Below are 135,487 nucleotides of genomic sequence, written 5' to 3' on the forward strand. Positions count from 1 at the left end.
GTAAAAAGCACCCACAGTTCCTCGTACTTTTCCTCCTCAGCCTCATCACAGCTGTGGTTTAAGAAATTTTTTGTTGTCTACCGCCCACCTCCTCAGCCCAGGCTGGGAGCTCCACAGAGGAGGGCTGGGTCTGTGTGGCTCATGCCTCCGTCCCCAACTCCACGCACAGGTCCAACCTTTAGCTGGCATTCGAGAACTGTCAGCGTCCCTTTCAGTATCAGGAGATGGCCTGTGGTTCTGAAGCCTCCAACACTCACGTGAGGCCCTTAGACTTGATATCTTGCAGGATAAAGGTTGGGCCAAGGCCAAAGAGACTGTGGCAGAAGCCTCCGAGTTTGGACTGGGGAGCCTCGTGGCTCTGGGACCCAGGCTGAGCTCCCCTAGAACTTGGGGTTCAGTCGGTTCCCCGATTCTGTGGTCGGATTAGAGGTGGGCAGGCCCAGACATGCCTGTTCTGAAGCACAGGCCGCTGGGGCAGGCAAACCCTGGCCTCACCCACACCGCCCTGTACCCGGCACACACGCAGGCTGCTACACGCCCAGCAAAACGTGGCAGGCTGCTTGCCCCCTGCAGTTACACCCCATCTCCATTCTGAGAGAAAGGGAAGCCCCTGACGGAGAGTGTGGCCACATCAGGCTCCTGAGCTGAAGGGAAAATGCACAGACACACACGCTAATAAATGTACACACGCATACACACACTCCACTCAGAAAACTTCGGGACAAGGCCCAGCCCTCTGCTGTGGTTTTTCATGGTGCAAATATTTCTCTTTCTTGGATTATGAGCTGAGGATGGTGGGAATCCTGATAAGCATGGCCCAGGGCCACGGGAAGCTGGTCGTCTGTGTGCCCTGGGGAGTGACATTGAGAATAAGAATAATGCCAACAGCAGCAGCCGATGAAGCGGCTTTTTATCAAAGACTTACCATCTGCCAGGCACCGTGTAAGGCTCTTGAGATACAGCAATGAGCAAGAGGTGAGAAGCCCTGCTCTTGTGCAGCTTATGGTAGGAGAAGACAGACAATAAATGCAATGAATAAGTAACCTATAGAGCGGGTTAGAGAGTGACAAGGGCTATGGAGGAAAATAAAATTGGGAGGGAATGTGGAGCTGGGCAGGGGAATGCTGAGATTCTAAGCAGCGTGATCAGGAAAGGAATCCCTGAGAAAGTGACCCTGCATCGTCTCCTGTCACCTTGTTAACAAGCTCTTGGAGTTATTACTATTATAGTCCCCATTTTGTGGATGAGGAAACTGAGGCACAGAGGGGGAATGGACTTGCTCAGAGACTCTCAGCCTGTGAGGGCAGAGCAGGGATTTAAACCTGGCCTCCTTGATGTCAAAGTGCTAACCTGCCATGAGATCCTGCCTCCTGGCGCTGTGGCCTCGGCCTGCCATGCCCCCAGGAGCGCAGGCCTGCGGGACCAGGAGCTGTGTTCAAAATTCCACCTGCTGGGTTACCTGATGAGGGAGCCTCCCCAGGGCCTGGCGTTCCTGCTGGGCATGTGTCTCCAAGTCAGACCTGTTTGGGCTGGACAGCCCAGCCCCTGAAAAAGTTCTTTTGTGCTTTCTCAAAGGGCCTCACAAGAGGGTTAACCGCCCTCACATTAGTGCTAATTTGGAGCTGACTTTCCTATTCAGCCAGTGACAAAGCCGGGTGTTTGCACAAGGGCCTGAGGAATGGGACCACACGCGCTGCCAGGGAGCGAGGCTCGGTGCCCTCCACCAGCCCTGCCCTCCCAGGCACCGATTTCTCTCACACGTAACCCGAGCTCTTCGGAGACTCCTGGTCCTCTGTTTCTGGCTCTGCCCCCACAAACGAACAAGGCTTTGCCCCAGTCTCTCCCAGTGAAGGCCCTCTGGGAAGGAACGGAAGCCCCATCTACAAAAGGGCCCATCAGACCTTCTTTCAGTTATGAACCACCATCGTCGTAAACAAAAAATGTTGTAATAATGAAAAATGGAAACAACCTAAATGTCCATCAAAGGAGGAAATGGTTAGATAAATGAGAAGACACTCACATCAGACAGATATTTAAAAAGAGCGAGGTAGGTCTCCAGGTACCGAGCACAGAGAGTGCCACACTAGCTGCTATTACGTGAAGAAAAGAAAACTGCAAAATAAATATCTAGTAGGATCTCATTGGGGTTAATGAAAAAACAACCCTAAATAGGCACATATGTCCTTTGATATGATAGTCAATGTATAAAAGAGTCTGATTTAAAAGATTTAAAAATCATTGCACTTTGTTCAGAAAATTAATAAATGTATCTTATAAATTTTTTTTTAAAAAAGAGTCTGAAAAGAAACCATCAACTGTTAATGGGGAGAGAGTAATTGGCTAGGAGAGGGGATGGGGAAATAAAGGTGGACTTGCAATGTTTTGTTGTATTTTCTTCTGAATTATTTAAAAAAATTTTAAATAATGAGAATATACATGTGTATTTATGCATATATGTTTGTATATATGTGTGTATATACATACGTATCTGTGTGTGTGTGTGACAGAGAGAGAGAGAGAAATGCTTTTGATGAATTCCCACGTTGTTATACATAGTCGATTCTTGTTATTCACGATAGCATGTTCTATAAAGTTGCCACGAACACTGAATTAGCGAATACTGAACTCCTGCTCCCAGGGGAAATACAGGATTAAGTTCCTACGAGCCTCTGATCACAACATTTTCATCAACTGATCAACATATAACCTTGTTTTATGTGTTTCTGTTTAAATGCATCTTATTTCATATAAATTGTTGATTCATTAACAGCACTGTAACTTGTGACTGAATGAAGCTCATCCGACGCATGCATTTTCTTTGTAAAGCACACTGGTTTTTCTTCTTGCTCTTGGGAACACCGGACAGCACTACACTTGGGAGCCATTGTAAACAGCGAAATCACCAAAAAAACACACAAAAATGTGAAAAGGGTGGCACAAACAGACCACAAAAAGGACCCTTATTTAAGGTACAAGAACTGAAACAGGAAGGCAGAGGGTCGCTGTGTCATCCTCAGCTTGGAATGTGCATGTAGGGTGTCTCGAATTTTTCACCACTCTGCACATCTGCAAATGACCACTGAAGCATCTCGAGCATCGATTTTGGGATTAAAAATAAATTTTAGCAAGTAGGCAAATTCACACATATAGAATCTGAGAACGATGAGGATTGGCTGTATACCTCAGCCTTCCTCCCACTCCCAGGATGATTCCCACCTTATGCTTTTGAGGTTCAATTGGCATTCTGCAAGCTCCCTGTGCCCACGCCAGGCCCTGGTGGGCTGTGCGATCCTCGACACATCAGTATCTGAGCTCAGTTTCCTCTCCCTGGCAGAGTTGAGAATCCGTAAAATACCTAGCGCAGTGCCTGACACACAGTAGGTGCTCAAAAAACAGCCACTGTTATTATCATCCCATCGCCCCACAACCCTGCATCTGTGCACTGCGGGGTTCAACCGAGGTTCGGAGCAGGGCTGTCTGCACCAGGGCGCCAGGCTTGTTACCGAACCAAGTGGGCTCGCCTCCTGGTGAGTTAAATAAGACTCTACACCAGTGGAAGTTGTCTCAAAGTAAAGTGTATTTGCAGCAAATAGCAGCCCACGAGGAATCACTTCCAAAGTCATGGCGTCCCGGAACAGAAAGAAGCAGGAACTTTTATTTGGTTGGGGAATGAGTCTTCAAAAGGGAGAGGCGGCTATCTGCTTGCACAGGCTCAGCTGGAGAACGTGCTTCCACATAATGAGGCCTAAGCTCCTCCTGGAGAGATCTTTGCATTAAAAATAAGGCAAAGGTCGTGGGCACAGCTCTTGTGATGAGGCTTGGTCAATTTCAGGATGGCTGGTGGTTACATCTCCTTAACAAAAGGAAAAGAAACAACTTGGAAAAACAGTTAATTGCTTCCGAACCCACCCTTGAGTTTCTCGAGGAACGTAGTCTGCACAGGCTGGCATCCTTTTCACGGACCCTTTGTCCCATCCTTCCCTCTCTGGCTGTACCTACAAAACCAGACAACCATCTGAATGTTGAAAATTGTAGTCAATAAAATGACTTCATGACACCGAGCCAAATCAGAATGTTTCCCCTTTGAAATGATGGCCCTCTCCTCTCCTCTCCCGTCACCTCTGGTGTGACCCTGGGGCTCTGCTCTCTCCTTGGGATTCCCAGGAGACTCCTCAGCACTGATCCCACTGGGTTATGGTTAACAGTCAAGAATGTCAGGCTCGGGGCCAGGATGGCAACTCACCCAGCTCAGGGCTGTGGCTTACTCATTAATATTCCCTGTGCTCAGGGGACAGGGCCTGGCACAGACTGGTGCCCTGCAAATGGTTAAGCTGAAAAAATAGGGACCAGGAGTGCATTGAGTTTCCCAGCCCAAACCTCCCCCACCGCCAAGAAGAAGGCAAAGAACATGTGCAGAGCAGAGACAATATAGTGTCTGTCACCAGGATATGTTAATAAGTGGCACCTAATGTTATGGATATTTTCAGCTTAGTCTTCCTTAGTCTTAAACTTCCTAAATGGCCCAAAACACATTTTTTTCATTTGGATAAAACTATGACAGGGCCGGCCCCGTGGCTTAGCGGTTAAGTGCGCGCGCTCCGCTGCTGGCGGTCCGGGTTCAGATCCCAGGCGCGCACCGACGCACCGCTTGTCCGGCCATGCTGAGGCCGCGTCCCACATACAGCAACTAGAAGGATGTACAGCTATGACATACAACTATCTACTGGGGCTTTAGGAAAAATAAAAATAAATAAAACTATGAGTAAATAGCCTAGGAGAATAATGGGAACTTGAATTTTTAATTTTAAGAACCTTTTAATATTGGAGAGAATAAACACAGTAAAAGGAAAAAAAAGGAAGCAATGAATAGAGTTAGCACTCCTATTTTCGGAAGGAGGCAGGAACAAGAAGGCAGGAAGCGGAATGTCTGACCACTGGATGACCCACAATGTAGTGATCTGACACACAAATGAAACGTAGCTCCCCTCCTCTGACCACGGCTGGAGAGGGAGCGCAGTGAAACGAGAGGGTAAATATACAACAGACGTGAGTGTATCAGGCGTCCTTGCTGTGTGACTGGCTCTGTGCTGTGCCTTTTGAGTCTATTAACTAATCCCAACACCAATCATCTATTAACTAATCCCAACACCAATCATCGGAGATAAATATTACTGGTCCCATCTTACAAATGAGCAAACTGAGGCCCCAAAGTTACTTTGCTCAAGGTCACAGGGCTGGTTAGCAGGGCAGCTGGCCTTGAACCCACGCAGCTGGCTCCAGAAGCTGCCCTCTTAGCCACTATGAGACACTGTCCCTCTGGGCTGTGATTGCTCTTGTCCCTCAGAGACACCTCCAGGAGGTGGACACCCCACGGGGAGGTGGTAACACCAGGGTGGGGCTGTGCCCTGATCAGGATGGTGCCCAAGTCCTGCTGCCCGAATCACTGGGTCTGGACTCCTTTGCTTGCCTCTTTCTCATTTCTCCGCAGTCTCTTCCAACATACCTTTCCAGTCATGTCTCCTTCCACTTCCTTTCCTGCACCAAACGCTGCACCCGGCCCAGCCCAGCTGCTCCCTGGTCACACCCGTGCGTTCCTGTCTCTAAGCCTTCCCCGCTGCTGTTCCTTCCTTGGCCAGGAATGTGTTCACCCATCCCTGTCTATCGCAATCCTCCCCACGGCTCAAGTGAAGCTTCAGTGCCAACTTGCCCGGGAAGCCCGCCCTGACTGTCTCTGTTGCAGACATCACCCCTTGCCCCTCTCTGGGCTTCAGCAGCTAACTCTTGATCCCCCCACCCCTGCACCCCCACCGCATCCCACCCTAAGAAGCTCTCGTTGACCAGCAGCCTGGGCTGCACCTTCACACCATTCTCATCCCAGATGTTAGGACACTGGAGTGCAGGGAGCTTCGTCCTGCTCCTGTTCTTGTCCCCACAGCCAGCATAGTACCTGGCGTGGTAAAGCAAAGCACTTCTGACCCCTCGGCTACGATGAGCATATTGACAGTAAAAGTCATTGTAGTTTCCAAGTTATCTGCTCCGTGAGCCCGTGGACTCCATGAGTCCATGTCATCAGCCACTAGCTGAGAGTAGCATGCTTATGTCCCCAGATCTTCCATTCCACGACTCCTTAAGCCTCCCTCAGCACAGTCGGCCCTCCATATACGGGGTTCCACATCCGCGGATTCAACCAACCTCGGATCAAAAGGCCCACGATGATTGCATCTGTACTGAACACATACTGACTTTTTTTTCTTGTCGTTGTTCCCTAACCAATACAGCATGACAACTATTTACATAGCATTTACATTGTATTATAAGTAATTAGAGATTGATTTAAAGTGTGCAGGAGGATGTGCGTAGGTTATACGTAAATACTACGCCATTTTATACAGGGGGCTAGAGCATCCGTGGACTTGGGTATGGGAGGGGTGTCCTGCGGATGCTCAAATCTCTTGCGGATACCGAGGGACGACTGTATATATCATTTTTCATCACACCTCTGTGCCTTTGCCATGCTGTTCCCTCTATGTGGAATGGTCTTTCCCACCTCAGTTGCTCAGAGAATCCAATCCTTGCAAACTTGGTTCAATGTCCCCTCCTCTCAGAAGCCTTCCCTGACTACTCAGCGCGCTCCTCTGTCCCAGAGCTACCCAATTCTTCTCTTGAGTTGTCTGCGTACTTCATGGCTACCTGGGTGATTGCAAAGCTTTCTGCTGTACTGAGATGGATTTGTCTGTCTGTCCCCTGGGTGGCTCTTTGAGGCCAGGGACATGTCTTATTATCTCTGTGTCCCCAGGACCAAACATGGTGATTTTCAAGCATGTTTAGGGGTGGATTTCTTTCTCCAAAAGAAAATCTATGTGCATCTCAATATAAAGCAGATACAAGGAAAGCAGTTTTTGACAGAGTTGGGGGAGGGGGTGGGACACCCCTGCCTGTGTGGTCCTCTCAGACCCCACCTGGGACCCTCCCGGAGCTCTTGGGCCTCCACAAAAGTTAGAAAACTCCTGACTCAGCACAGCGCCAGGAATGAGGTCGCTGCCCAACAAGTACTTTTTAAATGCTTTGAAGACCAAACACCTTCAGGACCCAAAAGAATAAATTCCTCAGAGTGGAATTTCAGACACCCTGGCTGGAGGTGGGGACACACCAGGGCTTCGGGCCAGGAGTCAGGGGTTCAAGTCTCAGCCCCATTGCTCCCTGGCTGGGCAGAGACCTCACCTCCCTAGGCCTCATTTTTCTCATCTGTAAAATGAGAATTATTGTTACTTCGCCAGGGCAACAGGTTGTGATTATTCCTAGGGGTGGGGCTGTCTGACCCCCTCTGCTCCTCCAATCGCGTCATTTGTGCCCACTTGAAAGGAAGCCAACTGACCAACTGCAGTCAGGACGCAGGCCATTCTGGGAAAATGACTGAGCCTGGGCTGTGGTGCCAGATCCTGGCTCTGACATTAGCTGGCTGTGGATTGTCTCTGAGCCTCAGTTTGCTCATCTGGCCAAGGGGGGCAAGGACCTGGTGCTCATGGGTTAGAGAAGCCTTACAGTGGAGGGGTAAGTACGATGCCAGGTCCAGACTGTCCTGCTTTGAAGCCTGGCTCCCTCACTTTCTAGCCCTGTGACGCTGAGCAGGTTAGGTTACTTAACTTCTTTGAGCCTCAGTTTCCCCATCTGTAAAAAGAGGTTAATAATAGTACTCCCGGGGCGGCCCGGTGGCGCAAGCGGTTAAGTGCGTGCTCTGCTGCGGCGGCCCGGGGTTCGCCGGTTCGGATCCCGGGCGCACACCGACGCACTGCTTGGCAAGCCATGCTGTGGCAGCGTCCCATATAAAGTGGAGGAAGATGGGCATGGATGTTAGCCCAGGGCTAATCTTCTCCAGCAAAACGAGGAGGATTGGCAGATGTTAGCTCAGGGCTGACCTTCCTCACACACACAAAAAAAAGTACTCCCCTGATAGGATTGGATAAATTAATAAACGTGAAGTGCTTACAACAGTGCCTGGCACATAGTAACTGCTATATACATATGAGCAATTGATACCACCCCACGGGGCTGTTAAAATGTGCCCAGCCCAGAGCCTGGGGTATGGTAAGAATTCAATTGATGGGAGCTGTTATTTAATATGAATTTAGCTCAAATTCAGCATATTACATATGAGCTCTTGGGGAAAGCAAAACCAGAACCTGGGCAGAAACTCCAGGGCTTTTGATCTCACTCTGCGATCTCCTGTGAAAGGGGCAGTGGCAGCTTCTCCCTCTGGGTGGGTGCCCCGTGGGGCGTTCTGGGTGTGTCCTGCTGCCTGACTCAGAGGAAAGTGCCCCCTCCCACCTGTTCCCCACTCTGTGTCTGCCCATCCATGCAGTGATCAGACCTGGCCCTGGAGAGCTGCAAAGATCCTATCACTGCCCCAGGGTCGGGAGTGGTAAGAGGGGTTATAATTATGGGTTTCATCGAAATTGTGGATGTGATGAGCACCGCTTTCCGCGGCTCCTCTGAGGATTCTGCCGGGGCCCTCCCCAAACCCTCCCGCCTGGGTGCCCCCAGAAGCAGGTGTTCCCAGCCCAGTGACTGACAACTTACTATGTGTGCTCAGCGCTTTATGTGAAGTATCTTATTTAATCCTCACAAAGGGCACTATTTCCTCCATTTTACAGATGAGGAAACTGAGACTCCAGGAGGCAGAGTGACTCACCCTAAAGTAATTGGCCAAGACAGGCTGCAGGGTCTGCCTGGCTCCACAGCCCATGATCTTAACCTCCACTCCAGCTGGCACCCTGAACAGAGCCAGAATCTGGTTGTGATCGGACGGTGAGGAAACCGGGCTCTGGGACCCAGCAGCCATGGGTTTGATTCTTGGCTGGGACGCTGTGTGATCCTGCGCAGTCACATCACCTCTCTGAGCCTGGGTTTCCTCCCAGGTTTGCTGTGAGGACTAGATGAGAAAATATATACGTAAGGGTCTCTAAGTGCCTGGGGTAGATAAGGGTTCCATAAGGGTCAGGTACCATGTGTTCACTGTTGTTGTTATTGTCAGGCTTTATTGATGAAGAATCCTGAGATCACCTTCCACACAGATACAGACATCAGAGCATGAAGAAACTCCTTGATAGTGGACGTGCTACACGTGACATTTCCAATTTCATCCAGATCCTGAGTCATGAAGATGAGGACTGACTCACGGGGTTTCCATTTTGCTTCTCTTAAGCCATCAAGTCATGGAATCTGTAGTAAGAAACAGGATCTTGAATGGAAAGCACATGAAACTGATCCCCCGATTTGCGTGTGTGAGTGGAATCCAGTCAATGAACCTCTCTGTTCCTGAGTTTCTCTCTAGCTGAACCTGTTGGTCTTTTTGCCAGGAGGCTCGTAGCGCCCACATTGTGGAGCCTGGAGCTCCCGGAGGGAAAGAGGTTTTAGAACTCCTGGATCCTCCTGTCCTTGTCCCCATTCCCTGTGACAGATGACTGGGAGGGGAAGATGCACAATAGGGCGAGGGAAGGGAGGGGAACGTTATTTACTGAACTGGGAGCACCTCTCCAAGACAGAACACGAACCCCGCTTCCCTCTGGGGCCCCGAGCAAGTATCACTCTGCTCTGTCGTGACTGCTGTGGTCACCTCCCTCAAACTTACTCACCTCTCCCAGAGGGGCAGGAAGGAAACACGGCGCCTGGCGTTGGGCAATCCTGAGGACCAGGCAGGGTCCCATTAAGCCCAGAGATGAACCCTGGGTTCCCATCTGCTGGGCCCCACCCCAGCTATGCCGGGGCTTCACCCGGAATTTATAAGCTTCACCACTTCGCCTGTTATTACGTCCCTCTTAATAACGAGCAGGCTTAGGACACTCAGGATTTCCTTCATTAGTATTTCCTCCTTCCTGAGCATTCTGTCTTCGGATTTTTACATGTCGTTTACGGCCTTGCAAAGTTTGACACTGTACCAGGCAACTCGGTTTCTTCACTGGAAAAGACAAGGGGCGAGTTGAGTAACAGAAATGCCCAGCTGGTTCCAATGGACAGACAGGGAGCTACTGCAGCCCAGGTCAAGGTGGGCTCTTGCTCACCAACGGCCATGGGCTCGCCATTTCCCATCCCCAGAAGGGCAAACACGACACACACAGCTAGCGTGGAACTGAGGAGATTTTGTATATACATTTCTTTTAAAATTCAGAGGTCTAGAAATTGGTCTCCAAAGACAGCAGAGTTATTATATCCTGTTCACTGCTTTTTTGAGCTTCCTGGTTTCTGAGGTAGATCTGTGTGGTTGCTTTCACCAAAGCCACTTTTCCTCAGCCTCAAGCTCTCTCAGGCTGAGGTGGGCGGGGAAGGGTTGGAGGTGAGGGGATGTAGGCCCAATCAGCAAAAACGCCTTTCTTTTCATTCTGTGGCATTTGACACACTGGCACGCTCAATAAAACGGGTGGCAGGCACGGTGGAGCCAAAGTGCTGATTCAACCATGTCACTTTCCTTTCATCTTGAGCCTTGAGTCTTCAACAGCCATGCTTAACAAGGAGAGATGGAGAAGTTTATCTCCTTAATAAGCCACCCTGAAGTTGCTCTGCTCAATCAGGACCATCTCCCAGGAGGCTGAGGGGATCATTTCTGGTTATATTAATAATTTACCTGGTGCGCCTAAGAACTACTGATATGGCCATTTTAAAACAAAAAACTACAAAGAAAAACCACTGATACATTTTTTTTTAAAAAAAAGCAAGTTTATAAAACACAGTATCTTGTGTACAATTCCATTTTTGTGGAAAAAAATCCACTATGGACAGAAAAGTAGTTTGGAAGGTTTAAAATATTAGCATGGAATGGTGAAATAATGTGGTTTTTAAATTTATAGTTATTTATTGCCTTTGGTAATTTTGAAAAATTTCTCCGACAAATATACACTAGAGATTTAAAAAAAAAAAAAACGTAAACCTGTAAACCCCAGGATATCTCTGGTAAATTAAATCCAAGCTTAGCTTAAACTCTCTCTCAGATTCAGGCAAAAAAAACCTAGATGTCATAGCTAATTTCTGCTTTAATACCACCTTCCTCAATTCAGGCTCACCTCCCCCCAAGCCCAGGGAGTTGAAGCTAAAGAGAAATCATCGTCCGTCATTTGTGTTTGATTCCGTAGCACATTTTTTTCCTAGACCTGGCTTCTTCCCATGATGAGAGCTGTCACAGAAGTACGCGGGGCGGGAGCCGCTGTCTTTCCCCAGCCCTAAAATATTTGGTTTCCCTTTGCCTCTGCTTTATCCTGAAAGGCCTGGGATTAGAACTGCTGTATAGTTCTCAGAGGGGGTTTGTTTATAACAATTTGCTAGTTAAACTTGGGTTGAGGCAACCAGACCTTGGAGTGTGGAACCAGCCTGCTCTCTCTCAGCCTTTCTGGGGCTGTGTTCTCAGCAGGACGCGGGACAGGCAGGGCCTCCCAGAGAGGCTGCTGTTATAAATCACTCCAGCTTCCTCAAAGACGGTCTGACTGCCTTCTCCCCTGACGTTCAGCCTGGAGAGTCTTGGCATCACCCCACTTTGAGGAAGGAGAGGGATTTATAAAAAAGATCTAGAAGATCAGGAGGATGACAACAGGTCGTCTAGAAGTAAGACAATATTGGCTATTTGAAGCCTGAAAACTGATTTTCAAACCCCACGTGGTAGTTTCCCACAGGATGGGGAGAAATACCCCAGCCCCCAAGGCAGGAGTCAGCTGACTGCCGGCCATCGCTCCTCTGATGGTTTCCTGGGCCTCCCTTCCGCCCTGCGTGGCCTGAGAGGAGGGCTTGCTGAGTGGCCCGGGGCCCCCTTGGGCCTGCTGCCCTGCTGCTGTTTCAGATGAGAGGCTGCAGGCTTCAGAGGGAGGCAACCTCCCCAGAGAGTACCTTCACCCCAAGGAAGGCTGTATGAGGAGAGGGCTGGGTCAAACAGGGTATTCAAATGAATACCAGGCCCATGGTGGGCACTCAGTAAATGAGTGAACCTTGGAAAGCAGCAGTTAAGAATGCGGACTTTTGGAGCTGGTAGATCTGGGTTCACATCCCAGCGCTGCCACTAAGAGCCATGTGGCCTTGAGCAAATGGGAACGGAAGGCCCACTACATAGGGTTTTGAGGGGATTCAGTAAGAAAGCTCGAGTGTAGTGGAGAGCAGGGTGGGCAGTCAGAAACGAAAGCGTAAAAAAATACCTGGGCAGCACGAGGGAATGTGGGGAGCAATAGAATGTTTTGTATCTTGATTGTGGTGGAGGACACACAATGTTATGCATTTGTCAAACCCCCAGAACTGCACACCACAGAGCATGAACTGTACTTTACGTAAATTTTTAAAAATCAGTTATCTCGAAGATTCCTTCTGGTTTTTACATTCTACCGATTTCCTCACCTATAAGATAGAGCTGTTGAAAAGGAATGATAAAATTGATATGATTTTGCATCATGGAGGGAAGAAAAGGGTCTGTGTACTCTAACGGCTTCATTCATTCACCCCAGTGTCCTAGTACCAATCTACCTCCGGTCCCTTCAGGATTCACCTAGGGAATGGCCAAAGATGGCCAATCAGAACCTCATTCCACCACCTGGAGCAGCGATACGTCAGAGCTTCATTGTCCAACACGGTAGCCACTGGTCACATGTGGCTATTGAGACTTGAATTGTGGCCGTGTGACTGAGGAACTGAATTTTACTTTTTTTTAAAACTAATTTACATTTAAATTTGGAAATTGAATCAGTGTAAGATATTTTCCTATTAAAGACAACCGTATTGTTCTGGTAGGACTACATTTTATTTTTAATATATTTTATCATTAATTTTTTTATTGAGATATAATTTATATACCATTAAGTTCACCATTTTGAAGCATAGAATTCAGCGGCTGTTAGTATATTCACAAGGTTGTGCAACCATCACCACAAATTCCAGAACATTTCATCACCCCAAAAAGAAACCCCGTACCTATTAGTAGTCACTCTGCATTCTCCCTTACCCCCAGCCCCTGGCAACCATAATCTACTTTCTGTTTCTATGGATTTGCCTGTTCTGGACATTTCATATAAATGGAATCACACAATATATGGTCTTTTCTGTCTGGCTTCTTTCACTTAGCTTATGTTTTCAAGATTTCCTCCATGTGGCACTTTATTCCTTTCTATGGCTGAATAATATTCCGTTGTAAGAATATACCACCTTTTGTTTATCTATTCATCAGGTGATGGACATTTAGGTTGTTTCTACTTTTTTCACTACTAACCCTGGAAAATGCAGCAAACAAATTGAGAGGTGTTGCAGGTGTAAAGTACATACCAGATTTCAAAGACTTGTACAAAAAAAGAATATAAAATACCTTGTTAATACTTTATATTGATAATATGTTGAAATAATGTTTATTATATATTGGGTTAAATGAAATTTTTTTCTTTTTTAAAAAGAATTAGCCTAGAAACAAGGCAGAGGAGGTGTGAGCTGTTGAGGGGGCAGGACCCTTCCTCGCAGGATCTCGTCCTTCAGCACCCTGCCCAGTGGTGGACCTGAAACTGAGCCAGGTTGGGATGGCCGCAGGAGCAGCCACTCTGGAGTCACCCTGCCTTGGCGCCAAGGGGAGCTGCAGAGACGACGCGTCCAGGCAGGAGCTGGTAGGTGACTTCCCTCCTGGGAGGGGACCCGGGACAGTAATTATTGGACAAAAGGAGTAATTGGAGTGGCCGGTGACAACAATGGCTTTTTCCCTGTGCCGGGCTGCAGAGTTGCTCAAGTCCCCACACGCTCCTGGGCTCCTCTCCCTGGCCCAGGAGCAGCGGCAGCAACAGGAGAGGCTTCCTTTCCTCTGGGCACCAGGTGGCTGGCTCCTGAGCAGTCATCAGGAGGTTGGAGCTCCGGCCCTGCTCTGTCACTACCTTGCTGTGTGTCCTTGGGCAAGTCCCTTCCACTCTCTGGGCCTTGTCAGATGAGGGAATTGGATTAGATAATCTAGAAGATGTTTTCCAGCTTTAACATTTTAGGGTCCTGAAAAAAGTCCCAAGTCAGACAGACGTGGGATCAAATCCTGGCTTTAAAATGCTGGCTGTGTGCTACTTGACTCCTCGTTCCTATCTTTAAAATGGAGTAAATAATGAATAGTTACCTCTCGGGGTGACTGTAAGGTCTAAATCAGATCATCGTTGCTGACACTTGGTGCTTACTATGCACCAAGCATGGTCCTGAGTGCTCTGCACAGATGAGCTTGTTGAATCTTCCCGCCAAGCCCTCTCAGGCAGGTCTCATTAGTCCCATCGCCTGAGTTCATAGAGTGAAACGTCTCAGAGCAACGGTGTTGACTTGGGTTGCCTAGTCCAGAGTCTGTTTCCTTACCCACCACGCTGACCCGCCTCCAGCACAGACAGAAGACATCATAAACCCTCAGTGAATGTTGGAGGGGAGGGGGGGCAGAACTCCATGATGGTTACAGTACTAGTGGAAACACTATTAAGCTGCCCATTAAACAGATGGGGACACCAAGCCCAAAAGGATGAAGTGACGTGTCCTGGGCCACCGCCAAAATGGTGACAGAGCGAAACCTGAGTATCCTGGCTTGGAGCTCTCCTAAGTATTTGAAACTGGAGTGGATCTCAGGTTACACATGCAAATCTGCTGGCAGATAAGTGGCCCCAACCCAGGCTGATCTCAGGACTTATCACCTGGCTGATTAATACCTGAATATCAGGGCAGCGCTTCTGGAAATGCCTCTGTCTCCCTCTGTGCACAGTCTCCGAATTTCATCCAGGTACAATTCTTAGTTGCTAGACTTGCATTTGATAAGAATTGGCTGTCCAGGGAACTTAAAAAGTCGCCCTTGGCTTCTGAGACTCGGTTCAGATATTTCTTGAGTGTTTACTGTGGGTAGAGCATGCACCAGGCATGGGAGCTACCCAGAGATGAAGGAACTATCTCCCTGCCCTGCCCTCCGGGAGTTCCCAGTTGAATCAGACAGATAGAAGACATTCCCTTGCTCAAGAATAATTGCTTAAAGATGGACAAAAATGATAAAAGCCAGTGTTGGTGACGGTGCAGGGAAACAGTCCCTCTCATCCCCTGATGGTGAGAAAGGAACTTGGCACATTTCTGGAGCGCAGTTTGGTACAGGTATCAAAAGTCATAAAATTGTGTCAACCCTTAATACCCTGAAATTCTACTTCTTGAAATTGGCCCCAAGGAAGCAATTATAGCTGGGTACAAAGATTTAGCCACAGTTATGTTAATGCGGCATTGTTTATAATAATTCAATTCTGGATATAACCTGAGTGTCCATCAATGGGGGACTGGTAAATGTGACCTTCCACACAAAGGTCATCGTAGAAATTTAATGTTGGAAAGAGATTCACATTGTTGCCTAGTGGGGAAAAGGCAGGTTACAAACAGCATCCATAGTGTGAAGGCATTTTGTTGGTAAGAATACGTATTTGCGATAATAAGAGCTAACATTCGTTGAGTCACTTTTAGGCATTATTTCAATCCTATGTCATAGATACTCTCTTTAAAAAAATTTTTTTAAATAAACTTTTTAATATCATAGATGCTGGGGCTGGCCCTGTGGTGTAGTGGTTAAGTTCACACATTCCGCTTCGGTGGCCTGGGATTGACCAGTTCAGATCCTGGGTGAGACCTACTCACTGCTCATGGAGCCATGCTGAGGTGGTGTCCCACATAGAAGAACTAGAAGGACCTACAACTACGATATACAACTATGTACTGGGGCTTTGGGAGGAAAAAAGAAAAAGAAGAAGATTGGCAACAGATGTTAGCTCATGGCCAATCTTCTTCAAAAAAAATAAAATATCATAGATGCTTTTTTTATTTTCACTTTACAGTTGAGGCAATGAGGCTCAGAGAGTTTTTTTTTGTGCGTGTGTGAGGAAGATCAGCCCTGAGCTAACATCTGCCATTCCTCCTCTTTTTGCTGAGGAAGACTGGCCCTGAGCTAACATCCGTGCCGATCTTCCTCCACTTTATATGGGACGCTGCCACAGCATGGCCTGACAAGCGGTGCATCTGTGTGCACCTGGGATCCGAACCCGGGCCGCCAGCAGCAGAGAGCGCGCACTTAACTGTTATGCCACGGGGCTGGACCCGAGGCTCAAAGAGTTTAAGAGACTAGCCCACATGTGTATAGCTAGGATTAGAGTCTAGCTCAGAGAGCTTGTGCATTTAATCCCGGGGCAATGGCCTTCCTCTAAGTAGAGAAAAAGGGAAGAACAATCTCTTTGGATGGAAAATTATGGGTTTTTAATTTTTTTCTTCATTATATTTATCTGCATTTTCATTGTTCTTTTCTCCCAATGAGCATGGGCTGCTTTTGTAATAATAAGAAAAATCATTATTTTATTTCAAATAACACTAGCCTGTTGCACGCTACAAATCAAAAAGACCAAAAGCTTGAACTGTCAAGGGCTTTTCCCTGGTAAGTCCTCCACCTACCAGATGGTTGTTTCAGGCTGAGGGCAGGAAACCCTCAGGTCTGGTCTTCAGAACTACTAGCGTCGGGGGGCCGGCCCCGTGGCTTAGCGGTTAAGTGCCTGCGCTCCACTACTGGTGGCCCGGGTTTGGATCCCGGAGCGCGCACTGATGCACCGCTTCTCCGGCCATGCTGAGGCTGCGTCCCACACACAGCAACTAGAAGGATGTGCAACTATGATGTACAACTATCTACTGGGGCTTTGGGGAAAAAAAAAAAAGGAGGAGGATTGGCAACAGATGTTAGCTCAGAGCCGGTCTTCCTCAGCAAAAAAAGAGGAGGATTAGCACGGATGTTAGCTCAGGGCTGATCTTCCTCACAAAAAAAAAAAAAAAGAACTACTAGGGGGGACCCTCATCCCCTGCCCACCCCCCTTAGGCAGAATCCCAAAGGGCAAGGTTCCAGCTGGCCGGTGCCAGCCTTCCCCCCGGCCCCTGAATTCCAGGGCCTGGACTTCACCTGCAGTTCAAAGGAGGGCGCTCAGGTCACAGCGGCCCCATCCACCATGTGGTAAGGCTTCTAACTGCCTCATTTCAGAATGAGTTAGGCAAGAAGAAGCCCAAAGCAGGTGGCAAAGAGTCTTTAAAAACAAGGGAAAGATTCTTTCTTTTCCCAAATCAGCTAGGGATCCTCTAGAGTCACCACCCACCAGGGAGTTAGCCGATGCTTTTACTCCTCCCTGGGCTGACTGGCTGCTGTGATGTGTTCATGATGAAGTGATCTGTCACAGCTGCTCTTAGAGGACTATATCCTGGGTTTCTACCCTCTGAGGAAAGGGAGGGGTTGGGAGCAGGCCAAAGAATTGTTGTAGGGTGGGTGGCAGAAGGAGGAGGAGGGTAGGGAGTTGTAATCATGGTAAAAATAGCAAAATGATAATAATAATGTACTCAACAAATGTTTACTGAGAACTTACACATGTTGAGAGGTTTACACGCATTATCTCATTGAATCCTCCCTTAAAACGCCATGAAGTAGGCACTGTTATTACACCAGTCTCAAAGGTGGGAGAACCCAAGCTGGGTGATATTTAATAACTTGCCTGAGGGCCGGCCCCGTGGCTTAGCGGTTAATTGCGTGCGCTCCGCTGCTGGCGGCTGGGTTCGGATCCTGGGGGCGCACCAACGCACCGCTTCTCCGGCCACGCTGAGGCCGTGTCCCACATACAGCAACTAGAAGGATGTGCAGCTAAGACATACAACTATCTACTGGGGCTTTGGGGGGAAAATAAATAAATAAATAAAATCTTTAAAAAAATAATTTGCCTGAGGTCATGCCATGCAGCAGATAAATGGTGCAGTTAGGATTATAAACCCAAGTCCTCCTCTTGCTTAGCACCCCTTCCTGGAGCCATGGGAGCCCCAAACAGCCTTTACATCTGTCCGGAGACACACACACACACACACACTTCATATACAATGTTCAAGTTCAGGGAAACTGCTGTTTTTAAGTCTCTTGGCTGGAAACATCTCACATTTCTTCTGGGGTTATGTGATGCCACTTAGGAGGCAGTCCACCTTTTTTTTTTTGGTGAGGAAGATCAGCCCTGAGCTAACATCTGTTGTCAATCCTCCTCTTTTTGCAGAGGAAGATTGGCCCTGGGCTAAGATCTGTGCCCATCTTCCTCTACTTTATATGGGACGCCGCCACAGCATGGCTTGATAAGTGGTGCGTAGGTCCACACCCAGGATCCAAACCTGCGAACCCCTGGCCGCCGAAGCAGAGCTAGCGAACTTTACCACTACAGCACCGGGCCGGCCCCGGCAGTCCGGCTTAATGACTCTGAGACCAGGCAGTCCTGGGTTTGCATCCTACTTCCAGCACGACGTGCTTCTGTGATCTTGGGCCTCAGTATCCTCCATGTAAAATGGAGACTGATAACAATACATAACATATACACATGCACACAATCACACAGGGACCATAAAGTTTAGAATCATAGACACTATTATTTTGCCTGTGTTATAACGTAATGTAGCTAAACCAGTCAATTTGTTATGCATATTTGCCTGTTTTCACACTTAATGGCTACTTTGTTTATCTCATGGGGGTCATATACACGTGTGTGTATACATTTATGTATATATGTGATAGATACACGTAAATATAAACACATGCATATATATAATTAAATATATGTAAGGTACTTAGCATATAGCCTGGCACACAGTAGGTGCTTAATACATGATACCTGTTCTTGTTCATTTTTATGATTCTGGCCTCAATTCAATCTCACAAATGTTTGTTGAGTGCTTGGTATGTGAGGGCCCTAGGGGGAAGCTCACGTGCAGTGGGGGATGGGAAGATGTACATGAATAATCTTCATGGAAGGCAGTCTGTGTTAAGTGATATGCTACCAGTGTGGACAAAGTGCTTTGAGAGAATAATGGACAAAGGAGTGAATTCTTGCCAGTGAGATCTCACTGGTAAGATTTTTATTTTTAGATTAAATTTACAATACAAAGAAATGCATAGATCTTAAAGGTACAATTAAATGAATTTTGACAAATGTACACACTCACGTAACCACCAGTGGAATCAAGATATAGAATATTTCCACACCCCAAAAAGCCCCTTTGTGACCCTTCCAATCAATCCCTATTCCCCAAAGGCAACCACAGCTCTGATTGTTTTTCCACAATTGATTAGTTTTGCCTGTTCGTGACCTTCACATAAATGGAATCATTCATAATGTCCTCTTTTTGTGTCTGGCTTCTTTCATTTAACGTGGGTGGTAGGTTCTGAGCTGAGCCTCAAAGCATTGCTAGGATTGAAATAAGTAACAGTGGGGATGGGGGAGGGAATCTGCGGCAAAGAGAATAGCTTGAGAAAAGGCAGGAAGGGAGAAAGACAAACATAAAGCGTATTTGGGAATGGTTGAGTGTGACCAGAATAAGGGGTCCCAAATGGGGAACAGTGAGAAAGAAGGATGAAAAGGTAGGCTGGAGTTTTGTTTTACAGGGTTTTAAATGCCAGGTCAAGGCATATGGACTTTATCCTGAAGGCAGAGGGGAGCCACCTAGGACTCCTGAACAGAAGGGTGGACTGATGAGATCTGGGTTTTGAGAAAATATGTATATACATATATTTTGCCACAGCAGGTAGCATAAAATGGAGTAGGAAGAATCTGGAGGCCAAGAGACCAGTTATTTGATCATGCATTCATTCATGCATGCATGCATTCATTCATTCATTCAGACTCCCAACTTTTTGACCAAATAATCTGTTCATTCATTCATTCATTCATTCACCCAAAAAGTACTTACCTGGTACCGGGCTCTGGACTTTCATGATTCTCCATTACATTCCATCACTGGCTTCAGTCCTTTGACTAGGAAGCAAATAGAAGTTTGGTAAACCCTGTCTGCTGGTTGTTTCAAATTCTTTTCCCCCTCCTCCCAAATTATGGAGAAATCCTTGATCTCTTCTGGTAGCATCCTCATCAAATGTTGTTAAGAAAATCTTCATCCCCACTGAGTATGTCTTTCTTGAAGACCCTACTGAGCAGACATTGCCTTAGGTTATTTTCTATGTGAGATTAACCCAGAGAAACAGGAAGGGCTTAAATCAATGAAAACAAGGTCAACTCTATACTTTTGAGGAGGGCTGGGGGTGGCATTTCCCAAAGTGTGTTCCACAGTGGATCACTGGTTCTGTTGGTTGTTATAGGTATATGGTGGGGATGGGGGAGATGATTTCATGATCATCTTAGTTTGGGAAACTCTGGGTTTAAAAAACAAAACAGGTTTCCTAACTGCAGGACTTCTCAGAGGCTTGACTTGATGACTGTGCGTTGTTAATTTCTAAGAAGAGGGTCTGGTACAAAGCTTTCCCCAAATGTTTTGATCCCAGAACCTTTTCCGCCTGGAGCATCTTGGGCTCTCTTGCATTGCCCAGAATGCATTGTGGGATCCCCTGACATGACCTGCGAGTAATCAGAAGCAGTTCAGGTCCAGGAGAGTTACGGAGCAAACTGCCCAGGGAGACTGAGCCAGAGCAGGGTAGAGCCTGGAGCTGTGAAGAAGAGGCAGCTTCTTTTTCAGGAAGGTAGAGGGAAAAGAGGGGAAGGAAGTGGGCTTGAGCTGAGCCTGCTAGTTGCACAGTAGGGAGAAAAAAGGAACTTCCCTGCTAGAAAAGGGGGGCTGGAAAGGATATCCATATTGCAGAATTCCTAGGGAAACTTTATCTTCAAAACTGGCTGCATCTGGACCCTGCATTTGCTGGACAGAAGGAAAAGGAAGAAAAAGTCCACGGTTACTGGCCATTGGACATGACAGCAACTGGGAAACAGAGTCCCCCAGCACAATCTCTACTCCCAGAAATGGCCTCTTTCCCACAGAGGAGTGAGAAGCGCTGAGCTCTGCCCTCTCCATGTACGGCTCAGACAAGTCACTTCCCCTCACTGCGCTTCAGTTCCTCCCACTATCCAAGGACTAGAAGATGATCAGGTGGGTCTTCCAGAAAACCGAGTCTGAGATGTCATTAGCGGTGGACAGATCTATGTCTCTTCATGGTCTGGGCAGAGCTTCACCAATAAGGCAGGAGTCAAGTTTGCATATGAAGTCACAGCTGCAGCTGATGTTCTGGAGTAACACGTGCCCTGGGTTCACGGCCCAGCTCTACCACTTACCTTGAGCAAATCACTCTACTTTTCTGGGCCTCTGTTTTTCCACCTGAAAAATTAAAATCATCATTTTTTTTTCCCCATGGTGAAGCCAATTTTTTTTTTTAAATAATGAGATAATGGGTATAAAATATTTGGCACAGTGTTGGGCACTAAGGGCTTCATAAAAGGTACCTCTGTTTGTTAGTTACCACCAATAAATTCCTCTAAAGCCCATTGTCTCTGTAAAGGGAAATTTCTCACATTAAAATGGTTAAGTGATGTTTTACTGTAGGGGGTAAAAACTGGTAGAACTAGTTGAAACCAATTGGTTTTTATTTTCTGTAAATCTCACCCATATTATCCCCCTCCGGGTTCAAACCAGGCATAAGAATAACTCAGTGGGACTCTGCACTAACAGGGTCTCCTGTGGTAAGGAGTCATTCTCAGGGATGCTGGAAGCCTCCTCCATCCCTAGCATTTGTCTCCCGCTGAGAGTGACTCAGACAGCTTGGTGGGCCAGGAAGGGGGGTAGTGTCAGAGGTCAGTAGACCAAAAAAAGAAAAATGTTCTATTTCCCTGGTGCGGCCTGTTTTATGACAGATCAGAACATCCCCAGGCTCCGGGGAAACATCCTCCCTTGCCATAAACTAATCCATTCTGGGGAAGTGAAGGGTGACTCTTGCCCAAGGCACCAAAGGGTGAAATCCTGGGGGTGTGATGTGGGGCTGGCGGAGTCATCGTGAGGAGGGCTTTGCTGTCTAGCCTTCTGCCTTCCCCGAGGCCCCGCTGTGGCTCCAGAAAGCATCTTGGGGTCTTGCAAACAGTTGTCCGGTTGAGAAGGTTCTGCCTAGAGGCTGCTGGATGGGGTAGCTTTTGAAGATGGCATCGAGGCCCTGGGGTTTGTGAAATGTGATCTTGGCAGATAAAGGCATCTGGTACTAATTCTTTTTTCCTTCTGTTTTCTTTTTTTTTTTTGGCACCTTCAAAGTCACAGATCACAGATCTTAGACAGCTGGAAAGAACCTGAGTGACCTTCAAACCTAAACTTTTCATTTCACAGTTGAAGAAACTGTGGCTCAGAGAAGGGAGTTAACTTGCCTAAGGTCAACACAGCCAATGAGCCGCAGAGCTGGGACTCAAACGCTAATCTCTTGACTCCTGGTCCAGTGCTCTCTCTTCCACTGCATAACAACAGTACTGGAGACAACTATGTACCAGGCACTATATCAAGTGCCTCATGGGCATTTAATCCTCACAACCATCCTATGAAGTAAATAGTATTATTATTCCCATTTTACAGATGAGGAAACAGACTCAGAGAAACAAGTTATAAGCTCAGGGTCACAGCTAACAAAAATCTGAGTCAGGTTCAAACCTAGCTCTGCCTACAGACCTGGAGCTTGTAATCATTAACACTAAACTATCGCAGGCACAATAAGTCTTTTCTTTAAGTTGAAGGACTTAACTTCAAAACCCCCAAACCACTTCACAGGCTTCAGGGAACCCCCAGGGACTGGAGAGTGGAAGAGACTGAAACAAAAGGCTCCTAAACTTGTCCCATCCAGATGAGCTGGCACTTAGTCCAAGGGCAGCCAAATGAAATACTGTGACCCTGTATTGGGTCATTAGTCAATTCAGAGGCCACTAGTAGATTTGAGATGTGGCCCAACAGCCAAAGCCATCGGCTAGAGAGTCAAGTCACTGTCATCTGCCTATCAAGACTCTTATCTTCTTAGAGGTTTTCCCAGAGGCCATCAATGTGTGTTACTGGGGATGTCTGCACATGACCTAGGAGGGTGCAAATGACTGAGCTTATTGTGAAAGGGGTGGGGGTTGAGGCTGAAGGAACCATCTCTTTCGGGAGAGCTGTAGAGGCATGACTCAAGATTTCAAAGGAGCCTGGGCAAAGAGAACACTCATGTTCACATCCCCTCCGAGGCTCAGGAACCTGGTGACTAACCTCCATCACCAGGCACATCTGCCCTGGGCTGAGTGCCCTGGGTGGCAGGAACAAAGGAATAGACAAGACAAGGAACTCACTGTTTCACCAAGGAGGCAAGGTATGCCCATTGCTAATGATAACAACAATAGCTGACATTATCAGGACTGAGGGCACAAGAGTGGTACTAAATGCTTTGCATGTGTTACCTCATTTAACCTGTACAAAAATCCTACAAGGTAGGGTTTGCCTACTTTAAAGATGAAGAAACTGAGGCTCAGAGAGTTCAAAGGACGTGCTCAGGGTCACACAAGTAGTAAATGGTAGAGCCAAGATTTGAACTCAAGTAGTCTGGCTCCAGAATCCAAGCTCTCAAGCAGATGTGCTTGTGTGTGCATCCATGTCTGTGTGTGTGTGTGTCTGTTTGTGTGTGTGTGTCTGTTTGTGTGTGTGTGCGTCCATGTCTGTGTGTGTCTGTGTGTGTGTTTGTGTGTGTGTGTCTGTGTGTGTGTTTGTGTGTGTCTGTGTGTTTGTGTGTGTCTGTGTGTGTTTGTGTGTGTGCGTCCGTGTCTGTGTGTCTGTGTGTGTGTGTGTGTCTGTGTGTGTGTGTGTGTCTGTGTGTGTGTTGGGCAGGTGCTCTGCAGTACAGATTCCTGCACCATCTGGAGGGTGAGATTAGAGAACTTTCATGAAATCCTCCAACACATGAGCATCCGTGAAATTCGATAACGAAACCAATTTTGCAAAAATCCAGTTGCAGATGTAGAGAAAGGAGGAGCGGTTTTCCAGAGAGGGGTGTTTCACGAAGGCGCCCCTACCAGGCTTCCTCAGGGGCAGAAACGCACCTTATTTGTTTTTGTCTCAGCCTGTAGCACAGAAGCTTGGCCAGCAGGTCCTCACTAAGTTTGCTGAATGACCGCTTGCTGATGCAACATAAATGGTGGTTCTGGGCTTGAGCTTCTGAGCCACACAGCCTGGGTTCAAACCCCAGGTTGGTCACTAGAGCTGTGTGACCCGATCAAGTTCCCTAGCCTCTCTGAGCCTCAGTTTCTGTACACGTAAGATAGAGGTGATGACTGTACCTAATCCTTGGGCACTTGTAAGGATTGAGTGAAATGGGGCAGATAAGATGCTCAGCACAGTCTGGCATATGGTTAAGTGCTCAAAAAGTGAGAGCTACCGCTATAAATTTTAATGATAAATAAATCTACACATTCATTGGATGAATAAATGAATAATGCATGAGTATAGATAGCTGGATCTTGAAGTGGAGGAGATTCCAGAGCAATTGGGTGAATGAGAGGTGGGGGTGATAGAACCAAATAAACGAACCCAGTCTGGGAGGGAAAGCTGACCACAGCATGGCATGTGTCCAGAGCACAGGCTGAAAGGGTGAGCAGGGAGAAGGAAGGGGTGGTGAGGTTGATGGTGACTCTTGAGTGGCTGCCCTCCTGAGGGAAGAGCCGGAGGAGGCTGATCTTCGTGCAAGACATGGTTCTTAAGTCCCTCCAGACCCCAGTTTCTAAGTCCTTCCCATTCCCCACTGCTTGACCACCTACCCCCAAACTGAGGGCCTTAAAAATCTTCTGGGCAGGCTAGTTGTGGATTCAGAAAAACCCTCACCTGAATGTGAGGTCCAAGGTCGAGCACTTAACCTCTGACCACACGGCCTCTGCCTTTCTGAGAAGGTGTGGGGCCCAGAAGGCCCTAGCAAATCCTTCCCCCACCGCCTCTCCAGCGAGATCAGATCTAAACACCAAGGGCAGCCTTTGAAGGAAAACTCTTAAGGAACAGGAACGGACCTTATCGGTTAATTGTGCCTACTGAACCTCTCTGAGCCTGGAGCAGGCTCCACCCACCCTGCCCCACCTCATTCTATCCTAGAAGGCAGCACTGACCCCAGATATTCACTCCTTCAGTTTGGCGCTGGGGCACCAGGACCCTCTCTGTCCAAGCCAGGCCTTGGACATTTTTCCTCTGTAGTTCCTCAAGGAAATCTTCATCCGAACCCTCTGCGCCCCCAGTTTGACCCCTGCAGACAGATGAAAGAGAGGGGGAAATACATTTTTAGCGTTGTTTGCCATGGCAGTGGTGGGATTAATAGCCAGTTTCTCAGCGAAGCTCTCTTTTATTTGCAAGTGAGCAGTATCTTGTTTAATGGCCCTTTTAAGACGCAGGCTGGTGATGGCCCACAATAGCAGGTGGGCTAGGGTGGACTGCTAGGGCCCGAGGCCAGGTCCTGGAAAGAGTGGGCCTCTGGGCTGAGCCAGCTGGGTTCTGTTCTTTCCAGTGGGCCTTCTCCTTCCAGGATGGAGGCTGCATTCTTCCTGGCACTCCTCTCTCCGGCTGCCTCCTGTTCTGGCTGGTTCTTGGCAACAGAGAAAGAATCTCCAGACAGCACTCTGGCTGTGTCTTCCTCCCCAGCTCAGGGATAAGCCTGCTCTGATTTGTTAACTTTTTAATAACTGTAACTAGTTCCATTTTTTCTATTAACAGAAGAAATAATGTCAATAGATGAGCAAAAAGAATAAAATAGAAATCACCCCTGATCCCATGATTCTTGATACTCTCTGGTATGTATCTTTCCTGTCCTTTGTCTATTCACATAAGTGGGTTTAAAAATAGGAGCGGACTGGGGCTGGCCCGATGGTGTAGTCGTTGGGTTTGCATGCTCCACTTCAGTGGGCTGGGGTTCACAGGTTCGGATCCCGGGCGCAGACGTGCACACCACTTGTCAAGCCATGCTGTGGCAGGCATCCCACATATAGAGTGGGGGAAGATGGGCACGGATGTTAGCCTAGGGGCAATCTTCTTAAGCAAAAAGAGGAGGATTGGCAACGATGTTAGCTCAGGGCTAATCTTCCTCACCAAAAATAAATAAATAAATAAATAAATAAATAAATAAATAAATAAATGAGCAGACTAATTTACTAGAGTAAGTGAAAGACTTAAAAGTAGGGAATCAGACTTAGGTTCCAGATCCTGCTCAGAGACTCCCTGGAACTAACCTTGGGTAAGTTGCTTCACTTGTGGGTCTGATTGTTCTCATTTGTAAAACAAGGATAATAGTACTTACCTCACAGGGTTGTTGTGCGGATTAAATGAGATTAAACACTGAGCCCAGTGCCTCACACATAGTAAGGACTCCTAAATACTAAGAATTGTGCTGCAAACTCAGGAAGTAACTTCCTGGCGCTAGGGGCCTTCTGCAGTGCCCTTTTAAACCGTGGCTTGGTATGCAACTACATCTGGAGGTCTGAATTTATTTCACTGAGGCTCTGCTGAAGGTATTTATATTAATTCTAATTTTTCAGGATTATAAACAATGCTCTGATGCATATCCTTGCAGATAACTCTGCACACAAAGATTATTTGCTTAGACTAAGTTCCTATGAGTGAAATTGCTAGATCTAAGGATGAGCTAAAATCTTAAGCCAAAGTTTGGACTGATTCATACTCCCTCCAGCAAGGAGAGAGCCTGTGTTCCTCATCCTTGCCAACACGGGGGGTTTAGCATTTCTTCCATCTTTATCAACTTGATAAGTGAAAAAAAATAACTGCTTGTTTGTTTCCAGGGTATTCAGAGTTTGTCTTGGTTTTTTAAGGGGCGCTTTCAGGACGACTTTAGACCCCATAATGATTCCTCATGTTCAACGAACTTCTAGGAAGGAATGTAGGTGGTGTTATTGGCAGAACTGTGATAAAAATCTAAAGTACAGAGCGTAAAAGGGCCTGGAGGCTGCCCACTCCTTGTCCCGACCTCCACAAGAACAACTTCCATGCCATTCCATGCCTTCAAAGTAGGGCCATATTCTCTCCACTTAAGTTCAGTGATGGGGTAGAGAAGAACATTACGATGGAATATTTACAGAGCTTTAGGTGCCCGCCCAGGATAGTATTTCTGTGACCCATTAGGATCCATAATGGGATCTAGGGTGATGCTTCATCCAAAATCTGACGTTCCAATCCAAACTCCTTTGCTTAAGTAGGCGTGCTTTCTCTGAACCTTAGGATCAAATGGGGCCAATAATGCATTCTTTCTCCTGCCCCCGTGGCTTTATCAGAGGAGATACAGCATAGGAAAACAGTTTGTAAACTGAACAGAGCTTTACACATAGAAGGGGCTGTTCTTAAGGGACATTGAGCGCTGAGTGCTGTGAACTAAGCTGTGTATTCCAACTAAGCTGGAAATAGGTAGTGGATGAGGACCCCTTTCTAAGCGGGGTGCACACCTATAACACCGGCTATCTTTTATTGGGTACCTACTACTTGCCAATGGCTTTACACTGAGATCTTCTTTAATTTAATCCTCAGGTCAACCCCACTGAGGGATGATGGGGAAACTGAAACTCACAGAACTGAGTCACTGGTCCAAAGGTAAATGCTAATAAGAGGGAGATAGAGATTCAAACTTTGGAGGTCTTCCCTGGGGTGTGGGAGTGGAAGGAAACAGCTGATTTGCCCAGAATGTCAATTACCTTGTGTAAATTACATGCATTCATCCATTTTTTATTTATTCAACAAATATTTATTGAACACTTATTATCTACCTTATAAATTCTATTGACCAACCTACCTACTTTTCTTCCTTCCTTCCCTCCTTCCTTCTTTCCCTCTTACCCAGCCATCCATCCTAGACTTTGTCCTAAAGAGGAACTCAGGAGGCTAAAAGGACTGTTTCCATGGCTTTGGGGTCAGACAGACCTTGGTTTGATTCTATCTCTGTCACTAAGTAGATAGCCAGGTGTAAGTAGATAGCCAGGTGACCTTAGATGAGTTATCTCACCTCTCTGAGCCTGTTCCTCTTCTGTAAAATGGGGATAATTATGACAACTACTTCATAGGACTCAAAGGAATTACAGGATATGCACACAAAGCACCTAGAACTGTGCTTGGCACATACTAAGGACACTGTTATCTCCTTTAATCCTCACAGCAATCATTTCACTGAGAAGAAAACTTAGGTAACAAGGAAGTGAAGTTGCTTGTCCAAGGTCTTAGGCAGTCAACTTCAGAGCTTACATCCTTTAGTAACTCAGCCAATACTCCAGGAGTCAAGTTTAGCTGGGGTGGATTTTGCGACCCCATTGTTCAGGGAGGAATGAGATACAGCATCTAAAGCAAGTATCACAGAGTAAGTGCTCAATAAACGATAATAATTTTAATTAAGTCAAGATCAGATCTGATCCTGAGCTCACTGCTTAGAGCCTGCAAGTCAGCAGCCCCCATTCTCCACTCGTGCACTTCACAGGGGAGCTCTGAGCAAGGACTCTCAATCTTTACTATCTTTATCTCCACCTTTGCTCCAGGAAGAATAGGGACACGATGCCCATTTAGTCAATGGGCATTTATTTGGGTTTAATAACATTTAAACTGAGGTTTTCTATCGAGTTTCTAATCACAAAAGCAATGCAAGATCAATGCAGAAAACTTGGTGGGGGAGAAAGGGCAGGCACACAATTAAAATCCTGTCAATTCGGCACCCACAGAGAAGTACTGTTGGCATTTGGGTATGTGTCCTTTCAATGTTTTTATATAAGTCAACAAATTTTCATGAAGTTGTGAATAACCACGAAGTCTTAATGTGTTAGAAAAGGAAGGGCTGTTAGCAAGGCCATTACATCCAATGGTGCAAGTCTCGTATTGCAAATGGTACTGTGATTGTGCAGTGCACAACCCCACAGACATACACAGTGGCCCTGGCTCTCAGCACTTACTTAACTCAGTAGTTCTAACCTTTACTCCTCCCCAACATGCCAAGAGGGTCACATGGGCAGTGGCTCATGGGCAGTCATCACCCCGGAAAGGAGAGGGAGGGGTGAAGGATCATGCCATCCTCCGGGGGGTAGATCATAGTGTCTAGAGGAGGAACACTTCTTTTCCAGAAGCAATCTAGAAAAGGAATCCTGGGTGATCTATAACCCGACTCCACCCTTATAGTGATTCACTGATCTTGTCTTATATCATAGAGAGGGAAACTGGGGCTCTGAGAGAAGAGATTTACCCAGTCACACAGCTAGTAGGTGACAAGCAGTCAGGCAGAACCCCAGTTTGAACCCAGGACAATCCCTAACTTAGCCTAGTTCTACAAGAATGGAGCCAGGAAGATGTGGGTTCAAATCTCAACTCTTTCACTTAGTAGCTTTTGACTTTTGACAAATCATTTAACCCCTCTGAGTCTCAGTTTCTTCATCTGTAAAATTAGGTAATAGCTTCCTCATTAGGTTTAAACGAGAATTAAATGAGAAAAAAAAAACGTTTCCTAACAATTATTGAGTGTTATGTGCCAGGCAGTGCACAATGCACTTCATATCCATTATCTCATTTAATCCTCATAATAACCCTATATGGGGGACACTATTTTTATCCATTTTACAAGTGAGGAAACTGAAGCTCAAAGAGCTTTAGCCATTTGCCAACATCACATAGCTAGTAAGTGGCTGGGCTGGGATTTGAACCTAGGCCTATCAGCCTCAGAGTAACACTATTAGATAACAAAGGTTAACTTTTAGCACAGTGCTTGCAACATACAAACATGAAATAAATAGCAGCCCTCATTATTTACTGTTATTATTGTGAATATAATTATTATGTCACACGTGATTGGCTGATCTCTGTTTTCAATCTCCTCAGCCAAGAAACTATGGACTGGGCTGATCCAAGAAGGGGAAGCAATGCCAGCCCAGTGTAGCCTTGGGCCATGCCCATGCCACACAGGATAGGAAAGGGGCGGGAGCACAGCTGGGGTAGTGTCTCTCTAAAACGCTGGCATCTCTGAGTCGTTCAACAAAGGCCTAGAACAGCTCGTCCCTCCTGACTGGGAGGCACAGCTCCTGCTGGAGGGGTCTGGTGACCTTGCAAACTGGCGCATTGTGTCCCTGCCCACCTATCCTAGACCACTAGTCCCTCCATCCCATCCAGGGTGCCTTCTGGAGCCTTCCACAGAAATCCTCTGCCCCATGATTTGGGCTTCTGCTGATCTCTGCAGATGAGTGCGGGTGATTAAAGAGGCAAGATCCAGAGGGAGAGGACCCATTTAAAAAAGCCCAGCGAGCAGAGACACGCCGCCTGGAATCCCAGCCTCCACGGAGCCCAGCCAGCATGAGTCACCTCCACGGCCCTTCACCTGTGAGTTGCAACACGGCTGACAGAAACTCCACAGCCTTCCTTCCAGGAGGCGGGTGGACAGGTACACAGACAAGTGTGCCATCCTTTGGGCTGCAGTAAGCCTTGCAGTTACAGCTGACACCAAATGGCCCTCCTGTCACCAATACCTCTGTAAAGTGGTTGGGCACCCAGGCTCTGCTCTCAGATCAAATCCCAGTTCTCATTCTTCCACTTCAGGCTCTGCAGCCTGAGTAATTTATTTAATCACTTTGTACCTCAGTTTCCTCATCTCCAAAACAAGGATAATACAAGTGCCAATCTCATAGGGTCGCTGTGAGGATGAATTGAGACACTGCACGTAAAGGCTTAGCATAAGGCCTAATATGTGCAGTATATGGAGCACCTACTGTGTGCCAGACACCGTAGCAGGCACTGAAGAGACAACAACGAGCAAGACAGACAGGTCTTTGCTCTTATGGAGTTCACATTCCAGAAGAAGCAGGGATAGACAATAAACAAGTAGAAAATATCAAAAAGTCATAAGGGCTTTGCAGAGAACCAACAGAAGGTGGTGAAATACAATGAGTGAAGGTCTGATGTGGCTGGAGAGGCCTGCTCTCAGGAGGTGGCTTTATTAGCAATTATTATTACTATTTACTATTATTTATCAGGGCCCCCACGGCTGCCCCCAACACAGCCTCCAGTAAGAAGGCAACCTCTGACAGTTCTCAAACCCAGTACCCCCCTCTCCAGAGGCCTGACCCCACCCTAAGAGGACTTCTTTGGATTCTGACTTTACCCTGAAAACCTCCACTATAATGGCAGGAGTAGCTGAAACCCCACCTCTCACTCAGAGAGAAAGGAGGGGGCCAAGAGGAGGCTGCCAGGGAGACAGAGCAGAGAGAGAATGTGCCAAAAGGGAAGTGGGGGAGAGACAACGGGAAAAAAAAAGATACCAAGACCTTTGGCTTAGATTTAATTTCAAATTAATCCTGATGGAAGCGCTAAAAAAAAACTCCAGCATTCTCCTGTCTGTGTTTGTGGATCTTCTGGGTTTATCCACCTTTCTCTTTACAGAAGACAGCTCACGGCAATCACTCCACAATACTTCGTCTCACAGGCGCCCGATTCCTCCTGCATTTCCAACACGGAACGAAGCACTGAGAGTTTGTGAAATAACCAGCTAGCTAAGGCTCCAGAGGTGGCCGACTTCAACTTTTCCATCCCTTCTGTGCTGGCCAGAAGTATGTGGTTTGCTCACATCTCACTGAGATCGTATCACACCAAATAAAAGGCTGCCTCCCACCCTACTCTCCTACCCGCCTGCCACCAACGCACATACACACTCCCCAGATCGTAAACTCCCCCGGAGCAGTGACCCTGTCCTTTCGGCCTCTGTCTCCCCAGAACCCAGAGTAGGGCCTGGCACACAACAGGTGCTCAATGAATGTCTGTTGAATCCGGCCACTGACTTCAGCTCAAAGGGACAGCCAGACCTGGAGTGAGATGACTGGAGATTCAGATGTGGGCTCTGACACTCACTAGCTCGTGCCCTTGGGCAAGTCGCTTTACCTCTCTGGCCTCCATTTCCTGACCCCTGAAGTGTGCGTGTTGGGGAGGAAGGGGGGGTGATAACATCTACCACAGTGAGTGGTACTGTGAGAATCAAAAGAAATCACTGGAATAACTGTAAAAGACTTCAGAAATAAGATATTATTATCTTAAGGGGGAAGTTCTGAAAAAAAGAAAGGGAATTTATACAGAGACCCACTGGAGAAAGATCTGCTCTGTCCTTTGAGAATTCTCCAGTGGCTGGGTAGAGGAGGGGGCAAAGGAATTTTGGGGGGATGTTCCCGGGTATCCAAGATACTAACTAGAAACAGGAATCAAGACTTCCTTTAGGCAAATATGTTTATCCCTGTACTTTTCCTCTAGCTATCTTTCTTCCAACATTTTTTTCTCCTTCCCTCCTCCCCCTCTCCACCCCCACCCCCTCACCAAGGAAGGAATTGGCCAGCTCCACCCAGCCAGCCCCCCACGGCTCCGCCCCCAGCTTGGCAGGCCAAGAGTTAACAGCTGCACCTGTTGAGGTATACCTGCTGTCGCAGGCACCTGTACCCATAGCCAATCAGCGCCAGCGCTGCCGGGAACCTACCTGTCAGCAAAATCCCGACACTCAAACCTCAACATAAATCAAACACTTCCCTGGGCAGGGAATGTCTGTGTCAGGCAAGAATTAGAGACGAGCGGTCAGCAGAGTCTTGGTGCCGATCCTTCAAGCCTGGGAGCCTGGGAGCAGGAAGATGTCGAATGAACTTGAGTGAGTAAACATCGGTGGATGCCTGGCGCTCTCTGAGCGTGGAGGCTGGATGGGATTTCCAGAAGGGGGAAGCGCAGGGAGGCTGGCGCCAGGATTCACAGAGCAATTTGTAAGGGTAAATGAATGGGCTGACGATCTCACTTTGGCGTGTCGAGGCAAGCCCCGTCTCAAGCTAGTGCCTAGTGTTTCCCTGGGAAAATAGTTTTTTTTTTTTTTCTTTCTCTCTCTGCTGAGCAGTTTCGAGCCGGGTAGGGAAACACAGGACTGAACCTATGAAGGCTTTGGGCACCGCTTTCTGATACTCCGAAAGGACCCTGGAAATCAGAGACCGCTCCAATCCCATCTAGGCTTTCTATCTTCTTGCCAAAAGGAACTTCTTTGAGGTGGTTCTAAGAGCTGTCTTAGGCAAGACTTAGGTTTCTCTAAAGGGACTTGTTTGTTGCGGTGGAACAGTCCCAAGGGGGAAGGTTACAGTGTGGTGGTTAAACATATGCACTCGGTAGTCAGCTTGAGCTAGGTTCAAATCCAGGCTCTGCTCCTCACGGGCTGTGTGATCTTGGACAAGTCATTTAACTTTTCTGAGCTTCATTTGCCTCATCTAGAAAATGGGTACAAGAATGCTTTGTAGGATTCTAGAGAGAGTGAAGTGTGATAAAGGCTGTAAAATGCTTAGTACAGAGTCAAGGTCTGAAGATGCATTCAATAAAACCTGGTTGATTTTATTCAGGGCAGTTCTAAGGCTGAGGAGCTGAGAAGTGGTTTTCAGTGAGGTCACCTCTATTGCCCGGCAGGATGCAGGTGCCTTCTTGCCCACATCAGGGATTTAGAAGCCCGCCTGGCTGACGCTGACCTTCACCATGGACCCCCTGCTTGGGGTCCAGACCTTAGAAAAGGTGGGATGACGCTGCGATTCCGGGCTGCTTCAGCTTGGCTTCAGGGAGCTGGCAGAAGCCAGGCTTCTAGAACACAGACTCTCCTCTTCCTGCCACCCTCAGAGGTGAGTGGGCAGAGAAAAGGGTTGAACAACCTTTTTTTCTAGCTACTCCTCAATAGGTTGTTTTAAGAACTTGAAGACCTGGGGGCAGAGCAGTTGGCGGGTCCTGATTGCAGGCGGGGTTCTCCCGGGTTAGCCGACTATGTTCACAGTACAATCACTGGGCATCAGATTTCTCTTGAATGAATTCCCCGGGCTTGACAACATGTTGACAGCTGAAATAAGAGCAAGGGCATTGGAGCCAACACCTGCGTTCAAGCCCCAGTTCTGCCATCAATTAGCTGTGTGACCCTGGGCAAGTCACTTCGCCTGAGTCTCAGTTTCCTGATATGCAAATTGTGTGCCCACCTCATAGAGTTGTTGGGGGATCCAATAACTTTAGAAAAATGATTGGTTTAAAGCCTGGTAAGGAGCAAGCTAATACTACCCTTGTTACTTCATATAGAAATAACCAATCAATGAGCATTTCTGAACCTCTTGCTTTCTATTTTTCCACACTTTGAAAGCAAAACAAAAAAATCTTGTGATGTGTCTCCATCCCACTTAGATCTGCTGGTTAAAACTGCAGAGAGAATCTATTCATTGGTGCCCCTTAGGGGGTAAGTGTCCTGAAGCTGAGTTACTTTAACAGAAGGGTTGCTTGCTTTTCTCCTCTTTAATAATTTCGGTTTGAAGTCAGATCTGCTGACAGTTGAGCCTTCTCCGTTTGGGGCGGGGTGGGGGGAACCTGTCCCTGCAGAGTAATTGCAGGCCGACTCTGAAGCCACCATTTGAGATTACAATGACAGAGCCTCAGTGCCTGGGGGCTCAGCTGCCCTTCCTGGTGAGTGGGGGTTGGGGGGGCATCAAGTGCTTGGCTTGCAAATTTTGAGCTGCTGCTGGTGGTGCCGCTGCCTTGGCCACAGTCTCGCTGCCGCATTCCCCTGGAAAGTGCCGAGTTAAGAGGACCGGTCCTAGCGTCCATCTTGAGCCCCGATAGAATGACCAACTCTTGCTAGGCCTTGGTGTGGTGGGACAAGCCGGACTTGTATATGACTCAATTCTGCCGCTTACCAACTGCAGGATCCTGGTGAATTTGCTGCTCCTCCCTGACCCTCAGTTTCCTCCTCTGTCCCACGAGGACTACAAACACCTCCCTGGCAGGGGAAACAGTGAGCTCCCGTCTGTGGGCCACGGGCCCGAGTGGCAGCGTGGCAGCCCCATAAACGCGAGCCCGATTACTAGGCCTCCTCGGGCGGAGGGCGGCACTTGGAAGGAAGCCGGGTCTGGAGGAGCCTGGAGGCCAAGGCGCTGTCGTTAGGACCCGGCTCGAGGCAGCTGGAGGGTGGAGCGCACAGGCCTTTCATGTGGTCCGACCGGCCGCCAGCCTCCAGGCCTCCGCCAGCCTGCAGGCCTCCAGCGCTTGGGTGCCCCGGGCTAGAGCGGGCCTACAGCCGGCCGCAAAGGAGCCTGGGGCGGCGGGGGCGCCGGAAGTCGCTGTTCGACGCCCTCCCGTCGCGGGGGGTCACAGCCTGCGCCTGCGCCCTGCCCGCCGGCGGGGCTCCCCGAGGGGGCGACGGGTCGAGGTTGCCGCCTTGGCTGGGTGCCGTGGGGCCCTCCCGGGCCTTTTCGGAGTGCAAGTGTGGTGGTGCCCGAGGGCCTACTGTGTGCCAGGCGCCTGCGCTCTCGTCCCGCCCGTCGAGGAAAGGGGGGTTAGGAAATGAAGTGACCCGCACTCAGTGGGTCTGCGGAATGGAGCAGGGAGGGGAGTGAGCGAGGCGCACCCGGATTCCCCTCTACCACCGCTCGGTTCCCAGTCTGGGCCCCCACCCGCGGTCTGGAATCTTCTCCCTCCCCGAAGCCTTGGAGGGACGCGGCTGAGGGTGGGGGGAGACCAGGAAGGTTCCCAGTCCACCTGATCTCGGAGCCGGGCTCCAGTTGGCCCCGAGCGCTGAAAGGGTTACCCAGGAACGCCTCCGCGCTGTGGTTTTGTGGTCGAAACCATGATTGCCAGGAGCAAATTTTTGTCGTGCACAAGGTGTGTTATTAAAAGTCGGAGGTACGCTGCCGGTGAATGAAAAGTTAAAAGCCGTCGTTAAGCTCCGGCTGTAAAACGGGCGGACCAGGCAGAGGCTGAGCCGACCCTAACCCGTAACGGCGGTGGCCGGGTGCGGGACGCTCCTGAGGCTCCCGCTGCTCCGCGGGCTGCCCTCGCCCCGGGCGCGCCGGTCCGGTGCCTGGAGCCAAGAGGGCCTCCAGGGGTCCACACAGAGGAAGAGGAGGGGGAGAAAGGGCCACAGGGCTGAAACGGAGATAGCATACTCGAAGCTCTCCCTTCGGTTAAAACAAAAGTAACAGCCAAACATTTATTGAGCGCTGACTCCACAGCAGACAGTGTCCGGTGCTTGATAAATGCGTTATCTCCTCTAACCCTCCCAACAATCCAATGAGGGATGCGAGTATAAGTGCGATTTTGCAGAGGAAGGGACTGAGGCTTGCCCAAGATCTCAGGGAAGAGCTGGGATCTTTCAACAGAGGCGCCAAAAGGATGCTCCACACCAATATAGCACCTTGCTTCCTGTCTGCACAGATATTGAAAAAAGACGAGGAGATCTGCCCAACTGTTAACAGCGGTTATCTCTGAGTGGAGGAATGCAGGTGAATTCTAGTCTCTGCTTCCAATTTGTCTGTATGGTCCACATTTTATATATTGTGTTTTACAAACGCACCTCACTTTTGAAATGGGGAGGAGGAGGAGAGGAAGTCATTATTTTTAAAAGAGAGAATTATTGGTTCACCTCAATACAGTGTTCTCAAAGTGTGGTCCCTGGACCATCATCATCATCATCATCATCATCACCTGGGAACTTGTTAGAAATGCAAATTCTCAGCCCCACCTTAGACCTACTGAATCAGAAACTCTGGGGGTGGGGCCCAGCAGTATGTGTTTTAACAGGCCCTCCAGGTGATTCTGAGGCATGTTCAAGTTTAAGACCCATTGGCCTAGAAGACCTGGCAGGCAGGAGGTTCCCACATCCACCACTGCTGACCTGCAGTGTAGTTGCTAAGTCAGCAGCTGAGAGCTTTGCTGTGGGGTCACACCTGTGTTTGAGCCCAGCTCTGCCACATATGGACTTGGTTACTTTTCGATGAGCTCCTTAACCTCTCTGTCAGTTTCTGCATGTGTAAGATGGCGATAGTAACCCCCACCTCACAGGGCATGTATGAGAATGAAAAGGCACAGGGCCTGACACTATTAAATAACTTGGTTCCTTTCCCTTCCCTTGTTTTCTCTCTCCTCTCTGGAACTCAGCTTTCTCATTTGTAAATGGAGCAAATAATTCTGGCTGCCTCCCTCCCTCTATTCTTTTTGCCTCCTAAAAAGGTCAGAGCAACTGATCTAGTGAAGGTTCTGAAGGGAAATTATCTCACCAATATTCGGTGTTATTTCACTGGGTCATCCTACGAGGTCAGCAAGAATTGGGACTTTTGAGGGCAGGGACAGCATGATATTTACCTTTGTGTCCTAGTACCCAACACAGGCCCTATTACAGAGCAACCCTCAGTGAGTGTTTGTTGAATGAATCAGAGTGAATGAATGAAAGGATGTGGCACCCTGAGTTTAGAGGTGGATTTCAACTTCTTTCACATCTCAATTGAATGATAGAGAAGAAAATAGGAACATGGAACAGGAAACCAAGAAGAGAATATAGAGTGAAAGAAAAATTCCCGTAGAGGGAGGGATTTTTCAAAGAGGAGAAAGTGAGTTTCTGGTATAATTAGAAAATGGCACATAATTAAGTTACATGCAACTAGAAGTGTTGGCTGGAGCCTGACTGCCCTCAGCTTGCCCACCTGGATGCAGATGATGAAGCTGGCAGCGCTCGCCCCTCTTATCTGGGAATCACCAACATCAGGTCTCCTTCTGCTGCTAGGAAGAGATGTCCCATTTACAGGTGGGAGAAAGTAGGGCTGTGAGTTGTCATGCAATTTGCTTGGGGCTACCCCACAAAGTGAACATTAGTAATAATAATAATAGTTCACGTTATTATGTGCCACCAGCGTGCAGATCACTTTAGCTGCATTATCTCATTGCATTTTCCAACAGTAATACTTCACAAACTTGTTGTAAGGATTAAATAAAACAATGACCAGAAATTGTTGGACCAGCACCTGGCAGTTGCTAAGTCCGCAATGAACAGTAGCTATCATAATAGTTCTGTGAGGTTAGTACTCTCACCTTCTCCCATTTTACAGGTAAGAAAATTGAGGCACAGAGAGGTCAAGTTGCATGAAGTCACACAGCTGGTAACTAGCAGAGCTGAAACTGGAACCCAGGTCTGCATAGCTCTGTGGCCCACCCCACAACCATGAGTTCACACGACCTGGTTCAAACTGGAGTCACTATAGAGCCATGCTCTGGGCTCTGCCATTTCCCCATTGAGGCCCCCAAATGAGCCCCCAGCATGTGACAAGGCACATTTTACAACCTGTGCATCCAGAAACCAGGTGGGCCACTGGCAAGCACGAGAACCCTGGAGCGCTCCAGGGAACACCTCGCGTGGGGCTGACTGAAAAATGATTCCTCCCTGAGCAGTTGTGCCAGGGCCTCCCTGTGGGTAACTAGTGAGTGTGATTGATCCCTGCTCATGAGGCTGGGTTGCTCACAACAGGATTTGGCAAGTCCTTGGGTGTATCTGGGTGTCAACACCCAGCTCAGGGGGCCCCTGAAACTCTTCCTCCTCAGGCTAGAGGGAAGTGAGGCCCAGCCCACTGGATCTGTCCTGGGCCAGGCATCTCCTTTGGTGGGGCTTGAGGCTACCTCCTTGGTGGTGAGTTTTCTTCCCCTTTCTGTAAAGTTGAGTAAGAGTCCTTACTTTTCCATCTCTGAATTATTGAAATGCCTGTGAGATAGAGCAGTGATTGAACTAAGTCCTGGAGAGGAAGCTGGGAGACTTGAATCCCAATCCTGCTATATGCCGTGTGTCCTTAGGCAAGTCACACCCTCTTGCGGGGATTTCTAAAGTGTCTCTGCACCCTAAATTGAACCCAAAAGGGCACAGCCAATGGCTGAGACACATTTACTTAGTCTCATTGGGAGTTTTAAGTGGCTCAGCCAGAAGGCAGTGGGCAATTAGAGTCCGAAAAGATTTGGAATGAAACCCCACTTCACCACTCCAGGCTTTCTCCATCCTGGTGCCCAGAATGATGCATGCTGGAGTCAGGAGGCTAAGAATCTGATGGGGCATGGAGCAGCTGGTCCTACACCCCTCCTATGCCGTGGGCCCAGAGTGAACCGCTGGGGACAGGCCCCACCCACGCTGGAGCTACCCTGCCCGGGCAGTTTGCACATCCCCACAGGCTAGGGACAGGGGGACACAGGAAGGGAGGCCTATCAGGTAAAGGCCTAAGCTCCTCTCTCTTGATCTTGTATCCAACTCTCTCCCAAATGGAGGAAAAGCCAGACTAGGGAGGCTCTGAGGAGGCAGCCTTGTGAAGGTTCTCCATGCTGGAAGCCAGAGACCTCTGTTCCAGGCTTGATACCATGAGATACCAGCTGGGTGGCCTTAGGCAAGCCAGTGGCCCTCTCTGTGGTTCAGTTTTTCCTGCTATCAGATGGGGATAGTCATACCTTCCCTCCCTACCTTGAAGAGGCATTGCAGGCTCTGAGGTGATGACAAATGTATGAGAAACATGTTGAAAAATATAACACGCTATGCAAATAGGAGGGATTATCAAATCTCGGACTCGAGTTTCCTCCTCAGTGGGCTGGCCTTCCTTGAACAGGGCAGCATATGCAAAACACCTGGTTCACACGTGGCACACAGTAGGCGGACAAGCTCTGGGAGCTGTCCCAGGCTTATGCCTTTGATCTTGCCTCTTCTCTCATCTGGAAGGTCCAAGGTCCTCCCCACCCATCTCCTTGCTCCCTCTTCCCCTCCGCTGCTCTTCTCAACCAACATCCAGTCACTCCCCATTCAGGCAGGTCAGAAGCCCTGCTACTTCCTTTCCTACATAGCTTTCTTCGCCTATCTGATATTAGCGCTTCGTTTGTTTTTGTGGTCATGTTTGTCTTGCTGCCACTAAAATGCAACCTCTATCACAGCAGGGATGACCTTGTTGTCCTGTTCACCTAGGACAAGGCCTAGCACATAGTAGTTACTTGATAAATATTTGTTAAAATGAGGGATGAATGGTTAGATGAATGGATGCCACCAAGATATTTTTTCTCTTTTTCTCTTCTACAGCCCTTCTTGGAAACTAGTGATTGGTGGACAAGTGACTAGTCACAGAGTTAGATCCCAGGAGGCCTGGCTTTGTCACTCACTAGGCCAGTCCCCTGGAATAGGTCACCTAACGTCTCTGTTGTCTATTTCCTGGTCCGTAAAATAGAGATAATAACATATCATGCATGTTGGGAGGCTCCACAAGATAATGACTGTGAAAGTCAAGATAAGGGGTTATTACACTGTCTCTTTTGCTTTTGACATAGAACCTGGTTTACAAACAGGAGGCTTGGGGAGGATTTAAGGTTAATTTAAGAACCTCAGGCAGAATCTCCCCTTTATTCTCATTTAGGAGTTCTGAGATGATGGTGGTCACGATGATGATGGCTATTATTTACTGAGCGATTATTCTCTGGCAGGCTCTAGGCTAAGCACATTTCTTACGTTAATGCACTTAATTCTCCTAACAACCCGTGCAATTAGCCCCACTCTAAAATAGCCAGCCCTGGTGACTCCATCACATGACTGTGTTCTAATTTTCTTCACAGCACTTATCACTAACTAAAATTAATTCATTTACCTACTTGTTTATGGTCTGTCTTCCCCAATTAGACTGTAAGTTCCATGGGAGCAGAGCCTTATCTGTCTTGTTTTTGGCTGATTCCCCAGAGCCCAGAAGCGTCCCTGACTGGCACACAGAAGACACTCAATAGACCCATTTAATAGATGAGGAAATAGGCTCAGAGGGGCTAAGTGCCTTACCCAAGGACACACAGTTATTCTGGTCTGTCAGGCTATGACCCTGATGCTTCTTCTTCCCGTGGTGCTATGGGTTCTTCTGTGCTGTGCCCTAGTGGAGATCTGATGTCAAGAAGGCTGCCCAGGGCCAAGTCTGGTCCCCGTCCCCTCCTCCTGTATTCCCCTTTCACCTTCTGAAAGCTGAGGAGTTCTGTCTTGGACAGGCACACCAAAAGACAGTTTGTGGAGGCCCTGGGGAAGGTGACTACATAGGGTGGGAGTCGCCTGGTCTCCGAGACCTCTTTGTTCTGGCTCTGTCACCCATAAGTAGGGCTCACTCCTTCTTGGAACCCTTTTCACATCTCTTACCTACTGGGCCCTCAACCTCCAATTCCAATCTTTAAGAGAACAGGGAGCCAAAAGTTCTTGGATTTCAGGATTTGGCACATAAGTCAATGCTAACGTTATCTATAGTCAAGACTTTCTAGAAGCCAAATGCTTAGTCTTGGGACATGAAGTTGATTGGTAGCATGAGCAGGCATGAGGACCAGGACACTAGAGCTCCCAGCTCCTGGCCAGAAACTCTTCCCATCATCTCACTCTCTCACTTAGTCCCTCCTGCCTTGTATGGTGGGAAATCCCCTTCTATCTTGCAGTGGAGGATTGGTTCAATGTATTTCAGAGGAGGGGAATTTCCAGAATAAGAGAGGCATCTAGAAAGGAGACTAGCATGGGGTTAAGAGCTGCATCTTGGAGTCTAACTGGTCCAGGTTCAAGGTGAGCCTTCGCCACTTACTAGCTAAGTGACCGTGAGCAGGTAATATCACCTGTTTGAGTCTCAATTTCCCCAATACCTACCTCTCAGGGCTATTGTGTGGAGTAGATGGGATGACGCAGAAAAACAGCAGGTACAATGTCTGCCTATAGTAAATGCTTAAGGTACAGTAGCTGCTGTGTATCAAGGAGTCAGACTTTGGGATGCCAACAGGATGGACTGGAGGCCTTGGTAGGCCAGAGGAACAGCAAACACTGTCCGTTCTTTTGTTTCTGATGTGACTTTATCATTGTCTTCTAGAATGTTAGTTTTTAAATAGGCTGAGAGAACTGATAGCTCATCAAAGCTGATAATGGTCATTCTATCCGAGTCAGCAGATTGGGGGTATAGGCCCAGATCTGCCACGGACTTGCAGGGTGACCCTGTCTTGTACCACTTGGCAACCCCTCGATGTCTAGCTCCAAGGTGAGCCCGGAGCACAATAATAGCTCGTGTATATTAAGCAAGCATTATGTGCCAGGGACAGTTCTAAGCATTTTTCATGTGGTGATGCACTCAATCTTCATAATCCTATGTGCTGGGTGCTTTTATTAGACTCATTTTACAAGTGAGGAGCAGTGCTAAGCCCTGGGGGTCCCAACTGACCCGAGGGTGGGGGCCGCCAGGCCTTTACCTATTTCCCCCAAGCCCCCTTGGTTTGGGAGTTCCCTTTAGCGTGGGGCTGGGAGGGAGTGGGGCAGCCACCCTGGGCTTGCTCTGTAAGTTCCTCTAACCCTGGGCACAGGAGGCAGCCAGGAGGGCCTCTTCTCGCCTCTCCATCTTGAGGCCCTTGATTTATAGCAACAGAAACTCGGGGTGTGCCTCCCTCTCCACGCCCCTGGAGCAGGAAAGTTTCTGTCATTTCTCTTGCCTGTGTGACAGCTCCCTCTCCCTCCCTCTCAGAGCCAAATGTCCCACACCCTGGGGCCCAGTGGGGTGGGAGACACTGCACCCTGGTAAAGCCCCTGGGAGAGCTGCTGCCCACAGCCTGCCTGGGTGCAGCCTGGCTGCTGTTCCCACTCTGTGTCTGAGAATATAGGCCTGAGCCGCCGGGCAGCAGGAGGGCCCTTCCTGTGGCACAATTCGTGAAGGTCCTTACGCACCCACCGGTTTGCCACCGCGCCTGAAACTCCACCACTAGAGGGTTTTTCTGTGATGGTACCGATTGCCCTCTTGCATCATGGTAAAGCAGTGTGGCTTAGTGGAAAGCATGTGGCTTTGGTACTAGACAAGCCTGAGTTTAAATCCTGGTTGTGTCATGGACTAGCTGGGTGATCTCGGGCATTTTCGTATCCTCTCCAAGTCACAGGTTTCCTTATCTGTAAGATGAAGCAAACAATCCTTACCTTGTAGTGTTCTTGTAAGGAGCAGGGCTAATGAATGGAAAGTGTTCACATATATTATAGTAAGTGGTAGCTAGCATTGTCCCTATGTCCCTCACACAAGAGAGTCTATGAGGCTCACCTAGAAGGGGACATTGGGACATCAGGAGACCAATCAACATCCACTTCATCTCTGGGGCTCTCTTTTCCCAGCCTGGCTGTCCCCATCTTCTCACCTCCCACTGGCCCTCACACACTCTTCGCTCTAACGTGAACACAACCAGAACTTGCCCACCTCTACGCTTTGCTCACTATTAAGAGCGTGTTCTACACCAGTGATTCTCAAAGTGTGGTCCCCAGACTACCAGCATCAGCATTACCAGGGAACTTGTCAGAAATGCAAATTCTCAGCCACCTACTGAATCAGAAACTCTAGGGGTGGAGCCCAGAAATCTGTGTTTCACAAGCCTTTCCGGTCATTCTGATGCAGCTCAAGTTTGAGAACACTATTCGGTATTACAGCAGCGTCCTGCTCCAGCTTGAATCCCCTCTGGGCAACTCCCTTAACTTCTCTGAGCTTCGGTTTCCTCACTTGTAAAATAGGAACAATAATAGCACCTGCCTTGCAGGGTTGTTGTGAGAATTAAATGAAATAATCCATGAAAAATGCTTAGCTCAATGCCTAAAATATGGTCAGTGCTCAGTAAAGAGTGGATATTATTTTGATCATCATCATCATTATTCTGTATTATACCCCTATCCCTGTGCCCCTCCCCCCACATTTCTGAGTGCTCTGATCCCCAGTGCTGAGTGTCCCCAACTAAAATATCTGCCTCCTCCAGAGACCCTTTCATGATCTCCTTCCTTTGAGCCCATGTGGCTTGTCTCTTGGGCCACATGCCTTGTATTTGTCCAAGTTCTGAGTGCGGGTTCTGCCTGCCTTCATGTGCCCTGCAGCATTCCACTCCAATCCCTGGCATCTGAGCAGCTGCTGGGGCACTCCACAATAAATATTATTTGTTTATGCCGTTTCCCAAGACTGGGTTTGGCCTACGGGCTTCCTCGCCCTGGTTCTCCCTGTCCCTCGCCATGCTCTCTCTCTCTAACTTGACTCATCTCCAGCTTTCTGTGTCTTTCACGGTCTAGAGGAAAATTTCGTCGGAAGAACTCATGCTAGGTTATCTGGAAATTTTAGTCTTTGCAGCTTGTCATTACTATTTCCCATCCTTGTTACACTAGTTCCCTTTGAATGAGTATCTACCATGGAAGCATTGTATTGAATCCTCTCTGAGGCCTTGCAAGGTTGGGATTATGTCCCCACGTTGTAGATGAGGGAACTGAGGCCCCAGGTCTACAGCTTCTACATGGCAACGTTTGGTATTTATTGATCCAAAGCATCTAGCTCCAGAATTCGGGTACATTCCATTGCCCCAAGCTGCCTCATGGTGGCAGAAGAAGCGGTTCAAGTTTTCAAGGCTGGTAACTCTCTGAATTCCTGGGCATTGGCCTGATGCTGACTATTCATGGACCTTCCTCTGGGACAGCCTAAATCTGACCTTCCTTATTTGCCTTCCAGTTTCAGGTCTGTGCGGCTGCTAAAGAACGACCCAGTCAACTTCCAGAAGTTCCCCTACGCCAATGAGGATGAGGCCTGGAAGACCTACCTGGAAAACCCCTTGACAGCTGCCACGAAGGCCATGATGAGAGTCAATGGGGACGATGACAGTGTTGCAGCCCTGAGCTTCCTCTACGATTACTACATGGTATGTTCGCCAGCCCTGGCATGCCCCCCCTGACTGAATGTACATCTTCACTTTCAGGCCTCATGGCTCGGCAGCTCGCCATGACCACCCCAAGCCCCTCAACATGTTCTTTCTCACCTCTGGGCCTTTGCACATGCTGTTCCCTCTGCCTGGCACCCTCCCTTTTCCCCTGGATAAACGCTACCCTAGTTTTGGGTCTCAGCTTCAATGTCACCTCATTCATCCATTGAGAGGGGGAAGGCTTTCTTGGGTCCCCCATTCTGTGCCTCTTCTAGGCCCCCTCAGCAGCCACCATCAATATCCTTGACTCTGTCTTTAGACACTTGCTATTTGTGCATTTGTTTCTCCATTCCGCCCATGAGACTGAGCTCCTGGAGGGCAGGAACCATGTTTTGATCATTACTGAGTCCGCAGCACCCCATACTGCCTGCCACACAGCACTCAGTACATATTGATCGAACGGATCAATGCCTTGGCCACGCACACTCGTCGAAGCAACACCCCCAACCTGCCTCTTCTTTCTGGCCCTGTCCCTTACGTCATCCCAGTTGCCCTGTCATCCCCACCCACCCAACCCAACCTCGTCACCTAGAACATGCCTTCTGCTCTTGAACCCATTCTCGTCCTTCAGGGCCCTTCCCAAGGCCCCTTTCTCTTGGGAGCCATCACCTCTCCCTCTCCTAGGTGTCTTACTCTCCTTCCTGCCCTTGCTACCCTTCTACGCATTGCACACCTCCTGACAGGCAGTCTTTTACTGTTCTCTAATGCTTTCCAGGGCCTTGGCCTTGGCTCTGGGAGACTGTCGGCTCCTGAGAACAGGAATTAGGCCCTCCCCTACCTGACAAGTGGGCTTGAACCAGTCAGCCATCAGTAATACGTACCACGAGTGACATCGCCACCCCCCCAGTGCCCACACAGACATTGCCAATGGATTACAGCCTGCATTCTCGCTGAGGGGCAGGAGCCGCAGAATCTTTTTCAACCCAGCATTCCAGGCAGTCCCTACTCATCTGTCTGAATTGTCTCATGACAGCAAACTTTCTTGCTCTCCGTGATTGGGTGATTGTTCCAAGAGACTTTCCCAGATTTGAGAAGGGGAGACATAAATAGCCATTGTTGAAATAACTGACTCTGAACTTGAAGATTTAAAGCCACCTTGTAAATAAGCCCTCAAATTTACTGGCCCAAGAAGTATTTTATCTACCTTACCCCAAGGTGGAAGGCAAACTCTCTGTGTAAATTCAGAGGCCAAGGGTGAGAAGTGGTCCCCGATGCAAGAAAACCCCAAATTCTCTCTCTAGCTTTGGTTCTCATTCTCGAGTGGTGTGGTTACCATACCTTACCTCCTTCCCAGCAGGCTGGTAGCATCCTGATAGTGTTGGGCCCACGTCAATGGAAAAGAAATTTGAATTGACTGCCTCAGCTTGTGGACGTGGTGAGAGCCAGAATCCTAGGTCTGAGTTTAAACTCCAGCCTAGAATTTACAGCTTTAGGATGGACCATAAAATAAAATCCAGCACCATCACCCCTGGGCAAGAGGCTATTCCTAGGGCCCAAATGGTAGGGACAGGCTCTGAAGGTGACACTTCTAGTGGTTTTAGTGAAATACGGTGTCCTGGTGAGATGCGCCTACCTCCCCTCCCCATCCCGGAACACTCTGGATTCAAAACAGCCTTGTGGATACTAAGGACACGGTCTCGTGGTGTGGAAAGAGCGCCAAGTTGGGAGTTTGAGACCTAGGCCTGCCGCAAACTGGCAGTGTGGCTTTGGGCAATATAGTCCTGAAGGTGACCACTTACTGTTTGTTACCAAATGCCAGGCACTATGCCAGGCACCTTCCCTCGTGCTGTCCCGTGGGGTGTGATTAAGAGCCCAGGTGCTGGAGTCACTAGGCTGGGTCGGAATCCTGGTTCTGGCTTTATTAGCCTTAGGGAGAAATGACCTGGATGCTCCAAGATACAACAATATTATAATTATAATCGTGAGAGGTAGCATTTATATAGTGCTCTCCATGTGCTGGGTGCTGGTCTAAGCACTCACAACAACAGCTGGAGTTGATATTACTAGTATTATCCCTGTTGTACAGATGAGGACATTGAGGTACAGAGAGGTTAAGGCACTTGCCCAAGGTCACACAGCCAGTATGTGGCAGATTTAGGAATTGAACCTAAGAAATCTGGATTCAGAGTGTGTGCTCCTAACCACTAAGACAACAGTGCCTCTCTGGGCCTCAGTTTCCTCATCCATTTAATGGGGATAGTGTTAGCACCTATCACAGAGTGGTTGTAGGGTTAAATGAGAGAACACATAGAAGGCACTCAGTGCAGGGCCTAGTGCAGAGGAGGTACTCTGAAAAAACAGTGAGCATTATTGTTATTTATAAAACTTCACAATCCCCTTGCAGTAGCTGTTATAATCCCCTACTTGATATATGAAGAAACTGAGACTCAGAAAGGTGCAATCATTTACCTAGAGTCACACAGCACTTTTAAATGGTAAAGCTAGAACTTAAGCCAGGCCTCCCTGACTCCAAATTCCACAATTCCTAATGCTAATCTTGGGGTACCTCTTCCCCCTCTCTAACTTGGGGCTCAGACTAAATGATGGCTAGAGCTCCTGCCAACTGGAAGGACTGGCGGGTTTTCTCCCGGTGAGCAGGGTAGCTCCCCTGCCTGGCCAAGTCCACAGAAGGGGGCTGAGGCTCCCACAGCCGGATCTTACCCAAGAGCCAGGCATAAATCTTTCCTCTTCTCGCAGGGCCCCAAGGAGAAGCGGATACTGTCCTCCAGCACTGGGGGCCGGAATGACCAAGGAAAGAGGTGAGGCTCGCCCACGCCACCACCCTGCCCTTCTGCCCCTCCCCACCTCTACCCCACCCCCACTCCTACCCCTACCCCCACCCCCACCCCCACCTCCACCTGGGGCTCTTATCCACTGGGCACGGGGTGGGGGGCAGTGCCTAGGGCCCACAGTACTCTTAGGGTCTCACAGAAGCATTTTAATTTATTTTAAAATCAGAAGAAAACAATTAATATAATCCAACCTGGATTATATTTGTCTTTATACCAGTGCAATGGTAAAAGGTATTTTAATACATTTTTTATGAAGGAAGGGGCCTGTGAAGACAAAAGAGACCTCAGGCCCACAAAGTCATAATGAGATCCTGCTTGAATACCGCCCCCCCAACACCCCCCACCCCAACACACCCCAGATGCCTGCAGGCCTGTGGGCTGGGGTTCACTGAAAACAAACTTCAAAGCCACAGTGGAGGACAAGCCCTGCAGGCAGCTTTTCTGTCCCAGCTCCAAAACCCTCCTCCCTGCAGCCTCCGGGGAGGGACATCTGGGCTGGGGGAGGGGACACCCGGTGCCCGGACGTCTGTGCCCTGGCCGTCTTGGGCCTCTGCTTGGCATCAGCGCCCCGGGGCACTGGTGTTCCTTTCCTTGTAGAAAGCAACCCAGGCCGTGCTCATGGCCAAATGGGCGCTGGAAGGACCCTGCCCCTCTCTCTCCACCTTCTCCTCCCCCCACCCTGTAGGGCCTGTGCTGGGAAACCTTGTGGGCTCCTCTCTGCCTTCTGGAAAAATCCAAACTGCTGAGGCAGGCATTACAGCTCGGGCAGCTGGCTCAGGGCCCCTCCACTGCTAGAAACAGTGGGTTTTGGTGCAGGGGACTTTTCTCAAACTAATTTTTAAAAATATTTTTAGCTTTTCTGATTACAAAAGTAATACCTGTTTGTTATTAAATATTCAAACTCCATAGAAATGTATAAAGTGAAACGTAAAAGTTTCCTGTAATCCTCTTCCCCTGCCGCCCTTAACAGTTTGGGGTACCTCCTTCCAGACCTTTTTCTCAACGTGTATTAACTGTGCTCACGAACACTCACCCCCCCCACCCCACCCGTGGGTGACTCAGTCCAGTGGGATAAGAAATAAATAAACTTTCAGTTTTTACATTACCAAGTACTGTGAAGAATAAAGCAGACATTCCCCTCAACCCTGAGCCTGTACTTGGGTCCATCCTCCACACTCTGCTCCCTGCTCACCCCTGTGACAGCGTGTCTTGCTTCATGCGTGTTGAGAGGACCTAACACCACAATGGATTAAAGAGGGTCGGTGTGTCAGCGTGAGGGTCACCGTCCAGTCCAGCCGAGGACCTCTTGCCCCTCAGAGAGAAGAGGCGCACTCACCCAGCCCTCCTCTCTCCCCTCAGGTTCTGCCACGGCATGGAATATGAGGTGGACCTCGCCCCGCTTGAGAGCCCCACGCACCTCATGAAATTCCTGACGGAGAATGTGTCTGGAGTCCCCGAGTACCCAGACGTGCTCAAGAAGAACAACCTGCTGAGCTTGGAGGGAGCCGCGCCCACCCTGGGCAAGGCAGCTCCCCTCCCCCCAGGCCCCAGCAAGCTGGAAGCGGGCTCTGTGGACAGCTACCTGCTGCCCACTGGCGATGTGTATGATAATGGCTCCCTCAACTCCTTGTTTGAGAGCATTCATGGGGTGCCGCCCACACAGCGCTGGCAGCCTGACAGCACCTTCAAAGATGACCCACAGGAGGTGAGGGCCCACCCCCGTCCCCCTCACAGCACCCCTGGATATGTGCATGCATGTGCAGAGGGAGAGAAGACAGTGAAGAGGTCAGAGCTTTGGAATCCATGGGAGAAGGAGTCCTAGAGCTGAGGCAGGACTGCCATGTACTGGTGTCCAGATTGTGCACTGTGTAACCTGCACAGCTGTATGCAGCACCCCTGGGCTGAGGCCCCAGCAGCCTGAATGTGGCCATTTAGTCTCTCTGGATTGTGTTTCTCTGCAGTCGCTGCTCTTCCCAGATATCCTGAAAACATCCCCGGAACCCCCATGTCCAGAGGATTATCCCAGCCCCAAGAGGTAACTCAGCCCCTCTGGACCCTTGGCCACCTGGGCAGTGGGCAGGGGGCTGCAGTCAGAGCCTCACACTGTCCCCAGAGCAGACATCAATGAATGAAAAGCGGGGAGGGAGGGCACATGAAAGGAGAGAGAATGATTTATTTCCACATCCCTTTCCTGGGCTGTGACAGGGAACTCAGAGCTCAGCACCCTGTCAAGAAGCTGAGGTTCTGTTGCCCTTAATCTCCCCTGTGGCTTTGTCACCTCTCAGGGGTCTCTCTGGTTTCCATTATTCATTTTGCAGGATTGTGGCTCAACAAAGCCATTAAGTAGAAACACTGAAAATGTGGAAACCAAGGCCCAGGGAAGAAAAGTGATTTACTCAGGTTATACAGCAAGTCTAGAGCAGAGTGTCAGGCCTCCCGGCCCACTGCCCTCTGGGACCCTCTTGCCTGGAAGCCCAGGCTCACTGTCCTCTCCCTCCTCCCGCAGTGACTTCGAGTACACCCTGGGCTCCCCTAAAGCCATCCACATCAAGTCAGGCGAGTCGCCCATGGCCTACCTCAACAAAGGCCAGTTCTACCCGGTCACCCTGCGGACGCCCTCAGGCAGAAAAGGCCTTGCCTTGTCCTCTGACAAAGTCAAGGTGCGTTCGCCTTGGAGCAGCTTGGGAAGGGATGGGATGGGCAGGACCCCAGGGAAAGGGTGCTGTCTGATAACTGCCCATTGCCATGGAGTGGGAGAAACTGAGGCAGAAGGTCAGGACCCCTGGGCCCAGGCTCCGGGAAGGGCCCCGGACTGCCTGGGCCTGTCCCAAGGCCGAGGGTCACAGTGAAGCTGTGCTCGCAGAGCGTGGTGATGGTCGTCTTCGACAACGAGAAGGTCCCAGTGGAGCAGCTGCGGTTCTGGAAGCACTGGCATTCCCGGCAGCCCACCGCCAAGCAGCGGGTCATCGACGTGGGTGAGCGCCCGCCCCTGCTCCCGGGCCCCGTCTTTCTCGTGCTCTCTCCTTCTCTGTCTCTCTCTCTCTCACACACACACACACACACACACACACACACACACACACACACACACCCCAGTCAGGCTTTGCTTGCTATGCCCCTTTTTCCCAGCCCCCGCTGACCCCTGCAGGACTTGGTTCTGACCCCAGCCGCCTGCCTGGCCCCTGCCTCCAGGTCATCCACTGTGGAGTTTGCAGGGATTTGCATCTGTTGGCTGGAAGCAGTGGCCTCTTTTCTGTGTTGCTTTGGGATAAACAGGGCCCTGGGGACCCCAGCAGTGTCAGATAAGTAGACCCCTGGGATGCTGGCCTGCCTGTCTCCATCGGTGGGCGTGGCCGATTGAGACACAAATGAGTAAGATAAGAGTGCAGGCAGCAGCGATGTGGAAGGCCTGAAACCCGGGGCAAGGGCAGTCCTGCTCTGAGAGCTGGGACCCTCAGGGTCTGTCAGCAGGTAGGCGCAGGGGGAAGGCCCTCTGTGTGTGCCACCTTGTCCCTGTCCTGGGCCCCGAGATGGGTGGGAGGCACAGCCCGTCCTCAGGTCTCCAGGATCTGGCTCCATCGTTCTCTTCCTGGCTCTGTGACCTGTGTCACCTCCCCTTCCTGAGCCTCATTTTTTTCAACTGTCAAATGGAATGAGGCCGGCTGCTTTGCCTGCCTACTGTGCTGTTCCCGCTGTGGAACCACATGTACTGGAGAATGTGACACGAATGGGGATAATTCAGTGACTTATCTGAGAGGCCAGAGAGCAAAGTGGTTAGGAGGCTGAGTTCAGGAGACAGACAAAGCTGAGCCCCAGTCCTTGCTCTGCCTTTGATTAGCTGTGTGACCCTGGGCACGTACCCAAACTTCTCTGAGCTTCATTTTCCTCATGTGTAAGCTGAATATTAATAGCGTCATTGTGAGGATTAACTGAGGGCATGCCATATTGTAAGTGTTCAATAAGTGGAGTAGTGCTACCGTTTATTCAATATTAGTAGTGCAATCGTAGTAGTACTGGTACTACTGCTGTTACTACTGCTGTTACTGCTATTATTACTACTACTGCTGCTTTATCTGGGAGATCTCCTAAATCACAGTCCCAGTGAAAATATGACCTCCACCCGAAGATGATTAGAGCCCTGGCCTCACGGGCAGAGTTAGCGATTCCCTCCGGGGTTGGGGCGAATCTGCTTCCCAGGCTGGACCTCAGTTTTCCCTTCTGTGACCCAGGGCACAATAACCAGTTTCCTCCCTGGACTGAAGCGTGGTTCTTAGGTGAGAGGATGCAAGGCCCTGCCAAGAATGAGGCCCAGCTCCTGAAGGCCTCCTCCCTCGGTGTCCCCAAATCCCTTCCCTCCTGACTCTCCTTCTGATCTCCTGTGGTTTCAGCCGACTGCAAAGAAAACTTCAACACCGTGCAACACATCGAGGAGGTGGCCTATAATGCGCTGTCCTTCGTGTGGAACGTCAACGAGGAGGCCAAGGTCAGTGCGGGGGGTGGCTGGGCTGCCCGGCAGTCCCCATCCTGGGGAGAGGGCTCGCCTGCATCTAGGATGGCGGCAGCTGCTCCAACGAGGGCACTAGTGGAGGAGGCAGGGGAGAGAGAGGTGGAGAAGCACAGGCTCTGAAGCCAGAAAGGCTGGGCCCACATCCAAGCTCTGCGACCTTGGACCAGTGCCTTGGCTGTAAAATTGGGGTGTAATCATAGTACCAACTGATAGGTTGATGTGAAGGTTGGGTGAGATAAGTAAAAGGTAGAGCACAGCCTGGCCCCTAAGTGGTGGCTGTTGTTATTCATCCAGGCTACCCCTTTACCAGGTAGGAAAGCTGAGTTTGTGCAAGGTCACGTAGCAAGCTGCTGATGACTCCAGGTTTCCTGACTTGCAGACTGGTGCCAAGTGGTGCAGAAGGGCTTTGGAGCCTGGTAGATGAGGGCTGGAATCCCAGTTACCTCACTTCTCGAGCCCGTAGGAAGGGAACAGTAATCTGCCTCTTAGGGTTGTGGTGAAGATTCCACGAGATCATTCATACCTAAGGGCCGCCGGGCACGGTGCCAGACCCATTGGAGTGGCCCCAGAAGTGGAGCCTCTACTGATTTTTTTCCTACCAGCGATTAAGCCGTTTAGGGCTGAAGGCCCGCCTGGAGCTTGCCATTTGCTTCCGGACCTCTCTGTGTCCTGGTTTTCTGTTTGGAGAGCTGGCATCGTGGAAAGGTCACTAGTTGGAGAGTCGGGGGCTGCGTGACCTTGGGCCTGTCCCTTCCTCTCCCTGGACTGGGCTTACCCCGTCAGACCAGGGTTGGGTCCAGCTCATGGCAAGGGCATCTCTGGCCTGGACAGACCGGGATCTAATTCCTGTCTCCCTGCCTGGAGAAACGGGAGGTGAAGGGGCTCTGCAGACACAAAGGGAGGCACAAAGGCCGGGGATTATTATTATTCAAACAGACGCCAGGGGCTGGCGAAGGAGCTGGGGCCTCCAGTGCAGGGAGGTGGGGACAGAGTTTCATGGGAAGGGAGAGGTGGGTTTCGGTGGGGATTTTCCCACAGCCTCTTAAGCCCCCAGGCTCAGGTCTTTCTCAGGTGTGAGCTGGGTGGGGGCTGCACTGGGGCTGAGCTGGCTGAATGGGAAGTATGTCTGGCATGCGCCTTGGGGCCTGGCCCCCACGGCAGGGAAGGAAGGGGGTCTGCTCAGGCCCCACGCCCCACCCCCACCTGTTCAGGTCAGGGTCACTTCCAAGGGAAATGTCCCGAAGAACAGGGGCCAACCTGGAGTGGGGGCTGGCCCTGGCACGCCACGGAGGAGTAGGCAGGTAGACAGTCACCGGGTGAGCTTGCCAGGGAATGCCCAGCTGAGACTGACCCCAGACTGCCATCAGTCAGGCACAGGCTTTGCGTTGAGACCCCAGCCCTCCCACTCAGAACAGCAGTTACAACATGCAGTCACTGTATGTTCAGCCCACTAGGTGCTCCACGCACCCTCACAGCCCCACGAAGTAGGTTTAGTTATCCCCATTTTGCAGATAAGGAAACTGAAGCACTTGTCCAAAACCACATGGCTAGTGAGTGGCAGAGCCCAGCTTCCCACCCAGGTCTGGGTGGCCCACGTCCAGGCTCACTCTGCGATGCCACACTGTCTGACTCCCTGGGGAACATCAGCCAGTCACATCCCTGCTCCAAGCCTCCATTTCCTTGGCTGGACAGTGGGAGTGACTGGTCCAGCGATGGCTGGAGCTGGTGGTTGGGAGTGCAGAGGGGCAGGTGTCTCACTCTCTGTGGCCTGTGGCCAGCAGGAAAGTGGTCTTCCGAAGCTGGGAAGAGGGGGATCTGGCCCTTCTCTACCTCCTCGCTCTGAGTTGCAGAAAAGTGAGGCTCCGGATTTTAAACCCCTAAAGGACGCTTGATCTCCCTCCCAGGGCCTTGATCCTTTGGGCTGCCCTTGACAATACAGCAGGCACTGCATCGCCCAGTGGTAAAGAGCCTGGACTCCAACCCCAGCTCCCCCACACACTCCCTGTGTCGCTGCCCTTCTCTGAGCATCAGTTTCCCCATCTGTAAAAGAGAGGTGCTGATGTTTGCTTCCAGGGGCGTTGTGAGGTCAAGGGCGCTCAACAGGCACACAGTATGCTCAATAAACAGGGTGGCTGTGGGACAGCAGGACTGGTGACCTGAGCAGGCTGTTTATCCAGCTCTCCCCTCTGTCCCCAGGTGTTCATTGGCATCAACTGCCTCAGCACAGACTTCTCCTCGCAGAAGGGGGTGAAGGGTGTCCCCCTGAACCTGCAGATCGACACCTATGACTGTGGCTCGGGCCCCGAGCGCCTGGTGCATCGCGCCGTCTGCCAGATCAAGATCTTTTGTGACAAGGTAGCTGGGGCAGACAGACCCTCTACTAGGCCCCAGGGAAGGGGGGGTGGGCCTCAGGGAAGGGGGGTTATCCCCCACCCGTGCGTCCTCCCCAGCCATCCTGAGTGTGTGTCTCTCTCTGTTTCTTGCTCTCTGAATGTCTCTGTCTCTGCTTATCATTTGTGGCTTGCTCTCTCTCATGTATATCTTCCTCTGTCTCTCTGTATTTCTGTCTCTCATCTCTTTCTCTTTCTGAAGATCTCTTTCTAGATCTCTATAAATATCTCTCCATGTCTCTCTTTTTCTCTAAAGAACTGTCTTTCTGTCTGTAGCTCTCTCATGGCCTATACTGACCTCAGTCAGGGCTGGACTAGGCTGGGCAGGGCTGGGCCTGGCGCTGGTACCTTCCCATTTCTTGGTTTCACTCTGGAAAGAAAGCAGCACCAGAAGGCTGGCCTGTGTTGAAGATGCAAAGCAGCCAGCCCCTCCCAAGACCCTTGGTGACCCCCTCCCTTTCCCCCCGCAGGGAGCAGAAAGGAAGATGCGGGATGATGAGCGGAAGCAGTTCCGGAGGAAGGTCAAGTGCCCCGACTCCAGCAACAATGGTCAGTGGGCATGGGTCAGAGACTGGGCTGGGCTGGGCTGGGCTGGGGTGAAGGAGAGAAGGAGACTAGAGGGCAGAGGTCGGGGCATGAACGGAGGGACCTCAGGGCACAATGCCTTCCTTTCCCGTCAGGCATCAAGGGCTGCCTGCTCTCCGGCTTCAGGGGTAATGAGACCACCTACCTGCGGCCTGAGGCTGACCTGGAGACTCCGCCAGTGCTGTTCATCCCCAACGTGCACTTCTCCAGCCTGCAGCGTCCTGGAGGGGTGAGGGTCTTGGGCCGAGGGAGGGTCTTGTCCTCTGGGAGGGACTTGCCTTAGCACAGACCGGCTGGGAGCCACCTGCTACTCAGCCACTATAGGCAGATTTAGAGGTTTATGGGTCCTAATACTTTTTTTTTGTGTGAGGAAGATCGGCCCTGAGCTAACATCTGCCAATCCTCCTCTTTTTGCTGAGGAAGACTGGCTGTGGGCTAACATCCATGCCCATCTTCCTCCACTTTATATGGGACCCCGCCATAGCATGGCTTGCCAAGTGGTGCATGGGTGCGCACCCGGGATCCAAACCGGCGAACCCCGGGCCGCCACAGCGGAGCGTGCGCACTTAACCACTTGCGTCACCAGGCCAGCCCCTGGGTCCTGATACTTTTTGCATCAAATGAAAATACCGTTATTGAATCCCAGGGGATTAAATAAAATGTTAGGGTCACATAACTTCAGTGACGTTTTCTACTGAAGAGAAGACGTTAATGAGGAAATGGACTTCATGACCATCAAAATGTCCACACTTGGAGCACACATGGAGGAGGTTTGATATCTGAGCCCCGCATCAGATTGTGGCCGCACCGCAGCTGGGCAGATGGTCACCACGTCCCAGCAGCCTCACACCTCCCTACAAGGTTGATAATATGATTCTCCCTGGATCCGTGGGGTTGAGGCACAGAGACCTCCCAAAATTATACAGGAAGTGGCAGAGCTAGGATTTGGGCCCAGGCAACCTGGCATCCAAAATGGTGCCCGTTACCACCAGCTGCCCCACCTCTCAAGCGGGGAGGCGTTTACCGAACACCTTGGACGTGCCAGGAGCGCAGGGCTGAGCCCTTTGCCGCATGGCCTCATTTCCCCCTCATGGCCATCCTTTGAGGGAGAGACTTGTTATTCCCATTTTTCAGACAAGGTCACACAAGTCAAGGGCAGAATCAGGATCCCAGAGCCTCTACTAATATGCTTCCATATTAAACAGTTTGACCGTTTCCTTCCATTGAGGTCATAGCTCCCTACTGTTGAGGAGGGAATGTCTGCAGAAGTGGGCCTTGATGTAAAAGTTTAGAACAAGACAGATGGAGCTCAGAGAGCAGCCAGTACTGACGTCGCCCTTGGCACACGTGTAAAGCCCTTTCTATGTCCGCCATCCTCGCCTCACTGCCCCAGAAGCAGTGCTGTGGCCCCCATAGCACAGGCGGCTGCATTAACTCGCTCTTTTTCCCCAACCAGAGGCCCCAAGTAGGGAGATGACCACTTGGGATTAAGGCCCCTGTGGCCAGGTTCACGGCTATTCTGTGGGGGGAAGATGGGGGACCAGTCCCTGCGCCTGTGAGCCTGAGAGAGGGGACACCCAGGAAAGAGGGAAGAGCAGAGAGCCCGAGCCTGAATCCTGACTCTGCCTCCTGCCCGTGAGCTACCCGGGAGGCTCTCTGCCCTCTCTGGGCCTCACCTCATGGGCCTGGTGATGGCTGCACCAGACAGCACAGTGCCAGGTGCACAGGAGGGTTCAAAAGAGCGCCTCTTCCCCTCACCCCCTTCTGCCTCGGCTCCGACCACCTAGGCACCAGCTGCAGGCAGTCTGCAGTGCCCGCACCCTCGGCCTGTGGGGCCCAGGTGGGACTCGCTGATTCTGCCAACATTCCTTTAGCACCTCCGCTGTGTTCATCATAGTCCCTGACTCATCCCACTGGCTGGATGCTTCCTTCCAACTCAAGCTCTCAGCTCACTTAAGGGGGCTTATCTGAGCAGAATGGGCTGGAAAGGCATTGAAACTGCATTCTTCCTCCTCCTTCCCCTCAAAGACTGCCCCTCCCAGAAAGCCTCCAGCAGCTGGGGACTCCTCTCATCTTCTGCATGTGATGGAAAATGTCCTTTCTCTTGCAGGCAGTGCCCTCGGCGGGACTCGGCGGCTCCAACAGGTACAGGCCTCTCCTCCCCGCCTGTCCCTCCTTTACTGCTCGACTGCCCCCAGGCCTGCCCTTCCCTCTGCTGCCCCCCAAGCCCGAGGCTGGGCCTAGAGCAAGCAGCCTTGCGACTCCGCCCCAGCCCCCAAGCTAGAGCAGGCTCCTTTCTCACTGAAACTGCCTGGGTTTTTATGGGTTTGTTTTATGTGAAAAGTTGGCGAATCTCTGGCGAGACACCTGCTTGTAAAAAGGGAAAGAAAAAACCTCTGAGATGGTGGTGCAGATTCGGGGAGTGAGGAGGGGAAGCTGTGTTGGAGAACTGAGGGGGATCACCCCCCTCGCCTTCCCCCCAGCGTGTCCTCCGGACTCCAGGAGGCACAGGAGGGGCTGGGCCCCTTGGCCCTCAGCCCAGGAAGGGCCTTCATGTCTTTCTGTCCATCAGCCACAGTCCCTCTACCTCTCTCGGCCTCAGCCTAGGAATCTGTCCGATGAGGAAAATGGCCTCCTGGGCGGGACGCAGATATGAGAGGGCGGCGTGTGGACGGAATCTTTGTAAATGGGGAAGCACTCTATGAAGATCTTTTGTGGTTGACATCGGTCTCTTCCTTGTAAACAAGAGGTCCTTTTCATAAGGTGCTTTCACATCAAATTTTGTCACTTATCACCTCACCATGGCCCCAGTGAGTCAGGCAGGAAGGGGTTATTGCTCTACTTTATGCATGAGGAAACTGAGGCCCAGAGAAGTGAAGTGACTTGCCCAAGGTCACACAGCTATTAAGTAGCAGAGGCAGGCTGGAACCAAAGTCTGTCTGCTCCAAATCTCACAACTCTTCCTTCTCCCACTGACTCACATCTGACCTGATTCTTTCAAAAAAGAATAATGTTGATGATTAAATAATAGTCCACATTTATTGAGGCCCTACTGTACATCACACGCTGTTCTAAGAGGAGTGTGCATTATCTCGTTCAGCCTCACACCTTTATGAAGTATTGTTATTATTACTTTATTATCACCTCGTTTTATAGATGGGGCACAGAGAGGCTAAGAGACTCACCCCAAATCACCCAGTTAGTGAGTGGCAGGGCTGGGATTTGAACCCAGGTAGTCCAACTCCAGAACCTGCTCCTTTAACCGCTGTCCCACTGCTTTGTGCCACCCCTCATGGGGTCTTCCTCACCTCTGGGGCCCCTTCGGACCCTGGGATCTCCCTGAGTTCCTCAAGAGCCCTCCCTACCATCCCTGCAGGCTCCCTCTGAAGCGCACCTGCTCGCCCTTCGCTGAGGAGTTTGAGCCTCTGCCCTCCAAACAGGCCAAGGAAGATGATCTGCAGAGAGGTAACCTCACTCTCATCTCCTTTGTTCTCTGAGCCCATCCCCAGCCCCCAGCTCCACGTGGGCCTTCCCCAAAGCCTCAAACACCAATCCTGGCCCAGGCAGTCGGGCAGCACCCACCCCAGCAGGGAGAGCACGAGGGGCTGCCTTACTCCTCTGAGCTGGGGTTGAGCCAAGACTCCGGGGGGGGTGGGCAAGGAGAGGACCCAGGGTGCCGGGGAGACAGCCGTGGAGCTGGAGGGCTTCTGCCTCGTCTGGCCTTGTTGGATGTGGGCGTCCTGGGGCAGCTGGTAAAGGCAACAGGCTCTTATGTTGGGAGAGTCCCCCCGCACTTTCTCTCATGGGGTTGGGAGCGGGGTGGGGTTTCCATAATTGGCTTTCTGGCTTTGGCACTCTAAATCTCTGACTTCCTGGGAGAGCGGGACATGCACAAACCTCTGGGGGCTGTAGCTGACCATGAGGAAGAAACCTACCAGCAGCTAAGATGGAAAGCTTCCAGCAGTCTTGACTTGAGCCTTGCACCACACTTGGTGTTTCCAAACGTCATGTCATTAATTCCCACAGCTCTGTGAAATCGGGGGTGGAGAGCTGCCTCCATTTTCCACATTGATAGAATGAGGCTCAGAGATGTTAAAGTAACTTCTTCAAGGTCACACAGCTGTCAGGTAGTAGAGCAGGGATTCAAACCTGCCAAGACCAGCTCAGTCTGAGCAAGTGCCTGGGACCTGCAGAGCTGGGTGGAGTGTTTCCCAGCTGGGCGCAGACCCTCAGCAAGGGTTTGCCCTTTCTGCAGAAATCAATCTTACGTTAAAAATATTTTTTAAGATTGCCTGAGGTATTCCCAGGTTCATTTATCCTCCTTGTACCACTAAAATCCACCCCTTTGCTTCTCAGTTCTGTTGTACGTGCGGAGGGAGACTGAGGAGGTGTTTGATGCCCTCATGTTGAAGACTCCAGACCTGAAGGGGCTGAGGAATGCGGTAAGAGGCCTGTGGACCCGTCCTGCCCTGGGCAGAGCCCCATCTTGCACTCCTATTCCCTCACTCTTCACCACACGGTTCTGATTTCCCACAGGAAGGCTCTGGGAAGGAATATACTGGAACCTTGGCTTTCTGGTGGCCCATCTGTCCCACCCCATCTTGGGGGGCCTGCAGGCTCGGCTGTTGGGGGTGTGCCTCTGTGATGTTATCTCCCAGCCAGAACCCTGGCTCCACCCTGGGAGTCACACACACCATAAATCCTCCTTAATCTGATGGCTGCTGTCTGACAGGCCAGAGCTTTTTGTTGGCTTTGCAAACCTGTTTCTGTTTTAATGGGAATGAAACCCAAAAAGGCCAGGCCCCAGAGACACTCTTTTCTCTTTCCCAGGGGGCCTCATTCCTCCAGCTTGTAGTTGGCTGGGGGATGCTGGCCGGGGCGGCTGAAGGTGGTGTCTGGGCAAGGAGACCTTCCCCAACCCCCCAGACCGCCAGAGAGCGGGTGAAACAGCCCTGAACAAAACCCACAGCAGCTTTGTGGCTCCGCTAAAATCTGAGCAAACACAGCCTCCACCAGAGCCGGCTGTGCTGAAAGGTCGAGCCACTCAGAAAAGCCAGATGGTTCCAAGATCTTGGGCTGAGGAAGGGAAAAATGAATCAAATAATATTATCTACCTTTTATTGAAGGCCCACTATGTGCCAGGCATTTTGTCAGGCATGCTGCATTTGCTAGCTCATTGTATTCTCCTAACAACCCTGAAGAGTGGGTACTATTATTATCTCCCCATTTCCCCTGGGGAAGCAGCCTCCCAGAGGTCAGGTGACTTGCCAAGGTTACTAGAAGTGACAGAGGTGGGATCCAGCCCCAGCTCTCCACTCTGCTATGCCGTCCTCTTCTCCTCACATATCGTTAGCCCTGCTTGGCACCAGCCCCAGAAAGTTGGGCTCACAAAACGCCATTAATGTCACTTGATTATAGACTCAGAATCTTTGGGTTGGACAGTACCTTAGAGGGTCAGCTCCCCATCTGGTGCTAGAGCTCTTCCAAGTGGGTGCCACGCCTAACTTGTATACTTCCAGGGATGGAGTGCTCATTACCTCATGGGGCTGCCTATGCTGTCTTTGTACAGCTTATGGTTAGAAAGTTCCTAAATTCTTGCTTAAATCGACTTGAGATCTTCCTGGTAGCTTCCAGCCACATCGCCATTCAGATAAGTAGTCTAAGAACTTTTCTTGCCTGGAGGGATCTCTGTCAAGGCAGAGAGTAACTGAGGAGCTGAGCCTGATCCTCTCCCTAAAAGGCTCAAAGAAGACAACCTCAACCTGAAGCCCTTGGCCTGAGGTTCCTGCCGCTCCAAGGCCGTCAGTTATACCAAACAGCAACACTTGGTCTCAGCAGGGGCCAGGCGCCAGGCCGGGCCCTTTACAGAATCGTCTCAGTTCGTGTGCAGAACCACCCTGTGTGTACCTCCCCTTATTCCACCCGTGTCACAAATGAGGAGACTGAGGCTCAGTGAAGTAAGGAGACTTGTTCAGAGTTCTGCACCTCCAGGTGGTGGAGCGGGCCCAGACCAGATCTGTCTGTCCCCGAGGAGACTTCAGGGGTCTTGGAGAAATGGGCTGACCAGCTGTGTGAGCTCAAGCAGGCACTCACAGGTCTCTGAGCTGCCGTTTCCTCCTCCGCAGAATAAGCACCAACTTTCCAGATGTGATGGGGCAGGAAACCTGGGTTCTAGGCACACCTTGGGCGCATGGTTTATCTTACTCCAGCTCAGCCTCCTCACCCATCAAATGGGGTTAATAATTCCCACCTAGAAGGGGAAATGTTGGGGTTCTCCCCCCTCACAACAGGGCAAGAGCATCCCCATTGCTCCACTTCTCAAGTAATCATCATGACCATTTATTGAAGTCTTAGTACATGCCAGGAGCTGTCCTAAGTGTTTCACATGGACCAATTCATTAAATTCTCCCAGCAACACTACTACTGTCTCCACGAGTCGTTTGCACAAAGTCGGCAGCTGGTGAATGGGGAACCTGAGCACTGGAACAACCCGAGTCTGACCACAGGCAAGGGTTGAGGGAAACGCAGATGCTCTTTGGGATACTTTACAGCCACTAAACATGCTGTTTGTCAACAGTGTGTTGTGATGTGGGAAGGCTTATAATATACGATGATAAGCAAAAAAATTATATAAAACTATGTGGAATATCAAAAATCTATACACATGGCCAAAAGATGGGAAAGAATACAGTTGTTAATGGTGTTTATCTCTGGGTAACAGGATTGTGGATGACTATAATTTTCTTCTTTGTATTTTTCCACAGTGTAGGTATATTATTACTTTTATAATCAGGAAATAAGTCATGGTATAAAAGACTGGTGTAGACCAGTTTGGGCAGCAGACAGTGAATCCCTTACTTCTCTCTTCCAGATCTCTGAGAAGTATGGGTTCCCTGAGGAGAACATTCACAAAGTCTACAAGAAATGCAAGCGGGGGTAAGTGCCCAGGACAGCTCTCCCTCCCCACCCTGCCCCTCTTCCTCTAAAACGGTGGCTCAGAGAGCTCCCAGCGGGCTCGCTCTGCCCTGCAGAGACCTGCTGCTCAGTGCTGAGCACTGTTTGTCCTTAGCTTCATGGAGAGGATATGCAGTTGGGTGGAGAGCCCCCAACAGGCCAAGGCCACCTGCAGAGACCAGACATTGACACAAAAGGAGAGGAGTGGGACACAGATGGAAGGGTCTTTATGGACCACCTCCTCAGGTGGAGGGGGACGTGCAGAGCCACGAGTCAGAAGGCTCGGTTCAAGTCCCAAGGCCAGTGGATAACCAAGTCATTTGATTCTAACGATAAAGATAGTAGTGACTAACATTCACTCGACCCCCTACTATGTGTCAGATACCGGGCTAAGCATATCTCATTTAACCCTGCGGTAGATACCATTACCCACACTTCGCAGATAGGGAAACTCAGGCTCAGAGGTGATGAGCAATGTTCAGGGGTAGGAGCAACAGAGTAAAGGCATAGAGGCAGGGCCCAGCAACAATGCTGTTGGCTGAGTCGGGGGCCTGTGAGGGGGGTGGATGGCGATGGGTCTGGAAAGGGAGTTGTGATTGGTGTGGTTTTGAGGGAGGCCCGCCATGCATGCTCCACAGGCCACCTCCACCTTCAGGTCTGGCCCAGGTGGGAGGGACTAAAGCTTTACCCTCAGGGGGCTGGGCAGTGCCTGCCACCCACCATGGGCTCCTGGGGACTAGTGCCAGGACCACAGCACCCTTTGCTATCTGCCCAGGAGATCCCTTGGCGGAGGGAGGCCATGGGCCACATGGTGACTGCCCTCCCGGGCTTCAGTCCCCTGGCCGGAGCCAGGGAGCTGGGCCCCTGCAGCCCTTGCTAACCAGGTCACTTCACCAGCCCGGCATGGGGCTCCCAGGGAGTGAAGGTCCTAGAGGACCTGGTCCTAGAGGACCAGGACTAGGGCTCTGGGAAACACCCCAGCCCCCTTGCCCATAGCCCAGACCGCAACTTCCTGCTCTGGACAGTCTACCTCCAGCTATACTCACTAGCTGCCCCTGGAAGGTGCTCAGGCATTGCCCTGTGGATATTGTCTGTGGACTTTACTTTTTAGAAGAAGGCTTTGCAAAGTGAGGCAGGTTTTGTACTGGGGCAGAGGCCCCATCCAGTCTGGCCCAGGGGCTGCCTTGTCCTCACAGCCTGGCCCTGCCTCCCTCCCTCCCTCCCCTCTGGTTCCCATCCCGCCTCCCACAGAAGGGCAGGGGCGGGGCACGGTGTGCGGCCCTGCAGCCCCTGGGAAAGGATCCGTTTGGTTTTGGTTGTATGAGTGTCTAGGGTTTTCTTTGTGTTTTTTTTCTTCCAAGTTTCGGTTTCAAACCGGGGCTCACACGCTCTCTGGAGCAGAATCCACCTCATAGCGGAGGGCAGGCTCTGCTTTGCCCAGACAAGCCCAGCCTCACTTCCCCTTCCGTGCCAGTGCCCACGCCCCTGGCTGCAACCCCACCTGCAGCTGGCCTTCCTACAGACCCCACCACAGGCTGCACTGAGGGGCTGAGAAATGCCTCATGTATGACTGGGGGCCGGGAGGGGGTCTGCGTATAAGGCTGCCCCACCGGCAGAATTGCAAATCATTCCCTTAAGCCCAGCCAGCTATTTAAATCATAATTATAATAACTTCCATTTGTGAGCACTTCCTACATGCCAGACACTGAGCTAAATAACTCCCAGGCATCATCTCACTGACCCTTTGAGTTTGGTACGATTATCTCCATTTCTACAGATGAGGAAACTGAGGTTCAGAGTAGTCCCAGGGTCTCAGAGTTAGTAACTGGCAGAAGAGTCCTGGCCTGTGTCAAGCCTGTGCACACACCCACTATTTCATCCTGCCTCCTGCTTGTTCCTCTAACCACTAAGCAGTGTGCAAATAAAGGCCGCGGCTAGGCTGGCCCATTTATTTGCCCAGCCTCATAGCCCAGGGCATCACTCAGCGGCCCTTCAGAGGCACCCCACACCCTGTACACACCCCCAACCATGAAAACCTCAGGTCCAGGATTGTCCGAAGTGCCTAACTAAGAAGAGTCCCCGAAAACCTTCGGGCGAGGAGAGGCCAGACTCACTTGCCGCCTCCCTCAGCGTAGCTCGCCCCTCATCTGAGGCATGGGAAATGCTAGTCAGTGGCCTAGTGTATTTCAGAACTCTCCTGAAAGTCCTCTGGACAAAGGCAGATACAATCAGCTTTACAAGCACCACTGAGGGCCTGAAAGATGAACAAATACATTGCTTTTGCTGGCCACGTGCCAGGGGTTTCATGCGAGCCAGGACAGAAGACAGCCGGGAGCTGGCAAGTCACAAGAGGCTGTGCGGCTGGGACCGCGGTTCCTGACAAGCCCCCGCCTCCAGGGCCCAGTTGTCGTTGACCTCTCAGGGAAGGGGTCTGTGGGCCTGTCTGGGGTCCCTGTGCATAGACATGCACTCTGGGCCCACGGAGAGGCCCTGCCTGGGGGCGGGGGAGGCGGCCGTCAAGTTGGTACATGTCCGGCTCTTACACGGGGCCCAGCACCCAGCAGCACCCGGTGAATGCCGCCACATGAAATAGACAGAAAACCCCGACGCTGACAAAGCGCCCACCCTCTGCCCCAGCCCTGGGCTCCTGTGGTCTGTTCCCAGCCTGCGGCCCTCAGACAAAGGTCCCTCTGTGACACCAAGGAACTGCAGACAGACCCGAGGAAGTGGGGTCCTCTAATGAGACGCTGGCCATCAGCACCCGGGCCTCGAGCCTGAGCCGGACCTCCTTCCAAAAGCAGCAGCTCCACACTGCCGCGGAGGCAACTGGATATGGGCCACAGGCTTCGGCTTACGCTGTCTCCACCGTCCCTCCCTACCCAGGGATGGGGGACAAGGCTACCGCCTCTCCTCTGGGGTCTTTACCCCCCACTTCTGCCTGACGTAAAACAATCTCGCCCTCATCTGAACTCTCCCACAGCCCTGGATTTTGCCTTCCTTGTGTATGCCACTTCCTAACTTGTATTTATAGGGTTTTGTTTATTTTTTTCTAAAAAAAATGATACCGTCCAAAGAGACAGAAGTCTGGATTCAAATCCCAGCTCTGCCCCCTATTAACCATGTGACCCCAGGCACATGACTTTGCTTCTTTGAACCTCAGCTTCCGCATCTGTGAACTGAGTAATATGGTTATAAGGATTCGTCCTCCAAGTCCCTACTAGATTCTCAACTCCTGGAGGGCAGGTGTAGGATCTCTGAATGGCCCTTGTTTTTGTTTGGAGCAAGGCCCTGTGCATGGAAAGGCCTCAGCAAATGCTAGTGGGGTGAATGGATGAAAAGACCCAAATCCAGAGGGACAGCCTACCAAGGGAGAGCTGATGTGATCAGGTCAGGTCACATCTCCACGGGTCCTTCATCAGGGAGGCAGCTCCTAGAGAGGTGCCCTTTGGCACATACCCTGGCTTTGACCCCCTGCAGAGGGCCACAGCTGTGGAGACTCTGTCTTCTCAGGTTAGCCCCAGTCCTTACCTGAAGAGTATGAGGAAAGAGAGAGAGCCAAGCCCCCCAAGTCTATTGCACCATCCCCGAGATTTCAGCCTCATGGAGACGGAACTGAGAGGGGGCAGGCACAGCTGAGTGACACATCACAGCCTCCCGCTGAACCCAAACCGCACCGGTCCACCCACCACACCTCTTGCACTTGAACTCACACTCCATGTCCGAGTCTCAGTCTGGCCTGGTGACTGAGCACTGCATCTCCTGCAATCTACACATTCGTTGCTCAAAAGTGTCCATCTTCGTGTGCGTTAGGAGAGGCATCTGGTGCAGTAGGTGACGGGGTACCAGCAGGCCTGGGTTTGAGTTGTGGCCCGACCACGTGGGCGTGGTGCCTTCCCTGGAAAGCAGGACAGTGAGCACCCACCTGGCAGGGGGTGATGAGAGTCAGAGAGCAAGTCTGTGAGGTGCCTGAACTGTGTGGGCACCGATAGTTAGTAACCATTACTGTCATCCTTGTCACTGAGAGGGCCTGAGAACAGGGGCCTGCCACGTTCTAGCCACGTCTCTCTTCTCTTCCAGAATCTTGGTCAACATGGACAACAACATCATTCAGCATTACAGCAACCACGTCGCCTTCCTGCTGGACATGGGGGAGCTTGACGGCAAGATTCAGATCATCCTTAAGGAGCTGTAAGGCCCGAGTGTCCACACCCTCAGACCCCCTGGGGGAGGCTCCAGGCAAGGAGCCAGCTGGGCAGAGGCCCCACGCCACACACAACCTCTCCTCATGCCTCAGTGCCGTTACTTGAATGCCTTCCCTGAGGGAAGAGGCCCTCGAGTCACAGCCCCACAGATGTCAGGGCCAGGGCCAGACATGGGAGGCGTCCTGATCCGAACCTCCATCTCACGCTTGAATCCACTCTGCACTTCCGGCCAGCGCCTGTCCAGCCAGAGACGGTGGCATCTTGGTCAACATGCCCAACAAACTGTTTCCTCCTCAGAAGACCCTTTTCTGCAGTCGATTTCCTGTGGGCTGCCTGTTCAGACGGCGGAAGCAGACCCACTCTTGATTCTTCCATCAACTTCAGACCAAGGATTTCTCACCTTTTGGTCAGTTAACTTGAAAACTCTTGATTTTCAGTGCAAATAACTTTTAAAAGACACTATAGTGGAAACACTCTCTTCCTCACGGACTTCCTAAATGCAAGATGTAAATAATAGAGCTGATCAACTAGAACAAAGTGGCCGCTGTGTAAACGACCGCCAGGCCCGCTCACTGTTGTATACATTTCTTATTTACAGTTTTCATTTATGTTATATATATATAAGTATATATTGTATATATATGCAACATTTTATATTTTTCATGGATACATTTTTATCATTTCAAAAAATGTGTATTTCACATTCCTTGGATTATTTTTTTTAGCTGTTATTCAATTATGCATTTTGTTTACTGCTATGGTATTTAGTAATAAAATTCCACCTATGTATTACTTTAAATGCTACCCTTGTTCCTTTTGTGAAAGTCTTCCGGAGAGAGAGGGTGAGAGCCGACCAGGCCTCTCTCCTCTCTGTCCTGTGAGCGGTGGGCCCAGGACTTGAAGGACGGTGGTAAGTGCTGTGCACTGGTGAAGCAGAGGTGCCTACCTGGAAGGCAGCAGAATCCTGGTGCTCAGATCTCTGTTCTGTGCAGTCCCCCAGGCTGAATGGTATGACTTTAGGATCATTGACTGGAGATGAAGAAGTCCCGGGAAGGGTCCAGGAGAACCGCACTGGGGCCAGTGGGTAGAGCCCAGGGCTGGGAGCCGTGTGACAACTCTGTTTCGTGTCAGCTTGGCCCCCATGCTCTCAGCCAAGTCACTTTCCCTGCAGCCAGCTCCTGCTGGCTCCTACCAGCTCACAAAAGTGACTGTGCCCATCTCTTCCCAACGTGTGGTCAGTGACATCATGTTGGTGCATTGGCGGGGGAATATTTACACCATGGGAATTGACAAATGCTACAAATCAAGGCCTTTATTTCCCCCAGAGAACAAATCACAAATCATGCCTTCCTTCCCTCCTTCCCTCCCTCCCTTCCTTCCTCCCTCCCTCCCTTCCGTCCTTCTTCCCTCCCTCCCTCCCTCCCTTCCTCCCTCCCTCCCTCCCTCCCTTCCCTCCTTCCTCCCCCGGCTCGCCAGCACACCACCACCTCTAGCCCTCAGTTTCTTTGGCTATAAAATGAGGGGCATGGTCTACATGGGTTATTTGTAACTATCACCTCCAGGGCCCCAGGGTTCATTGGTGGGTCTCAAAGGCCAGGGGCGATGTGGGGGAGGGCACAGCCGGCAGTCCCTGAGTGTCCCCCCGACTTCAATCACAGCACCTCTGCTTTTCTCCATTTATATACTAGGGTTTCTTGTAAACGTTCATCTGAACAAAACTTAAAAAAAAAAGTTTGAAAACCATGGGTGTCTCTAAGGGCCTCCCAGCTCTGCTGGTCGGAGTCTAGGGTCCTATTTCCCAAGGCCCTGCCAGGGGTCAGGACCGGGACTAGGATCAGGCAAGTGAGGCACCAGCCTCAGGGGCAAAAATTAAGAGGCGCCAAAGAGCTCAGTAATCAAGATAAATCACGGTTCAATGCAATGTCTTTTAATAAGGTAAAAAAACTCCATGATGAACAAAATATCAAAATGTTGAAGCCAGGATCAGTATCACGGAAGTTTCCTTTGGCCTCAGGCTCCACTGTGGCTTGCCTGCACTGCTCGAGGGACCCCGTGCAGCACCCAGAGTTGCGGGTGAAATGATGGAGTGGGTGCAGGGTACCGGCACACTGCCAGGCACACCTGAGGGGCTCAGCATCCGTTCACGTCCCTCCCCCTCAGCTTCCTGCCAGCTCCCCGCCCCCACCCCCAGCCGGCCGGCAAGTAGCAAGGTGGTGGGTCTCAACCTTGATTGCACAGTGGAATCACCTGGGCAGCTTTTAGCCCCGCCCCCCACGACCTCCCCACTCCCTCCCCACTGCCCAGACCCCCCCCCCACCACCGCTCTGGATTTATCAGAATTTTGGGGGGTGGGGCCCAGGCCTCAGTACTTTTTAAAGCCCCCCAGGTGATTACAATGTGCAATCAAGGTCGAGAACCACTGCTCTAAAGAGGCCATAACTATACAGGCCTCGAAGGCTTTATAATCTGCCATTATAATCTTTATGATCTGGCTGGATTAATACACACAAGGAACTACAGTATCAGCGCAAGCCTGCTGCAGAGCTCAGCAAAGGAGCCAGCAGCTCCCCGTGCACCGTACCTCCGGCAGCCTCCCACAAAGAGGCCCATTTCTCTTCCCCTCCGCATGAAGAGACGAGAACTGTCAATGCCTAGGAAAGCCATTGCACCTTGAAGAGAGCCCTGCAAGCCTGGAGGAGATTCAGGCCTGCCCTCAGAGAAGGGCAGGGAGAAAAGAGCGGGTCCTGAGCCCCACGGCTGTCATTCCAGGACTGTCTTTCACTCCAAAGTGTGAAAAGGTGAAAGGAGTGATGGTCAGTCCTTTCAAACAGGGAGTCACTTTAGAAAGGCAGCTGCTGGCTGGTGGAGAGAGTGGCCCCTGCCTCAGGTAGCTTGTGCCTAGTAGACGTACAGCGAGTGAGTGAGGGGAGAAAGGGATGAATGAGGAGAGAGGGAATGAATGGATAAATGAGGGAATGAGGAGGAGGAAGGGAGGGAGAGAGGGAGGGAAGGAGGAGGGAGGGACGGAAGGAGGAAGGAAGAGAGGGAGGAAAGGAAAAAGAGAAGGAGGGAAGGAGGAAGGCGGGAGGGAGGGAGGATAAGTAGGTCAACAAGCAGACAGAAGGCCAGATGAAGAGTTGAGCAATTAACTACTTATCAGACCCTGCTACTCTGTGTGGTCCATGGACCAGCAGCATCAGCATCGCCTGAGAGCTTGTTAGAAATGCTGACACCCAAAACTAATACAATGTTATATGACAATTATCTCGATTTTAAAAAAAAGAAAAAGAAATGCAGATTCTCAGGCCCCACCCCAGACCTACAGACTCTGCCTTTTGCCAAGATCTCCAAGTGATCCGCATGCACATCAAAATTTGGAAAATACTTTATTAAACTATCAGTGTATCCTAACCCTAACTAGACACATTATAATCTCACTGAGAACTTTAATCAAGACAGCAATGCCCAGAGCCTACGTCAGATCAATTAAATCAGAACCTTGAGGGTCGGGGCCTGGGCGGGCTGTCTCCGTAACAGCTCCCGGGGTGATCCTAATGTACAGCTGGGGCTTGAGAACCACTGGGCTGGACGGAGCTGTGAGGAGCCTACGAGATCTTGAGAGAGGCTGGATACAATCAAGACAGAGCTTCTGAGCTCAGGGCCTCAGACATAGTCTATAGAACATAGACTCTGACTGGCCAAGGGCAGCCCTGCCATTCTCTTCCCAGAGTCCTCTTTTTCCTGACCCCACTAGGAAGGGGCTCCTTCTGGAAAGACAGACTTCACCTGCTGATGCTCAGCCCAGCTGCTCACGAGGAGAGGCCTGTCTTGTTTTCCGATGCATCACCCCCAGCCTCTGCCCGCAGTGACCCCAGGGCCGGCTGCTTCCAGCCCAGTGGTCTGCTAAGGCCCCCCCAGGATCAGAGGGACCTAAAAACCAAGGCCTTGGGGTCTGGCCCCATTGTCAAGAGTCTGGGGTCAAAGAAAGGTATAGCTTCAAGTGTCAGCTTTAAGAGGGGTTTCCAGAACTTCTAGCACCCATTGGACAACTAACGGCCTGCAGAAGAGTTTCTTTTAGCCTGAACAAAGAATTTTAAATTGAAATGTGGTTGTGAACGTCTCAAATCTAGAGATTTCAATTTTAAAGATTTCCCCGATTCTGTTGACGAATCTGCAGATCTGGCAGCAGTTAGCTGGAGCCACGCTGGACGCCCCCTGAGACAGGCAGCAGCCGCGGCTTCCGGACCCCCGTCCTCGCCTCACTGTTTGCTCCGTGCGTTGCCTGCCCAGCCCCTGCAAGTGCTTGACCTTGAGCCCCTGAGCTCTAATCCGACTCCTCACCTCGAGGAGAAGCTACGGACCTGAGCACAAGACGTCCTGCCTTTAGGTCCAAACTTCATTGCTCCTTGCACAGTGCTCCGGGCCGCCTCCCACTCATGCCGAAGCAATGGGGCGCTTGCGGGAACCTGAGCTTCACAAAAAGGCCAGCTTTTGTGAGAAGCGAGAATTCAGTTTAATTGGGTATGTTATTCCATCCTTCTCCCTCCCTCTTCCTCACTCACTCCTCCCCAGAGGGAGAGCCAATAAGAGGCCAGTTCTGACAGGGTGTCACCTTCACAGAGGAAAGTCAAAGGAGGGAGCCAAGAGGAAGGAAGTGGAGGGGAGACTGCACAAGACACCTCCACTGACAAAGGGAAGACAACATTGATGTTTGGGGCAGGAGGAGACGTGTGGTGACTTCCATTTCCTCTTGGTTCTTTGGGAATCTCTTCCTCTTTCCAAGAGGAAATGATTTGGCAGGCCAGAAAAGATCCATTAAAGATTGTGTTAAACTTGAGCCAGAGGTTGGGCAGGGGATGGAGACAGGCCGGGAAGGAGAAAGGTCGGGTAAAAGCAAGCAGCCGCAGGCCCAGGCTGGCGCGTGGCCACCCTGCCCCTGAGGACCGTGGTTTCCAGGGCTCTGGCTCCAGCAGGGTCCTGCCCACATCTGCTGTTGAATACAGATCCAACACACGGATGTGGCGGCCTCCCCCGAACGTGGGTAATGAGCACGGTGACCACGGGGACTGGCTGCCATGCTCTTCCTGAAGGTGAGACATGAAGGCTTAGCTGGCAGAGGGCCCAGGCAACCCCTTTGTGTCTCTGCCACAAGCGCCTCTGGGCCTTCCTGGCTCCTGGAACTCCGGGAGTCTGCAAGTCAAGGCCAGAGGACAGGAGCGGGCCTGGCCGCAGCCCTGTGCTGTCCACCCTGCGGGTGCTCTCTGCGCCCCAGAGCCCCGGCTCAGCATCAGGCTTCTAGATGGGGCATCTGCCATTGTCTGCCTTCTCCCTGGAGTCTGAGCTTCAGGAGCCCCTAAGCCTGAGGGGAGGGGCCAGAAGCCAGCCTGGATGGGTGCAAGATGAAGTAACCAAGGGAGGCTCTGTCCACTCCTTATTCCTGCTCAGGAAAGCCCTGGAGTCTGCGGGAGTGGGGTCCAATCTCCAGGAGGCAGCTCAAGACAAGGACAACACAGCAGCCCAGCCGTCACAGCAGGCCGGCTGGCAGAGCTGCCCGCACGCCATCAGCTGTGGCACACGAAATAGGCATTCTCTGAATGAACGTCCCGGGAAACCTGGCCTGGCAGCTGGTGACCAGGGTTCCCGGAGCTTGTGTGAGGTCACTACGGCACTGGGATCCACTTGTCGTCCTCGTTGTAGAGAAAGGACTGCTTTCCTGGGAATTCCGGCTTGTACGTGGCTGTGAGGAGAGACAGAGAGAGACGGCATTAACAGAGGAAGGGCCAGCTGCTCCTGTCGCTGGCACTCTACATCGGAGCTGGCAGGGCCCGTGGGACCCGTCCCAGCCCCTGCATCTTACACGTGGGGAGACAGAGGAGGGGACTGGCCCGAGGTTATACGGCTTTTGACCGGACTTGAACTCCAGCTTCCCACATTCTTTAACTCATCTTAACTTCTTTAACAGGAGAAAATTTACAAAAGAGTTTTCTATGAAATTTGAAAAAAATATTGAGTAAAGCAATACTCTTAAAGAAGCAAGGGGTCAGTTTGGCAGGGTTTTGTTTTGATTTAGTTCAGAAATTTCCAGAGAAGTGAAGCCATGACAACAGCAGGCACAGTTCCCTAGGAGACCAGCCGCCAAGACCACACAGGGCTTGGGAACCACAACCTGGGGTGACTAGACACTCTCTTATTGACTCTGAATCAGTTAAGGAGAGTCCATGCACTGTTGCTGTACCCGGAAAGCTGCTGATGGGAGCACATGGTGGTCCAGGGAGATCTGCACCCACTGGAAGCCGAGAAGGCAGATGTTGGTATGTGCGTAAGCCCAGGAGGCCCCGTTTGGCGCAGGTGATCACAGCAGCAGGAACTGGCCTACACCTGTGTGCCGGGTGCCCCTCGCCATGCTCAGCATGGAGAAGACTCTCAGAAACAGCTCCTAGAGGCCAGGGCCAGACAGGGTCAGATGAGGATCCCCACTGGTCCCCAGGGCCACCTGGAGCTCACCAGTCGTATGGAGCGCTAAGTACATTGGCCGAACCAAACCGAGTTCTGCCTGGACTGACCGGGTGACCCCAAGGTCAAACCTCTGCAGTCTGGGCTTGATTATGGCTGCATTTCCAAGGCTGAAGCTATGAGAATGACTTTCTCCCCGTCTTTACTCACCTGTGTGTTTGGGGGGGAAGGTGTCTCCCCTACCAGATTGATGCCTCTGGGGACAAGCATGGGGCCTAAGTCTTCTTTGCCTCCCTAGGGTGGGAGCATCATCAATGCTCATTCAAAGATCGAATTTAACAGACCTGCAGCCACCTCAGCTCTGCCTTCCTCCTCTCACGCCACCTGCCCACCTGTGAGTCCTCAATGCCACAAGCTCTGGCCAATGTTGGGGGGTGGTAATTAGCTAAGGGGCTCCAGAGAGAGCTACAAATAGGTTGGGGAGTACAGAGGCCACCCACCAGAGGGAGACCCTCATGCTATTAGCTCTCAGGGAGATCCCAGTGGTCATGAGATCACTGCTTATGCTCATCTGTGAAAAGGGGGTGGACCTGGATGGCTTAAAGAGCTGCTCCAGTAGACAGGCCCTGGGTTTATTTCAGGACAAACGAGGCATAGAGGGGAAATAGCCTGGCGCTCTGCCCTGCTGCTTGCTCACTGTGGATCTGTGGACACCTTGCTCTGTAGGCCTTCCCCGTTTGCCAATTGACTTGGCCAGACTAGACCAGTCATTTAAACATTTTTAAGAACACGAACTTTTTTGACAATCTGACAAAAGCTATAGTCCTTTTCCCCAGAAAATAATGTCTGCATGCTCCAAATTTGCAGACAATTTCAGGGTCACAGACCCCCTGGGGCCTGTCTTTGAGCCTCTGGAACATTCCTGGTCATCGGTTATGAATCCCTGGCCTGGATCATCTCTAAGAGCCCTTTCACCTTAAAAACACACACACACACACACACACACACACACACACACACTGAAAATGTAAGCTGAAAAGTCTTCTAGATCTACTGTAACCCCTGTAAACTGTTTGGCAAACAGCCTGTAAATCAGTGGCATTTGATGGCCCAGGAATGACAAACACTTCCAGATTTGGTTTTTACAACCATTTAGAACAATCCTCTGACCTGGGCCAGGCAGGCCTGGCTGGGCTGGCGCCGCTGTCCACCGGCTGGTGTTGGACATGAACGGGGCACTAGAGAGGAAAAGCTTGGGAGGCCCCACGTAGTCCACGATCTCGTACTGACCAGGGCCCGGTAGAGGCGGCTTCGGGGGCAGAGGCAAAGGCTTGGCGGAGAAGCTCAGGATGGGATTTTTCCTTCAGAAAAGACAAAATGTGAAGATGTCACCAGAGCAATCTATGGGGAAATGGTAGTGTTTAGACATAGCCAGGACCTGCCCAGTGCCAGGTCATCTGCAAGAGGACTGGACATGGCACCGGGAGACCTGTTTCTTCTTCTGCCTCCACTGCTAGTGAGCTGGGGGCCCCTGGACCTCAGTTTCCTCATCTGCACAATGGCAATCATAACAGTACCTACCTTGTAGGCTTGTTGTCAGGGTACATGAGACAATACATCTAAAACATGGTACTTAGGACAGGGCCCAGCACAAAGGGAGAGCTCAGTACACATTGTTGTAGATGATGTTGTCGAGCTAATCAGGAATGGCAGGCAGCATCAACTCATGTGCCAACTCTGATCAACTGGTAGTGCCTGGCTAGAGCTCCATGTAAAGAACTGAGGCCTCACATGGGCTCAATGGCAGGAGCATCGGTGATCCACTTGTGATGTCTGCCATGGCCAGGAAATGGGAAGAGGTATCCCGAATTCCAGGGATTTGCCATCCCAAGACTAATAGATCTCTAGAGGCCACTCCAGTGTTAACATTCCAGAATCCCACTAAATACTTCCTGGCAAGGCAGGATGCAGGAGTGGAACAATACTGGGTTGGAAAGTAAGAGACCTCGGCATAACACTCACCACTTACATTGTAATTGTTTGTTTTCAGGTCTGTCTCCCCCTCCTTCAGGAAAGGGAGTCTTTTATGTCTGGGATTGCGAGAGTAAATGAAGCAGAAATGGAACCTGTACTTGACCCCTAGCTCTGTCACTAACTCACTCTGGGCCTCAGTCTCCCTGTCTGTAAAATGAAGGGGTTGCACATGATGACCTCTGAGGTCTCTTTGAGCTGTGACTTTCCATCAGGCCTTGATTCACTGGGTTCCCCAGGGAATTCTGGGATTGTTACAGGAGTCATGTTACTCTCCCAGCCATGCAACAGAAGGGCTGCCTACTTCCCCCTCACCCCTGAAGCTTCTTCTAAGGTCTCTAGCCAAAACGGAAGAGAATGTTCTCAGAGCACTGAATGGCCACAGAAGCCTCACCCCAGCTCAAAGCCAACCCATCCACACAGAGGAGGGGACCGGGATTCCCAGCCACTGGAACTCTGCTGCCCTTTGACCAACACCTTCTGAAGCAGAGAACGAGAGGGTATCTAGACATGTTTTATCCAACCTCCTCATTTTGCTGAAGTTGGTGCCCAGAGAGTAAAAGTAAGTCACCCAAAGTCACTGAGCACGTTAGTGGTAACGCCCGCCCCAGAACGTAAGTCTCGGGTGCCTAGCCATTTGGGGAAGGCATCATGGCAGAGGGGACTAGGTTTTAGAGTCACACAGACCTGAGTCTGAATTCCATTCATGTCACTTCCTGACTGTGAGACCTCAGACAAGTCCCCTGACCTCTTTTTACCTCCAGCAAGGACCAACAGCATGAACTCTTTGTAAGGGAGTTGACGAGTGGAGAAAAGGTATGTAGGCACCCAGCACAGTGCCAGCACACAGTACGTGCTCAATAAAAGTAGTCAGCGTTATTATTATGATCCCTGCAGCACCACAGCCTGCTGCCTGGTCACAGAGGAGCAACTGGGACTCAGGACAGGGAGATTAGGGGTCACCCTGAGGTAGCGTGGACATTCACACTGCCAGGGGAGACTGTTGAGAGCCATCGTCAATGTGCTTGAGGCTCCCATCGCATGATGGAGGAACAGCTGGCTTGGATGCTTATATTTAGAACAAAGGTGCCCACAGGAAAAGGAGAAAAAAAACGTTGCCTCCTTTCTTCCCTTCCAGTCGGCGGGGAAGAACTGGTTAGAGTGTGTGATCAACCACCTTTCCCCTTATAAATAAAAGCTGGCTTCTCCTTGTTCTGGCTTGTTCACTCCTTCAAAGCACTCCCAGAAATTTGATGAGTGTGTGACTGGCATCATTGGGAGACAGGCTTGATTCCTGGAAGTTAGAGTTGGAAGGAGCCAACCACTGTGTGAGGTCACCCATCAGTCTGGGTCATCCCCAAGCCCGATCCTTTGAGAAAACCATGAGGTGTCTGCTTTCCTATCCAGGGGCAGCCTGCAGGAGGCTGGGCAAGCTGGGTCAGCGTCTCACCAGCATCCTTGGTGAGAATGGGTTAGAGAGGTCCCTCGCCTTCTACTCCGTCAACAGGCCTAGGAGAGGCTCAGCACCATCAACTCCCCTCTCTGGAGCTTTGGTGAGCATCAGCCATATGTGCGGCTCTCTGCCAGGCACTCTGGGGAGTCCAGACTGTTCTGTGCTAAGACACGGACACTGAATGCTCCCTGGGGTTGGCCATCCACTGCTAGAGACAATCACGACTGGTGACAACTTAAGGCAGTAGAGATTTGCAGTTGGACAGATTTGGGTCTGAATCTCCACTTCCCCATTCGCTAGCTGTGTGTCCTTAGGAACGTCTCTTAGCCTCCCTAAGCCTCAGTTTCTTCCTCTGTGAAACGGTGGATAACAATACCTGCCACCCAGGATTGAGATGAAGATTAACTAGTGCTTTCCTGGTATTGTTTTTTTTTTTTTGACCATGAAATGTTAGAACAGAGGTAAAACTCTGCCTTGAGAGTGCAGAGAGACTACTTCCAACTGGGTGACTCTGGAAATCCACCCTAGAAGAAATAACATTTGCCCTGAAAAGTGAGCAGGGATTCTTCGGGCAGAAGAGGTGGAGGAGGCAGCATTCCTGGGGAGAAACAGCAGGGGCCGAAGCACGGAGGAGGGACAAGCTGTAGCTCCATGTGGCGGGAGCTGGGACACAGGAGACCGGCGGAGCCTCCTAGACTGCCTCCAGCCCTCCATCCCCCCTGACGTCTGGGCTGTTCACTGTTTCTGACTGTCCCCCCTTACAGACCCTGATGAGAGGCTAAAGGAAAAGCTCCTATTTATGGCCTCTCCGTCCAGCCTAGTCTATGCCCCCTGCTCCCATTTTACCTTCCAGAAACGCCCAACACAACACCATCAGCAACTCCGTACCTTTGCCATGCTGTTCCTTCTGCCAGGAGCACCTGCCTCCCTGCAAACTCTGATTCATTCTTCACTCCTTACCTCCTTTAGAGAAACTTCCCTGGCCACCACCCTCGCCCCTACCCCACCTCCCTTCCTGTGGCTCCACAGAGGAGTACGGGCTTTGGAGTCAGGTGGACCTGGCTTCCACCCTCTGCTCTACCGTGTTGGCGAGTCTGCACGCATTTATAAACTCTATGTACAATACCGACCTGTAGGAGGGTTGGAAGCTTGACTCTGGATAACATCTGTGAAAGCCCTGAGCTCAGTGTAGCTGGCCCCTCAATACATTCTAGCCATTCTTCTTTTCTCTACACAGAACACACTAGATTGTCTAGGCTCTCTGCTTGCCTAGCTCTTTAAGGGAGGGGATTGTGTCTGACTCATCTCTGAGGCCCCCGTTCCTATTCCCAGGACATTTGCTGAACTGCACAGAAGAGTAGAGGGGTTGAAGCAAGCAGGGCAGCCCAGACATCTGAAGCCCCCGGAGAGTTTTATCAATACCCAGCGATGGTCCCCCCGTGTCGCAGTGGGGCTGGGCAAATCACAGAGGTCAGGCTGGCCCAAACCCAGGGCAGCCCACAGAGCATTGTGACCAGGACTTTTATGAGCCTCACTGCTCAGCTATAAAAGCCAACCTGGTCCTGCCCCGTAGAAAGAAAACATCTATCAAAGGCTCTGACTTGGCCACAACTGGATTAAGTGTGTTTGCAGCTTCCAACGTGAGCTGTTTGCGAATCACCGAGGAATAATGAACGTCTCAGAGGACCCAGCAGGTCACTGGGGGAAGGCAGCGAGACCCTGAGGACACTCCCAGGCACAGGTTCGCTCTGCCTCGGGGATTCCCAGGGTCGGGAGGGATAAAGGGGCAATTTTTTCTCATCATTAAAGGGCAGCCAATTGCCTCTGGGGTGGAATGCAGGGTCTGTTTAACAGGGTAGGGGTGACAGATTACAGCTGCTTGGGAAGACGCATCCCATATCTAATTGAAAATCCCAGGGGAACCTTAGGTGGGTCCAACATAATTACCCAAATTGGAGCAGGGCCAACAGGGCTTGATTCTTCGGCTCTGGCTGTGACAGGACAGCGTGTCTGTGCAAAACCAGTGGCTTAAAAACTCCAGGAAGTAGATCAAGGGTTAGGAAGATGTCAGTGGGTGTTTCACCTCCTTGCCGGGGAGCGTGAGTTGGAAGGCAGCCCCTGGGAGGAACTATTTTGATCTCCAAAAGCCCTTATCCTGACTCACCCTGATTCATTGAGTCATCACTGTGACGAACACTGAAGACCTGAAGCAGTGAAACCCCGGCTCACACTTCACTTCTCTTCTAAAACCCTCTGGAAGCTGATAAATCCTCTTAGCTTTTGAGTCAGCAAGGTGGCCAGAGCAGAGAGACACCCCGTGACGTGGTTTTCAGCTAAGGAGCCCAGGAATGGCCGTGCTAACACCCCCCCCAGCCCCTAGCACAGCGTCTGCCCCACAGGGCCGCTGGAGAAACATCAGGTGAGTGTGGAGGGCCCGCTCACACACTTCTGGGAAAATACAAGCTCCGTGTGTGGAAGCTCACCATGTACCAGACCTGGTGAGTTATGTGGGTTTCTTATTTTATTCCTGCAAGCACATTAGGAAGTGTTCTTATCCCGATTCACAGAGGATGAACTGGAATTCCCGGGAGTTAAGTGACCCCCGCCCCCGCCCCTGGTGAGGGGGGAAGGTGGGCAGGTTCAGAACAGCATGACTTCCACCTGCCTCACACCCACTAGGCCAGGCGGCCTCCGCAGCCCTCTCCCAGTACCAGCCGGGGAGGCCAGCAGGGGGCGTGGAGACACAGTGAGCCCATTCTCGGCCCCCTGCTGGCCTCTTGAGCGCTCTCATCTGGTCACCTGACCTCACCCCTCTCCGTGCTTCACTTAAGCTGGTCGGTAACATGGGACTAGCAACTCCAGGGACGATTAGCATCTCCCCTGACTCTTCCTGCATCCTGAAGAAAGCAGAGGCAAAATAGCATTTCTGTGAGCTGGAACCCACCCAGGAATGGGGAGCCGAGCATGCCCAACCCAAGACAAATAAGGGTAGGCCTCACACCCTGTCACAGGCATGTGAAACCCAGGCTGCGTGTGCCTCCGAGAAAGAAACGCAGTGAGGATTCTCGGATTCTCCACCACTGCCCCGCACAGCCGCAGAGATGGAAATGTGATTAGGCTTGTTGTGGACAAAGTCTCATGGAAAGTTACCCATAGGTGGGGAGGAACCAGTGCAGACCTTCTCAGGGACCTAACAGTCCCAGCACATGGGCCCTCAGGCACCCTGTCCCTCTCTTCCCTCCAGGGACACGGGAACAGAAACAGAACTCGAATCCGAGAGACTGGGGTTTGGATACTCCCTCAATTCTACGACATTCAGCTCTATCTTCTTTCTATTACATTGTTTTCTTTATCATTCAACATAAACAGATGGATGCTATTTTAGAATAACCCAAAGCACACTTCAGTTTTATCTTCTTGCTTTTGAAATGAAATTACAAATTTCTCAGCTTCATCCTTTCTGTGTCAATCTGAAAATACATATTTTGGACCTCCTCTGAGGGTCCAGGCCTGCTCCATGTCCACTGCCCACTGTATGCTCTCCTGGGTGACGTGGTGAGCAAACCTGGAGTCATGGATGTCGGAAATGGAAACACCTCCCCTTTTTTCACACATGGAGAAATGAAGGCCCAGAGAGGTGCTGAGAGCAGCCCCAGGCCACAGAGCCAATTAACACAAATGTCCTGCTGTGGCTGGGAAGTTAGCCACTCAGCAGGGTGAACCTAAGTTTGAGACACTGGGTGTAACAGATACTTGACTGCAGGCCTTCTCAGAGCCTTTAATAAGCTCATGTACACTGAGACGCTCCCAGGGGCACAGGGATTGTCTGCAGTGCTTCCTAGGCTTATTAATCAAGGATCTGTCATTCATGGAGCATCACAGAGAGCCAGTGAGCCCCAGACATCCCCAGGCATGCCAGCACCACTGCACTGCCCCAGCGGGAAAGACTGCCCTTGGGGATGTGTGTGGCCACACAACCTTGGGGCCCACACAATCCGGCATTTTGTTGCACGCTCCTCTGCCTTGCTTTGGAGTTGTTCCCAGGTGAGCTTGTCTGAAGGCATGCATGGTGTTCTGTTCACCTGAGCACCCCCACTGCCTCCAGCACAGAACCAGAAACCTCCAGAGCCTGCTGACTGACAGATGCACATGCCATAAAATGAGAATATCTCAAACCGCTGGTCCAAACTTGAACAAAGGCCAAATGACACTTCTCTGGGGAAAGCAGTTCAACACTGAGTATTCTCCACTCTCCTTTCACCATTGCCCTGAAGAAGCTTCCAGATTCGGGCTGGGGGCTTGAGCTGCCATGCCACATAACAGCTGCATCCTATATCCTCATCTGCCTACAAGATGCAGAATCATAGCAGCTATATTAATAAGAGTAATAGCTATTTTCAAGCACTGTCTCATCTAACCCTCGCAGGACCCCTGTGAGATAAGATTCTCATCTCCACTTAATCACACGGAAACTGAGGCTCAGAGAGAAGTCTCCGCAAGAGACAGAGCCGTGAGCACACTCAGGTCTGCTAACTCCGAAGCCGTCCTCTTACCCTCCCTATCTGCTGGCAGAGTAGGGAGAAGGGGGACAATGGTGCTCCAGGCCAACCCAGAGACAAGTCCCTGGTGTTTGGAGAGAGCCTGTTCTGGAGACTTTCCTGCCCTAGTCCTGAGCCCTGGAGCCTGTGAAGGGTCAACCTGCAGAACCCAAAAACCGGAGGGCAGAAGGGACTTACCTGGCGGCCTCCATCCGGGGTCTGAATCCCTTCTTCAGATTCTAAGTTTGACTCGGCAGGTTCACGTCTTGCCCCTCTCCCTAACCCAGTCTCCTGACCCTGGGCGAACGGTCAGAGTACATCCAATGGTGCCAGCCTCCCTGGGTTGCCTGGACTTCCGACCCACCTGGCTATGGGCCCAGCCATCTGCCCGACCTCCTGGAGGTGCCCAGGTGGCTCAGTCCCAGCCCTGCTGGTCAGCCTCCCGACAGCCAGTCCTGCCTGGAGAGGACAATACTGGGGGGAGGTCTTAGATGGCGACAGGAGGACTGACCTTAACTGTGGTTACTTCTAGAAACTCTAGAACCATTTGAGGAATAAATAAGCCCTGTGAGTTTTTGAGCATCTTCAGTGAAAGTAACACTAAATATAAATTAAACACTAAATACAAATTAAAAGTGAAAATGGCAACACAAATCTTTGTCTTCACCTTTTAAATTTCTGTTAACATTGTCACCATTTGCACCCACGATATGCCAAATACGTATTTCTAAATGTGAAAGCAACACTATGAGGCATGGATTACCCCCACTTTACTTTACAGATGAGGGCATGGAGGCTCAGAGGGGTTAGTACAGCACCCAAAGTCACACAGCATGCAAACAGCAGAGCTGAAGGTCAAATCCAGCAGGTCTGACCAGCCCCGAAGTCTAGGCTTTCATCCCATCAGTAACAAACTAGAGACCTCCACTGCTTCTGTACGTCCTGCCATCCCAAGGGAACTTTCATGTTATAAAAATAAAATAATGTCAGCACCAGGGGAGCACAGCATCATGAGGAATGTGGAAAGACCCAGGCTGTCCTGAGCCTAATGCCCAGAGGCACCTCCAGTTAGCTGTGTGGGCTTAAGCTAATCTCTCAGCCTCACTGAAGCCTCGCTTCCCCTCTATGAAGTCAGAGTAATAATCCTTACAAAAGGGTTGTTATGACAATTGAATAAGGAGTGAAGTCCCAGCACAGAGTAGTTGCTCAATAAATATTCTGCACTGCACAAGTACTTACTGAGCACCTACTACGGCAACCGGGGCCCCTGGAGAGACACCGCCTCCTTTTCTAGCCATGTTGGGTCCTTCCCCAGAACCCCCTTTCTGAAAGATCAGAAGAACCAGGACTCACGGGAAAAGAGTCTTTTTCGGAAATTTGGTGTGGTCATTCGGGTTGTAATAACCGGGTCCCGGGCCTGTTGACGTCAGTTTCAATCCACGGCCAGTTTTCGATTTAAAACAAGACATTAATATCTTTGGCGACTGCTTCACAAGGGATTCGTTGACATTATAATGCCCTAAGCAGAAAGAAATTTTAAAACAGAATAAAGAACTTTTCTCAGATAAATAAAAAGCAGTACCTTACACCTGAGAATACATTTAATAACATTAAGGTAATATCACTCCAGGATGGCCAAATGGAAGGAGCTTCCCAAAATACTAAAAATAATACCACTGAGAGAACACGTGCCACGTGCATTACCCACTGAGCTCATATAATCCTCCCAACAGCCCAGCAAGATGGGTATTATCACCTCCATTCTAAACACCAGGAAACTAAGACTCAGAGACATTAACTAACTTGCCAAAAGACATTCATCTAACCAGGGACTAAGCCCAGCTTCCTCCTCTATAAAGTAAGAATAAAAATTCTTCCAACAACCGGGTGCTTATGACAATTGAATGACATTTTAGGTTCTTGGCACATATTAGTTGTTTGTAACTATTACGCAATCAACAAACATTTATTGAGCACCTACTATGTGTTCCCAGGGCCCTCTGTTTCCAGAGTCCATGCTTTCCCACCATGCCCTATCTCAAGAAACTGTGACAGAATAAAATTAATTTGAGTGTGCACAAAGCTTTAAGGAAGAAGAGGACGATCTGAGCCGGGGGTAAAGAGGAAGCAGTCTCCCCCCTAAATTGTCCGCAGTCCTGTAAACGGGTGCAGGCGTTTTGGAGTGCAAAGCAGCAGTATGAGGCCACAGCCTTGAAGGTGTCTGCACACTTTGACTGAGGCTGCTCACTACTCAGAAATTAAGGAAATTATTCCACGTAATGGCAAAGCTCTAAGCATAAAAGCATGCACAACAGCAGTAGCCACAGTGTGAGGAAGGATAAACAGCCTGGGCGTCCAGGCCCAGGGGCACAGTTATGGGAACCACAGCCCAGCCTGGTGGAATCTCAGCCCTGATGGTGATACATACGAAGACCGTCATAAAGCCACATGGCAATGTTTTTGAAAATAAAGAGATGAAAAAACTAAAATAAAGCCTAAAAGTCTATATATGCTATGACGACATCTACGTACAAATGGATGCATCTGAGTAAAAATAGACGGGAACCCAGAAAAATGGAAACAATTGTATTAGCAGTGACATCGTGGGTGGGAAAAATATTTCAAATATTCTAAACATTGTAAAGTTGATTTTGTTTTAAATAAAACTTACTTTTCCATTGCAAAAGCACTGAAAACAACAATATGGTACATATTAGCAAGACTTTATTTAAAGGATCATACCCAGTGGTGGCAAAAATGAGAGACGACAGGTGTCTCACAGAAGCAGGAGGATAAAGGCTCCCTGTGCTGAAGGGCAATTTGGTCAGAAATATCAAAAACCTTAAATATTTTACACACTTTTCGACTGAGCAATTTCACTTTAGGCAATTTGTATAAGGAAATAATCTTGATTACACACAAATGTGAGCTACAAGGATGTTCGTGCCACTCTATCTGTATTAGTGATCGGTTTAAAACAACCTAGATTTCCAACAAGAGGGCATTTGTTCCTTAACTTATGATACCGCCATACAATGAAATACCATACGACCATTAAAGAGGTGTTCTCGGAGGATTTTTATAACATGAAAAGATGTTCTCAATATATGCTTACATTAAAAAAAACAAACAGATGTCCAGTGAGCAGCATTTATAATATTAGTATCTATCTCTCAAATTATCTTTCTGTTTCTTTTTCATATATATATTTTAAATTTTTTCCCCCTACCAAACGAAGTTTAAAGCAATACTTGATTATAAAATGCTGAAAAGCAGAAGCAAGGGAGAAAACGCATTCACACCTCCACGGCCCAGAGGGAACCGAGGTTAACCTCTGGCGTAGTTACTTCCGGTCTTTTCCTGATGGAGCTGGACTGTCTCTCGGTGTGGAGCTCACACAAGGATTCAATTCTGTAACCCAGGTTTCTGGGGTGACACTGACACAGGCGTTTCCCCACGTTCTCATGACCTTTATTATAAAGGACAAATAAAGAGGGAGGAGGACATTGGTGAAGCGCCTGACCTGTGCTCGGCACATCCAAACTTGAGAAAATCCGACAGCAAATGTGCACGGGGGAGCATTTTGCTCAGAACTGAAGGCAGGCCAGGCGCAGCCTCAGCCCCGAGGCAGGCACGCTGGGAGCCGCAGGGACACAGCAGGGACGCCACTCACAGCTCCACCTCTGGTCTCTTCCCACAGGGGGCCAAGCAGACACCACAGCAGTATTTCCGAGAGGTCAAGCCGATTGTCTCTTGCAAAAGGGCGGATTCCCCAGGCTCTGGCCCTGGCAAGTTTGGAGGGGTCAGGGGGGGTGTCCTGAAGGCACCAGGCATGGAGCTGGATGGCCTTGGATTCAAATCCAGCTGTGGGACCCTGGGCTCATCACTGGCTTTCTATGTATCATTTTTGCCCATAAAATGGGGATAAAAGGATGATAATAATAGCTCACACTTTCTGAGCATGTGATTATGTGCCGGGCAAATGTTCCTGGGGTTTTGAGAGCATTCAATGAGACGACGAGTATAAAGCCTCTGGCACACAGTAGGAGCTTAACAGACACTGGTGTCCACCTCTCCCCCTCCTGTTCTGGTACAAGGGGCTAGGGGCCCCTCAGGACTCTCCTGGGGGGAATGGGTGCCCACATTCCAGGGCCCGCTGGCGGGACCTTTGGCCAGACCCCAGGGACTCCGGCTTTGTTCCCCTGTACAAACAAACAAGGCGGGGTTTTACCCGTGGATGACGCAAGGCAGGGGAGCTTTCCAGGGGCTTAGCCTCCTAATTAGGGCTGGTTTTGCTATTCAGTTCAGACTGATCTTCTCACCTTTAATCTGGATTTGCTGAAACCCGACATGCGCTGTAATTTTACCCCCCCCCCCCGAGAGGCGCGATTGCAGAGGCGAAGTCTCCCTGCTGCTCCTCCCGGCTCCGGGGCCCAAGGCTCCTCGGGGTCTTGGGGGCCCACTTGGGAAGGTCTAACGTAATGAGTGCTCCTGGAGGGTAGACTGTGCATCCCCGGGCCTCTCCGGAAACTCCTCGCTAAGGCTGGTGGGGGGACGAAGTCTGAAAGCACCGGAGCGGTCCGCCCTTCCCCAGCCCCAGGCAGAACGTTTGCAGGTCAGCCCTGGTGTATTCCCAAATCCTAGAGGCTTCAGAAGTCACAGCGGGATGGCGGGGGTATGAGGCTCCTCAGTCAGACATCTCTGGTTAGGTCACCGTTTATTGGCTGTGACACTGAGCAAGTCACTTCAACTCTCTGAGCCTCTGTTTCCTCACCTGAAACACCAGACTAAGAGCATGGACCTGTGAGGACAGACGTGAGGACCGCACGGGAAAACTGAGCGCAGCATAGGCACTGCGTAAACAGAGCTGTTTCCCTCCTTTGATGACGGGATGGTGAAGTCGCCTCCATGCACAGGAGAAAAGGAATGTTGCAGCTGAGTGTGGAGGGATCAGGAGTATTGTGTGCCCCCCACATCTTCCTCCCCCAGGTGCCTGTGATGGCGCCCGGGGTAGGGGAATGTGCACACTTCTGAGGTGACAAGCCACTTCCCCAGCTGGCTGCCTGGAGCAGGTGTGCCCAGTCACGAAAGGGGAGCCCAACAAGGCTGCTTTGGGGTCTGTTTCCAGTGCCAGCCATCCTTCCCCAGAAGAGTTGGAGCTGGTCTTCTCTTTGTTCGCCACTCCCCCCTCCCCCAAAGTCTGACTCCTTCCAGAGAGACTCCCTACGAAGGAACAGGCGCCCTGCCCACGAGACCTGGCACATTAGCCCTTAGGTCAAGGCCAGTGCAAGGCGCTGCTTACCCGGGGCAGGTCCTGATTCCGTAATGGTGAAAAATCCTCTCTGAGTCTTGGACACAAAGCCAGCTCGGGCACAGACGTTATTTTTCTGCTTGCAGCAAGAGACGGAGGCCTGGGGGAGAAAATAAGCCCGGTGTGCTCAATGCCTTCCCTTCCTTCATCTCTGTCATTGTACCTGGACAAGTGGCACATTTGGCTAGAAAATCACATTTAAACCTGCCGTTCTCAGAAAATGAACTGACGTGAGCAGAAAAGGACACGCCGGCCATGCCTTCACCGTCACCCCAGCTGGAGTGGTCGGTGAGCTTGTGATCACCGGCAAACGTCTGGTGACCCAACGTGGCACAGAGGACGGTGCCCCCAAGAGAGCCTGCAGACTCGGCCTCTGGGCTCACCTCGGCTGCGCGCGGGGCGTGTGACCCTGCGCAATTGTTTAATTTCCCTGAACTGGAGCTTGCTCACCTGTAAAACAGATCAGACGCTCTGCTTGATGCAGAATGCCGCTGGGATGAGGGGCCAGGCGGTCAACACAAACCGTCTATAGGAAAATGTTTTTCAAAAGATGCGTAGCGCTACACATGCAAATTATTTTCATTACTTTTCCTACGAATTTTACTCTTCTCAGAACACTTAGTCCTACACATCCCCACCTGATCCCTCACTGTTCAACAGTCCTTCTATAAACACAGGATTCGGGGCATACCAGAGAATCGTGTAATTTAAGATCACGATCAGATTTGTAAGTACCCTTGTCTTGACTTTTCTGGACTGACCAGAAATTAAGAATTTTGGTTGATCCACGCAATATACATTCGAGGGTGTCCAGTGTGTTCAGAACTCTAACAATAATAGAAAAAAAAAGAATCCTGAGATCATTCTTATGTTACGCATGAATCACAAATATTTTAAATGCCAATTTGCAGTCTGTCCCCTGTATTCATTAGATAAAAGAGGCAATAAAAATTGTGCCTGCGATGGCTGGCAATATTTACTGAATGAGCGAAACTATTTGCTGGGGCCGCGATAGTTTGATTTTCTGTGATACTCCTTTGTCAAAAAAATGTTTCTTAAGAAATGCAGATGACATTTTGATTTTGTGTTGACAAAGGTGGAGGAATTTCGCTTTTCCCAGGGTCCTAAAGGCCAGACTGCACGCAGAGAGGGCAAACAACGAGATCAGATGGACAGGCTAATTACTGGACACGGGGAGAGGCAGTAATAACAGCATGAGGAAAAGGATTCGAATAGAGAAGTGGGGGACCTAGTGAGCAGAGGCGAAGAAAGCCCTGGGCAGACCTCAGGACACAGTGTGGCTAACAGGATTATCGCATTTCTGCTCCTCGCCAGTTGACTCAACCATTGTTCTCCAGGTCTGAAAAAAGCCTCCTGTAGACAAAACACTGCCTCAGCCTCATTCCTCACCCAGACAGAAAAGTAACCGAAAACGGAGGCGTTTTTGTACACACTGAGTGTGCGTCCCTGGAAGATTCCACCATTAGACTAGGAAATAGCTCCAGTGGCAGGCTAAAAAAGAATGAAGCTGATTTATTGCATTGCCATGGGGAAAAAAAAAATCCAAGATATAGTTAAGAAAAAAATGCACGTGTACCGCGTACTGCCAATCCCCACACTCCCCACATATTCTCTCTCTCAGGTTCCCACTGTTTGTCTCCCTCAAAGCTGGCCACAGTTTGTCATTATTTTGTTTGTCTATCTACTAGTTCTTGTCTTGAATTCCCCACTGGAATCTAAGCTGTTTCACTGCCCTGGCACAGAGTAGCCACGGGACCCATGAAGGGAAGCCCAGCTGGGCTGGAACACGGTGAGTCGATCACTCCCCAGCTTTACGCCTCAGTCATCCACCTGTGCTCACTGATGTGCAGATGGTCCCTTCGAGCTGGGTACCTTTGGGCAAGTCCCTTCACCTCTCTGAACCTCAGCTTCCTCTTCTGTAAATTGAGAATAAGATAACCCACTTCACGTATTCTTGTGAGCATAAAGATGACGAATGCATAACTCTTAGAACAACACATATGCCACGAAGAGTGCTTCATCATCATCACCGTTATTATCATTTTCAGCTCTGATCGCCCCAGGAGAAGACCATCTAGAGCTGTGCTATCCCACAGCAGCCACTGGCCACAGGTGGCTCTCAAGCCCTGGAAACACGGCTGGTCCAAATTAAGATGCACTGCAAGTATAAAATACACACTGGATTTTAAAGACTTAGTATGATGGAAAGAATGAAAAACATCTAATTGATAATTTTTATATTGATTACATACTGAAATAATATTTTAATAGACTGGGTTAAATAGAATATATTATTAAAATTAATTTCATCTGTTCCTTTTGACTTTTAAATGCGGCTACTAGAAAAATTTAAATGACATGTGGCTGCCACTATACTTCTATTGGACAGTGCTGGCCTGGCAACCATTTTTATTGCTTTGAGCACATTACAATTGATTGGATCAATCACAGAAGGAGGGCAGGATCTTTGTAGTCAGAAAAATACATATTATTTATAAATAGTATAAAAGAAAAAGGAAATTTAAAATGAAGTATTCTAAGACCAAAATATTTTGAAATGTGGCATAATAATATTAATACCTTATCTAGAATTCGTGTCTTATGTATTTCAGAGTGCCTTCACATGCATTGTCTTATTTGCTTCTAAAATAACCCTGTAGGGCAAGTATAATTAATTCCATTTTACAACTGAGGCTCAGGAGGTAGCATGACTTCCCCAGAGGCAGCTCGACCGACCTCCATGTGTTGTGGACCCTTGGGCGCCAGATGCCGTCTAAGCACTCAGCATAGATTACCTCATTTAATACTTGCATTAACACTATGAAGTAGATACATATCCCCATTTTACAGATCAACAAACTGAGTCCTGAAAGGTTAAGGGACTTGCCCAAAGCCACACAGTTAGAAAGTGAGTCAAGATTTGAACCTGAGTCCGTCTCTTAACCATCAATTATACCGTTCTGCCTCAGTGACTACAAAGTGATCGTAATTGGCAGAGCACTATTATTAAAAAACTAGTTTTCTGATATGGAAAGATAGAAGTTTATTTTCTCTATAAGAACCTAAAAAGTAAATGAATAGTGTCTGCAGATAAAGTGGTAAATAACATACATGAGTATGTTATTGAGATATGTGATATATGAGAAAACTCTCCCAGGAAGGTTAGAGGAGGGGAGTGATTATAGTAAGGATTTTCCAGGGCAGAGGTCTTCCCACTGCTCCATACTGACCTCCATGTGGCTCACATTTTTCTCTGGGTTTTGCAAATTCCCTGTAAGAGTCTTGCACAGCCTCATGTACCCACTGGGTAGTCAACAAATGCTACCTGGTTTAGCAGTTGCATTAAAATATTTCCCAAAGTGCCCCACTTCCTTTCTTTTATTTTAGTAAATCATTCCTTCAATATATATTTAGCAAGCATATGCAAGATCTTACATTGTAATGGTTTGGTGCAGGAGTTTCAAATTTGAGAACTTTCTCGAAGCTTGGCAGCTGGAACATGCTGGAACAGGAATTACTGAAGTCTTTCTTCGAAACAAAATGTGATGGGATGGTGTATGCATTAGCTGCAGGATATTTGGAAATGATGGTGTCCAATCGGGGACACTGTGAGGAGAAAACCACAGGAGTCAGCACTGTCACATAATCTTGTGGCTCTGAAGGACAAATGTCAAAAAAATGGTGCTCAATACCAAGTCTAAAAACATTTTATAAGGGGCCGGCCTGGTGACGTAGTGGTTAAATTCGTGTGCTCCGCTTCAGCGGCCCAGAGTTTGAGGGTTTGGATCCCGGGCGTGGACCTATACACAGCTCATCAAGTCATGCTGCGGTGGCGTCCCATATACAAAATGGAGGAAGATGGGCACAGATGTTAGCTCAGGGCCAATCTTCCTCACCAAAAAAAAAAAAAAAAAAATTATAAAAGGTGAAACTCCAGCAGGTAAAGATGATACACTGACCTTGGGCTTTAAGGATTCGCTCTTAGAAAATGCAAGTTCAGACCTGTTTTAACTTCTGTAAACTAACTCAAATTATTCATCTTACGTTTGGGACTTCACAAAAATAATTTTGCCATAAATGCATTTCCACCCAATCCCGTTTCAGGCTACTGGCACCTGACTCATCGGCTGTTGGGTAATTTATATGATGGAAAGCTTTAGACTTTCTTCCTCCAACTGGGCTTTCTTTTTGAGTAAAACCTCACATCTTGTTGCCAAGGTTAGATGATCTGAATTGCCTAAATAACTAGTTTGCTTCCAACGTCTTCAAGATACATGGTGCCACAGGGCTTGCTGTTCAACACACCTCCTAGCCCCCACCTACTTACTGATTTCATAAAAACTACAATATTTTTTCTGTTTCAACAGAACCAATCCTTCTCCTTCCAGGAAGCCATGATGTACTATTTTCAGTTAAATAAACAAACAGAATCAATGTTTGCCAAATGAAAAGGGCCAAAAGCCATAGAAACTAGGCGATAACATCACTTTACCTGAAAATAGTATGGCAAGTATCGGAGTCTGATAAAACAAAAAAATTCTCATTATTTTGTGGTTAAAAGCTTGAGAACATTGCCCTGGGTTTCCTCAGCTTGATAGGGGTCAATAACCACATAAGCACAGAAAGTGGGGGAGGCTGTGGGAAGGCATTAGGGCTCCCCGCCACTTCACTTTGTGCTTGGGGGCAATGGTTCTCAACACCTGGTTTATGGACCACCAGTGGTCTGTGGGCAGGTGTGCCACCAGGAGCAGGAGCGCTCTTGTCCAGAGTCGCAGCTGTTCAGAGTCTCCCATGGGTTCAAGTCCCAGCTCTGCCTCCTGATTGTAAGGATTCATTGACGTTCCCAGGAACAAGTTCCCAGCCTTGTACTCACTTGGCCTTTGCATTTTGGGCAATAGTTAACCAAGCACTTTTCATGGGTTGTTGCCTTTAAGCCTCATGGCAACCTTGGGTAGTGGACATTTTGATTACCTCCACTTTACAGATGAGGAAACTAAACTTCCTCAGCTAGTTGAGTGGTGGAACCCACATTCTCACCCAGGCAGTCTGCCTCCACTGTATGATATGGATCAGACATCCCACTCTGAGGAGGAATGGGTAGAGAGGAGTAACAGCAATATGTGTTTCCATTTATAAGATGAGCAGCTGATGAATGACTCTGCGAGGTTTTAGTTCGAGAAGAATCACTACCCCGTATCTCTTGTGCCCAATGGTATGGGCAGACCTTTGCTTTTCCTTTCAACTTCCATAGAAGAAGGGTGGCAAGGTCAAGACTTCCTCTTTGGTGCCGTTTGTAGCATGTCTACTCTGAGTCCCCCAACAGAGTGGGCAAGCATGTTTTTCTAATGCACTATTTCCCAAAGTATTTTCCTCGGCATACCAGTTCTATAAGATGAGGCTGTGTTGGTGGTGGCAGCAGCGTGGAGAGAGTTCCAGAGTCAAATACATTAGAGAAATATGTGGTATGAGAACATCATACCATGTTCCCATTTTGAAGATTCATAATACACATCGGCATATTAAATGCTCTGAGAAGGGCTTCAATAAAGACTCTGTGTAACCAGCCTTTCCCAAACTTACTGGATCATAGAATCTTTTTGGCTTAGAATACCTGTTAACATACTTTTCGGGAAAAACTGTTCTAAAAAATTCCCATTAGAGGCAAAGTTTCATAAAGCATTATAATAGAAATAGTCTCAGAGTTTAGCTGAAGTAACACTCACTCACCAACCCTCCCCACCCCTTGGCTTTCCTTTAATTGCCAGGCCTGTGGTCTCCAATCTGGCCACCTGCTGGCATTTACGAACCTCTCTCCAGCACACACTAACTTTTCCAGAACCATCCCACCACCATGCGCATAGAGAAAGGCCATGAAAGTCTCCTCCCATCTCCCTCATTTAGCTTCCTAGTCAGTCTTATGAATAATTCTGGAGCAAAGATTTAGAACACATTAATAAAGCTCTTTATATTATTTGGACTTAGAGAGATGACAGGTCCTCTAAAAAGGTTGGGTGTAGTTGTTCCAATAGTCATCAGGAAGTTTCTAAAATTTATTCACCCACAGAGTTTTTCTTTCGTTAGCCTCAACCACAATCACACTCCTCCAGGCCATACCAGTGTGAGTAAGGCAGACCTTTCTCTGATTCGGGCTACTGTTAATGCTCTCAGAGACCTGGGATCCGGAAATGGAGGAGGTGCTAAATGTGAAAGTCACTAAAAGAGGGGTGGAGGTATGAAGTTTGCATCCAGTTCAGAAAGGAACTAGGTATGACGTGGGGATCTCCTGACAGATCTCCATCAACCACTTAAGGCACTGCCCAAGGATATAGGAACTTAAGTGTTTATAAACATAAATTCCCACATCCACCAGGAGAGGTAGCCTGAACAATTCAATGTCTGCCCTCTCTTGGGTTTGGTCTGAGTTTTTTAAAGACCTGAAAGGCCCAATTCGATTCCGTAATACTCAGATCTTCCCTTGGGCCCCTTCTCCTCCAGACGGCCCAGTCTCGTTATTTGGAAAGTTACTGCATGTAAAGCCTGGCGGGGAACTGATGTTGTGCTCTGATTCATCCCTTCTCTGGCAACAAGCAGGAATGGGCGGTGCCACTATTTGGCAAAGAACTTCTCAGAGAGAAAACCTAGGTGTTGCAGGAAGAATTGTTTGTGACTCAGGTGGTAACAATCATAATATTTAACATGTTTATAATGCTCTGCAGTTTCAAAGAGTATTTCGCTCATTGCTACGTTAATTTGCCTAGCGCCTCCAGGGCGTCTCCACTTTATGAGGCAACTAGGACAGAGAAGGGTGACGTGCTTGAGGTCACATCGAGAATCCACGGCTGAGTCAGGATTAGGTCTTAAGTCTTGTCCTCTGTGCCAAGACATGGTGAGACGGCACTTCTTTTGTCAACAGCTTTTGAGTCTCTTCACTCGCAGAAAAAGGGGTAGGGGCAGGGTTGTTCTGTGCACTCACTGGGGCATGCGCGACCTCAACTTCTTTTCTCACGAGGAGTTAACTCCAAGGTCGGTTTGCTCCTTGAGTTTTCAACTCTGCCAAACTTGAATTCCAATGAGCGGCTGCATTCAGTGTGCCTTAAATGGTCCCTTTGTGTGTTTTTTTTTTAAAAAAAAAAATCAATCCCAATGTCAGGCATCGTAATACACCTTTGCAAGAGATTATTATAACTTTTAAAGGAACAGAGGGCATATGTGTTTTGTTGATGCTAGAGTTTGGGTTTGCTTTCTTTTTCGCTTTCCTACCTCAGCTCGTCTTACCCTAGTTTGACCCTTTTCCCTTGCTATATCTATTTTTCTTGCCAATTGATAAAATATTCAAATAAAGACGATCCTTGCCCAAGTCTGGTCAGGGACGTTGGCACTTCGGCTAGCTACTTGATTCTTAGAGATCCACAAGATCGAGACCCACGTCTTCCAAAGAAGAGAAATGGGGAGGGAAAGAAGATTACTAACCTTCAGGCCCACTGCCTGCTTTCTTTTTGGTCCCATCAGATTTCTCAATAATTTGAATAACCCAATTAGACTAAGCAGTGTAAAACATCACATTAGGGCAAAACATATAATAACTTCTTCCTAGTATGCCTAAAAATCTCAGGAAAACATTTGCCTGGTCCACTCCAGGATGACAACATTGGTTTTGGATGGTCAGGTTCTGAACATTCCTCTAGCTTCTCCTCCCATGCTGGCCATATGTAGCAATGGAAAAAATTTACCTAAAGACACAGGCTCCAATGTACCTGCATGAAATTTGAGGAGGCGGTTACTTTCCTAATTAGAACCACGGGCCTTTGGAGAGAAGGGACTGGATGTCCAATATATGGTTATGCAATGAATGAAGTTAAATTACTGATCAGCTAATGGCCTTACTCAAAGAAGAGGTTCTCACCATAGAGGGAAAAGTGCATGTCCCTTTCTTAGACAACGAGACACTGTTGGACACTGGAGACTGGTGAACAACGTTGTAGAACCCAGGACCCGGGATATCATCCTGAAAGGGAAGAGTATGTGGCGTCATCTGGATGCATTCAATTCCATTGTGCGTTTCCGCAAGCTTTACATCTATTAACGCTAAGCCTTACTGTAATCCTCCAGGACAGGCACCACCGCCACTGCACAGATGACAGCCCGGCTCCACTGTTGCCTAACCTGCCCAGTCACCATCTCAGTTACCAAGTGCTAGGGCTGGAATTCCAACCTGGGTCTGGGACCCCAAAAGGCCATGCTCTTTCCACCATGCCGTACTGCATTCCAGAAGAACTTTGTTGTTTTTCATGCCATTAGAGAAATGAGCATAAAATGGGATACCAAGTGTGGCTGATGGGCCAGTCAGTGTGTACTGATTGGGTAAGCCAAACCCACGGGGAGGGGAGGGTGACCGATTTCATGTCAACCGCACCCCACCTGACTCAGCTTCCTCTGCAGCCTTTCAGAAGAGAAATCAGGGAGTGTTTCTGTTTCTAAAGCAAAACAAAACAAAAACAACCTTCATCCCAAACAAGACCATTTCTAACTCTCAGACAAAAAGAGGCAGCCTCATGGGGCTCAGGTGCTAAAAGATGCAGGTATGTGCGAGAGGAATAAACAAAAGCTTGATTTCTAAGCTCATTTCTGCTGCTGCAGTGAAGTGGGCTTTTGTCTCATTTCCCATGCTGGTTACCAGGGGGAAGTAAATGTTGACGGAAGTTGGCCAAGCAAGAGTCATGAAATGATAAGGATGCTCCACTGTCTCAAGAGTTTACTGGGTGCCGACCTGGTGCCAGGAGCTTTACAAAGGTTGTCTCATTTAATCCCCCAATGAGGAAGGGATTACTGTCCCCATTTTATAGATGGAGACACTGAGGCATGTGGAGATGAATTTGCCCCAGGTCGCACTGCTATAAGTGACAGTACATGAATTCAGTGCTAAGTGCATGGTGTACACAGCCCTTTGCAGTGGGGTATTATCAGGTCCATTTTAATGGAAGTGAGGCCTACAGGCATTGGGTCCACAGCTAGTAAATGGCGAAGATTTAAACCAGGCAGCCTGACTCTAGAGCTTGCTGTCTCCAACTTCGGCCCACCGGGCTCATCCTGTTTCCCCCATCCCTACGACCTTCCTCCAGGCAGAAAGAAAACATAAGGCTCCATCAGGGCCTTCAAAGACTTTCCAGTCTGACCTGAGCAGTGTGTGATTATGGTTTGATATAAGGGATAGGGTCATCAGTGCTATTAACAGGTTCTTCTGTGCTGAATTTTAAATGCAGTGAGTCCTCTGAGCCTTGTTCTGCAGCAGGTGGGGGCAGGGAGTGATGACGATCCCTGGTGGACAGAGGGGAGCTGACTGCCTGGCAGAGTGAGGCAGGACACAGGAGCAGCAGCAGAACCTGGTGCACGCACACCCCAGGCCGAGTCAAAAGAACCCTGGCATGTGGGTGCAGATTTGAGGGGCTACAGGGAAACAAGGAAGAGATTTTTCTAGGCGGCTGTTTGCAGAGCCAGCAGATATTTATTGAGTGGTCACTATTCTGAGTCCTTTACATACACGAACTCACTTAATCCCCAATTCAAAGGTGAAAAGTCGGGGCCAAAAGAGATAAGGCCCAAGGTCACAGAGCTAGTAACGGTCAGAGCCAGAATTTGAACCCAGGCAGTGTGAGTACAGAGTCTATCTTAACCGCTAAACCAAACTAAGTCTCAAAAGAGAATTTGTAGGATGAAAGAAAAAAAAAAGTCCCACTCGGTGATGAATCAGGAATTCTAGTCTCAGTGCTGCTACTAGCTAAGTGACCTTGAGCGAGTCACCTCTCTGGGCCTCAGTTTCCTCATTTGTAAATCAAAGATAGTGGAGTAAATGCCTCCAGGTGCCTTTTAGCTTCCAGAGTCCCTAAATCGAGGGAAAGCTGAAGCAGGAAATGTAACTGTGACTCTTCTGGGTTTAAACCAGTGAACAGCAAAGATGGACATCTCTAGCTCCCAGTTCATTGCCACACTCTCAACACCGCCATCGGTTCACAAGAATTTTCTGGGCACCTATGTGTCTGAGGAGCTAGGGTTGCCAGATAAAATACAAGAACTGCAAGGCTGCTCCATCCCACCTGCCCAATTAAATTTGAATTTCAGATAAACATCAAAAAGCTATTTTAGTATAAGCATGCCCCATGCAATATTTGGGACATACTTAAACTAAAATAGTTGTTTTGAAACAACTGAAATTCTAAATTAACTAAGAATCCTGTATTTTTATTTGCTAAATCTGGCAACCCTCCTGGACCTTAATCATGTTTTAATTCTGCCACATTGCAAACTGGGTTGAGTCCAAGCCAAATAAGAAGAGGACTGTGACTTCTTAGCCTGGAGGGAGAGAGTGCTGCCTGTTGGCTCTTCATGTGCAAGAAGAGTCCTTCAGGCAGCAGTAGGCTGGATCTGGCCAGTGGCAGCTTATGAGGGTGACTGTTAAAAATTCAGAAATTTTGCTAGTGGTAGCTTGAAATTGGCCAGGGTGGGAGTATTTATACCACAGAAACTGGCAGATGCTAGACATCAGAACTTCTCTTCGTGGAGGGGGTAGCTGGTTTGCCAGGACACCTCTACCTCCACACGGCACCCAAGTAGGTTTCTAAGCTACTTAGAGGGAAATGCCCAGCTGCAGAGAGTTCAGGCCTTCTCCTGCAACTACTCGAGTGGTGAACGGCTCTCTGGAAGGGCAATAGAAACCCAGACCTTTCACCTCTGGGATGACAGTTCATGTGACTAATGTCGTGTGACTCGGATGAGTGTAGGCCTCTCAGAGCATACCCCAGAGAACAAGAATCCAGGTTGCAACTGGTGTGAATTTAGCCACCCCTTGGTTTCTTGGCCGAGACCACCCCAGAAGGCAAAAACCAAATAAACAAAACAAAAATGGGTGTGGGAGAGAGAAGGGAAGAGAACTATTCATCTGAGCTCCATGGACTGCCTGTCGAGTGCTCTATTGAAAGCACTGTGCTGGGTGCTCTCTCTCTTATCTCCTGTGCCCGCCTCACAGTGTGAGGATTAAATGAGTCAGTACGTGCACAGGGATCAGGGCAGTGCAGTGTGTGCCTGCTGTTGTCATCATCATTGCTGGTCTTCAGTTGCCCACGACAGCCTCAGTGGAGCCGGGACCCTCCCTTGAGGGTTAAAGACCTTCCGAGTGGGATTGAGCCAGGGATGATGGGCTGATGTGCTGTCACCCCCCACCCAACACATCTGGGTGACATTTGGTTGAAACGCACTTGGAGAGCTCTTTTGAAGCATTAAAGTCCCAAATGGGCAGCCTCTGCGTGCGCCAAGGGTGGGACACAGCTCTACATTCACTTGACCTTGGGATAAAATGAGGAGGAGGGGAAGAGAGGGAGCACGGCATTCACCTCCTCATCCCAGCTATCTCCCTAGGTTATGGGAGGGCTTAGCCTCCCACAGCCTGGAGCCAGTTACATCTGCACACAGCCTGGATTTTCTGGTCCTGATTTCACGGATTCTGTCCAATTAATACTTTCAGGCTTGTCAAATCAATGGTTTGTCAAAGGATTTCCTGGCTTGGAAAATGTGGTCTCTGTTGGATCATCGGCTAAAGACCACACTGGACCCGCCTTTTGACTCTTCAAAGATGTTCCGCCCTGCTTTGGTCTATTTTGGGGGTGGCTAGCTGGTGTTTCTCAGAAGCACACAAGATGAATGAAAACTAGGAGTTAGCTGAAGGACTAGAGGTATATAACAGGAGGAGGACATGCCTGAGGTGGAAACAGAGCCTTGTCCTGTGGTTAATCCACTGGCAAAACCGCACAGGAATTTGGGATTCCTGAGGGAACAATTTCCTTTTACAAACGCCTCTAGTCTTAGGGTCTTGGGACAACGCATCCGTCCACCCCGTTGACTTCATCGAAGTCTAGAAAGCCTTTACTCAGGTTGCTGTGGCCAAAGTGGTGAGAACACGGACCAGAAGCAAGAGAGCTGGCACCTGCCCCCAGGCATGTCCCCTCCCTGGGCCTCAGCTCCCCCCTCTGTAAACCGGCAAAGAGGCAAGTGGGGGTGTCAAGATAAGTGGTTTCAAACCGCACTCCAGGTCCCCACAAGGAGCCCAGGGCAAGGGGCCAGAGCGGGCAGTGGCTACAGCAGCAGGTCCCCCGTACCTGTTCCATTGATGGGCTTCAGCAGGAGACGGTGTCGCAGAAAGGGCCCCTCTGCAGATTCAGGGGTCTCTGAAGCCCTTCTGGTTCAAACTGCACAAGACTCTGGGATCTGCCCCTTACAAGACGCCCTTCCTCCTTTCTGCTTTCTCCCCCCACCCCCACACTTGTGTCTGGCATCAAAGTTTCCATGCCTCTGATCACAGTTGAAAAGGGAGAGGCAGCGAGTGCACTTCAAGCAACAAAACACCCGTTTTTTGTTCAGAATGGGGGAGGATGTCAGAAAGAGAAGGTCCCTGAGCTCTAAGGGAGCACCCTTAGGGAAGCAGCAGGGACAGCAGCCACCTGGGCAGACGACAATGGAGAGCAGGTCTTTGCCCATCGCTGGCCTGGCTGGGTTGGAAATGGTCAGACAAGAGAGGCTTAACCTGCATTTGCAAAGCATCGGTTAACGTGGGTGTTGTCTCCGAGAGCGCCCATGCTCCTCTCCTTCAGAGCTCCCCCTCTTCCTTAATCTGGAATCAGCTTATGAGCAGCCCCTTCAAGTCCCCTGAGTGGAATGTGGGCAAACACTCAACTCGACAAACATATATTGAACCTACTGTGGGCCAGGGCCCGCGCTAAGGCGCGAGGACACAGGCACGACGTGTTAGCAGCTCACAGATTCTAGGAACGGGTTGGAGGAGACGCAGCACAACGCTGCAAAGTGGATGGGATGTGTTCCCGAAACTCGATGAGAAACACATAGACTTGAGTCGGGATCATTCATTCAATCCACTTTTGAGGAGCTCCGGGGTCGGGAGAGGACAGCAACGACAGCTGCCCAAGGAGCTCCTGGACAGGTGGAGACAGACGTGCCCACCCATCAGGCCAAGCACAAGGCGGTCAGGGGCGCAAGAAGGGCTGCTGGAGTTCAGAGGCGGGCGTGTTTGCTTCCACCGGGGAGACGCTGGGAAACACTCTGGGAGCCAGGAGCTGCCGCCCAGGGTTGTCCTCGCTCTGTCCGACCCTGGCTGCATGAGTCACTTAACCCTCTTTGTGTCTCAGGGTCATTATCGAAAAGCGGGGATAATGATGGGACTTAGCTCACAGGGTTGTTATGGGGATTAAATGAGTTAAAAATGAAAGGTCTCCAAGGGGCGCCAGGCATGCTGTCAGTGCCAGCCCAGTGAGTGCTATTTCCAGGAACACGTCCTGCAGGCCCCTTAGGAAGGGGTGCTGGTGACTGATACCCAGGAGTCAGGATTCCAGAGCCAGAAGGTCGGGCAGACCCTACTGTGGTTCAGATATGCAGCGAGTGCACTCTGGGGGTAATTATCCCCCTGAACATGGTGGTCTCTGCAAACTGAACTTCCTTTCATTTAAATCTCTCTGACATGTAAATATCCCCGGTCCAGTGCCTTATCAAGTTAATAAGTGAACAGTATTAACTTTGTACAGTTTCACCACAAATTAAACACTGGGCTGCCTACCAGTCGGAAGGGCAGATTTACTGTCAGGCTATGTATGAAATTAATATGGATTTTTCAACTGTGCCCATCTAGAGGATATGGTGCCTGTATCCTGCCAGTATTCATTCATTGGAGCCTGGAAGGGATCAATCAGGTTTAGAACCATGGAACAGTAATTCCTGGCAAGGGCCTACCTATTATAACATCCTTATTTTAAAGAAGAGGAAATGGAGATGCAAAGACAGTGAGTGGGTGTCCTTAAGGTTACAGCTTGGGAAACAGTGACCACAACCCAGGGTGACATGGAGCAAAATGGGGAGGTGGGGGAAGAAAATGTCCACGGTGCTCCTGGGCTACACTCTGTCCCAGACCAGGCATCTCTCTTTATGTACAAGACTCGCCAGCACATCTGTAAATAACTGTAAAGTGTTCAGGGAAGCAGACTTCACTTCTAGCAGCCCAAACTGCCAGACACCTAGCTCTGCGCAGGATTCCCTGTACCCAGCAGTCAGATTCTTACAGGGAATGTGAGCTGGGCAACGGGGCCCTGATGTTTCCCACAAGGTCAGACTGATAAGGTGAGCACACATTTCCAAGGGCACCGATTTTCTGGGTTAAAGATGTGCTAAATGGGTCACAGAACTAACGTGAGGACAGAAGCAAGTCGTGAGATCAGGCACAGGGTGTGTGCGATCAATGTTTTAAGAAGGGTAGTGAGACACTGGAGTTTTAAAATCTGTTTTTAATTTGGATTGCCTCACTAAATTATTGGGTGATGTTAAACAAGATTCTTAGCTTCTCAATGCCCATCTCCCTCAGCAAAAATGAGAATAATGAGCACGGAATGAGAAATTTTTTTTGTCTTTATAGCTTGAAGAACCTAGAAAATTATACAATCCAAATTTTATGTTTCAGATGAGGAAACTGAAGCCCAGAAAAGTCAAGTGACTGGTCTAAAGGCACACAGCTAGTAACAGCAGAACACAGGGAATCTGATTTATGGATTCCATGCACTTTCCACAAAATTCCATACTTATTTACAAAATGCTTTCAAATACTTAGATGAAAGTTTTCACATTGTCAAGCCAATGCGACCACATTTGAAAAGTACGAATCACATTTCTGAGCTATTTCTCTCTATATTTGATGCTGCCTCTAGCTTTGGCTGGTTGTCACCTTGGTCCCTTCAGCAGAACATTTTCTGAAAAGCAATAGTAGTTTAAAATGCTAACTTTAAAAGCCAGCCCATTCCGTTTCTGGATTTGAATCTTCAGAACTAGATCACGGAGAATGGATGGAGCCCACACACATCACCTGACATCTTCCTCTATCTTGAGCTTAGGCTGTTTTGCTAAGGCCTTTTCAGCAACACCCTCATTGACTCTCATGGATCATATTTATGGCTTTGCGAGCGACAAAGGGAGGCGTGGTGCAGTGTGTGGAAAGAGCACGAGGCTTTGAAGTGAGCTAGACCTGGGTTTGAGGTCTAATTCTTTCAGTGTCGATTCAGCAAATATTTGTGTAGGGCCTCTTCTGTGCCAAACCCTGCGCTGTGTGACCCTGGGTAGGTCATTTAACTTTCCTAAGCCTCAGTTTCCTCTTCTGTTAAATTAAGATGATAACCCTTTTAGCATTAAGGATTAGAGATACAATCCAAAAATGATCTCACACATAGTAGGGATGAGTAAACCGTGGCTGCTATTATTTTTATTAGCGGCTGGGCTGCAAATATCCTAGAGATGAACAATATATCATCGTTAAACTGATGAATAAGACACCAAACAGAAAAGAGACAGACAGACAGACAGAAAGTTTAAACATAGAGAAACTAGAGAGAGAAGAGAGAAAACTCTTGAACAAATATCTTATTTACCATCTTTGGGGAAAACCTACAAGTAATTAAAAATATATATGTTTGGATCTCGAGTCAAGATGGCGGCGTAGGCAGACTCGGAACTCACCTCCTCCCGCGGACACAGCCAATTTACAACTACTCGTGGAAAAATTACCCCTGAGACAGAGCTGAAAACTGGATAAGAGGAACTCCTGCAACAACGGACAATCCCAACTGAGGTGGAAGAGGCAGAGACTCCCCTCTGGAGAGGAAAAACGCCGCCTTCACAAGCCGCCAGCCTCACGGCCGCCGGGAGCAGCTCATAGGTCCGCAGCCTCCCTGGAGGCGCGGGGCCCTGAGCCGGGAGCACCCCCGCTGTGGGCATTTTGTGGACCCAGCACAATCGAGACCAGCGGCATAATATCTGACTTTGCCTGCTACTAAAGCATTGGGGAGCACCCCCAGAAAACCCGGTTCACAAAGAAACTAAAACTGGCTCTTAAAGGGCCCACGCGCAAACTCACCCATTTCAGAAAGCAACCTAAAATCACCAGAAAGAAAGGTGCACAGTGCTGTGGTGAAAAGAGACTCACCTAATAGGCCCTGAGTGCATCTTGGTGAGGGGTGAGACCTCTCCAGGGACTGGGACATTGGCGGCGGCCACTGTTGTGGCCTGTTGTGGGCGTGCTGACACAGACGCCATTGGAGTCCTCCCTGAGGCTTGCTAGCCCAGGGTCTGCCCCACCTGCTAGAGCACCCATTTAATCCAGCTCAGCCAGGGCAGGCAGCCCACCCTAGAGACTGGCCCCACCCAACAACAAGCCCTCAGGCAACTTGTGGGCCTGCATAGATTGGTGACTGGATTCTCTGCAGCCTGGCAACTGAGCCGACTTTAGCGGGGCAGGGTGTGCACAAGGAGCTGGTGGAGAGTGTGGGGCGGTGATGGAGTGTGTGGGGCTCCCGCCGTGGAGAGACTGGGTCCGCTTGGGGAGGTCGGGGCACGCACACGGGGCAGGACTGTGTTGACTATGTGTGTGGACCTGTGGGCGGCAGGGCTTGTCAGCTGCAGAAGACTTGTGCTTCTCAAAGACCCACATAGGGGGTTTGCCCCACCTTCCATAGCCTGAAAAAATTGAGTGCTCCTGTGCCTGAGGCCAGCCCCACCCAGCTGCAATCCTCAGAGAGCTGACAAGAGACCTAATAGGCTAGAAGCTTACAGCAACTGTAAGGCCCTGAGCCTAACAACCTGCCACGCTGGGGGCCTACTCACTTAAAAGAAATACTGCAACACAAATGTGGCATTAGAACTTGCAGCCAACTGTGCTGGGGCTCCCCACACCTGATAAAGACACTGAAGGGCCCACAACAACTACAAGCAGCTGAGCATTACCACAGCTGGCCAGGAGCATAACTCGGCCTCCCTGGGCACCTACAGGGAGAGCAAACAGGCCACAACAGAAGGACACACGTAGCCCACATAGGGGTCACCCCTGGAACATTGAGAACTGAGGGAAGCACACTGGAAGCCTCCTAAGGCATCACTTACATAAGGTCACCTATCCAAGGGCCTGTGGGCAGCAGGGCTAGGGAGACGTAGCTGACCTATCTAATACATAGACACAAGCACAGGGAAAGAGGCAAAATGAGGAGGCAAAAGAATACATTCCAAGTAAGGGAACAGGACAAAACCCCAGAAAAGGAACTAAGTGAAACAGAAATGAGCAACCTACCCGACAGAGAGTTCAAACTAAGAGTGTTAAGGATGCTCACTGGTCTGGGGAGAAGAATAGATGAACTCAGTGAGAATGTCAACAAAGAAATGGAATATATAAAAAAGAACCAATCAGAAATGAAGAAGACAATACTGGAAATGAAAAATTCATTAGAGGGACTCAAAAGCAGAGTAGAGGATACAGAAGAACGGATCTGTGAGCTGGACAAAAGACTAGAAGAAATTATCCAAGGTGAACAGGTAAAAGAGAAAAGAATTAAAAAGAGTGAGGACAGTCTAAGGGACCTCTGGGACAACATCAAGTGCGCTAACATCCGTATTATAGGTGTCCCGGAAGGAGTAGAGCGAGACAAGGGGGCAGAGAATCTATTTCAAGAAATAATAGATGAAAACTTCCCTAACCTAAGGAAGGAAACAGACATCCAGGTACAGGAAGCACAGAGAGCCCCAAACAAGATAAACCCAAAGAGGCCAACACCAAGACACATCATAATCAAAATGTCCAGAATTAAAGATAAAGAGAGAATCCTAAAAGCCGCAAGAGAAAGTCAAGTTACATACAAAGGAAACCCCATAAGGCTATCAGCTGACTTCTCAGCAGAAACCTTACAGGCTAGAAGAGAATGGCACGACATATTTAAAGTGCTAAAAGGAAAAAACTTACAGCCAAGAATACTCTACCCAGCAACGTTATCATTCAAAATGGAAGGAGAAATTAAAATTTTCCCAGACAAGCAAAAATTAAAGGAGTTTGTCACCAAGAAACCAGTGCTACAAGAAATGTTAAAGGGACTGATTTAAGGGGAAAAGAGAAGACCACAAATAGGAAAAATTGTCTATTTCCATGATAAGAACGTAATGGATACAAATGCACAAAAAAGAGGTTAGATATGATATCAAAAACATAAAAGGAGGGAGGAGGGGAGTTAAAGAGTACAGCTTTCAGACAGAGGTCAAACTAAAGTGACCATCAATTCTGTATAGAAGAAGAAAGGTACAGAGAAGGACTACTAAAACACTGAGAAAAAAAAAAAGTTAAAAAATGGCAGTAAGTACATACTTATCAATAGCTACTTTAAATGTCAATGGACTAAATGCTCCAATTAAAAGGCATAGGGTGGCTGACTGGATAAAAAAACAAGACCCATATATATGCTGCATACAAGAGACACACTTCAGACCTAAAGACACTCACAAACTGAAAGTGAAGGGATGGAAAAAGATACTCCACGCAAATGGCAATGAAAAGAAAGCTGGGGTAGCAGTACTCATATCAGACAAAATAGACTTTAAAACAAAAACTGTAAAAAGAGACAAAGAAGGGCATTACATAATGATCAAGGGAACAATCCAATAAGAGGATACAACACTTGTAAATATCTACGCACCCAATGTAGGTGCACCTAAATATATAAAGCAATTATTAACAGACATAAAAACAGAAATAGACAGTAACACAATAATAGTAGGGGACTTTAACACTCCACTTACACCAACAGATAGATCATCCAAACAGAAGATCAATAAGGAAACATTTGCCTTAAATGACACACTAGAACAGATGGACCTAGTAGATATATACAGAGCATTCCATCCAAAAACCGAAGAATACACGTTCTTTTCAAATGCACATGGAACATTCTCCAGGATTGATCACATATTAGGCCACAAAACAAGTCTCCATAAATTTAAGAAGATTGAAATAATACCAAGCATCTTTTCTGACCACAATGGTATGAAACTAGAAATCAACTATAGGAAGAAAATCAGAAAAGCCACAAATACGTGGAGATTAAACAAAATGCTACTGAACAACGACTGGGTTAACGAAGAAATCAAAGAAGAAATCAAAAAATACCTGGAGACAAATGAAAATGAAAATACGACATGCCAGAATTTATGGGATACAGCAAAAGCGGTTCTAAGAGGGCAGTTTATAGCGATACAGGCCTATCTCAACAAACAAGAAAAATCTCAAATAAACAATCTAACAATGCACCTAAAGGAACTGGAAAAAGAAGAACAAACAAAGCCCAAAATCAGTAGAAGAAGAGAAATAATAAAAATCAGAGCAGAAATAAATGAAATAGAAACAAAAAAAAAAAAAAGAAAAAATTAATAAAACCAAGAGCTGGTTCTTTGAAAAGATCAACAAAATTGACAAACCTTTAGCTAGACTCACCAAGAAAAAAAGAGAGAAGGCACAAATAAGTAAAATCAGAAATGAAAGAGGAGAGGTTACAACAGACACCTCAGAAATACAAAAGATTATAAGAGAATACTATGAAAAGCTATATGCCAACCAATTCAACAATCTGGAAGAAATGGATAAATTCTTAGAATCATACAACCTTCCAAAACTGGATCAAGAAGAAGGAGAGAATTTGAATAGACCAATCACCAGTAAGGAGATCGAAACAGTAATCACAAACCTCCCCAAAAATAAAAGTCCAGGACCAGACAGCTTCCCTGGTGAATTCTACCAAACATTCAAAGAAGACTTAATACCTTCTCAAACTCTTCCAAAAAATTGAGGAGAGGGGGAAGCTCCCTAACTCATTCTACGAAGCTGACATTACCCTGATACCAAAACCAGACAAGGACAACACAAAAAAGAAAATTACAGGCCAATATCACTGATGAACATCGATGCAAAAATCCTCAACAAAATACTAGCAAATCGCATACAACAATACGTTAAAAAGATTATACACCATGATCAAGTGGGATTTATTCCAGGTATGCAGGGATGGTTTAACATTCGCAAATCAATCAACGTAATACACCACATTAATAAAATGAAGAATAAAAATCACATGATCATCTCAATAGATGCAGAGAAAGCATTTGACAAGATACAGCATCCATTTATGATAAAAACTCTGAATAAAATGGGTATAGAAGGAAAGTACCTCAACATAATAAAGACCATATATGACAAACCCACAGCTAATATCATCCTCAATGGTGAAAAACTGAAAGCTATCCCTCTAAGAACAGAAACCAGACAAGGATGCCCACTGTCACCACTCCTATTTAACATAGTACTGGAAGTCCTAGCCAGAGCAATCAGGCAAGAGAAAGAAATAAAAGGGATCCAAATTGGAAAGGAAGAAGTGAAACTGTCACTATTTGCAGATGACATGATTTTATATATAGAAAACCCTAAAGAATCCACCAGAAAACTTTTAGAAGTAATAAACGAATACAGTAAAGTTGCAGGATACAAAATCAACATACAAAAATCAGTTGCATTTCTGTACACTAACAACGAAGTAGCAGAAAGAGAAATTAAGAATACAACCCCGTTTACAATTGCAACAAAGAGAATAAAATACCTGGGAATAAACTTAACCAAAGAGGTGAAAGATCTGTACACTGAAAACTATAAAACACTTCTGAAAGAAATTGAAGAAGACACAAAGAAATGGAAAGATATTCCGTGCTCTTGGATTGGAAGAATTAACATAGTTAAGATGTCCATACTTCCTAAAGCCATCTATAGATTCAGTGCAATCCCTATCAAAGTTCCAACAACATTTTTCACAGAAATAGAACAAAGAATCCCAAATTTTATATGGAACAACAAAAGACCCCGAATAGCTAAAGGAATCCTGAGAAAAAAGAACGAAGCTGGAGGTATCACACTCCCTGATTTCAAAATATACTACAAAGCTATAGTAACCAAACCAGCATGGTACTGGCACAAAAACAGACACACAGATCAATGGAATAGAATCAAAAGCCCAGAAATAAACCCACACATCTATGGACAGCTAATCTTTGACAAAGGAGCCAAGAACATACAATGGGAAAAAGAAAGTCTCTTCAACAAATGGTGTTGGGAAAACTGGACAGCCACATGCAAAAAAATGAAAGTAGACCCTTACCTTACACCATACACAAAAATTAACTCCAAATGGATTAAAGACTTGAATGTAAGACCTGAAACTGTGAAACTTCTAGAAGAAAACATAGGCAGTACGCTCTTCGACATCGGTCTTAGCAACATCTTTTCAAACACCATGTCTGACCGGGCAAGAGAAACAATAGAAAAAATAAACAAATGGGACTACATCAAACTAAAAAGCTTCTGCACGGCAAAGGAAACCATCAACAAAACGAAAAGACAACCTAACAATTGGGAGAAGATATTTGCAAACCACACATCTGATAAGGGCTTAATCTCCAAAATATATAAAGAACTCATGCATCTCAACAACAAAAAAACTACCAACCCAATTGAAAAATGGGCAAAAGACCTGAACAGACATTTCTCCAAAGAAGATATACAGATGGCCAACAGACACATGAAAAGATGTTCAAAATCACTAACTATCAGGGAAATGCAAATCAAAACTACAATGAGACATCACCTCACGCCCGTCAGAATGGCTATAATTAACAAGACAGGAAACAACATGTGTTGGAGAGGATGTGGAGAGAAGGGAACTCTCATACACTGCTGGTGGGAGTGCAAACTGGTGCAGTCACTATGGAAAACAGTATGGAGATTCCTCAAAAAATCAAGGATAGAACTACCATATGATCCAGCTATTTATTCCACTGTTGGGTATTTATCCAAAGAACTTGAAAACACCAATGTGTAAAGATACATGCACCCCTGTGTTCATTGCAGCGTTATTCACAATAGCCAAGACTTGGAAGCAACCTAAGTGCCCATCAAGGGACGAATGGATAAAGAAGCTGTGGTATATATACACAATGGAATACTACTCAGCCATAAGAAACGATGAAATCCAGCCATTTGTGACAACATGGATGGACATTGAGGGTATAACGCAAAGTGAAATAAGTCAGAGGGAGAAGGTCAAATACCGTATGATTTCCTTCATTAAGTAGTAGATAATAACAACAGTAAACAAACACATAGGGACAGAGATTGGATTGGTGGTTACCAGAGGGGAAGAGGGGAGGGAGGAGGGTGAAAGGGATAATTCAGTACATGTGTGTGGTGATGGGTTGTAATTAGTATTTGGGTGGTGAACATGATGTAATCTACGCAGAAATAGAAGTATAATGATGTACACCTGAAATTTTTACAATGTTATAAACCAATGTTACTGCAATAAACAAAAAATTTAAAAAAATAAAAATAAAAAAAATAAAATAAAAATATATATGTTTGTGTGTGTATGTGAGTGTATATGTACACACACTATATTCTTTATTATTTGCCTTCCTAGAATCCTAAAATATCAGAAATGAAAGGAACTACACATTCTCTAGTTCAGCGTTCTTGTTTACAGAGGAGAAACAGGCTGAGAGCAAAGGGGCTCCCGAAGCCCCTCCACGCCTTCCTGGTTCATGGGCACTCAGAACCTACATCTCCTCCTTCCCTCTCTGCCATCTTGGCAAGGAGGCAGATGAAAAGCATTTTTAGAATGCAGCAAACGGTAACTGAGATGATGACTCCTCCAAAAGAATGTTATTCCATAGGTCTTGGTTAAATGAATAAAGGAAAGTACATTTTTAAAGACTCTAAGAACAGCTGCAGGTTGCTTCCGCCCCCTGCTGGTGAGAGAGGAGAAGGTCAGACCCCTGGGCCTTGAGCCGTGAAATCCCAAAAGCTAAGTGAGGACCCGTCAGGCCAAGCAGAACTTTCCAGGTCAAAGAGGAAAAGAGACAGAGATTTCGAGTAGAGGCTGAGGACGGGGGAAATACAACAGTAATAACACTGTTAAAGGAAGTTTAAAACTGAAAGAGGGGACTTCATCTCAACGGTAATTTTAAATTTATCAGACTCTTATTTTTCCTCCTACGTTATTTGAAGAAAGTCTTGTTATTTCCTCTTGTGATATAAAGAGTGAGGCTGGGGGCGTGGCAGGAAAGGATTTTTACCTTTTACTTCATACACCTGGGCTTTTTGAATTTTCTATTTTTATAATAATTTTTTTTTTTTTTTTTTTTTTTTTGTGAGGAGATCAGCCCTGTGCTAACATCCGCCAATCCTCCTCTTTTTTTTGCTGAGGAAGACGGCCCTGGGCTAACATCTGTGCCCATCCTCCTCCACTCTACATGGGACGCTGCCACAGCATGGCTTGCCAAGCAGTGCGTCGGTGCGCGCCCGGGATCCGAACCAGCGAACCCCGGGCCGCCGCAGCGGAGCGCGCGCACTTAACCGCTTGCGCCACCGGGCCGGCCCCAATATAATAATTTTTAAAATATATTTCTGATTAAAAACTTTTTGTTCAGCTTGGCACCGTAAGTCCAGACACGTTGTTCACCCCTGGATTTAATATCTTTCCAGCTCATTTTTACAATCCAGTCACAGCACGCAGCGGGAGAGGGTGCTGCAGCTCCTTGGATGACACTGCCCTCTACTGGTCACAGGGACAGACGCACCAGCCAGACCCGCATGGCTGTCCTGTGAGGCTAAAATCCAGACTAAAAGTAAAGAATCTCTAAGACAATGTCGCTACCTTTTTATGATAAAATCTCTTGGCGTTACCTTTTTATGATAAAATCTCTTGACTTGACTATTAAATCCTTTTTTTTCTGGTTCTGGAATTATCTTAGCCTGATATTTAAAAGGAATGGAGGATTGTGTTGGGTACGCAGCAGTAAAACCTAAACAGCAAAAATAAAATAAAAGTTAGCAAAGAACAAAGAATTGACAAATGCAGAAAACACACAGCTGTATAGTAACATTTGATTTTAAATGGAATAGAAGAGAAACTTGCCTTTTGATAAGTGATAAACATGAAACCGGATTTCTTTAATGTGTAAATTACCCTCTTGGTAATTTATTGGGTTTTTTTCCCCCTCCAGCTCTTAAACTAGTGAGATATGGTCATATTGTCCCAAGCTGCAGCATATTGTCCCAGGGAAGAGAAAGGATCTGACAGAGAAGACATTCTTGCCAAGAAAGAAGGGGACACAAAACCATCTGGAGGATCCTGGAGGAGGAGAGGGCAGGAGGACAGAGCAGGAGTCCTCGCCCATCCTCAGCCCAGAGTGACACATCAGCAGAGCCCCATAAAGATGCAGAGAAGGAGAGAAATGCCAGAGTGGGGTTTGCCCTCACTTTTCAGGGCGCTGTGCAAGACAAGTTTAGGTCTCTGCTTTGAGCAGACATGGGGTTAAATAGCAGAAGGGGACCATTTATAGAAAATCAAATTAAAATTTTATATGTCTGGGTCGTGATGTATAAATGATACATAAACTCCCTCTTTTCCCCCCTCCCACTCCCCACCTGTGGGAGAACATCCACAATTGTTAAGACTCCATAAGGCAGCATCTATCTATCTGCACAGCAGGTTGATTACAAACTCTGACCTGTGAGTGTAGTAGAATCTGACTCCATTTTTCAATGTTTGGCTGCTGACAGCTCTTAAGCCTCACCCCATCCTCGTCCCCTTCCACCCCACATCTGGGCAAGCCGAGGAGAAGGCCTGGATGCTCCCTCCACTGGTCCCGACTAGAAGCTCAAACCACATAAACCCCTGCCTTCACTCCAGCCCCACCTCCTAACCACAATAAACCCCCCAGCCAGTCTCCTTTCCCTGCTCTCTCAATCCATTTTTGGGCCGGATTAGGAAGCCTGCCCTGCTCTCACCAGAAAGCCTCATTATGTGAGTAATAAACCTTTTCATATCCTCTTGATGTGTGTGTGACAGCATCAGTCTTGACATTCAAGCCAAATTTTGGGTGGGGGCTCCATCCAGACTCTGAAAGATGTCCCCAGCAGTGACCCAAATTATCTCAATATCAGAGTTCTACCCGTCAGAGAGAAAATGTGTGCAGAAGCGGAAAAAAGATAGCCAGGAGAAAGAAAGGAGTGGTGTGTTAGGGTGGGGGTGAGGTTGCATGGAAATTGCCTTTAAGGCTCATTTCTTAGTATCTGATTTTTGGGGAAAAAAACAACTGCTTTCCAAAGAGGGAAGCCCAACGCCATCAGGAGCCCCTCAGGAGGTACTGCTGTGAACCAGCTCTACGGAGGAGGAAACTGAGGCTTAGAGGAATTAAGTTACTCATGCAAATCACACAGCCATTAAGTGGAACCGCTGGGGTTTGAACGTTTGTCTGACGAGCACAGGCTCTTAACCTCTAAGCTGTCCTTCCTCTTCCTGAGCCTGGCCCATAGTAAGGACTCAATCAACAATGAATGAAATAGTGGGGAGGGGCCGGCCCCATGGCTTAGCGGTTAAGTGCACGAGCTCCGCTACTGGCGGCCCGAGTTCGGATCCCAGGCGCGCACTGATGCACCACTTCTCCGGCCATGCTGAGGCCGCATCCCACATACAGCAACTAGAAGGATGTGCAGCTATGACATACAACTACTGGGGCTTTGGGGAAGGAAAAAAAAAGGGAGGAGGATTGGCAATAGATGTTAGGTCAGAGCTGGTCTTCCTCAGCAAAAAGAGGAGGATTAGCACGGATGTTAGCTCAGGGCTGACCTCCCCCACCAAAACAAAAAAAAAAAGAAATAGTGGGGAGGGGACAATCTAGCCTAAATTGCCTGGGTTGAGGAGGAAGCAAGTGAAAAAAAGCAGAATATATGTTTGGTTAGAAAACATTTGGAGATATCAATAGTCTATTCTTTTCCTCCCTTCTCCCTCACCCTCATTTAAGTAGGTGGATGGCTGTGTATTTTTTGCTTTAAGGAAGCTAGAGAGCAAATCAGAATACAGTAGATGCAAGGCTTCCTAGCTGTTATTCCTAAAAGCCTAAGTCCATGGAACAACCTAGAGATTTTGTAGAGGAGGCAATAAAGAAAAGAGGGTTATAAAAAAAAGTAAAAGGAAGGACATTCCCTGGGGGAAGGAAAGGTTTCTCCTTGGCCAAAAAAGAGATCAAACATTTCAGCTTCTGGCTGTGGTGGAATGGCATGTATCAAAGCAACTCTCGATGAGAACCACCAAAAAAACAGGATTTTAAAGAAAACACTTTAGGCAACTGACCTTCCACTTTCAACCAAAATGAGACTGGATTTGCCCTCCTAACTGAAAAAAAAAAGTTGAAAATGGACAAAATACATGAAACAATGGTTTTCAAGACACTGGACATCAAGGAACAAAGGATAGAGATCCCTGGAGATGGGAAACAAATGAGGTTTGCAATAAGATTGCCCCCAGCTCACTGCTTACTGGAGAAGTTTCAAGGCCACAGCACAGGGAGGAGAAATCCAAGCGGAGTCTGATGGTCTTCTCCAGTTGAGAAAATGGATGTGGGAGTCCAGAAAGGCCAGATGGAGAGTTCTCAGAGCAGAGAACCACAGAAGAGAGAGCTGCAAGGAAAAAGAACCCTGGAGACCTGCACTAGGTTCCCCTTGAGGAGTTTTGAGCATTGATCAGCACACACATGTGAGAAAACTACCCAAACCTGGGGAAAGAATCACCTGAAAAAACTGGGATGAACAATATCTGAAGCTTACACCAGGAATACCTCCTGCCCCCCCAAGTCCAGTGGAAAACCTCATAATTCATGGAACGTAAAGTAGAGTACATAGAAGGGTTTTGCCTCAGAAATAGGGCAAAGTTACCCCTAGACTAAATGCTGCTCTGGTTCCAGCTAACAAAGCTTAAAAGTGAGACTTGAAAAGATCAAACTGTTTCCAAGTAATTTAAATGCATCCCAGAACAAAGCACAAGAATTTATTGGACTATAAAATCATACAAACTCAACAGGTAAAATTCAGGGGCTGGCCCGGTGGCTTAGCGGTTAAGTGTGCGTGCTCCGCTACCGGCGGCCCAGGTTTGGATCCTGGGCGTGCACCGATGCACTGCTTCTCCAGCCATGCTGAGGCCGCGTCCCACATACAGCAACTAGAAGGATGCGCAACTATGACATACAACTATCTACTGGGGGCTTTGGGCCCAGTAAAAAAAAGGAGGAGGATTGGCAATAGATGTTAGCTCAGAGCCAGTCTTCCTCAGCAAAAAGAGGAGGATTAGCACGGATGTTAGCTCAGGGCTGATCTCTCTCACAAAAAAAAAACAAAAACAAAAACAGGTAAAATTCAAAATATCTGGCATCCAATAAAAAATTAGTGGGCATACAAAGAAGGAAAAAATACAATTCATAATGAGGAAAAATTAAACAATCAATCAAAACCAACTCAGAAATTGTATAGATGATAGAATTAGTGGATAAGAACATTATAACCACTACAATAACTATTTGATATGTTCAAGAAGCTAGAGAAAAGACCGAACATATTTAGAGACATGGAAGATATAAAAAAAGATCCAAATTGAACTTCTGTGGATGAAAACTAAGATGTCTGAGATTAAAAATACGCTAGATGAGATTAACAATAGACTACATACTGCAGAAAAAAAGGATTAGTGAACTTGAAGACAGAAATAGAAACTATCCAAAATAAAACAGAGGGAGAAAAATGACTAAAAAATACAGAGTATTGGTGAGCAATGTGACAACTTCAAGGAGCCTAACATACATGTAATTGGACTCTCCAAAGAAGAGATGTGGGGAGAGAGGATATAGAAAAAATATTTCAAGAAAAAAAGAAAAATTTCCAAATTTGGTAAAAACTATAGACCCACAGATCCAAGAAAGTCAATGAACCTCAAGCACATGAAACATAATTAAAATACACTATGGCACACAAAATAATCAAATTGCTTTTAAAAAGTGATAATGAGAAAATCTTAAAATCAGGCAGAGAAAAAAGACACATTACATACAAAGGAACAATATAAGAATGTGACAGCAGGCTACTGTTGGAAACAACATCTTTAAGGTACTGAAAGGAAAAAACTGTCACCCTAGAATCCTGTACCCAGTAAAAATATCTTTGAAAAACAAAAGCAAAATAAGACTTTTAAAGATATACAAAAGCTGAAAGAATTAATCACCAGCAAACTGGAACTACAAGAAATGTTAAAAAAAAGTCCTTCAGACAGAAGAAAAATGATACCAGCTGGAAACATTGATCTGCATAAAGGAATGAAGAGCTCTAGAAATAGTAAATGTGCGGGTAAACATAAAATATAGAATTATGAGTATAAATTGATACATTTAGATATAAATATAAAATTTAAATCATTTTTAAAATGATTAAAGCAAAAATAATAACACTGTATTGTGGGCTTTATAATACATGTAGAAGTAAAATGTTTGACAAGAGCACAAAGGCAAGGAAGAGAAAAATGAAAATATACTTATAAGGTTCTCCTGCTATATGTGAAGTGTTATAATATCAGTTGGTGGTAGAATGTCATAAGTTAAAGATTATACTATAAACTCGATAGTAGAGATCAGTACATTTTTCTATAAAGAGCCAGATAGTAAATATTTTAGGCTTTGCATGCTACGTAGTCTCTGTTGCAACTTCTTAACGCTGCCATTATGGAGTGAAAGCAGCCATAGACGACACATAAAAAAATAGGGGTAACTGTGTTCCAATAGAATTTTATTTATAAAAACAAGCAGCAGATTGGATTTGCTCTAAAGCAACCACTAAAAACAAAATGCAAAGAGCTATTCCTAATAAGCCAACAAAGGAGATAAAATAGAAACAAAAAATACTCAATACAAAAGAAGACAGAAAAAGGAAATAAAGAACAGATGCGACAAATTGTAAGAAGCAATTGCAAATTGCAAATTGCAAGCTTGCAGAAAGCAAATTGCAAGATGGTAGACTTAAACTCACACACCAATAATCGCATTAAATTTAAATAGTCTAAACATCCCAATTAAAAGACAGAGATAGTCAGATTGGATAAGAAAAAAAGACCTAACTATATGCTGTGTACAAGAAATATACTTTAAATATAAACCCAGAAATAGATTAAAAGTAAAAGAATGGAAAAAGATACGCTCTGCTAATACTAATCAAAAGAAAGTTAGATATTAATATCAGGTAATGTACATTTCGGAGCAAAAAATATTGCCTGGAATAAAGAGGGTCATTTCATAATCATAAAGGTGTCAATTCTTCAAGAGAACATAACAATCCTAAATGGTGATATACCCAATAACAAGAAACTCAAAATACAGAAAGTAAAAACTAACAGAACTGCAAGAAGAAATAGAAAATTCTACAATTATAGTCAGAGATTTTCCTCCCTCAATAATTCAAAGTAGATAGAAGATCAGTAAAGATACACGAGACTTGAATACTATTACCTAACTTGACCTAATGACAATTACAGAACATTCCACCTATCTATATAATCTATCCCAGAAAACTGAAGAGGAAAAGACATTTCCCAACTCATTCTACAAGGCCAGCATTACCCTGATACCAAAAATTACAAGGGGGACAGAGGAGGGGAACCACTACAGATCAATAATCCTCATAAACATACATGCAGAAATTCCTATAAAAATTTTAGCAAATTAAATCCAACAACATATAAAAAAGACAATACATCATGACCAAGTGAGATTTATTCCAGTAATGCAAAGATAGGTTAACATTTGAAAATCAGTGTAATTCACCCTGTTGACAAACTAAAAAAGAAAAACTATATGATCATCTCAGTAAATGCAGAATGGAATCATATCGTATGTACTCTTTTTTGTCTGGCTTCTCTCACTCTGCATAATTATTTTGAGATTCACTCATGTTGTTGAAGTATCAATACTTCATTGCTTTTTATTGCTGAGTAATATTCCATTGTGTAGAAATGTGACAATTGTTTATCCATTGTTGATGGAAATTTGAATTGTTGCCCGTTCGGGGGGATTACAAACAAGGCCATTATCAACATTTGACTACAAGTCTTTGAATGGACATGTTTTCATTCTCTTTAGTAAATATCTAGGACAGCTGGATCATATGTTTAACTTTTTAAAACACAGCAAACTCTTTACCAAAGTTGTTGTACCTTTGTACATCTCCGTTATTAGTGTATAAGAATTACTGTTACTTCACATCCTCATCAACAATGGGCAGTCTTTTTAATTTCAGCCATCCCATTAGGTGTGTAGTGGTATCTCATTGTGCTTTTAATTTGCATATCCCTAATACTAATAACGCTGAGCATCTCTTCATAGCTATTTGCTATCTGTATCTTTTTGGGGGGTAAAGTCTCTGTTCAGTAGATAGAGAAAAAGAATTTAATAAAATCCAATATCCTTTTATGATTAAAAAATCCTAACAAACTAAGAATAGTTAAACAAGCAAATTTCCTTTATCTGATAAAAGGTATCTATGACAAAAGCCTATAGCAAACATGACACTGAATAGTGAAATATTACAAGCTTTCTCCTGAAATAGAGAATAAAACTAGGATGACTGCTATCAAAATCTATTCAACATTGTACTGAAGGACTCTAACCAGTACAAAGGTCAAGAAAAAAAAATATATGAATCAGAAGAAATAAAGCTGTCATTATTCACAGATGACAAGATTGTAAATGGAGAAATTTCAAAAGAACCTATAGTTAACCTATTAGAGATAATAATTGAATTTAGCAGGGTCACTAGAATCAAGGTCAATACGCAAAAATCAATTTATTTTATTTCTATACCAGCAAGAAGCAGTTCGAAAATGAAATTAAAATATTACCATTTATAACAGCATAAAAATGGAGCTTACAATAGATATAAAGAAGATATGCAAGACCTCTACACAGAAAACTATAAAACATTATTGAGGAAAATTGAAGAAGATTTAAATAAAAGAAAGGATACACATGAATTGGAGAACTCAATATTGCAAAGATGTAAATTATCTCTAAATTGACTTCTAGAATTTATTTGGATTGCCAAATAAAAATGCCAGTAGGGACTTTCTTTAGGACATTAATGAGCTGATTCTAAGATTTATACGGAAATGCAATGGGACCAAGAATAGCCAAGATAAAGTTGAAGGATTTATACTACTAGATAAAAGACTTGTTATAAAGTTGCAGTAATGAAGACAGTGTGGTATTTGAAGAGAGTAAAGAATCCAGAAGCAGACCTGCATATACATGGACACGTGATTTGCAACAAAGATAGCCCCACAGAGTAGTAGAAGAAGAATGCCCTTTCAATAGATGGTGCTGAGTCAGTTGGATATCCATACTGAAAACAACAAACTTGGACAGCTACCTCATCCCAACTACAAAAACAATTCCAAGTGAACTGTAGGTCTAGACATGAAAGGTAAAATAACACAGTTACTAGAAGAAATTATTTCGGGGTAGGCAAAGATTTCTTAAATAGGACAGCCGTATGCACGAACTATATAGGAAAAGATTGATAGGTTGGGTTATATGAAAGTTAAGAGTTTCTGTTTATTAGCACACCATTAAGAGAGTGGAAAGTCACAGACTGAGGGAAGATATTTACCTACAGCCAACAAATGGGCTCATTTCTAGAATGGTTTAAAGAATGCTTATAAATAAGAAAAACCCAATGGGAAAAAATGGGCAAAAAACTTGAACAATCACTTCTCCAAAAAGAATATCCAAAGCTCAGCCAACGAGTGAAAAAGTACTCAATCTCACTGATCAAAGGGCAATGCAAATTAAAACCACCGTGAGCAAAATGTTGGTGAGGATGTGGAGCAACTGGAATTCTCATACATTACTTGTAAGGAAGTAAAATTGACACAGCCACTCTGGAAAACTGTTAGGCAGTATCAGCTAAGCTGATCATAAATCTACCCTATGACCCAGCAATTCTACTCCTAGGTATACACGCAAGGAGTACCCTCGTACATGTCTCAAAAGACATTCACAAGAATAGTTATAAAAGCTTAGCCATAGTAGCCCAAAACTGGAGACAACCTAAATGTCCTTCAATAGTAGAATAGATAAATAAATAGTGGTATATTCAAACAAAGGAAAACTTTATAGCACTGAAAATGAATAATTATGGATACATGAAACATGAAGTTAGGTCTCTCAAACATAACAGGAGAGAAAAAACCCTGAGAGCAAAGAGTTCATATTGTGTGATTCCAATTTATATAAAGTTCAAAAACAGACTAAAGTAACAATATTATAAGTCAGGATAGCTGTGGTGTTTGCTTTTGCAGAGAAGGGGGACAATGCCTGGGAAGGGACAAGACAAGGGCTTCTGGGACAATTCTGTACAATTATGATTTGTGTGCTTTTTCTGAATATATATCATGCCTTAATAAAAAAAAGTATTAAAGAAAGAGAGAGAGCACAAAATCAAAGGATAGGAGGAAGAAAGAGAGGTCCGGCTCTGGGACTGAGAGCAACAGGGGCTCTAGAAGCCCACCAGGGAGATGGTAATACCCCTGGAAGAAAAAGCGGTGGAGTGAGTGAGGATCTTGGAATCAGGTTTCCAGCCTTAGCCATGATTCCTAAACCCCAGGTGTGACCCAGAATTTGCACGTACTAACAAAACCAAAGGGAGCATGTGCACAGGGACAATGGCGGTCTCACCTGCGTAGATGGATGACCAATGATCTCAGCGCCCCGCCCTGCCCCAATCCCGCCTCCTCCCATCACATCACCTCTTTCTACTGAGAAAGATCCAAAACTTAAAACAAGGAGGACATAGGATTCGTGCCAATAATGGCTGCAGTTAAACTTGCCAACAACCCAGCAGAATGGGGGCTTGCATTAAGTTTTAGGAAAAACAGTAAGATCTCTTTACACCTCTAAATTTGAAGACTGAGATTCTTACCAGATACATGAAAATAACAAGTCTGGGGTTTTTTGTTGCATAGACTTCCTCCTTCTTCCCCCCTCACCCTTTCTTTCCAAAGTTTCTTCCCAATCATCACAGTAGAAGCAATGAGGAACAACCAAAGCAATCTATCTGATATGCCTTAGGCTGGTCTTGTCGGTGTGACCCAGGATTTACCATATTCCCCTAAAATTTGTTCTTATGTACTAAAATGAACATATGTCAGGAGCTCTTTCCTCCCTGCAAAGACATCTGTTATTAAATTCACTAGACCTTTCTGTAGTTTGTTGGCATTTCTGGAATATTTTTTGCCAGAGTGTTGGTCTTTTTGAGCAGAGTTGTCCATCTCAGTAAAGTTCAGTGATATGTTCCATTTGTTCGTTTTCTACTACATGTTCTTCTAAGCACCTGAAACAGCAAAATACAGCATTTGTAGGGATCATTTCACATTCTTGTTAATTATGTTGATTGGGTTCTGTTCTATCTGCAGGATAGACTGAAAAATCTTGTGGGTAGAGGTTGAGATTTACCAAGTTCTATGACCCCAAGTCCCAAGTACAGTACACTGCCTGTGGTAGGAACTCTCTAAGTGTCCACTGTTGATGTTGCTTACAGAGCTCCCGAAGGCTTGAATTTCATAAATTTCTCTTATTGAGATAATTTACATACAATTTAATTCATCAGTTCTAAGTGTACAATTCTAAGTTCTGGCAAATGTTTACAATTGTGTTAAATACCACCACAATTAGGATATAAATACATCCATCACCCCAAAAAGTTCCCTCTGTTTCTTTGCAGTCAATACTCTCCCAACCCTGACATCTGGCAACCACTGCTCTGCTTTCTGTCACAACAGCTGCCTTTTCTAGAATATTACATATATGCAATCATAGTATATACTGTTTTGTATCTGTCTTTTTTCACTGACCACAATGCTTGTGAGATTCTTCCATGTTGTTGCGTATATCGGTAGTTTGTTCCAATTGCTACATATCCTCAACAACACTTATTTGGTAAGTCATTAATTTCAGGCATTCTAGTGATTGTATAGTGATATCTCATTGTCATTTTAATTTGCATATTTTCATGTGCTTATTTGCCATTTGTTTATCTTCTTTGGCGAAGTGTCTGTTCAAATCTTCTGCCCATTTTTTTTAACAATTGGGTTATCTTGTTACTGAGTTGTAAAAGTTCTTGATATATTCTGGATACAAGCCCTTTATCGTATATACATTTTGGAAATATTTGCTCCCAGTCTGAGGCTTGCCTTTTCATTTTCTTAAGAGTGTCTTTTGAAAAGCACAAGTTTTAATTTTGATTAGGTCAAATTTATCAATTATTTTCTTTTATGGTTTGTGATTTTTTTTTGTTTTGTCTAAGAAATCTTTGCCTAACTCAAGGTCGCAAATATTTTCTCCTATGTTTTCTTCCAGAAGTTTTGTATTTTAGCTATGACGCATAGGTCTAAGATCCATTCTGAATTAAATTTTGTAAATGGCATGAGGTAATGGTCAGATTTGTTTTATTGCATTTGTATATTCCGCTGTTCCAGCACCATTTGTTGAAAAGAATATCCCCTTCTCCATTGAATTATCTTGGCACATTCATCAAAAATCCATTGAGATTTTATATATATTCTATTCTTTTGACCTATAGGTATATCCTTATACCAATAGCACACTATCTTGCTTTATAATAAGTTTTGAAATCAGGTAGATCCAACTTAGTCTTTTTTCAAAATTATTTTGATTGTACTAGTTCTTATATTAGCTCTTTCAAATTACCACGCAATTTATAGAACCAGCAAGTCAATTTCTACCAAAAAACCTCCTTGGATTTTGATAGAGATTGCATTGAATCTATAAAACAATTTAAGGAGAATTAATATCTTAACTTTGTTGAGTGTTATGATACATTAACATGGTATATATCTGTATTTATTTAGGTCTTCTTTAATTTTTGAGCAATATTTTATAGTTTGTGTACAGATATTGCACATATTTTCTTAAATTGATTCTTAGGTATTTCTATTTTTATTTCATAAAACTGGTATTTTTTTAATTTCAATTTCCAATTGTTTGTTGCTAGTATACAGAAATACAATGATTTGTATATATTGATTTTATATCTGCAAATCCTTGATAAACTCATTTTTTAAGTCTATTAACTTTTTTGTAAATTAGGAACTTCTACATATATAATCATGTCATATGTAAATAAAAAGAGTTGTATTTCTTCCTTTCCAATTTGTGCACCTGTTATTTCTTTTTCTTACTGTATTGCAATGGCTAGGACATCCAGTACAATGTTGAACAGAAGTGGTGATCATAGATATCCTTGTCTCCTTACTGATGAGTAGGAAAAGCACTCAGTCTTTCAACATTAAGTATGAGAATGTTAGCTGTAGGATTTTTATAGGAGCCTTTTATCACTTCTAATCCTGGTTTCTTGAGGGTTTTTGACAGGAGTAGATGTTGAATTTTATCAAATACTTTTTCTGCATCTATGGAGATAATTATACAATTATTCTTTTTGAGTATATTAAATGAATCATATCAATTGATTTCCAAATGTTAAAAAAAACCTACTATTCCTGGAATAAATGTTACCAGGTCATGATATATTATCAATTGTATATATTGCTGGATTCAGTTTACTAAAATTTTGTTAAAGATTTTTGCATCTATGTTCATGAAGGATATTAATCTATAGTTTTCTCTTTTTTTGTAATGTCTTTGTTTTGGGTATTAGAGTAATGCTGGCTTCATAAAATGAATTGAAAAGTGTTTTTTCTCTTTTATTTTCAGAAGAGTTTGTGTAGGATTGGTATTATTTCTTCCTTAAATGTTTGGTAGAACTTACAAGTAAAGCCATCTGGGCCAGGAGTTTTCTTTGTGGGAAGGTTTTTAATGACAAAGTCCATTTGCTTGATATATATAGGGCCCTTCAGGTTATCTATTTCTTTTTTAATGAGCTTTGGTAATTTGCGTCTTTCAAGGAAAATTTTCCGTTTCACTTATGTCATAAAATTCATTGGCATTAAGTTGTTCATAATATTCCCTTATTATCCTTTATATCTGTATGTTCTGTATTAATGTGCCTCCTTCATTCCTGATATTGGTAATTTGCATCTTATATCTTTTTGTTGATAAGTCTGGCTAGAGGTTTATTGATCTTTTCAAAAGAAAACAGCATGTGGTTTCATTGATTTTTCTCTATTGTTTTTCTGTTTTCTATTTCATTTACTTCTATTATTATCATTATTATTTCCTTCTTTCTATTTATGCTAGGCTTCATTTGCTCTTATTTTTCTAGCTTTTTAAGGTGGAGGCTTAAATCATTGAATTTAGACCTTTCTGCTTTCTTAATATAAGCATTTAACATTATAAATTTTCCTCTAAGCACTGTTGTAGGGGCATCTCATATGTGTCAAAATGTTGTTTTTTGGGCTGGCCCAGTAGCATAGTGGTTAAGTTTGGCGCACTCTGCTTTGGCAGCCCAAGTTCACAGGTTCAGATCCCGGGCACGGACCTCATCAGCCACTCATCAGCCATGCTGTGGGGGTGACCTACATACAAAATACAGGAAGACTGGCCACAGATATTAGCTCAGGGAGAATCTTCCTCAAGCAAAGAGAGGAAGATTGGGGACAGATGTTAGCTCAGGGAGAATCTTCCTCAGCAAAAAAAAAAAAAAAAAAAGTTGAGTTTTCATTTTCTTTCCATTTAAAATATTTTCTGCTTTTCCTGGTAATATCTTTTGATAGTTGATTTATTTGGAAGTCTGCTATTTAATTTCCAAGTATCTGGTGGATTTTCCAGATATCTTTCTGTTATTGATTTCAAGTTTTTCTACTGTTGTAAGATGGAAGTTTTTTTAATAAATGTCAATCAGGTCAAATTGGTTGATAGTATTTTTTAAGTCTTTTACATCCTTATTGATTTTCTGTTTATTCATCCTATCAATCCTGAGAGAGAAGTGTTATATTATAACATTATATTATGTTCTATTATTGTGAATTTGTTTATTTCTCTTTTAAGTTTTGTCAGTTTTTGCTCCATGTATTTTGAAGCACTTTTAGGTGCATATATACTTATGATTTTTATCTATTCTTGGTGAACTGGCCCCTTTATCATTAGGAAATGCCTCTGTTTATCCCGGGTAATTTTCCTTGTTCTGAAGTCTATTTTTTCTTTTTCTTTTTTTTTTTTTAACTTTTTTTTTTTTTAATTTTATTTATTTATTTTTCCCCCAAAGCCCCAGCAGATAGTTGTATGTCATAGCTGCACATCCTTCTAGTTGCTGTATATGGGACGCGGCCTCAGTATGGCTGGAGAAGCGGTACATCGGTGTGCGCCCAGGGTCCCAACCCGGGCTGCCAGCAGCAGAGCGCGCACACTTAACCACTAAGCCACGGGGCCGGCCCCTGAAGTCTATTTTTTCTGATGTTAATACAGTCATTCCAGTTTTCTTTTGATTACCGTTAGCATACTATATCTTTTTATATGCTACTACTTTTGACCTAGCTGTGTCTCTATATGTAAAGGGGGTTTCTTCAAGACAGCATAGAGTTGGGTCTTGGCTTTTTAAAATCTAATCTTATTATCTCTGTCTTTTGATTGGAGTGTTTAGAACTTTTTTTTTTAATTGGTGTCATAATAGTTTACAACATTGCGAAATTTTAGTTGTATATTATTGTCAGTCACCATATAAACGCGTCCCTTCACCCCTTGTGCCCACCCCCCAACTCCCTTCCCCCGGTAACCACAAAACTGTTCTCTCTGTCCATGTGTTAATTTATCTTCCACATATGAGTGAAATTATGTGGTGTTTGTCTTTGTCTGGCTTATTTTGCTTAAGATAATACCCTCCAGGTCCATCCATGTTGTTGCAAATGGGACGATTTTGTCTTTTTATGGCTGAGTAGTATTCCATTGTATACATATACCACATCTTCTTTATCCAATCATCAGTTGAGGGACACTTGCGTTGCTTCCACTTCTTGGTATAGTGAATAATGCTGCAATGAACATAAGGGTGCATAAGCCTCTTTGGATTGTTGATTTCAGGTTCTTTGGATAAATACCCAGTAATGGGATAGCTGGATCATAAGGTATTTCTATTTTTAACTTTTTGAGGAATCTCCATACTGTCTTCCATAGTGGCTGCATCAGTTTGCATTCCCACCAGCAGTGAATTAGGGTTCCCGTTTCCCCACAACCTCTCCAACATTTGTTATTTTTTGTCTTGGTGATTATAGCCATCCTAACAGGTATAAGGTGATATCTTAGTGTAGTTTTGATTTGCATTTTCCTGATGATTAGTGATGTTGAACATCTTTTCATATGCCTATTGGTCATCTGTATATCTTCCTTGGAAAAATGTCTGTTCATATTCTCTGCTCATTTTTTGATCAGGTTGTTTTTTTGTGTGTTTTGTTGTGTTTTTGATCAGGTTGTTCAGTTGTGTGAGCTCTTTATATATTATGGAGATTAACCCCTTGTCAGATATATGATTTGCAAATATTTTCTTCCAGCTGGTGGGTTGTCTTTTCATTTTGATCCTGGTTTCCTTTGCCTTGGAGAAGCTCTTTAGTCTGATGAAGTCCCACTTGTTTATTTTTTCTTTTGCTTCCCTTTTCTGAGTAGACATGGTATTTGAAAAGATCCTTCTAAGACTGATGTCAAAGAGGGTACTCCTATGTTTTCTTCCAGGAGTTTTATAGTTTCAGGTCTTACCTTCAAGTCTTTGATCCATTTTGTGTTAATTTTTGTGTATGGCAAAAGAAAATAGTCTACTTTCATTCTTTTGCATGTGGCTGTCCAGTTTTCTCAACACCATTTATTGAAGAGACTTTCCCTTCTCCATTGTATGTTCTTAGCTCCTTTGTTGAAGATTAGCTATCCACAGATCTGTGGTTTTATTTCTGGGCTTTCAATTCTGTTCCATTGATCTGTGTGTCTGGTTTTGTACCAATACCATGCTGTTTTAATTATTATAGCTTTGTAGTATATTGAAGTCAGGGATTGTGATGCCTCCAGCTTTGTTCTTTTTTCTCAGGATTGCTTTAGCTATTCAGGGTCTTTTGTTGCCCCATATGAATTTTAGTATTTTTTGTTCTATTTCTGTGAAGAATGTCATTGGAATTCTGACTGGGATTGCATTGAATCTGTAGATTGCTTTAGGTAGTATGGACATTTTAACTATGTTTATTCTTCCAATCCATGTGCATGGCATAGCTTTCCATTTCTTTATGTCATCATTGATTTCTTTCAATAATATCTTATAGTTTTCATTGTACAGGTCTTTCACCTCCTTGATTAAATTTATTCCTAGATACTTTATTCTTTTTGTTGTGATTGTAAATGGGATTGTCTTCTTGAGATCTCTTTCTGTTCATTATTAGAGTATAGAAATGCAACTGATTTTTGCAAGTTGATTTTGTACCCTGTAACTTTGCTGTAGTTGTTGATTATTTCAAATAGTTTTCCAATGGATTCTTTAGGGTTTTCTGTATATAAAATCATGTCATCTGCAAACAGTGAGAATTTCACTTCTTTGTTTCCTGTTTGGATTCCTTTTATTCCTTTTTCTTGCCTAATTGCTCTGGCCCAAATCTCCAGTACTATGTTGAATAAGAGTGGTGAGAGTGGGCACCCTTGTCTTGTTCCTGTTCTCAGAAGAATGGCTTTCAGTTATTCCCTGTTGAGTATGATGTTGACTGTGGGTTTGTCATATATGGTCTTTATTATGTTGAGGTACTTTCCTTCTATAACCATTTTGTTGAGAGTTTTTATCATAAATGGATGCTGTATCTTGTCAAATGCTTTCTCTGCATCTATTGAGATGATCATGTAGTTTTTATTCCTCATTCTGTTAATGTGGTATATTACATTGATTGATTTGCAAATATTGAACCATCCCTGAACTGTGTCCCTGGTATAAATCTTACTTGATCATGGTGTATGATCTTTTTAATGTATTGCTGTATTCAGTTTGCCAATATTTTCTTGAGGATTTTTACATCTATGTTCATCAGCGATATTGGCCTGTACTTTTCCTTCTTTGTGTTGTCCTTGTCTGGCTTTGGTATCAGGGTGATGTTCGCCTCATAGAATGTGTTAGGAAGTGTTCCATCTTCCTCTATTTTTTTGAATAGTTTGAAAAGGATAGGTATTAAGTCTTCTTTGAGTGTTTGGTAAAATTCTCTAGGGAAGCCGTCTGGTCCTGGACTTTTATTTTTTGGGAGGTTTTTTATTACTGTTTCAATCTCTCTACTTGTGATTGGTCTATTCAGATTCTCTATTTCTTCTTGATTCAGTTTTGGGAGATTGTATGAGTCTAAGAATGTATGCATTTCTCCTATATTGTCCAATTTGTTGGCACATAGTTTTTCATAGTATTCTCTTATAATCCTTTGTATTTCTGTGGTACCCATTGTAATTTCTCCTCTTTCATTTCTAATTTTATTTATTTGAGCCTTCTCTCTTTCTTTCTTAGTGAGTGTGGCTAAGGGTTTGTCAATTTTATTTATCTTCTCAAAGAACCAGCTCTTAGTTTCATTGATCCTTTCTACTGTTTTCTGGGTTTCAATTTCATTTATTTCTGCTCTAATTTTTATTATTTCTCTCCTTATGCTGACTTTGGGCTTTGTTTGTTCTTCTTTTTCTAATTCTGTTAGGTGTAGTTTAAGGTTGCTTATTTGGGACTTTTCCTGTTTGTTAAGGTGGGCCTGTATTGCTATGAGTTTCCCTCTCAGGACCGCTTTTGCTGCATCCCATATGAGCTGGTTTAGTGTATTTTCACTTTCATTGGTCTCCAGATATTTTTTGATTTCCCCTTTAATTTCTTCAATGATCTATTGGTTGTTCAGTAGCATGTTGTTTAGTCTCCACATCTTTGTCACTTTCCCAGTTTTTTTCTCTTGTGGTTGATTTCTAGTTTCATAGCATTATGGTCAGAAAAGATGCTTGTTATGATTTCAGTCTTCTTAAATTTATGGAGGCTTGCCTTGTTTCCAAACATATGGTCTATCCTTGAGAATATTTCATGCGTGCTTGAGAAGAATGTGTAATCTGGCTGTGTTTGGATGGAGTGCTCTATATATATCTATTAAGTCCATTTTGTCTAGTTTTTCATTTAAGTCCACTATTTCCTTATTGACTTTCTGTCTGGATGATCTATCCATTGATGTAAGTGGGGTGTTAAGGTCCTCTACTATTATTGGGTTGTTGTTAATATCTCCTTTTAGGTTTGTTAATAGTTGCTTTATGTACATTGGTGCTCCTGTGTTGGGTGCATATATATTTATAAATGATATGTCTTCTTGGTGGAGTGTCCCTTTTATCATTATATATTACCCCTCTTTGTCTCTCATTACCTGTTTTATCTTGAAGTCTACTTTGTCTAAGTATGGCAACTCCTGCTTTCTTTTGTTTGCCATTAGCTTGGAGTGTTGTCTTCCATCCTTTCACTCTGAGCCTGTGTTTGTCTTTAGAGGTGAGATATGTTTCCTGGAGGCAGCATATTGTTGGATCTTGTTTTTTAATCCATCCCACCACTCTATGTCTTTTGATCAGAGAATTTAATCCATTTACATTTAGAGTGATTATTGATAGATGAGGGCTTAATGTTGCTATTTTATCACTCATTTTCCAGTTCTTTTGCATTTCTTTTGTTTCTCGTCCCATGTGTTTTGGACTACCAATTCAGTTTGGTATTTCTGTATGATGGTTTTCTTAGTTTTCTCTTTATTTATCATATGTGTCTCTGTTCTGATTATTTGTTTAATGGTTACCATGAGGTTTGTATAAAAAATCTCATAGATGAGATAGTCCATTTTCTGATGGCCTCTTATTTCCTTAGACTAAGTTGATTCCATCCCTTTCCTCTTCCCCTTCTAAGTTATTATTGTCACAATTTATTCCATCTTGTGTTGTGAGTTTGTGTTTGAAGTGATGAGGTTATATTTATTTTTGGTGTTTCCCTTCCCTTAATCTTTGATGTTATAATTAAGTGTTTGCTAACCTATCCTGATAGAGAGCCACAATTTTTCTGATTTTGTCAATCTATTATTCTCCTTGCTCAAAGCTTTGTATCCCTTTCTCATTTCTTCTTCAGGTGTGAGGGTCTTCTTGAGCATTTCTTGTAGTGGGGGTCTTGTGGCAATGAACTCCTTTAGCTTTTGTTTATCTGGGACAGTTATTATTTCTCCATCATATCTGAAGGATATTTTCACTGGATAGAGTATTCTTGGCTGAAAGTTTTTGTCTTTCAGAATTTTGAATATAGCATTCCACTCCCTCCTGGCCTGTAAAGTTTCTGCCGAGAAATCAGCTGAAAGCCTGATAGGATTTCCTTTGTATGTCATTATTATTATTTTTTTTGTTTTGTTTTGTTTTTGTCTTGCTGCCCTTAATATTTTTTCTTTATCATTGACTTTTGCCAGCTTTACTACTATATCCCTTGGAGAGGGCCTTTTCATGTTGATATATTTAGGACATCTATTGATTTCATTCACTTGTATTTACAGCTCCTTTCCCAGGTTTCGGAAGTTCTCAGCTATTATTTCTCCGCTCCTTTTTCCCTCTCTTCTCTCTCTGGACTACCTATAACCTTATGTTGCATTTCCTAATTGAGTTGGATATTTCTTGGAGAATTTCTTCATTTCTTTTTAGTCTTATTTCTCTCTCCTCTTCCATCTGGACCATTTCTGCATTCCTATCCTCAATATTGCTAATTCTTTCCTCCATATTGTCAGCTCTGTTCTTTAAAGATTTCATATTTTTCTTTATCTCCTCCATTGTGTTTTTCATCTCCAACATTGCTGATTGGTTTTTCTTTATAGTTTCAATCCCTTTTGTGAAGAAGTTCCTCATTTCATTGTATTATCTATCTGTGTTTTCTTGTAACTCATTGAACTTTTTTATGATAGCTATTTTGAATTCTCTGTCGTTTAGGTTATAAATTTCTGTGCCTCTGGGATTGATTTCTGGGTGCTTGTCATTTTCCTTCTGGCCTGGAGATTTAATATATTTTTGCATATCGCTTGAGGGCGTGGGCTTATTTTTCCTCATTCTGAAAATATCTTGTTGCAGCTTCCACTTGCCACCACTGGGTGGGGGTCAAGAGCTGTGTATTCTGAGCCTGCTGCAATCCAGGGGTGCTCTGGCTGACTGGCTGTGCTGGTGCTCCAGGCGGGGGGAGGGACTCTTTCTTTTGCCTGCCTGATCCCAGGGGCTTCTCGTGCTTCCCTCACTATCTGCTCTCTTGGGGTACTAGCTTGATGAAGGCTCCCCTGCAACAGTTCAGTCCCCTCCACATGGGAATTTCCCACAGGCTGTGTGAGAGCTTGGAGTGCTCTCACGGTTTTCCCATGGAGGGCCACCCCTCCCTCCTCTCTCTCCTGGTCCCAGGGTCACTGACGTTGCAGAAGGAGAGGAGTTCTCCTTACCTCCTTCCACTTCCTCCAGGGTTCCGGCAACTCCACCTTCAGATGCAAGCCTGCATGGGTCTCTCAGACGTCTTTTGTGTTGTGTGAATGTCCTCTGTTGGTATATGAATGTCCTTTTTGTTGTATCTTGGTGGGGAGAGTCTAAGGAGGAAAGCTCACTCCGCCATGATGCTGACATCACTCCTCTGGAGTGTTTAGACCTTTTACATTTAATGTAGTAATTGATACAGTTGGATCTAAGTCTATCATTTTCATACTTATTCCATCTGATCTTTGTTCCTTTTTTCCTGTATTCTTTTGGATTAAATGAATATTTCTTATGATTCCATTTTTTCTTCCTTGCTGATTTATTAGCTACACTTATTTTATTGTTAGTGGTTGCTTTAAGGTTTAGAGTTTACATCTTTAATTTATTACAAATATTATACCACTTCACATATAGTGTAAGAACTTTACAATAGTATACTTCCATTTCCGACTTTCCATCCTTTTTGTTATTTCTACACACATTTTAGTTCTACATGCAGCCATCCCTCAGTATCTACAGGGGATTGGTTCCAGGACCTTCCATGGGTAACAAAACCTATGGATGCTGAAGTCCCTTATATAAAATGGTGTAGTATTTGCATATAACCTATGCACATCTTCCCATATAATTTAAATCATCTCTAGATTACTTATAATACCTAATACAATGTAAATGCTATGTAAATAGTTATTATACTGTATTGTTAGGGAATAATGACAAGAAGAAAAAGTCTGTACACGTTCAGAACAGATGAAACCATCATAGGCCTGCTGATCCATACTTGGTTGAATCCACAAATATGAAAACTGCAGATATGGAGGGCCGACTGTATATTATGAATCTCATGTTATATTTTACTTAGTCAATTATTTTTTAAAGAGATTAAAAGAAGAAAAAATGGATTTTATATTTATTATTGTCAATGTTCTTCAATTCTTTGTGTAAATCCAAGCTTCTGTCTGGTATCATATTCCTTCTGTCTGCAAACTTATTTTAACATTTCTTGTAATGCAGGCTTCTGATAATACATTCTCCAGGTTTTTGTTTGTCTAAAATGATCTTTGTTTTTCTTTCATTTTTTGAAAGTTATTTTCACTGGGCATAGAATTCTGGGTTGACAGGTTCCCTCCTCCCTGCAACTTTAAAATATATTACTTCATTGTCCCCTGACTTGCATAGTTTCTGATGAGAAGTCTATTGTAATTCTTATCTTGATTCCTTTTAAAGTAATCTTTTTTTAATCCACCTACTTTTAGGCTTTTCTGTTTGTTACTTTTATTCAGCAATTTGATTTCAACGATGCCTTGGCATCATTTTCTTTATGTTTTTACTGTGTGAGATTCACTGAAATTCCTGAATCTGTAGGCTTATAGTTTTCATGAAATTTGGAAAAAATTCAGCCATTATTTTTTCAAGTATATATATTTTTGCCTTTTCCCCCCTTCTTTCCTGGAACTACAGTTATACACGTATAGATTACTTAATATTTTCCCACATGTCACTAAGATTCTGTTCTTGGTTTTTTGTTTTGTTTTGTCATTTTTCTCTCTGTGCTTCATTTAGATAGTCTGTAACTTATGTCTTCAAGTTCACTGATCTTCTATAGCGTCTAATCTGCTGTTAATCCCATCTATTGTATTTTTTATTTCAAATATTGCATTTCTCATCTCTAGAAATTACATTTGGTTCCTTTTTTAAAATATTTTCCCATTTCTATCTTCATCGTATTCATGTTTTCCTTTACATATTTGAGCATATTTGTAAGATTTATAATACTTGCTTTAAGGTTTTTTTCTACTAATTCTATGATCTCTGGGATTGTTCCTGTTGATTGATTTTTCTCTTGAATATTGATCATATTTTTCTGTATCTTTTCATGTCTGGTAATTTTGTATTGGACACTGGACATTGTGAATTTTACATTGTTGGATACCAGGTTTTGAAGTATTCCTATAGAGTGTTCCATTTTTTTCTGGCACAGTTTTCGGTAACTTATAGATTCATTTGATCCTTTCAAGTTTATAAGCTTTGTTATAGTGGATCCAGAGCAGCTTTTATTCTGGGAATAATTTATCCCCACTACTAAGACATGATGCTTCTGTGAACTCCATCCATTCTCCATCTAATACAGTGTCTCTCCATTCTGGGTTATGGGAACATGAAGTATTCCAAGTTCTGTGTAAGCCCCAGAAATTGTTCCGCCTGCTGCTTTCTAGTGGTTCTTTCCCCAGTCTTAGTTTCTTCTCATGAATGGGAAGATCACTACTTAGCCCAAGACTTGAGAAGAACTCTCTTCCTATTTCTAAACTTTTTCTGTGTATGTCCCATCTCTCTGGTGTTCTACTCTATAAATTCCAGCCTCTTTGGCATCCCTGAAATCTCATTTTTATCTGCCCAACTCAGAAAGCTAGGCTTTGTTTGGGTTCCCCCCTCCTCGAACTTGGCCTGAAAACTGGCCCCAGCACTAAGACGGGGCAATTGCAGGGCTCACCTTGTTTTTCTTCTCTTAGGGATTGCAGTACTAACTAAGCTGCCTGTTGTCCAATGTCTAAAAATAGTTGTTTCCTATATTTGTCTATTTTTTAGTTGTTAACAGCATGAGCATGATTTAATTTCCATAGCAGTTAATCTTTCATGGACAAACTTGAGTTTTATTATTTTTTTCTAAGGAACTTACACCATTTATAAATACTAATAAACGAAGGATTAAATAAATGATGTTATGCTCTACCAATACTTTTCTCCTTTAGTATTTGTTCCTCACTTTATTCTGTCACCTTCACAGTAGCAATTCTCAATCTTTTTTGGTTGACAATCTATAATAAAAATTTAATATTTAAAAGAATTATTGGCAACACACTCAAAGAAATTAAGAGATTCAAAACAGAAACAGATCAATAATGATCACAGCATAATCATTATTCCAGTATAAGAATGCCTTGCTGTGTCTAGAAAAGCAGCCACTATTCACTTACCACCCTTTGAGGCTGATTTGGTGTCTGAGTAAGAACTATCTACTTCCCTAGCTGCAGTAAAGCTGTTACTTTTTAAATGCATTAGTGTGCTAGAGTTATGCATGATTAGAAAAAAATTTAAGCTTCTTATTACAATGGTAATATGTTCATATTGTCAAATTTTTGGAAAATATAAGAAATTAAAAAGATTTTTTCAAACAATCTATAATCCTAACACCCAAAGACAACACTATTAATAATGCTTTTCAGCCTTGTTACTGCATACCTGTGAAGCCAGGATGAGAGCAGGTGTAACCCAGGTGTGAACGGAGCACTGCCCAGATATGCCTCCCTGGGGCACTTGCTGGTACAACTGTTCATGACGGGATGTCATGGGCCTGGAACCTAAGAAAGAGCAATGAAGATATACCACCTTCCTAATCAACAGCATATGTTTAAGCAATTCCCAGGTGAAACCACTTAACCTCCCAGGTGAGGGCCAGTGCAGTGATGAGTATGCAGTCCTGGGTTCAAGGTTACTCTCTGCCCCTTAGTAGTTCTGATTTAAACTTTTAAGCTCATTTCCTCCTTCATAGACTGAGAATGATAGTACCTTCCTCTCAAGGTATTTGTGAGGATTAAATATGATGAGCCACATGAAGCAGTTAATGCTGCCTCCTCTAGGCTTTTATTAACATCAGTTTTTAGTGTATGCACAGAGATAATGTATTAACAGCTTATAACTAAAGGTATCATTTATCGAGCCCTTACAGTCCTAAATGCCTTTTATAGAATACTTCATGCGAAACTTACAATAGCCCAGTGAGGCATTATCCCCAGTTTACAGATGAGAAAACTGAAGTTTAGAGGGAAGGATTAAGTGCCTAGTTCAAGGTCAAATCAGAAGTCTGACTTCCGCTCACTCTTAACCACTATAATAATCTCAAAGGCAGCACATACTAAACGTTAATAGGCTAAATTTTGACATTTAGCACCCCTGAGTGGTCAGGATTGGTTTTTGGCAATTAGGATATTGCATATAGCTTTCAAAATACAAAACAAATATTTGAGGCTATCTTGAATATTCACAGAATGCTGGTGTTCCCTGGAACTCAGTTTGGGAATTTCTGAGGCAGTTCACTGTGGGGTGGTTCTCACTGCTAGAAAGTTCCTGCCTGTATCAAAGCTGATTCTTTCTCTCTCTCTCTCTCTTTTCACTCATCCTAATTCTAACCCTTGGGATCAGCTCAGAATGAGTCTCATTCCTCTTCCACATTGGTGATTTTCAAAATGCAGGTCATAGCCTGTAGTATTTTGTGAAGTTTTGTTTTTTAAGTGCACGTGTGTGTGCTGGGTCACAATATGAAATGCGCTTCTTACCATGGGTCACCAACAAAAAGTTTGAAAGCCACTGTTCTATATGACTATTCTTCAAGTATTTGAAGGCAGTTGTCATGTCCCACCATCTAAAGATTAATCCTCTTCTCCACAAGGGACCTCTTCAGCTTCTGCAATCCCTCCTTGTAGCATGGGGATCCCTCCCCTCACTATACTGGGCATCACTCTCTGGCCCTGTCACCCGATTTGTCTGGGTCTCTACTCAAACCTTCTTAGGGATGACCTCCTTGACCACTCTCTCTTAAGAAGCACCATCCCATCTCTCTCCAGGCCCTGACCCTGCCCTGTTTTTCTCAGAACATTTTTCACCACCCAACATGGTATTTTATGTATACTTCTTTCTTTATGATCTTCTTCCCCACCCCCAATAGAATGCTTATCACTGAATCCCCAGTGTGTTTCCTGGCCCACAGTGCCAGAAAAATGGCGCTATGCTCAACAAACATTTGTGGAATGAAAGAATGAATATTAGAGGAAGACACATTTTAGCAATAATATATATAGATGTGCTCATAATACAACTCTTTCCTTCAGGAGCTACATTCTATTAAGATTTAACTCGATTACAACTATAGGCATGTTTTCATTCTGCCATCACTATGTTTAAAAAAAACCTTTACTATTTATGTTATAGTATCCCATATTTTATACATTTATATATGTATGTTACTGTGGAGGGTATATCAATATATACTAAGCCATGTATAGTGTTATTTTATGTGAAATTTTATGGGATTTGCATGAGTAGTTTTGACTCTGAGATTTTTATCGATTCAGTTATAATGTTATCTTGGCAGTATTTCACATTTTTCAAAGCACTCGCAGGTAAATAATCCATTTGATATTTCTCATAAGCTGAGGAAATGTGTCAGAGAGCTGGAAGAAACTTTAGCAGCCGGCTAGTGAACACTAGATTCCAATCTCACTCTTTTGTTTTACGGATGGGTAAACTGAGGCCCACAGCAAGGAAGATGTTTGCAGAGGGACACCCAAGTGGATCTGGGATTAGAACTCAGCCCTTTTGGTCCACCCACTGCCCGGCACCGCAGCCCCCAAATGTTTGTACACTCGCAGAGCCTGAGGCAGGGGAGTCAGATGCCCACGCCCCTCACAGGAGCTCCGTGGGGGAAGGCACCGTGGTTATCATCACCACTTTTCAGGTGGGGACTCTGAGGGCACACCTCCAGGGAGGGACACCTCCAACGGTGGCTTCTCCCGCCCTCAGGGCACCACCTAGTAGGCACCGGAATTCCGCAGGCACCTGGAAGGATGGGGGGCTCAGTGGGTGTCCTATGGGGTGTGCCACGTCCTCCTCCCCACGACCTGGGGGCCCCTCCTCCGACAGAGACTGCCTCCTACCTCGTCTGGTCCTCTGGGCTGAATCTGGCCTGCCCATTCAGCCTGTCGCTATGGCAACCACAGGCCTAACATTCTGGAGTCTGCCTCTGTCCGCCTCCTGAGTAACTCTAGCCAATGGTGTCCTCTGTTTCTTTAGCTTGAAAAGTGGTTGGTCAATCGCTAGAGGGGTTTCAAAAACCGCAGGGAAGCTGCCAGAATTTTAGGGTTCAGGTTAACTACTTCAGGACCAATGGAGAAACTTAATAGGGGCTTATCTAGGCAACCCCTCAAAAATCTTGTGATAGACCAAAAGCCTTAGCATTTTGCTCACCCAGAAATCCTACTTCAACGAATAAACCTAAAGAACTAACATTTATCCAAGCCCTGTTTATAATAGCAAAAGAAAAAAGAGTGATGTGAACAACCACCCAAGGGCAGCCATATGGTGTCCCATGAGCCCCTCTTTACACGCTTCAGAGCAGTGACAGTGATCTTGTCATTCCCCTGTTTAGGATCCTCCGACAGCTCCCATTTAAACTTAGGATGAAATCCAAACATCTTATTATAAACTGTCCATGGCCGGTCCCTCTGCTCGCAGCTCCTACCACCCACGCCCCAGAAAAATCTCGTACCAGCCACGCTGTCCTTTGGGCAGTTCCTACAATATGCCAACCTCGTTCTGCTCTCAGGTGGTCCCTCTGAGCTCTCTCTGCCTCAGGGTCTGAACCAAAACCGGCTCTTTCTCCTCATTCAAGTCTCTGCCCAAATGTCCTTTCTTCATCTGTAAAATGGGCAGGAGCTCAATGTTTCACTCAGGGGGTTGTTGTGAGGATCTGAAATGAAATGCGTGTAAGTGAAAAAGTGTAAGCTCCATGCACGTGTTAATGATTACAGTTGTATATTACAGAAACATTCTTGAGTGCTAGGCTCACTGGAGGACCTTAAGCACTGCTGAGCCGCGGACGTACTGGGAGGGTTGGTATATAGTGCAGCCAACAGGTG

General features: G+C 46.8%; 2 protein-coding genes across 2 annotated transcripts; one reads left to right on the top strand and one right to left on the bottom strand.

The window, feature by feature from the left end:
* Window positions 1-32,237: 32,237 nt before the first annotated feature.
* Window positions 32,238-66,557, top strand: GRHL3 (grainyhead like transcription factor 3). The gene is made up of 16 exons (XM_058553235.1): window positions 32,238-32,437; window positions 44,088-44,274; window positions 47,032-47,093; window positions 48,486-48,831; window positions 49,088-49,161; window positions 49,633-49,786; window positions 49,990-50,101; window positions 51,515-51,609; window positions 53,830-53,988; window positions 54,494-54,572; window positions 54,704-54,837; window positions 56,719-56,753; window positions 57,985-58,073; window positions 58,965-59,050; window positions 61,480-61,544; window positions 65,640-66,557. Exons 1-16 carry the CDS (start codon window positions 32,421-32,423, stop codon window positions 65,752-65,754), a joined length of 1,809 nt encoding a protein of 602 aa, XP_058409218.1. The 5' UTR covers window positions 32,238-32,420; the 3' UTR covers window positions 65,755-66,557.
* Window positions 66,558-70,968: 4,411 nt separating this feature from the next.
* STPG1 (sperm tail PG-rich repeat containing 1) lies at window positions 70,969-118,660 on the bottom strand. The gene is made up of 8 exons (XM_058553236.1): window positions 118,588-118,660; window positions 109,204-109,322; window positions 93,475-93,576; window positions 89,007-89,177; window positions 85,542-85,650; window positions 81,593-81,758; window positions 73,388-73,578; window positions 70,969-71,501 (listed from the first exon to the last, which is right to left on the bottom strand). The coding sequence occupies exons 1-8, from the start codon at window positions 118,658-118,660 to the stop codon at window positions 71,425-71,427; spliced, it is 1,008 nt and encodes a 335-aa protein (XP_058409219.1). The 3' UTR covers window positions 70,969-71,424.
* Window positions 118,661-135,487: the final 16,827 nt, after the last annotated feature.

This window comes from Diceros bicornis, chromosome 13, assembly GCF_020826845.1.
Source record: "Diceros bicornis minor isolate mBicDic1 chromosome 13, mDicBic1.mat.cur, whole genome shotgun sequence".
NCBI classification, from domain to species: Eukaryota; Metazoa; Chordata; class Mammalia; order Perissodactyla; family Rhinocerotidae; genus Diceros; species Diceros bicornis.

Bases quoted from the DNA above. Each gene is read 5' to 3' on its own strand.
- STPG1 (XM_058553236.1), bottom strand. From the start codon at position 118,660: ATGGACAACTCTGCTCAAAAAGACCAACACTCTGGCAAAAAATATTCC. The intron at 89,178-93,474 runs GTGAGAACCTCT...TTCTCCTCACAG, and splicing joins CATGCACTTTTCCCTCTATG to TGTCCCCGATTGGACACCAT. The intron at 71,502-73,387 runs GTCAGAGGATTG...CTCTCCTCACAG, and splicing joins GCCAGGCCTGCCTGGCCCAG to CCACGTACAAGCCGGAATTC.
- GRHL3 (XM_058553235.1), top strand. The intron at 49,787-49,989 runs GTGCGTTCGCCT...CTGTGCTCGCAG, and splicing joins TGTCCTCTGACAAAGTCAAG to AGCGTGGTGATGGTCGTCTT. The intron at 54,573-54,703 runs GTCAGTGGGCAT...CTTTCCCGTCAG, and splicing joins CCCCGACTCCAGCAACAATG to GCATCAAGGGCTGCCTGCTC.